Source organism: Mytilus edulis, chromosome 4 (genome assembly GCF_963676685.1).
Source record: "Mytilus edulis chromosome 4, xbMytEdul2.2, whole genome shotgun sequence".
NCBI lineage: Eukaryota > Metazoa > Mollusca > Bivalvia > Mytilida > Mytilidae > Mytilus > Mytilus edulis.
In genome coordinates, this window is record NC_092347.1 from 69,418,603 (window position 1) to 69,562,781 (window position 144,179).

At 33.1% G+C, this 144,179-nt stretch overlaps 5 protein-coding genes across 17 annotated transcripts; 2 read left to right on the top strand and 3 right to left on the bottom strand.

The window, feature by feature from the left end:
* Positions 1 to 13,119: 13,119 nt before the first annotated feature.
* Positions 13,120 to 46,595, bottom strand: LOC139520360 (probable E3 ubiquitin-protein ligase DTX3). 5 transcript variants are annotated; one of them, XM_071312934.1, is made up of 4 exons: positions 46,475 to 46,595; positions 20,604 to 20,981; positions 20,016 to 20,233; positions 13,120 to 13,549 (listed from the first exon to the last, which is right to left on the bottom strand). In XM_071312934.1, exons 2-4 carry the CDS (start codon positions 20,967 to 20,969, stop codon positions 13,441 to 13,443), a joined length of 693 nt encoding a protein of 230 aa, XP_071169035.1. In that variant the 5' UTR covers positions 20,970 to 20,981; positions 46,475 to 46,595; the 3' UTR covers positions 13,120 to 13,440. The 5 variants fall into 5 exon arrangements, with proteins under 5 accessions (XP_071169035.1, XP_071169037.1, XP_071169036.1 ...); XM_071312936.1 differs by having other exon boundaries at positions 46,499 to 46,560; XM_071312935.1 differs by lacking the exon at positions 46,475 to 46,595 and adding an exon at positions 27,552 to 27,685.
* Positions 46,369 to 65,270, top strand: LOC139520359 (tetratricopeptide repeat protein 38-like). Of its 2 annotated transcripts, none has more exons than XM_071312931.1 (14): positions 46,369 to 46,439; positions 50,018 to 50,095; positions 53,347 to 53,428; positions 54,191 to 54,362; positions 56,121 to 56,294; positions 56,800 to 56,875; positions 57,236 to 57,355; positions 59,500 to 59,559; positions 60,179 to 60,217; positions 61,223 to 61,304; positions 61,582 to 61,747; positions 63,207 to 63,369; positions 64,270 to 64,343; positions 64,869 to 65,270. In XM_071312931.1, exons 1-14 carry the CDS (start codon positions 46,413 to 46,415, stop codon positions 64,957 to 64,959), a joined length of 1,404 nt encoding a protein of 467 aa, XP_071169032.1. In that variant the 5' UTR covers positions 46,369 to 46,412; the 3' UTR covers positions 64,960 to 65,270. The 2 variants fall into 2 exon arrangements, with proteins under 2 accessions (XP_071169032.1, XP_071169031.1); XM_071312930.1 differs by lacking the exon at positions 46,369 to 46,439 and adding an exon at positions 46,554 to 46,643.
* Positions 65,271 to 74,168: 8,898 nt separating this feature from the next.
* Positions 74,169 to 106,104, bottom strand: LOC139520361 (uncharacterized). 7 transcript variants are annotated; one of them, XM_071312937.1, is made up of 11 exons: positions 105,972 to 106,086; positions 97,400 to 97,560; positions 96,692 to 96,780; positions 89,827 to 89,967; positions 86,969 to 87,161; positions 85,794 to 85,808; positions 82,317 to 83,267; positions 81,278 to 81,721; positions 79,372 to 79,460; positions 78,773 to 78,913; positions 74,169 to 77,585 (listed from the first exon to the last, which is right to left on the bottom strand). In XM_071312937.1, the coding sequence occupies exons 2-11, from the start codon at positions 97,541 to 97,543 to the stop codon at positions 75,872 to 75,874; spliced, it is 3,921 nt and encodes a 1,306-aa protein (XP_071169038.1). In that variant the 5' UTR covers positions 97,544 to 97,560; positions 105,972 to 106,086; the 3' UTR covers positions 74,169 to 75,871. The 7 variants fall into 7 exon arrangements, with proteins under 7 accessions (XP_071169038.1, XP_071169039.1, XP_071169041.1 ...); XM_071312938.1 differs by lacking the exon at positions 85,794 to 85,808 and adding an exon at positions 85,963 to 85,977; XM_071312940.1 differs by lacking the exon at positions 105,972 to 106,086 and adding an exon at positions 102,800 to 102,821.
* A 9,812-nt stretch (positions 106,105 to 115,916) lies between these two features.
* LOC139520363 (protein TRC8 homolog) lies at positions 115,917 to 124,994 on the bottom strand. Its single transcript, XM_071312944.1, has 2 exons — positions 124,759 to 124,994; positions 115,917 to 121,215 (listed from the first exon to the last, which is right to left on the bottom strand). Exons 1-2 carry the CDS (start codon positions 124,946 to 124,948, stop codon positions 119,438 to 119,440), a joined length of 1,968 nt encoding a protein of 655 aa, XP_071169045.1. The 5' UTR covers positions 124,949 to 124,994; the 3' UTR covers positions 115,917 to 119,437.
* Positions 124,995 to 125,189: 195 nt separating this feature from the next.
* Positions 125,190 to 132,708, top strand: LOC139520364 (RING finger protein 145-like). Of its 2 annotated transcripts, XR_011663868.1 has the most exons (4): positions 125,202 to 125,284; positions 128,697 to 128,870; positions 129,919 to 131,988; positions 132,549 to 132,708. XR_011663868.1 is itself a non-coding variant. In XM_071312945.1 (3 exons), exons 2-3 carry the CDS (start codon positions 128,702 to 128,704, stop codon positions 131,703 to 131,705), a joined length of 1,956 nt encoding a protein of 651 aa, XP_071169046.1. In that variant the 5' UTR covers positions 125,190 to 125,284; positions 128,697 to 128,701; the 3' UTR covers positions 131,706 to 132,432. The 2 variants fall into 2 exon arrangements, 1 of the variants encoding a protein (XP_071169046.1); XM_071312945.1 differs by lacking the exon at positions 132,549 to 132,708 and having other exon boundaries at positions 125,190 to 125,284; positions 129,919 to 132,432.
* Positions 132,709 to 144,179: the final 11,471 nt, after the last annotated feature.

A 144,179-nucleotide genomic window follows, 5' to 3' on the forward strand; every position in this document is an offset into this window, starting at 1 on the left:
CGCACTCTCAGTGTCATGGCATATTAATATTATAAATACCCAACTATTGTATTATTGAAATGCTTGGAAAAGTAAACAGTTTCCTAGTTCATAATTGTTAACATAACGTTTTAAATCTTTTATATAGTTACTTAATTATATTACATCCATTAATATAATGTATTGTTATTACAGGGTATTTATTTTGGATTACAATATATAACGAAATAAAGAATCCATAACTTTATATTGTCTTGGTGTAATCATTTGCCACGAAACAAGACTACATGTTCTTTACACGAGTGGACTTAATTGATTTTTCTTGTGACTCTGACTGTCATGGCATATAAATTCCCAACTAACACAGGCATGTCAGGCACTTCTAACTAAAAAAAATCCTTATAAAATTTACTTTAAGACAAGGTACCCAACCACAGGCACTCGTCTCAGAAAATAAATTTCCTATATACCTTTATATAACACAAGGTACTTAACTCGCGATTTAGAAAAATGTCAGCCGGTGGCAAAATTTCCATTTTATGCCGATTTCACGGCTGTCAACCCCACTAAAACTTGTTATGTCATAAATCTAAATTCATTTATTATTTATCTTCACAAATAGGGTAGAACACGCCTAGTTTTGTTGTTAGAATCATCCGTAGCAATCCTACCCAAGTATGTCAATCGTAATTATTTTGTATATCGACGATCGATTGGAAATAAACGCGTCGCATATCTAAATATATCTCGGTTTCCGATTGGTCAATTTTATGGGAAAGTCTTAATGATTCTCGGAGTTATCTGATCTTGTTGCATTTCATACGTAAAGTCAAGAGAGAGTCACTGTCTGAATGACATTGACATCATGGGAAAATTTGTGTCTAAAAAGGAAACAAGTAACTTATTAGACATACCACAAATAACACTTGTTAGATTTTTTTTCACGATATCTTAGACCCCATTCACACTAGGACATTTTTATCGATTTAAACTAAACCGGTTTACTTTAGATTAATTTAAGTGCCAATGTGAACACTTTGAATCGATCTTCAATCGGTCTAAACTAAAACACTAAAAGAGGTAGTTTAGTTTGAATCGATCTAAAGTAAATCGATCTTACTTTAAATGTGAACGCAGAAATCAGTTTGAACTAGTACGATTGATTCAGTCCCTGAAATTTTCATCCTGAAATGGGAATCGAACCAGGAACCTTTGTGTTAGTAGTTCGATGCACTAACCATGGCTCTTCGGCTGATCACAGTGACACAGGAAATACAACAAAACTGTTCATGAAAAACAGTTTAACACCTTCATTACTGAAAAACGTTTTATCTAATTTAATTGAAAACGAGTCTCAAAAATGCACTTATCAGGTGTCACAATAAATCCATGAAAAACAAATCACAGAGAGCAAATTTCCTCTACCATGAAGGACAAAAATAACCCATTTATAAGCCCCCTCAAACTTGTTATCCTGTAAATCTCAGTTGAATTATCTGCAAAATGGTTTATAACATACATTTGTACCTATAAGGCCAAAATAAAAAGATTGTATGTTTGCCCAAACGCGACCGACCCAAAATAAACCTGCCGACTCAAATTCTTTTTTTGATGTTTTTTAGAAGAATTTTTTTTGCGGATTTTTTATGGTCTGCTCCGTCATCGTATAAAACTTAAAGTTTGTCGTCTTTGCGTTTGAAAGTAACTATGAATAAGATTAAAAGAAAGCGCATAAGAGATGCAGTTAATCGATATTCGATGTTCTCTGTTTTTATGTTCTGACTTAACGAACGTAAAGAAGTGAAACATGTGAAGTGGCACAGTTTTTTTTACGCTTTAGTTGTCTGTACTACCAAACCCTTACCTATATGCTCAATGTTAATTTCATCGTGTAAACGAATATCTGATAAGAATATTCAGGTAGATTTGTTCAAAACCATGTGCAATCGAATATTTTCAATGTTATTCTGACAGGAAATGGATCCGGAAGTTGCGAATATACAATCTTGCAAGAAGATTTTGTTTTTACTGAATAAAAAGGAATTATTTCTTAATAAATTGTTGTCTTTAACTATAATCTTCCTTTATCATGTGAATTAGATGCCTTTTTTTCAAATAGTTCAAATTTACAAGTCTTAGTTGACAAGATCAGTACGTTGCTGTTTGGGAGAATTTGATAAAACTATAATTGCTCACAGAATCAGAATATAATCTTAACTGAATGTAACTCCTTCTGAATAATTTATTGCAATATAAATATAAATCCCCTTTGACAAGAGAAATCTGGCTTTTGTCAGAAATATTTTTTTCACATGTGCAAAAGTAAACACATGTTATGGTGGGATTTTTATACAAATTTGTGAGGAAGCCTCTGGAACCTGATGACCTAAAAATAAAATAGTCTTCAGAAAACGTTAACTTTATGCAATTATACTTTATCAATAATGATTATTTTCAAAAATTTGAACTTGATTTTTTAAAGAAATAAAATTATAACAAATATGTTTTTAGTTGGGAGATTCTACAGAACATGCTTTGATCTATTTATAGCCAAATTAGTTTACCTGTGTGATAATGTTAAGAATTGAATGCTTCTTTTTGTAAATTTATTTGGGTGTAAAAGCGTTGACCGAAGTACATTTTGTATGAAGCGCGGAAGCGCTTCATTCTAAAAATGTACGCACGGTCAATGCTTTTACAACCCTATAAAGTTACAAAAAGAAGCATTCAATACTTATAATTACATTTTTTTAGCTACATGTATGATCATGAAAACACGAATTTTATATATTTTATTATTTAATTCACCTGTGCACTTTATTGTTGGAGCACATGTTATCATGAGTGAAAAGTTGTATTGAGCAATGCAACTGCTTATGGAATAACACGTGATGTGCAGTTAAACAATCAGAATAAAATATTATAATGAAACATAGATCTAATCTAATTATTAAAATATAAATTTTCAAAAAAAAAAAGGACAAACTATGGATGGTAGATAATAATTCATTTAAAATATTTTAGGACATTTAATCTATTTTAATAGATATAGGGTTTAAAAACTGCAAACAAATTAAATCAATACATAGTCAGCTGATATTTTTTTTTACACAAACATCGTGTTGATGTAACTGTTGAAAATCACTTCATAAATCCACCAGCCCTTTCACACATGTAGCAATTGTCAGGGTTATAAACATCTCAGGATACAAATCATAAAGTAGACTAATTTATGTATAGAGGTTTTAAATTCATGGCTTTTGGTTGACTCTACAAAGGTTTTGACGAAAAAAACAGATGTACTGTTTTAAGATCTTTAAAAATTTTCATGCAAATTCTGAAAGAAAAAAAAAGAATTTGCCTACCTACCTACCCACACCCAGTCATCATGGGTCGGGTTTGGACAAACTGAAATATTTTTAATTGTGGCCTAAAGGCTATTTTTGTTATCAGATCATTCGCAATAGACTTCTGAGTATGTCGACCATAATTATATCCTCTTCTCACAGCCCTTTGGAAATATTAATCTTGCAGTGAACGATTAATATTAAATCAAACATTTCCCCAAATAACAGTTAGGTTATATAACCTGTTGTAAACATAACACAGATATAAATTGAAAGCAAACTCGTGCAATAAGAACTAGTGTTTGTAAATCTAACAGTCAATCAAATGGTTTACCACTATTTCACTTTCAATGTTGATATCATTTTAAAAAAAATCCTTTAACTAGCTAGCTGACCATGCCCAGTTTCTGCACAAACCATCTCTAACTAAGAGGTTCAATTGAAGTTCACATGAATAAGGATTTAATGAAGTCAAATTATTCACTTGGAAGTGAATAGTTCATTAGCAATGTTTCTTGGTTCTTGACAAAACTGAACCAACATGACCAAAGTTGCTGCTAAAAGACAATTTTTATTTCACTTTCATTAATAATTGAACAATAACAAATTAATTTATTTTTTTCTATATCTTGTTGCTAGTTCCCTTTAAATGAAGAACCAACTTAGTGATCTCACTCTTAGCTATATATAGGCTATAGCCATTTGTAATAATTCTGGGTAAAACTTTACTTGAGACTAGTGAAATCAGAATGACTTATTTAAATAATTCTTCTGAAGTATAATCGTGCAAATGTTAATTTTATTAAGTAAAATATATTCCTAAAATGTTTTTAATAATTAATAAACTTTTAAAAAATTATCCATAAATTAAATAAAAGCAAGGAATTTAATCCTTAAATATTTTTTAAAAAAATACAGAAAACTTTCAAGTTCAAAGATGCCAGTATTGCCATTATTGATTTACAAAACTTTACAAAAAAAAACTTCTAGTCAAAGAATTTCAACATTTTTAGATGAATTGCTGTTTATTAAAATTATAAATTCATATGATCATTAAAAAAATTGTCTCTAGAATACATTTGTACTTCATTTTGACAATGATTCCTATTTTTGGGAAACATTTAGTGTCAAACTCATCATCATCATCATCATCATCAAAATCAATATAATTTTCGCTTCATTGATTCATATTTATATGTATTTAAAGAGATATCAGGAATGCTCAGATATACCCCATGAATCAGTATATTCTAGTTTGACAGATTTATTACGAAAAATGATTTTGTATGTTCAATGTTTTATACTTTACTGTGACCCAAAGATGAGGAATGGGTCTTTCTTTAATTTGTGCTTTGTTACATGTTACTGATGCATGAATTTTGTTCATAAGTAAATATTTTTGACAATGTCTGTTGAAAGCATGATTCTTAAATATTTTTCTTACTTTGAGACAAGTATAATACAAAATCTAGTCATGTAGTATAATGTAGACAGACTATTTTCAGTTCTATGGTCTTTTTTTTTAGTTGGCCAGATACACAGCTGTAATAAGTGGATTTGTCTATGGAGGTTGGAGATTAGGTAAGTACATGTATAAGCAAATAAAGTTCCGTCTGACAGAGTTATATGTGTGGTTTCCACTAGATATAGCATGAATGGCAGGGTTTCTTGAAAATGTGCTTTTGGAATCATGTTTTGCAGATTTTATTTTGAAAGAGACAGTGAACTTAATTAATTTCAGTTGTACAAATGTTTATATCTTATATGTCTGAATAGTGTATTTTCATTGTTTTTTTTTTACAGTAAATAGATAAATATAGTTTTTTTTTTACAGTAAATAGATAAATATAAATATAAAGAGATGTCAACATACAAGGTTCATCAATATGCAGGTTTTCTATAAGTAACAGTTTGCCAAGTTCAAGAGTAATTACAGTGACTTGACAGTTAGTGTTGCTATTCAGCAATTGCAACTCATTCAAAATTTTGACCAAATTGCAATTTGTTTTAGTAAACCAAATTGTTCAACTGGTCAAAATATTGAACAAATTGTTTAGCCAAAAAGTGCAAGGTGATGAAATAAAACATACTTACAATCCTATAAGACTTTAACTCCACTTTAATGATGTTGTGAAAAGATGAGTCTATCAGTTTGTATAGGTATATGATAGTCATTTCCATGGTGAAGGAACTGTCATTATTTTGAATTGCTATAAAAATATGGACACTTCCTACAAACATATTGCAATTTTACACATATTTTACTGAATATGAACTGTTTTAATTCACATATGTAATCCATAATGTCTGATTCTCATGAATATAGAATACTTTTAGAAAGAAAAACTATATGAAAACTTAGTTAGGACATTTTTATAGCAATTCAAAATAATAACAGTTCCTTCAGCATGGAAATGACTATAATATATCTATACAAACTGATAAACTGATTTTGTCACAACATCATTAAAGTGGAGTTAAAGTCTTATAGGATTGTAAGTTAAGTATGTTTATTTTATCACCTTGCACTTTCACTACTTGACTGTGGTTTTCTACAGAAGTTAGTTCAAATTTCTGACCAGTTGAACAATTTGATTTTATAAAACAAATTGCAATTTGGTCAGAATTTTGAATAAGTTGCAATTGGTGGATAGCAACACTTACAGTCAAGTCCCTGTAATTCTTTTAACATTTATTTTTAAAGCACAACAAAAACCCACTTTTGAACTTTAATGGCATTACAGTACATTCCGGTTATTTGCATAGCCTATTTGTCAGACGAAATTATGCAATAAAGCGGAGTATGCTTATATCCGAAATGCCAAATTACGGAGTCAAATAACATCGATAGTGCAGATCAACAAAGAAGGAAGATGAACGTCCATAGTCCACTTACAACATATTGAATGCTTATTTATTCTAATAAAAGTTATTTGTCTAGTGTCATACATTTTATTTCATTGTGTATTCTTTCAATAAAGATTATAAACACATTTTGTTTAGTTTATTTATGTACCGATTTTTCCTTTACCTGAGATACGAAAATAAAATTGTTCTAAAAATAGATTTGTTTCTATGACCCAGATGTACAAATTACATTGTTACACCTTGTTTAAAATAAACTGTTTAACAATACTACACAGTTTATAATCATTGTAAACAATAATTGTGCAATGAACTGCCTTTGATATTCAGTATTTACCGATTACACAGTGATGTGACACTGTTACTTTAACACCGCTAGTTTCGTTTATGCAAAGCAGTTCACAGGTGATGGGGCCATGCACGGGTTATTTGCTGGACACGAGTGTTGAAAGTGAGAAATATATAATAATCAGAAGTTAATTTTCTTTTAAAAAATATTAAAAAGAAAAGATTAATGTATAAAATTCTTCAACCATATATAAAAGCCCTGTAATATTTAACATAAATGTAGATCACCCAAGCTGAATTACGAGATTACACATTGGATAATGATCGATAATTAGCAGGCGTTAATGTTTTAAAAATTCACCCAAAATGGAATCTATGAACAATGTTTGAAATCCAATCAATAATTAACACCTTTTGAGATAGAAGATCATAGAATGGTTGTGTTTTTACAACAATCAGCTGATTGACATTTTTATGACCTCGAGGCTTAAAATAGAATATGGGAAACTTTACCTGTGTACACATCGAGGACTTTTTTATAATCATATAAACACGAAAGATACTGTTTTAAAACTTTATTTGAATAACACACAAGTAAATGTGAAATAATAATGAAAATTATGATGCATTCAAGTAAAATATACTTACCAAATTGCCGTTTCCGGTCAAAAATCTCGTCAGTTTTAACAGAGCATATCTAGCTGGCGATTATTTTCTATGCAATAAACCGAAATGCCACTTGTAAGGCTATGCATATAACCGGACAATTTAACATTAGGTGAATGGGAAATGGTTTCGTGCAGGAGAAAAGTATGCAATTAACCGAATTATGCTATTAAGCGGTATGCAATTAAGTGGAATCGACTGTATTTCTGTGCAGCATTTCTGAAATTGTAATGAGCAAGGTTGTGTGTCACTTGTGTGTCTATTTAACAAACACAATAATATACATATACATGTAAACATTTCTGAATAAGCAGTATATATTTTATAGTATTTACTGGTAAATGAAAATAGGACCACATCAACTGATGATAAAAGCTGTATTTGAACTTGTATTTATCTTTCTAATTTTTTACCAAAAACTGTCATATTTACATTTTAGGTAGATTAGAACGAAAAGAAGCAATTCTTTTAGAACGGGAAGACAAAATTAGAGAAAAGAAAGCAATCAGAGCTGCAGAATTGAAGAAACAAGCAGATTATGGTAAGAATACATGTGTAATAGGAAGGAAAGTGTGGAGGATATATAGTTCTTTGAAATACCTGGAAATAATGTTTTATTGTTGTTCTTCATCTAAATAGTATAGGAAGGTCTTTAGTTATAAAGTAAATAACTCCTACTCTTTGCTTTTGCTGTATGTTTAAATTTGGAACGTATACTTGCCATTTGTAAATAAAGAAATTTCAATGAAACTTCAATATGATAGCACAATTGTTGTTATTGGTCAGCTACAGGTGTAAAATATTTCCTCAACTGGTACTGCACTTTGAAAACTACACAGTGCATCATAACCCATTTGTCAGCGAAATGATTTTTATGCATGAAGATAGACAAATTTGGCTAGAACCCATTTACGACAAAAAATACAGAAAATTTCAATAAAATGTCATGTTGAAAAAAAAATCAACATATTTCATAACAAAATTTTTCTATTTCCAATGATTATAGCAACTGATTAAGTTTTTATTTTTTTTATTTTCAGCTGCCATGGTTGAACTTGCAGTTGGTGCAGGAGTTAAACCAAAAGATCCTATGTACAAAGACGATCCTGTATTCAAAGATATGAAATAGACATTAACATCTTATTTATGATATTCATAGTTATTTTGTAAGAAGAATGAGTGACCAATAAATGAGTTGACCTAATTAAGTTGACTGAGTAGTTATTGATCAAAGCTACAACATTGCATCAGACAAAATAAAGAGGTGTAATAAGGAATATAATATAAAAAAAGAGGATGTGGTATGATTGCCAATGAGACAAGTTTTCACAAGATACCAAAATGTCACAGAAATTAACAACTGTAGGTCACTGTACAGCCTTCAACAATGAACAAAGTCATACTGCATAGTCAGCTATAAAAGGCCTCGAAATGACAAACGTAAAACAATTCAAACGATAAAACTCACAGCCTTGTTTATGTACAAAATAATGAACCAACAAATATATAACACAGCAACAAATAACAACCACTAAATTACAGGCTCCTGACTTGGGACAAGCACATACGTACATAATGTTGAGGGGTTCAACACTTTTAATAGTGGTTGCCAAACCCTCCTCCTATTCCTGGATACAAGAACTATACAAAACAATAAACAAACACCAAATGATCAACACCAACGGACAACAACTCAATTACATGTTCCTGACATGGGACAGACACATACATACATAATGTGGCCCGGTTAAACACTTTTAATAGTGGTTGCCAAACCCTCCTCCTATTCCTGGATACGAGAACTATACAAAACAATAAACAAACACCAAATGATTAACACCAACGGACAACAACTCAATTACATGTTCCTGACATGGGACAGACACATACATACATAATGTGGCCCGGTTAAACACTTTTAATAGTGGTTGCCAAACCCTCCTCCTATTCCTGGATACGAGAACTATACAAAACAATTAACAAACACCAAATGATCAACACCAACGGACAACAACTCAATTACATGTTCCTGACATGGGACAGGCACATACATACATAATGTGGCCGGGTTAAACACTTTTAATAGTGGGTGCCAAACCCTCCTCCTATTCCTGGATACGAGAACTATACAAAACAATAAACAAACACCAAATGATCAACACCAAGAGACAACAACTCAATTACATGTTCCTGACATGGAACATGCACATAAAGATTTGACTGAGTTAAACATGGTAGCAAGTGCCCAACCCTCCCCTAATCTGCAGGGACAGTGGTAACAGAACAACATAAGAACAAACTATATAAATTAGGAGAAAAAGGCTTAATTCATCACATATAAATAGAAATACATCTTGCAAAAACACAGAGTGGACGTGGCTGGGTACTTGTACATCCCAACAACGAAAAGACACAACAAATAAGTACAGATCTGAGCGTACTCCCAGTTACTGACAGCTAGTTCAAAGCCAATAACAAGTAATAAACAAGAGGCTCTCAAGAGCCTGAATCGCTCACCTGAATTTTTTTGGTTTAATCTCTCATCAATGATTATTTTGGCTTTTCAATTTATTTAAATGTTCTTTGAATCGTCCTATTTTCTTCAAAAGCAAAAAAAAATCATTTTCCCCTATGTTCTATTTTAGCCATAGGAGCTATGTTTCTTGACATACAAGGAAATGAAATATAAAATTTATACTAGATACTCTGAAACTCTGAAACTCATTTAGCCTAAGTTTGGCTGAAATTGATACAGCAGTTTCATAAGAGAAGATTTTTTAAAGTAAGTCAACATGATGAACAAATTGTGAAAAAATTCTTTAAAGGGCAATAACTCCTAAAGAGGTCAATTGACAATTTTGGTCATATTAACTTATTTGTAGATCTTACTTTGCTGATCATATTTGCTGTTTACAGTTTATCTTTATCTATAATAATATTCAAGATAATGACCAAAAACTGCAAAATTTCCTTAAAATTACCAATTAAGTGGCAGCAACCCAACATTTGGATGTTTGATTCATCTGAAAATTTCAGGGCTGATAGATATTGACCTAATGAACATTTTTACTCCATGTCAGATTTGCTCTTAATGCTTTCGTTTTTGAGATATAAGCCAAAAACTGCATTTGACCCCTATGTTCTATTTTAAGTAACGGCAGCCATGTTTTTTGACGGATCAAAAATTAAAGCACACACTTTGTGCAGGATAATCTAAGGAACAACCATGCTAAGTTTTAACCAAATCCATTCAGTAGTTTCAGAGGAGAAGATTTTTTAAAGTTAGCAAATATTATGAACAAATTGTGAAAAATTGTCATTAAAGGACAATAACCCCTTAAGGGGTCAATTGACAATTTTGGTCATATTAACTTATTTGTAGATCTTACTTTGCTGATCTTTTTTGCTGTTTACAGTTTATCTTTATCTATAATAATATTCAAGATAATGACCAAAAACTGCAAAATTTCCTTAAAATTACCAATTAAGTGGCAGCAACCCAACAATTGGATGTTTAATTCATCTGAAAATTTCAGGGCTGATAGATATTGACCTAATGAACATTTTTACTCCATGTCAGATTTGCTCTTAATGCTTTCGTTTTTGAGATATAAGCCAAAAACTGCATTTGACCCCTATGTTCTATTTTAAGTAACGGCGGCCATGTTTTTTGACGGATCAAAAATCAAAGCACACACTTTGTGCAGGATAATCTAAGGAACAACCATGCTAAGTTTTAACCAAATCCATTCAGTAGTTTCAGAGGAGAAGATTTTTTAAAGTTAGCAAATATGATGAACAAATTGTGAAAAATTGTCATTAAAGGACAATAACCCCTTAAGGGGTCAATTGACAATTTTGGTCATATTAACTTATTTGTAGATCTTACTTTGCTGATCTTTTTTGCTGTTTACAGTTTATCTTTATCTATAATAATATTCAAGATAATGACCAAAAACTGCAAAATTTCCTTAAAATTACCAATTAAGTGGCAGCAACCCAACAATGGTTTGTTTGATTCATCTGAAAATTTCAGGGCTGATAGATCTTGACCTAATGAACATTTTTACCCCATGTCAGATTTGCTCTAAATGCTTTCGTTTTTGAGATATAAGCCAAAAACTGCATTTGACCCCTATGTTCTATTTTAAGTAACGGCGGCCATGTTTTTTGACGGATCAAAAATCGAAGCGCACATTTTGTGCAGGATATACTAAGGAACAATCATGTTAAGTTTCATTCAAATCCATTCAGTAGTTTCAGAGGAGAAGATGTTTGAAAAATTGTTAACGACGACGACGACGTCGACGACGACGACGACGACGACGACGACGGACGCCAAGTGATGAGAAAAGCTCACATGGCCTTTTAGGCCAGGTGAGCTAAAAAATCATGCAGCTAAAACTAAATTATCAATCAGTTCACATCCAACATTCAAGGACTTGGTGTAAAGATGTCATAACCAGTTAGAGAAAAACATAACCTTTTGCAATGCCAAGATACAGGTATCTACAGATATTAGAGCTATGATTATGCATATGTTTATAACAATAATATTTAGTTTGCGTTTAATTTACTGATTACAAAATCAATATTGATACCAATGAAAACAATATTCAAAGATCTAACTACAGTGTTTAATTGGTAACCTTTTAAAATAAGTTTATTTAAAAGATTGATAGATTTACATTTTTTGGCATGGTCAACAACATCTCTGAATAAATGGGGATGTGCTATCTCATTTGAAATAAGTTTTCTACAGGTACAACCAAATCCTAAACCAAATCTTTATATCTATGGAAAATTATTGTAAAAATCCCTGACTTAATAATTTACCTTCATTGACATCTGAAACGTCCCAACAGACATTTGTATTGATAGTAATTGATTGATGATTACTTAATATCGTGCTCATATTGAAACCTGCAGATCCTTTTCTGTCAATTTCAGGCCTTTTTAAAAGGTTCATCCATGTGTTTTGGAATTGAGTGTGAAATCACTTTTGTCTGACCAAATACACATTTTTGTTTAAGGGTCGGCTGAAACCCATCTCCTGGTTCAGGATTTTCAAAATGTTTTGAAGACCCATTACTGACTTTAGGCTGTTTTCTGCTCTTTGGTTGGGTTGTTGCTGTCTCTGACATATTCCCCATTTCCATTCCCAATTTTATGTAAACCTTGCAATCCTTCAATACACCAATAAAAGTTGACCTATTGCTTACAGTATCTTAGAGGACCTATTTTTTACAACTTCACATTGACCAATGAACCATTAAAATAAGGTCAAGGTCAGATGGACTTATATGTACACCTAACAATCATTTCTTCACCAAATATAGTTGACCTACTGCTGACAGTATCTGATCAATGGACCTAATCACATAGCTTTATCATTGATCACCGATCCATGAAATGAAGTCAATGTCAGCTGTACCATGTCTGACAAACATGTAGGCCTTGCAAGGAACCCATAAATATACATGTGTAGTTTTCATATTACTCATGAAAGTGAGAAAATGAGTAAAATGCCAATAAACAAATGACGACAGTAACTTCATTATATAAGGCATATTTTTACAAAGTATGAAGCAATGTGTTCTTTCCTCTGAAATATAAAGCTTCATGCCAGGGAAACAATGTAATCCTAATGGGTTGGATTTTGAGTTTCATATTGTGGCAGACAAGGCAAAATTTGATTAATATCATACGAACTGAGCCATGAAATTCTGGGTTTTTTATTAAACCTTTTAAAACCTAGTCCTATTCTTTTAACCATAAAAACCCTAAACTGTCTAAAATTGGTTCATTTAGTCTATGAAGACATACAAAACACTTGCATTCTAGTTTTCAAAATATGCAAAGAACTTCAAATTTAAAACTGAAGTGACCTTAACTTTAAATAATTGTTTTCAGCCAGGAGAAAAACATCATATAATAAACATCAGAATTCAAAGGAAATACTTTAAGACATTAGTAATAAAATAGCTAAAACAATTTTAATTTTACAAATGGTCATACAGTAAATAAAATTCATAATATTTTAAACTTTTTAAAAATTAATGAAACAATCACAATTTTAAACACAATGCAAAAATAACAGTATTTATCACATTCTATAAACTTCCTGCATTCATTGTCATTCATTTTAACAGGTTCTCAATGGAAGAGGTGAGGCTTCTGAATTTAATATGATCCAAACACATGCATCAAAATTCTCTTTCCAAGTTGTTATAAAAATATAGTCATGAGACATGGTCATTAAAACAATTTTCATTTGACGACTGAAAACAGAGCTTCATTTTATCACACTTTCTGGAGCCTCATGTAAGTCTGCCTCTGTTACACCCTTTGCAGCCAATTCTTCCAGTACACGATCTAAATAAGTTGGGTCTGGATAGCCAAAGCTGAAAATAACAAGCATTCTGTGAGAATTGCATGGCAATTAGTCCCCTACTGGTTAAAAAATCATTGTAATGGATCTATAACTTGTCATGGTGTAAACTACATAAAATAAAAAACAAACCTACCACTACAAACAATTTACTAAAGAAAATCAAAAAATCCAAAATGTCATTTATCTTAATACTATATCATGTTAAAAACAAGAGGCTGTCACAACGACAGCAAACCGGATTTATTAATATTTATTTGTGTCCTGGCAATATCACAAGAACCATTTTGTCATCAGTATCAACATCTTAAAATTTGAAAAGCTTATAATATTAGATTGAATGGTTCATGAGTAAATGCAACAACGTGAATGGAAACGCCATTTCACAATCTTTCAAGAAACATAACTCCTGAACGGTAAAAGTCAAAATCGACATTATTGAACTTGACCTCTAATTTGCCATCAGTAACAACATATAAAAATTTCAAAAGCTTTGGTTGAATGGTTCATGAGAAAATGCACGGACACGACTGGAAACACCATTTTTAAATCTTTCAAGAACCATAACTCCTGAATGGTAAAAGTCAAAAACACCATTATTGAACTTGACCTTCATTTAGTTGTCGGTAACAACATATTAAAATTTTAAAAACTTTGGTTGAACGGTTCACGAGTTAATGCACGGACAACATTTGATTGCTGCCCACCCGCCAGCCGTACATCCCCAAATCAATAACCGACATTTTTGTCACAAAAATCCAGTTAATGAGTAATTTCCCTTTGAACAGAAATCTTGTAATTAATAAGTATTTCATCAGATATTTAATTCTAGGGAAAGGGCTTTAACTGAACAAGGAGAAAAGCTAAAATTGTGAAAATCAAACTTTACCTGTAACTTATCATGATAAAACAGTACACCAAATATCAAATCAATATCTTCAAGCATGAAGTAAAAAAGTCTGAAAACCTGTTTTGACGGACTGACAGATCATGAGATGGACGGACAGACAGATGGACAGAGTGCAAACCTAAAGTCCTCTTCGACTTCGTCAATAGGGGACTAAAAATAAACATATTGTACAATAGCAGTACCCCCAAACTCTGCTTTATTTTAAAATTTTGGACAGGAATTGCAAATTATAAATAATTTCTCATGGTAACTTTATTTCCTTCACAATGTTATTAATTTCTTTAAAAGTAGGTACAAATGTATGGCATGAATATTCAGGATAATATGTTGTTCTAATCAAATGAATTATATCTGAAAAGTCATAATTTAAATATGCTAGATCAAAAGATATCCTGTAAATAGCAATTGAGTTTATTTTAAGAATGCAATGGCAATGAAAAATGCAAAATTTATTATGTCTCCTCAAGTTTTGATCTGACAATTACTCTATTTACAATTTACCATGAAAATAATAACCCTGATATTCAAAAGTGTCGGACGCTAATTAAATCAATTGCATTTAATTGGCATGGATCTGATCTAAAACTCTTCAGCTCTGACACTGCAGGATGTTGTTACTCTCTAACATAGAGATGAATCTTGGTAGATATAGCTATTGAACCAGTGACATAGTTTGTTGATGTGGTTCATAAGTGTTTCATTTCTCATTTTATTATATTGATGAGACTGTTGGTTTTCCTGTTTTTATACTTGTCATTTTTGGGGCCCTTTATAGCATGCTGTTTGGTGTGAGCCAAAGCTCTGTGCTGAAGACTGTACTTTGACATACTATGGTTTACTTTTACAAATTGTCACTTGGATGGAGAGTTGTCTCATTTGCACTCATACCACATCTTCTTATATCTACATAAGAATTTGAATTGCATTTAATGTTTAATCCCTAAATGCTTCCAAACAACTGTTGACCTAGATGATATTTATGTCACCCGATCGACAATGTCGGGTGACATATTGCTTTTCCTCTGTTTCTTTTTCTGTATTATTATTATTATTATACTTCCACCTAATTTTGTCCGCCCACTTTCTCAGAGCCAAAAGTACCAATCCGAATGATGGTGCACTATAACAAGGAACCCTGACTCCCCAGAGTCTGTGCAACTTTGGAACTAAAAAATGGCTGCCATCACCATGGAAACGGAAAAATGGTGAAAAAATATAATTTTGGAGTTCCTTGAATTATTTGAGAATGCTTAAGCTTAAAATCTTTAGATTTTAATACAATGTCAGTGCCCACTATATACTGGTTTTGGATGATTTTGGCACATTTTGGAACTGCTATGTTGCCATGGTAACTACACCAAAAATTTCAAAAATATGGAAATGCTCCAATTTTTTTGAAACTTTAGCATAACGATGAGCAACTTTGGTAGATTTGGAATTTGGCGTTGGAATTTCCAAAATGTCTGCCGTTTCCATGGAAACAATGCAAAAAGGTCAAAATGCTCCAAAAACTTCCGGGTTTGGTGAATAACTTTGGTATGCTTGAACTTAAAATCATCAAATTTTTACACAATATAGTTGTCCACTATATACAGGTTTTGATTGATTTTGACAATCATTGGAACTACTCTGTTACCATGGATACAGGATCAAATATTTCAAAAATTTCAAAATGCTCCAAAATTGATCAAACTTAATATGATTGTTGACTGGCAAGTCTGGATGAGACTTTTGACTTTGGAATTTCAAAAATGGCCACGGTTGCCATGGAAACTGCAAAAAAGTCAAAATTTCTCAAAATGCTTTGAACATAATGAAACTTGATATTATTATTAACTGCCAAGTACAGATGAGACTTTTGACTTTGAAATTTTCAAAATGGCTGCCGTTGCCATGGAAACAGCAGAAATGTGAAATTTTTTAAAATGCTCTGAATGTACTGAAAATTTACAGAAAGATGTATTGCCATAAATATATGTGCATTCACTGTTAAACCATTTTGAAATGGCTGCCGGTTAGTGGCAATAGGGGAAGGGTGACATCCGCTATTGCTTGCAATGGCAATTCTAGTTATTATTATTTTTCTTCCACCTAGTTTTGTCCGGCAGTTTTCTCAGAGCCAAAGGAACCAATCTGAATGATGGTGCACTATAACAAGGAACCCTGACTTTCCAGTTGCAGTGCAACTTTGGAACTAAAAAATGGCTGCCATCACCATGGAAACCGAAAAATAATGGAAAATTCCAGTTTTTGGTTTTGATGAATTATTTGGAAATGCTTTAACTTAGAATCATTATATTTTGATACAATGTAGGTGCCGGGCATATACTGGTTTTGGATGATTTTGGCAATCATTGGAACTGCTATGTTGCCATGGATACTACACCAAAAATTTCAAAAAGATGGAAATGCTCCAAATTTTATAAAACTTCACAGTAATGATGAGCAACATTGGTAGATGTGGAATTTGGTGTTGCAATATCGAAAATGTCTGCCGTTACCATGGAAACAATGCAAAACAGGTCAAAATGGTCCAAAAACCTTTAAGTGGCATTTACTTTCTTAAAATGGTAGGTCAAATTGATTGAAACTTTGATGGTATGGTCCCTCCCATGTACCAATGTGGTATATGCCATTCAATTTTGGAAACGGTCTCTGTTGCCATAGGTACCATCCCAAATGTAAAAAATTTCAAAAAATTCAAAATGCTCCAAAATTGATGAAACTTAATATGATGGTACACTGACAAGTCTGAATAAGACTTTTGAAGTTGGAATTTCCAAAATGGCCACCGTTGCCATGGAAACTGCGGAAATGTCAAATATTTTCAAAATGCTCCAAACTTTATGAAACTTAATATTATTGTTAACCTGCATGTATAAATGAGACTTTTGACTTCGGAATTTTCAAAATGGCTGCCGTTGCCATGGAAACAGCAAAAACGTGAAATTTTCTAAAATGCTCTCAATGTACTGAAAATTTACAGAAAGATGTACTGCAATGCATATATGTGCATTCACTGTTAAACAATTTTGAAATGGCTGCCGCTTAGTGGCCATGGGGGGAAGGGTGACATCCGCTATTGCTTGCAATGGCAATTCTAGTTCTTATTATTTTTCTTCTTGCAACAAATTTTGTCCAGGTGATTTCTCGAAATCCAATGGACCAATGTTGATGGAACTCTACTATAGTAAGGACCCCCAAATGCAGAGTTGCAGTAAGCATGGAATGGTTCAAGATGGCTACCGTTTCCATGGAAACAGAACAAATGTGAAAAAATCCAGTTTTTTGTTTTGGTGAACTGTTTGGATATGCTTTCACTCAGAAACATGATATTTTGATACAATGTAGGTGCCGGCCATATACAGGTGTTGGATGATTTTGGCACTCATTGGAACTACTATGTTGCCATGGAAACTACACCAAAAATTTCAAAAATATCAAAATGCTCCAAACGTCATGAAACTTCACAGTAACGATGAGCAACATTGGAAGATGTGGAATTTGGCGTTGGAATTTCCAAAATATCTGTTGTTACCATGGAAACAATGCAAAAAGGTCAAAACTTTGAATTTTCACAGAACATTCCAGAACATCAATGTTAAATTTATTCTAGAGACATGAAACTTTATGAAAATGTTCTCCAGTATGCCAAGATGTCAAGACAATATTTTGATAGTTCAAAATGGCCGCCGTTGTCATGGAAACTAGGGCCAAGTTTTGCATTGACCCTATGGAAAAATGCATAAAATCTGCATTTTCTCAGAGAGTAGTGCACCAAAGTTAATGAAACTGTATTGATATATAACATGACATGTGGCAATGAGATGTCTGCTTTTAGAATTTTGGAATTATCTACTGTAACCATGGTTGCAGCACAAATGTTCAAAATTTCCAAAAAATAGTATGTGCTGCAAACTGGATGAAACTTTACAGGAATAGTGACTGTCATGTGCGGAGTTGCATTTTGAAGTTGGAATTTCCAAAATGGCCGCCGTAACCATGGAAACAGCAAAATTGTCCAAAATTTCAAAATGCTCCAAACTTAAGGAAATTTTGCAAAAATGATAACCTGCAGGTGTAGACGCACTCTTTGACTTTGGAATTTCCAAAATGGCTGTCGCTCGCCTGGCAATGGGGGTACGAGGGTGCCATCCGTTATTGCTAGCAATTACAAATCTAGTTATGGCACCCTCAACGGAGTTGGGGTGACATATTGTTATTCTACGTTTCTTTTTTTATGGCACCCTCAACGGAGTTGGGGTGACATATTGTTATTGTTCGTTTCTTTTTTTTCTTTTTATTATTATTATTTTTATTCTTCCACACATTTTGTCCATACTATTTCTCAGAACTGGTCATACCAATGTTGATGGAACTATACCATAATATAAACCGCCATGTTAAGTTGTGCAAGAGACATTGGAATGGTAAAAAATGGCCGCCGTTACCATGGAAACAGAACAAATGTGAAAAAATCCAGTTTTTTGTTTTGGTGAACTGTTTGGATACTATTTAACTCAGAATCATTATATTTTAATACAATGTAGGTGCCCACTATATACAGGTGTTGGATGATTTTGGCACTCATTGGAACTACTATGTAGCCATGGAAACTACTCCAAAAAATTCAAAAATCTCAAAATGTTCCAAACTTTATGAAACTTCACAGTAACGATGAGCAACATTGGAAGATGTGGAATTTGGCGTTGGAATTTCCAAAATCGCTGTTGTTACCATGGAAACAATGCAAAAAGGTCAAAACTTTGAATTTTCACAGAACATTCTAGAACATCAATGTTTAATTTATTCTAGAGACATTAAATGGTATATGATTGTATATGATTATGGAGGGAAAAAATTGCAGCAGGGGTTTGACTTTGGAATATTCAAAATGGCCGCCGTTACCATGGAAACAGCAAAGATACAAAAAACTTTAAAATGCTTCAAATTTATTGAAACTTATAAAAAATGTTGCTCAGCTAATGTAGACTTGACTTTTGAGTTTGGAATTTCCAAAATGGCCGCCGTTACCATGGCTACCGCTCACCTGACAATAGGGGAAGGGTGCCATCCGCTATTGCTTGCAATGGCAAATCTAGTTTATTATTATTTTTCTTCCACTATTTTTGTCCGGAGCGGTTCTCAGAATTGAATGGACCAAAGTTGATGGAACTATGGTATAATGTTGAACACCATGCGAAGTTGTCCCTCTGACTTTGGAATGGTCAAGATGGCCCCCGTTACCATGGAAACAGCAAAAATGCGAAAAGCATCAAAGTGTTCCAAAGTGGAAAAAACTTCACAGGAATGGTAACTGGCATGTGCTGATAAACAGTTTGACTTCGGAATTTTCAAAATGGCCGCCGTTACCATGGAAACTGCAAAAATGTCAAAAATTTCAAAAACCTCCAAAATTTATGAAACTTTAAAATAATGTTAATTTGAAAGTGTAGATGCACTCTTTGACTGAGGAATTTTCAAAATGGCTGCCGTTACCCTGGCAATGGGGGAAGGGTGCCATCCGTTATTGCTAGCAATTACAAATCTAGTTATTACTTAAACTTACTTTTGTGGACCTCCTGACAGCGTAGTCTTATGGTGCACATCATTCCAAGTTACACAATCATCTTGTCCAGTAGTTCTTGACCTGCCAACTGTAAAGACCAATCGTCTATCATATGCAACTTTTAAAAGCCTGGTTACTATTCTACCTTTAGGAGAATCTGGCAGATATCCAGTTCTACTGGTTCCGTAATATGGTTTTCCTGGTTTTGGATGTACATCCTAAAATATATAAAATAAATATTGTATCTTTAGACACAAATAAGTGTACAAATGTATATGGATGTTTTCTTTTGTGCTCTACAATGCAAGATATTCTTTCTACAAAATAACCTTAAGCTTTTGTCATGTGTCATGTGTTACATTTATTTTATGTGATATTGCCCAGTGTATGTTTCAGAATTTTGTATACAATTTCACATGTGTAAATGTCTATACTTTTACAATGGCATAATAAAAACTTAATGTGCCCTGAAAAAAACCTCTGTACTATGGTTTTAATTTACTGAACACATTTGTGTTTATCATGTTTATCTTATGTTTCAACCATTTATACCATAATCTATCAATTGATTAAACTGAGATAGCTTACTGTTTGGGTGCCATCTGGAAAATCATAGGACACAGATATATATCCATGTGCTTCATGTCCAGGCAAGGATCGCCTTTTTGAACTTGATATAGTCATTGTTCCTTCTGGCTGAGTACCAATAACTTTCCCATATACCGTCCCACACACAGGACAAGTTGGTTTGTATGTGAAATGTAACTCTATACATCCTTTACAGAAAGGATGAGTACATTTATCTAATATTTTCTTGTCTATAAAATCGTCAAGACATATAGAGCACCGTTTTTCTTCCTCTGAAAGTACTCTTTGTAATTGTGGTGCACTTTGGGAATGCTGTATACCATTAAATGTATTGTCATCTACTTCCATTGCCTCTGGTTCTTCCATGATTATATACAACTGAAAAAAGAGAAATTAAAATTATGCATTGTATCTTAGATGGAAGACAAAAAGTATGTTGAGGTTTTCCTGATAATAAATGACAAAGGTCGTACAGATACATACATATATTTATAAGTAGTTTCTTTGATATTATTTGTTTTTTTATCTGTGCATGTTCAAAATTTTTCTTTTTTAATAATTGTATTTTTAAACAGATCATGTACATAGATTTAAGTAGATGTGGTATGAGTGCCAATGAGACAACTCTCCATCCAAGTCACAATAAATAAAAATAAACCATTATAGGTCATTTTTTTCCATTTGTGAAGGGCATAACTCTAGAACAGTAAGAGTGTCAGACACCACAAAAATTCAAACTTGATCTGTTTTTGTAGGTAATAATCATAAAAAAAAGTTTTTAAGAATGCAGAATGTAAGGACCATCCTTAAGTCTCATATGTTGCATTTTTAAATGTTTTTTTATCTGTGCATGTTCAAAATTTTTCTTTTTTAATAATTGTATTTTTAAACAGATCATGTACATAGATTTAAGTAGATGTGGTATGAGTGCCAATGAGACAACTCTCCATCCAAGTCACAATAAATAAAAATAAACCATTATAGGTCATTTTTTTCCATTTGTGAAGGGCATAACTCTAGAACAGTAAGAGTGTCAGACACCACAAAAATTCAAACTTGATCTGTTTTTGTAGGTAATAATCATAAAAAAAAGTTTTTAAGAATGCAGAATGTAAGGACCATCCTTAAGTCTCATATGTTGCTAATTCAATACATAAAACTATGAATATATATGACAAGTTACATGAGGGAAGGGTCAGACCTTTATCAGGACTCCCAAGATTGTCCAAAGTAGGGATTTCGGGAACAAGCTATATAATCATGGGGATTTCAGGATTTAGTCGAATCGAGACACAGGATTTACATGTTTTTATGTCCCGGAATTCAGGATTTTGATGTATCGGGACACATGTTTTAAAAAAAATCAGCATTAGCTTACACTGCCAGAGCACCTGGGTTTACTTTTCGTTTTTGTAGGAGTTCGTGCATGTATTATAGTGTTCAGTGTTCTGTTTGAGTTTCATGTGACACAATCTTAAGTTTCAAACACTCTACAAAGTTATTTACAGAATACATGTAATGTCAGTCACTGCAGCAGTGCAAATGGTCACCCATACCACAGCTAAATAGGGTCGATATTGCATTTTATTTTAAAAAGATGTCAGACAAAATTACAGGCATGACACAAATAAAGAATTACCAGGGGAAAAAAACAGCATTGAATTCACTGTATACACACTACTACTTGACACTATACCCTGGCTTAAGACTAGCACAAAAACAATTTTCAGAGTAAAGAAGAGTGATAACTTATACGATGTATTATCATATACATGTACATTTACATACTTATATATAACAGTATTCTTTAAATTTTAATTGGAATTGGATTACCTCCCTTACACTGCTTTTAAATTTTCTAAATTGTCCTTTAACCAGAAAAACCCTTGTTTTCCCCCCTTTTTTGCCCCTTACTGCCATATATAACTTCAGAGAGATTTATACACTTAAACACAAGTTATTGACTGAAAACTACAAGAACGCTTATTTGGGCCCTGACTTATAGAAACCCCCCTTCATGCCCTTGGAGCAAGAACCCCAAAACTCAATTCCAGCTTTTCCTTTGTAGTTAGAAACCTTGTAGTATAATTTCAGAGAGATCCATACACATAAACACAAGTTATTGTCTGTAAACAAGAAAAATGCTTCTTTTAGGCCCTTTTTTTTGCCCCTTATTCCTAAATTTTTAAGGATATTAATCCTAAACTGACACCAAGCCTTCCCTTCATTACATGGAACCTTGTGGTACAATGACAGAGAGATCCATACAGTTAAACATACATGTAAGTTATTGTCCCTAAATTTCAAAAATGCTTGTTTTTGGCCCCTTCTTGGCCCTTATTCCTAGACTGTTTGCCCCATAACCCTTAAAATAAATACCAACCTTCTAATTAATGGTATGAACATTGTGGTACAATTTCAGAGTAATTGAAATACTTATACACAATTCATTGTCCTGAAACTAGATACATTTGTAAATGTATGTTTTGGGCCCCTATAAAAGTTTACTGATTTCTATTTACTTATACTAAAGTCATTATCAGGAAACCATCTATCTTCGGACGAAGTTGACGACGACGACAGCGACAACAACTTGATACCAATATTTTTGCGGTTGTATAAAAATGTCTTGCGTATGTACCTTCTTTTGTTAATCTCAAACAAGTTTACTTATTTTATGTGTCTTTTAAGTTTTGGAATGTTGCAGTCACAATGCATATATAATCTGATTTAAACTAAGCTCACTAGATTATATTTATAAAATACGGGGGAATCTACAATACACTAAACGATTGCTTTGAACAGTATACATGGTATACAATCATTAATTAATGTATTTTGCCCAAAAAGCATATGTTATTTTATCGGGATTTCAGGATATTGTAAAATAAGACCTGGGAAAACTGGGAGAAGGCAAAAATTAACTCAAGATTTTGGAATTCAACCCCCTCTCCCCCCCCCCCCCCCCCCCCTTTTCTTACATGTATCATTGATACATTGTACAGACTTAATTTTAATTTTTAATTTTTTTTATCTGGGGAATCTTATTGTTTAGTGTATTTTAGAAGTTTCTGGTCCAGAAACTCTTTAAGGTTCATGTGGACCCCATGGCTAAAAATGGCCGTATTTTCACCTCAAAATTTACTCTGAGTACCAACAAACCTGTGCATCTGGACAGGAAATAATTTATTATTTAAGGGAGTCTTCAAATATCACTTTTATAACTTTCAACCCATGTACTGTCAACTTTTATTGGGGGGCTGTTGTTTTAGTAATTAATTTTTCACACCTATCAATGTCAGGTGATATGTAAAAAAGACACATGTAACTTCATTTACCTGTAGTTTTATTTCGGTGCGTAGAAATACCGCAAAGGACTTCTTAGTGCACTAAGGAGAAAGTTTTTGCACTAAGGACACTAAAACAATACGCTAGGACCACAAAGAACATGGATATAAGAAGATATAAGTATATAACTCATAATTTCAAAGTTTGGTATTAATAGCTTTTGTAGTTTTGAAGTTAAATGACTTTTCAATGATCTTTAATCAGCGCGTGCCATTCGACACGTGACCAACGGCTTATTGCAAGTTCCCAATCATCATGTCCAATCAACCTTATCGAATAAACAATTATCTTTTGATCGTTACTGATTGATTAGTTAATGGTAGTTTTTGAATAAACCTAACGGTGTCTCTGGCGTGGTACAATTTCAAATGATGAAAGAAAAATTAAAAATTGAATTTTGTGTTTACTTTGCCTTTGTTTTATTTTGTTTTAAAGGAAATTGTTAAATAAACCTCTTTTGTTTTTTTTTAAAGAAGCCAATTTTGAGATACAAATTGAGAAAAAAAATGCTTCTGAGATTTCATTTCTTATTTACAACACAAGAGTTTACATCTATTATTATACCTTGAAAGATATCTGAGAATAAAAAATGTGGCGTCCGTGGGGTTCTTCAAAACCCGATTACAAACGTGTAATAGAAAGACTTCAAGAGGTAAATACTATTTTATGAAATAACATACCGTTTTTTTTTTATTTTTCAAAAAGAGAATAATCATAACTTTGTACTATGACAGATACTTTTATTACTGATGTCAATGCCTTTTTTTACAATTCATCTTTATTTGATCATTTGAAGATGAAGACCATTTTCTTTTACAATGTAATAGACATTTGAGAAACCAATATATTCACAATGTTGTTGAAGTTCATTTTCAAGTTAACTTTTGGTTCAATATATAAAATTCGTTGTATAGTACAGCAAGATTATGAATTAATTGTTATTCTTCTCTATATGCGTATTTTGTATGATTATAAAATTTTTAGAAGTTTTAAAACCACCCAATTAGGACATGTTGTTTATATGGCTAACGATATGTGCATCTAGCCACTTGACCAGTTGACGACTTGCATATATATTTGATTGCACATTTATTATCAAGTTCGACTGAATTTTATTTAATGGATTTTTAATAATGTCAGATTTGAAAGAAATACATGTGAAGTTTCCACCTCTTTCAGCAACACAAGTGACACTATTGATTTTAATTTGAAATCCGAAAACCTGTGCAATAAATACCCCATCATCACAGATTATTACACAAAGAGACTGAAAAACAGACTCTTTCACCACGTAAATAGACCGCTAAAAAACTCTTCAAATCCAGACCGATTGTGGACAAACGACAATTGTGAAAGCATGAACCACAGATTTAAAATTGCAACAGACTGGAAGCCGCAGATTCTGCCAGAATTACTGACCAAGATATTCGACATAACAAAGACATAAGGCGATCGATATATGGTCAAGGAAACTACGAACTATCCGAATTGTTTCAAAAATTCTACACTTCTCCTTATATATGGGGCACAAAAACTCCCGAAGAAAAAGATAAACTGTACAAAAAGGTACTAGCTCACAAGACCTTAACAGACAAAATGATTTTCTCATCAAATGGGAAACTCGTCATTCCCAATGTGAAGCGTCTAGCTCGTAAGCCAGGTCAACGACATAGACTAAAAAGTGCAGCTGCAAGAACAATGCCGCGGTTTGCCAAATGATTGTACTTGACTGTTACATAGTGTATCTATATATGTAAATATGTATATCAATATAAATTAATTTAAAAACTATGTTATAAACTGTTATATTTTTTAAATGTCATGAAGTGTTATGTTTTAAAAATGTCATAAACTGTTATATTTTAAAAATTTCATAAACTGTTATATTTTAAAAATGTAATAAACTGTTATATTTTGAATTATTTGTTTTCTTATGTGTTTGTTAACAAAAATATACATGTTTTAACTTTTTTAAAATATCCGTATATATAAATTTACTAGAGATCAACAAAAAAATCGACTTTAAAAACAAGCAAAAAAAAATTAAAATGAAAAATCAATTAATAAAAGTAGAAAATACGCTATTACATAGAAGTGAAAAATAAAACAGACAGAAATACAAAATAAACACGACAGTAACAACAAACACAGAACACCAAATACCGTATACATGTTTAATCAGTTTATAAGTGGATTATAAACGGGTCAAGGTTGAGTGAACATGAATTTCTATCGATTACACAGGTGACAATCAACTAATTGAGGCGCGTGTCGATAAAACATTAAATAACTTTCTAATTACAAAAGTTATGATTATGAAATTTGAAATTATGAAGTTTTTCAAAGTATATTTCTATATGCCATGTCCTTTGTGGCCGTTGTATCATTCCATCAGGTCCTTAGTGCACATTTTTGTTCTTAGTGCACTAAGGAGGTCCTTTGCGGTATTTCTACGGACCCGTTTTATTTACCTTTAATTTTAATTACCTGTAAAGTCATATATTTTGAATAAAAAATATATTGATTTATAAATGTTGAAATAATATGTAAATTTTTATAAATATCTTAAGTATACAATATCATAATTCATGATAATTAAATTTTAAATCAGTATGAATATTAAAGTGTTATAAATGAATAAAACATATCAAATTCATTAATTTTATAAGCTGACACATGCATAAAAATTTAAGTTAAAGTATATTTAACTTTTTATCAAGTTTTTACTTCAATTAATTGTAAAAACAACCATGAAAATTTCAATTGACCAGTATTTGCCAGTATTGACCACTTTGGGAGTATTGTCCGGGCGGTAAATACCGGTAAATACCACTGGTAAATACCGGGGGTGGTATTTACCGCCCAACCTTGGGTATCTATTGTCCATCTAATGTCCATGTCAATCAATACCCTCACTTCAATTATTACCTGTGGGGAAGTTCTCAAACCTGTTTCCCAACTTAGTTTATTTTGGCACCTTCTGGAGGAATGAAAAAAAAGTGCACGGCAAAATCCTGGTAAGTTTTTATTTTTCTAAAACATAAAACATATTTGAAATTTATTTATCTAGGGCATGCTATGCCTGAAAATTTTTACAGACGCGCAGGTTAAATTTGTCTGTACACAGAGTAAATTTTGAGGTGAAAAAAGGCCATTTTAGCCAAAGGATCCACATGAACCTTAATATACAGTAACAAACATGGTCAAATCTTAAAAAGTAGTTTCGATTAGATTTATTGTACATGATTTATATGTAAAGAAAAATGTACTTTCGTTTTCACTACCGCCCATATTTTATCTAAAAATAAATGCAAAACATATGCATTAAAAAAAGAATACCAACTTGCAATAAAGATCTTGCCTTCTTTCTGTATGTGTCTGTAACTTTCTGTCACATTTCGTCAGTTAAATGTCAGAAAAAAGGTAAATTATGTGGTAAATTTCACAACCACCAGCAACGAAAATAAACATTCCGTTCGGAACGCCTCAGATAAAATAACTTCCGGTTATTCAAAAGGGGGTACCATAAGGTAAACATTTCCTTTTTCTTTTCAGTCTGTTTTGATTTATAGCGAGAATGCCTTATTATTAATACTTAACAATGTTTTCTATCTTTCGTCCCCCATATCATCAGTTATAAATCCCTTTCCTTTGATATGAACCTGACTGCATGACATACTTGCCACTGGACGTTAAGTAACAGTTGATATGACATACAAGCAGAACTAAAACGCCTACAAGACAAATATGATGAAAATGTTACATTAAATGCCATCTAACAAAGCCAATAATTCACTGTGTCCCTTGTAGTCTAAAATAAGATGGAATATATATGGTCCCGATATTGTTTTTTTTTTCTCGCGGCTGAAAATAATTTTACTGGTAATTATTAATCTAAATCGACAAATAATGATATTTCAGCAGATAACTCTTAATTCAGTTAATCTGTGGCATTTTTCTTGTCACGGTTTCTTGGGGAGTTGGTGCCGGGTGTTCGTGACAACAAATTAAAACACGCAATTGGTATAATCCGTTTATTGTCTAATACTCTAAAACTTTTATGAAAGATAAAGGAACTTGGAGGTAATATTTACATTTATAATCAGGACGTCACCGCAAGAAGAGAAGAGAAGAACAAATGTCAGTTGAATCAAGCGACTAGCCATTCTGACTATTGCTTTGAAAATTAACTTAATTTGTATATGTCATTTGAAACAACCCACGAGGGTAGCTTTAAAACCGTCTTGAATTTTGAAATTTGTAAAAAAAAACAAATCTTTTGAAAGAAATTTGATATATTTTAAAACTGCAAGTTAAGTACAGCTTTGTCTCAAAACGGGAACGGTTTTGCTTAATAGCGGACGTACACTACAAAGCCACGGAGACATGTCCCACACTTCATTATACTTTCAAAATTCAAGACGGTTTTAAAGCTACCCTCGTGGGTTGTTTCAAATGACATATAAAAGTTAATTTTCAAAGCAATGCACGTTCAATTTATAGAAATTCCAGGTATTTTCCCTTTCTTAAAATAGGATAAAAGGCAACATGGAGTGTTTACAAACGAAGCAAAAATGTTTGACTAAAGAGGAGAGGACGTCTCTAATGTTGTTATAACTTGTGTCCAATCCCTTTTGCTACTTTTGCAAATAAAATATGTTTAAACCTACAACGTTCGCTTCCTTTATTAAATAAAATGATAGCTGGCGATTACTTTATATCCTCAAAATAATGATAATAGCCTCTGTATGTTTCTTCATTCTATATTGGCTAGAGGTATAGGGAGAGGGTTGAAATCGAAAAAAAAAACAACAACTGTTTGACCCCACCCGCCGGCATTTTGCGCTTGTCCTAAGTCAGGAGCATCTGGCCTTTGTTAGTCTTGTAAGTTTTTATTTTTTTTTTATTTTAGAACATTATATGTTTTGAAGTTAAGTATGTCGCCCATTTTCACTGAACTAGTACACGTGCACTTTTTTATTTAAGAGCCGGAGGCCCACCTCCGGGTGTGGGATTTCGGCCTCGCTGCTTTGAAAACCCATTGTTGGCCTCAGTTCGGTTGTTATCTTTTCTTAGGTTGGGTTGTTGTCTCTTTAACATATTTCCCATTTCTATTCTCAACTTTATCTCACAAAGAAAAAATGTTAAACATTTTAAAGTACATTTTTTTGTAGATACGTTTTTAAAGTACATTTTTTGTAAATATACATCACCCATTTACGATTTAGACAAAAATTCAAAACACGATTCCTTTGGTTTCAATATCAATAAAACGGCGGAATTTTCAGTAAAATAATGGTTTGTTGTATACAGTCAGTTTGGGTCAAATTTGTCAAAATTAGCGCAAAAACATCGCTGATACATTATTGACCTGCTAGTCAATAATTCGTTTTCTTCAACGATGAATCCATATTCAAATTACCTTCAATTTAATCACTTAGTTAGATATGGGCTACGAATGCACTAGGCGACAACTATTAACAGGGAAACAATGTCACCATTGAAAATGAGAGAACCAATTGGTCGAGGAATTCGGTTCATAATAAAACCACCCTTTTAACACAGTGTAGAATGGTAACGGAATTATCGGGGTTGAAGCTAAAAACGATGATAAACATATCTTTTACTCTATAATTTGAAATCAAACAGACCTAGAAAAATCAAATTGCACATTCTCCCTATCTGTTCATATTCATATTAATATTTATATCTGGTAAAATGACTGTCGGCATTATTCGGAGGTCATCCCGATGGTTAATTAGAAGGCGTCTAGACTGAATTACACACGAAATGATGATACATAATATCATCGACTACATGTATTTTTTACTGGTTATTTTAGTCTTTGTGTAAATTTGAAATATGTTTTAGTATGTATATAACAAATCAAATACGAGAATTTGAGTCAAATCGGTGATCATTAATTGACAGATAATGCTTCTTTAAAAATAAATTGTTAGTTGTAGCAAGGAGGTTATATGAGATCATATAATCTCCTAAGTTGTAACATGGAAGTATTATATTGACACTTGTTGTAGTCATTGAAATATATATTTTTTTTAATTCTTATATACATAAAGCCTCACATTCTCATTAAGAAAAAATTCACACATCTAATTAAATGGGCATTCAAAAAATCAGAATGTGAATATATATGTTCAAACTCTTTTAGGTCATTTTTTAGTAGCAATAAACAAAAAAACTATGTTAATTGGAAATGCTTTGATACTATATATGCCCTTGAATTTTTACTAGATAACATTTTTGTTCGCTTTGGAGATTCCGTATATCGTCAGATTATCGGAATTCCAATGGGGACTAACTGTGCACCACTTATTGCGGACCTGTTTTTGTATTGTTATGAGTTACAATTTATGACAAAAATAAGCAAAGACCCATCGAAACAACATCTGATAAACAAATTTAATAATACTTTTAGATATTTGGATGATATTTTGGCTCTCAATAATGACGACTTCAGTATGTATATTAATGAAATTTATCCTGTTGAACTTACTTTAAATAAAGCTAATACTAACAATGACCACTGCCCTTTTCTCGATCTTGATATCTATATCACTAATGGAAAGCTGAATACTAAAATTTATGATAAAAGGGATGATTTTTCATTTCCTATCGTTAATTATCCGTTTTTAGATGGTGACGTTCCCTTGTCACCATCTTACGGTGTTTATATATCTCAACTTGTACGATTCGCTCGTGTATGTAACAATGTTTTCGATTTTAACGAGAGAAATTTATGTATTACTGAAAAATTATTACACCAGGGTTTTCGATATCACAAACTAGTCAAAACATTTACTAAATTTTATCATCGGTATAAAGACATCATTCGTAAATATAGCTCAACATGCAGACTTCTAATACGTTCAGGTATTTCACATCCAATGTTTTATGGTAATATTCTTTATAAAGCACAAAGGTGTCAGTATTCACCTCAGAAACTTACAAAACCTTTGAATAGACTTATTAAGAAGGGATATAATTACGATACTGTTGTCAAGTCATTAAAGATTGCATATTTTGGCGTTAATATTGAATCACTGATAAGGTCTTTGCATCGGAACTAAACACATTTATTTTAAAAACAGTTGTTGGCATGACACGGGTTATGTTCTTCTCATATATGTTATGATGGTATGATACTAAACCCCTAACGGGAAGGATTGTGCCTGATGTTCATATGATGAAATCATAATCTTTCAGTCAGTTTTATTGAAGTCTGGAGCTGGCATGTCAGTTGACTGCTAGTAGTCTGTTGTTATTTATGTATTATTGTCATTTTGTTTATTTTCTTTGGTTACATCTTCTGACATCAGACTCGGATTTCTCTTGAACTGAATTTTAATGTGCGTATTGTTATGCGTTTACTTTACTACATTGGTTAGAGGTATAGGGGGAGGGTTGAGATCTCACAAACATGTTTAACCCCGCCGCATTTTTGCGCCTGTCCCAAGTCAGGAGCCTCTGGCCTTTGTTAGTCTTGTATTATTTTAATTTTAGTTTCTTGTGTACAATTTGGAAATTAGTATGGCGTTCATTATCACTGGACTAGTATATATTTGTTTAGGGGCCAGCTGAAGGACGCCTCCGGGTGCGGGAATTTCTCGCTACATTGAAGACCTGTTGGTGACCCTCTGCTGTTGTTTTTTATTCGGTCGGGTTGTTGTCTCTTTGACACATTCCCCATTTCCATTCTCAATTTTATTAGAATACATATATAAGAAAAATATATATAAGCCTAAAAATTAATCCTATTGTCGAAATGTCTTTTTCATTGTTTGTATTTGATCATTGATGTAAATGCATCTATGATTTGAACATGCCTAGATGTGCTTATGCAAATGAATATTGTTTATAATATATAGACCTTACGGACCACCATACTTTATTAAATGGGCGTCAAGTTGGTTACCTATTCCCTATTCCCTATTCGTTACCTATTCCCTATTCCCTATTCGTTGCCTATTCGTTACCTATTCCCTATTCCCTATTCGTTACCTATTCGTTACCTATTCCCTATTCCCTATTCGTTGCCTATTCGTTACCTATTCCCTATTCCCTATTCGTTACCTATTCGTTACCTATTCCCTATTCCCTATTCGTTACCTATTCGTTACTTATTTGATTTTTAATATCCTTCCCCCTTTTTAATTATGGCATGGAATAGTTTAATATGGCTGCCGTTACCATGGAAACGGCACAATTGTGAAAAAAATGAGTTTTTGGTTTTTGGTGAACTGTTTGGATATGCTTCAACTCAGAATCATCATATTTTAAAACAATGTAGGTGCCCACTATATACAGGTGTTGGATGATTTTGGCGATCATTGGAACTACTATGTTGCCATGGAAACTACACCAAAATTTTCAAAATTCTAAAAATGCTCAAAACTTCATGAAACTTCACAGTAATGATGAGCAACATTGGAGTTGGAATTTCCAAAATAGGTCTTGTTACCATGGAAACAATGCAAAAAGGTCAAAAATTTCAAAAATAAGAATTTTCCGCAAACTGGATGAAACTTTACAGGAATGGTAACTGGCATAGGCAGAGTTGGATTTTGAAGTTAGAATTTTCAAAATGGCCGCCGTAACCATGGAAACAGCAAAAATATCAAAAATTCAAAATGTTCAAACTTAATGAAACTTTGCAAAAATGTTACTAGACATCTGTAGATGCTCTCTTTGACTTTGGAATTGTCAAAATGGCTGCCGCTCACCTGGTAATAGGGGGAAGGGGTGCCTTCCGTTATTGCTAGCAATTACAAATCTAGTTGTTAATAGTCTTACATATGGTAGTAGTTCTGAATTGGTTGAGGTAAAATGATCTTTTTATGACTTATTTATATGTGTTTGTGCTCAACCGATCCTTTTACTTCATGTTCGATACGCATTTGTTCCTTACTTGTTTTTTATACGTTCTACCTTTTAACTGCTTTATGTCCGTATGTTTGAAGATGGATCTTGGTTCGACGGGATGAAATCACCATGTTAGCGCTTGCTAAAAAACGAAGATGTGGTATGATTGCCAATGAGACAACACTCCACATTAGACCAAAATGACACAGAAATTATCAACTATAGTTCACTGTACGGCCTTCAACAATGAGCATAGCCCAAACCGTGTAGTCACCTATAAAAGGCCCAGACATGACAACCTCATACAATTCAACCAACAAAACTGACGGCCGTATTTCATATACAAAAAAATAAACGGAAATATGTAACACAAAAACAAACGATAACTACTTGATTTCAGGCTCTTGTCTAGGGACAGGCACATACTTACATAATGTGGTAGAGTTAAACATGTAAGCAGGGTGTACATCGTTTCGGATCATGCTATTATTTTGTTTAATTCGTTCCATCACTCGCTTATTATTCGCTTATAATACGTGTATCTTACGTTGCACCTTTTAAAACATGATTTTCAATTGTTTTGTTGTCTCTGGTGGAAGATTTGGGCTCTTAGAGGTGATATAACTCTATAAGTGCATTTGGATCCGTTCCAGCGGTCGGATAATACCCTGTTAAATATTCGTTACTAATTCGCTTTTAAAAAGTTTGTTGTACGTTGCACCTTTTAGAAAAGGATTTCCAATTGTGTTCATATCTCTGGTGGTAATAATGTGTTCTTATAGATGAAATACCCCTATAAGCGCATATGTACTCGTTCCAGCAATCGGTTAATACCCTGTTACCTATTCGTTACCTATTCGTTACCTATTCGCTTATAGTACGTTTGTTGTACGTTGCACCTTTTAGAAAAGGATTTTCAATTAAATTCATATCTCTGGTGGTAACAATGTGTTCTTAGAGATGAAATGACCCCATTAGAGCGCATGTACCCGTTCCAGCGCTCGGTAAATAACCTGTTACCTATTCGTTACTTATTCGCTTTTAATGCGCGGGGTATACGGTACACCTTTAAATAAATCGTGTTTTAATTGTGTTCATGTCTGGTGGTAACAATGTGTTCTTAGAGATGAAATGACCCCATTAGAGCGCATGTACCCGTTTCAGCGCTCGGTAAATAACCTGTTACCTATTCGTTACTTATTCGCTTTTAATGCGCGGGGTATACGGTGCACCTTTAAATAAATCGTTTTTTAATTGTGTTCAGGTCTCTGGTGGTAAGAATGTGTTCTTAGAGATGAAATTACCCTATTAGCGCGCATGTACCCGTTCCAGCGCTCGGTTAATACCCTGTTACCTATTCGTTACCTATTCGCTTATAATACATTTTTTTATACGTTGCACCTGTTAGAAAAGGATTTTCAATTATGTCCAGGTCTCAGACGGTAACAATGTGTTCTTAGAGATGAAATGACCCCATTAGAGCGCATGTACCCGTTCCAGCGCTCGGTAAATAACCTGTTACCTATTCGTTACCTATTCGCTTTTAATGCGCGGGGTATACGGTGCACCTTGAAATAAATCGTGTTTTAATTGTGTTCAGGTCTCTGGTGGTAAGAATGTGTTCTTAGAGATGAAATTACCCTTTTAGCGCGCATGTACCCGTTCCAGCGCTCGGTTAATACCCTGTTACCTATTCGTTACCTATTCGTTACCTATTCGCTTATAATACATTTTTTTATACGTTTCACCTGTTAGAAAAGGATTGTCAATTATGTCCATGTCTCAGGTGGTAACAATGTGTTCTTAGAGATGAAATTACCCTATTAGCGCTCATGTACCCGTTCCAGTGCTCGGTAAATAATCTTGTTACCTATTCGTTACCTATTCGCTTTTAATGCGCGGGGTATACGCTGCAACTTGAAATAAATCGTGTTTTAATTGTGTTCAGGTCTCTGGTGGTAAGAATGTGTTCTTAGAGATGAAATTACCCTTTTAGCGCGCATGTACCCGTTCCAGCGCTCGGTTAATACCCTGTTACCTATTCGTTACCTATTCGTTACCTATTCGCTTATAATACATTTTTTTATACGTTGCACCTGTTAGAAAAGGATTTTCAATTATGTCCAGGTCTCAGACGGTAACAATGTGTTCTTAGAGATGAAATGACCCCATTAGAGCGCATGTACCCGTTCCAGCGCTCGGTAAATAACCTGTTACCTATTCGTTACCTATTCGCTTTTAATGTGCGGGGTATACGGTGCACCTTGAAATAAATCGTGTTTTAATTGTGTTCAGGTCTCTGGTGGTAAGAATGTGTTCATAGAGATGAAATTACCCTTTTAGCGCGCATGTACCCGTTCCAGCGCTCGGTTAATACCCTGTTACCTATTCGTTACCTATTCGTTACCTATTCGCTTATAATACATTTTTTTATACGTTTCACCTGTTAGAAAAGGATTGTCAATTATGTCCATGTCTCAGGTGGTAACAATGTGTTCTTAGAGATGAAATTACCCTATTAGCGCTCATGTACCCGTTCCAGTGCTCGGTAAATAATCTTGTTACCTATTCGTTACCTATTCGCTTTTAATGCGCGGGGTATACGCTGCAACTTGAAATAAATCGTGTTTTAATTGTGTTCAGGTCTCTGGTGGTAAGAATGTGTTCTTAGAGATGAAATTACCCTTTTAGCGCGCATGTACCCGTTCCAGCGCTCGGTTAATACCCTGTTACCTATTCGTTACCTATTCGTTACCTATTCGCTTATAATACATTTTTTTATACGTTTCACCTGTTATAAAAGGATTGTCAATTATGTCCATGTCTCAGGTGGTAACAATGTGTTCTTAGAGATGAAATTACCCTATTAGCGCTCATGTACCCGTTCCAGTGCTCGGTAAATAATCTTGTTACCTATTCGTTACTTATTCGCTTTTAATGCGCGGGGTATACGCTGCAACTTGAAATAAATCGTGTTTTAATTGTGTTCATGTCTGGTGGTAACAATGTGTTCCTAGAGATGAAATGACCCCATTTGAGCGCATGTACCCGTTCCAGCGCTCGGTATATAACCTGTTACCTATTCGTTACTTATTCGCTTTTAATGCGCGGGGTATACGCTGCACCTTGAAATAAATCGTTTTTTAATTGTGTTCAGGTCTCTGGTGGTAAGAATGTGTTCTTAGAGATGAAATGACCCTATTAGCGCGCATGTACCCGTTCCAGCGCTCGGTTAATACCCTGTTACCTATTCGTTACCTATTCGTTACCTATTCGCTTATAATACATTTTTTTATACGTTTCACCTATTAGAAAAGGATTTTCAATTATGTCCATGTCTCAGGTGGTAACAATGTGTTCTTAGAGATGAAATTACCCTATTAGCGCTCATGTACCCGTTCCAGTGCTCGGTAAATAATCTTGTTACCTATTCGTTACCTATTCACTTTTAATGCGCGGGGTATACGCTGCAACTTGAAATAAATCGTGTTTTAATTGTGTTCAGGTCTCTGGTGGTAAGAATGTGTTCTTAGAGATGAAATTACCCTTTTAGCGCGCATGTACCCGTTCCAGCGCTCGGTTAATACCCTGTTACCTATTCGTTACCTATTCGTTACCTATTCGCTTATAATACATTTTTTTATACGTTTCACCTGTTAGAAAAGGATTGTCAATTATGTCCATGTCTCAGGTGGTAACAATGTGTTCTTAGAGATGAAATTACCCTATTAGCGCTCATGTACCCGTTCCAGTGCTCGGTAAATAATCTTGTTACCTATTCGTTACCTATTCGCTTTTAATGCGCGGGGTATACGCTGCAACTTGAAATAAATCGTCTTTTAATTGTGTTCATGTCTGGTGGTAACAATGTGTTCTTAGAGATGAAATGACCCCATTTGAGCGCATGTACCCGTTCCAGCGCTCGGTAAATAACCTGTTATCTATTCGTTACTTATTCGCTTTTAATGCGCGGGGTATACGGTGCACCTTGAAATAAATCGTTTTTTAATTGTGTTCAGGTCTCTGGTGGTAAGAATGTGTTCTTAGAGATGAAATGACCCTATTAGCGCGCATGTACCCGTTCCAGCGCTCGGTTAATACCCTGTTACCTATTCGTTACCTATTCGTTACCTATTCGCTTATAATACATTTTTTTATACGTTTCACCTGTTAGAAAAGGATTTTCAATTATGTCCATGTATCAGGTGGTAACAATGTGTTCTTAGAGATGAAATTACCCTATTAGCGCTCATGTACGCGTTCCAGTGCTCGGTAAATAATCTTGTTACCTATTCGTTACCTATTCGCTTTTAATGCGCGGGGTATACGCTGCAACTTGAAATAAATCGTGTTTTAACTGTGTTCAGGTCTCTGGTGGTAAGAATGTGTTCTTAGAGATGAAATGACCCTATTAGCGCGCATGTACCCGTTCCAGCGCTCGGTTAATACCCTGTTACCTATTCGTTACCTATTCGTTACCTATTCGTTACCTATTCACTTATAATACGTTTGTTGTACGTTGCACCTTTTAGAAAAGGATTTTCAATTTTGTTCATGTTTCTGGTGGTAACAATGTGTTCTTAGAGATGAAATGACCCTAGTAGCGCATATGTACCCGTTCCAGCGCTCTGTTAATACCCTGTTACCTATTCGTTACCTATTCGTTACTTATTCGCTTTATATACGTTTGTTGTACGTTGCACCTTTTAGAAAAGGATTTTCAATTGTGTTCATGTCTCTGGTGGTAACAATGTGTTCTTAGAGATGAAATGACCCTATTAGCACATATGTACCCGTTCCAGCGCTCGGTTAATACCCTGTTACCTATTCGTTACCTATTCGTTACTTATTCGCTTTAAATACGTCTGTTGTACGTTGCACCTTTTAGAAAAGGATTTTCACTTGTGTTCATGTCTCTGGTGGTAACAATATGTAAGTAGAGATGAAATGACCCTATTAGCGTGCATGTACCTTTTCCAGCGCTCGGTTAATACTTTGTTACCTATTCGTTACCTATTCACTTATAATACGTTTGTTGTACGTTGCACCTTTTAGAAAAGGATTTTCAATTGTGTCCATGTCTCTGGTGGTAACAATGTGTTCTTAGAGATGAAATGACCCTATTAGCGCGCATGTACCCGTTCCAGCGCTCGGTTAATACCCTGTTGCCTATTCGTTACCTATTCGTTACCTATTCGTTACCTATTTGTTACCTATTCACTTATAATACATTTGTTGTACGTTGCACCTTTTAGAAAAGGATTTTCACTTGTGTTATGTCTCTGGTGGTAACAATGTGTAATTAGAGATGAAATGACCCTATTAGCGTGCATGTACCCGTTCCAGCGCTCGGATAATACCCTGTTACTTATTCGTTCCTTATACGCTTTTAATGCGCGGGGTAGGTATACGTTTCACCTTGAAATAAATCGTTTTTTAATTGTGTTCATGTCTCTGGTGGTAACAATGTAATCTTAGAGACGAAATGACCCTATTAGAGCGCATGTACCCGTTCCAGCGCTCGGTTAATACCCTGTTACCTATTCGTTACATATTCGTTACTTATTCGCTTTAAATACGTTTGTTGTACGTTGCACCTTTTAGAAAAGAATTTTCACTTGTGTTCATATCTGTGGTGGTAACGATGTGTAATTAGAGATGAAATGACCCTATTAGCGTGCATGTACCCGTTCCAACGCTCGGTTATTACCCTGTTACCTATTCGTTACCTATTCACTTATAATACGTTTGTTGTACGTTGCACCTTTTAGAAAAGGATTTTCAATTGTGTCCATGTCTCTGGTGGTAACAATTTGTTCTTAGAGATAAAATGACCCTATTAGCGCGCATGTACCCGTTCCAGCGCTCGGTTAATACCCTGTTACCTATTCGTTACCTATTCGTTACCTATTCACTTATAATACGTTTGTTGTGCGTTGCACCTTTTAGAAAAGGATTTCAACGTACAACAAACGTATTTAAAGCGAATAAGTAACGAATAGGTAACGAATAGGTAACAGGGTACTGTAAACCAACTTATTTTCGCGAATACTTTATTTCGCGTTTTACCCTTTCTTGACCAATTCGCGGCTATTTAATTTCGCGATTTTCTGATTTACTTGATGAAGTTTAATAAGGAAAGATCCAAGTTTTACATATTCGCGACGATTTATTTTCGCGTTATTTTTCTACTCGCGAAAATCGCGAAAATAAATCGCTCGCGAAATTAAGTTGGTTTACAGTATTAACCGAGCGCTGGAACGGGTACATGCACTCTAATAGGGTCATTTCGTCTCTAAGATTACATTGTTACCACCAAAGACATGAACACAATTAAAAAACGATTTATTTCAAGCTGCAACGTATACTTACCCTGCGCATTAAAAGCGAATAAGGAACGAATAAGTAACAGGGTATTATCCGAGCGCTGGAACGGGTACATGCACGCTAATAGGGTCATTTTATCTCTAATTACACATTGTTACCACCAGAGACATGAACACAAGTAAAAATCTTTTTCTAAAAGGTGCAACGTACAACAAACGTATCATAAGTGAATAGGTAACGAATAGGTAATAGGGTAATAACCGAGCGCTGGAACGGGTACATAAGCGCTAACAGGGTCATTTCATCTCTAATTACACATTGTTACCACCAGAGACATGAATACAAGTAAAAATCTTTTTCTAAAAAGTGCAACGTACAACAAACGTATATAAAGCGAATAAGTAACGAATAGGTAACGAATAGGTAACGAATAGGTAACAGGGTATTAACCGAGCGCTGGAACGGGTACATGCACGCTAATAGGGTCATTTCATCTCTAATTACACATTGTTACCACCAGAGACATGAACACAAGTGAAAATCCTTTTCTAAAAGGGGCAACGTACAACAAATGTATTATAAGTGAATAGGTAACGAATAGGTAACAGGGTATTAACCGAGCGCTGGAACGGGTTCATGCACGCTAATAGGGTCATTTCATCTCTAATTACACATTGTTATCACCAGAGACATGAAAACAAGTAAAAATCTTTTTCTAAAAAGTGCAACGTACAACAAACGTATATAAAGCGAATAAGTAACGAATAGGTAACGAAAAGGTAACGAATAGGTAACAGGGTATTAACCGAGCGCTGGAACGGGTACATGCACGCTAATAGGGTCATTTCATCTCTAATTACACATTGTTACCACCAGAGACATGAACACAAGTGAAAATCCTTTTCTAAAAGGGGCAACGTACAACAAATGTATTATAAGTGAATAGGTAACGAATAGGTAACAGGGTATTAACCGAGCGCTGGAACGGGTTCATGCACGCTAATAGGGTCATTTCATCTCTAATTACACATTGTTATCACCAGAGACATGAAAACAAGTAAAAATCTTTTTCTAAAAAGTGCAACGTACAACAAACGTATATAAAGCGAATAAGTAACGAATAGGTAACGAAAAGGTAACAGGGTATTAACCGAGCGCTGGAACGGGTACATATGCGCTAATAGGGTCATTTCATCTCTAAGAACACATTGTTACCACCAGAGACATGAACACAATTGAAAATCTATTTCTAAAAGGTGCAACGTATAAAAAAATGTATTATAAGCGAATAGGTAACGAATAGGTAACGAATAGGTAACAGGGTATTAACCGAGCGCTGGAACGGGTACATGCGCGCTAATAGGGTCATTTCATCTCTAAGAACACATTCTTCCCACCAGAGACCTGAACACAATTAAAAAAACGATTTATTTAAAGGTGCACCGTATACCCCGCGCATTAAAAGCGAATAAGTAACGAATAGGTAACAGGTTATTTACCGAGCGCTGGAACGGGTACATGCGCTCTAATGGGGTCATTCATCTCTAAGAACACATTGTTACCACCAGACATGAACACAATTAAAACACGATTTATTTCAAGTTGCAGCGTATACCCTGCGCATTAAAAGCGAATAGGCAACGAATAGGTAACAGGTTATTTACCGAGCGCTGGAACGGGTACATGCGCTCAAATGGGGCCATTTCATCTCTAAGAACACATTGCTACCACCAGACATGAACACAATTAAAACACGATTTATTTCAAGTTGCAGCGTATACCCCGGTATTAAAAGCGAATAGGTAACGAATAGGTAACAGGTTATTTACCGAGCGCTGGAACGGGTACATGCGCTCTAATGGGGTCATTTCATCTCTAAGAACACATTGTTACCGTCTGAGACCTGGACATAATTGAAAATCCTTTTCTAACAGGTGCAACGTATAAAAAAATGTTTTATAAGCGAATAGGTAACGAATAGGTAACGAATAGGTAACAGGGTATTAACCGAGCGCTGGAACGGGTTCATGCGCGCTAATAGGGTAATTTCATCTCTAAGAACACATTCTTACCACCAGAGACCTGAACATAATTAAAAAACGATTTATTTCAAGGTGCACCGTATACCCCGCGCATTAAAAGCGAATAGGTTACGAATAGGTAACAGGTTATTTACCGAGCGCTGGAACGGGTATATGCGCTCTAATGGGGTCATTTCATCTCTAAGAACACATTGTTACCGTCTGAGACCTGGACATAATTGAAAATCCTTTTCTAACAGGTGCAACGTATAAAAAAATGTATTATAAGCGAATAGGTAACGAATAGGTAACGAATAGGTAACAGGGTATTAACCGAGCGCTGGAACGGGTACATGCGCGCTAATAGGGTAATTTCATCTCTAAGAACACATTCTTACCACCAGAGACCTGAACACAATTAAAAAAACGATTTATTTAAAGGTGCACCGTATACCCCGCGCATTAAAAGCGAATAAGTAACGAATAGGTAACAGGTTATTTACCGAGCGCTGGAACGGGTACATGCGCTCTAATGGGGTCATTCATCTTTAAGAACACATTCTTACCACCAGACATGAACACAATTAAAACACGATTTATTTCAAGTTGCAGCGTATACCCTGCGCATTAAAAGCGAATAGGTAACGAATAGGTAACAGGTTATTTACCGAGCGCTGGAACGGGTACATGCGCTCAAATGGGGTCATTTCATCTCTAAGAACACATTGTTACCACCAGACATGAACACAATTAAAACACGATTTATTTCAAGTTGCAGCGTATACCCCGGTATTAAAAGCGAATAGGTAACGAATAGGTAACAGGTTATTTACCGAGCGCTGGAACGGGTACATGCGCTCTAATGGGGTCATTTCATCTCTAAGAACACATTGTTACCGTCTGAGACCTGGACATAATTGAAAATCCTTTTCTAACAGGTGCAACGTATAAAAAAATGTTTTATAAGCGAATAGGTAACGAATAGGTAACGAATAGGTAACAGGGTATTAACCGAGCGCTGGAACGGGTTCATGCGCGCTAATAGGGTAATTTCATCTCTGAGAACACATTCTTACCACCAGAGACCTGAACATAATTAAAAAACGATTTATTTCAAGGTACACCGTATACCCCGCGCATTAAAAGCGAATAGGTTACGAATAGGTAACAGGTTATTTACCGAGCGCTGGAACGGGTATATGCGCTCTAATGGGGTCATTTCATCTCTAAGAACACATTGTTACCGTCTGAGACCTGGACATAATTGAAAATCCTTTTCTAACAGGTGCAACGTATAAAAAAATGTATTATAAGCGAATAGGTAACGAATAGGTAACGAATAGGTAACAGGGTATTAACCGAGCGCTGGAACGGGTACATGCGCGCTAATAGGGTAATTTCATCTCTAAGAACACATTCTTACCACCAGAGACCTGAACACAATTAAAAAACGATTTATTTAAAGGTGCACCGTATACCCCGCGCATTAAAACTTAAAGCGAATAAGTAACGAATAGGTAACAGGTTATTTACCGAGCGCTGGAACGGGTACATGTGCTCTAATGGGGTCATTCATCTCTAAGAACACATTGTTGCCACCAGACATGAACACAATTAAAACACGATTTATTTCAAGTTGCAGCGTATACCCTGCGCATTAAAAGCGAATAGGTAACGAATAGGTAACAGGTTATTTACCGAGCGCTGGAACGGGTACATGCGCTCAAATGGGGTCATTTCATCTCTAAGAACACATTGTTACCACCAGACATGAACACAATTAAAACACGATTTATTTCAAGTTGCAGCGTATACCCCGCGCATTAAAAGCGAATAGGTAACGAATAGGTAACAAGATTATTTACCGAGCACTGGAACGGGTACATGAGCGCTAATAGGGTAATTTCATCTCTAAGAACACATTGTTACCACCTGAGACATGGACATAATTGAAAATCCTTTTCTAACAGGTGAAACGTATAAAAAAATGTATTATAAGCGAATAGGTAACGAATAGGTAACGAATAGGTAACAGGGTATTAACCGAGCGCTGGAACGGGTACAAGCGCGCTTATAGGGTAATTTCATCTCTAAGAACACATTCTTACCACCAGAGACCTGAACACAATTAAAAAACGATTTATTTAAAGGTGCACCGTATACCCCGCGCATTAAAAGCGAATAAGTAACGAATAGGTAACAGGTTATTTACCGAGCGCTGGAACGGGTACATGCGCTCAAATGGGGTCATTTCATCTCTAAGAACACATTGTTACCACCAGACATGAACACAATTAAAACACGATTTATTTCAAGTTGCAGCGTATACCCCGCGCATTAAAAGCGAATAGGTAACGAATAGGTAACAAGATTATTTACCGAGCACTGGAACGGGTACATGAGCGCTAATAGGGTAATTTCATCTCTAAGAACACATTGTTACCACCTGAGACATGGACATAATTGACAATCCTTTTCTAACAGGTGAAACGTATAAAAAAATGTATTATAAGCGAATAGGTAACGAATAGGTAACGAATAGGTAACAGGGTATTAACCGAGCGCTGGAACGGGTACATGCGCGCTAAAAGGGTAATTTCATCTCTAAGAACACATTCTTACCACCAGAGACCTGAACACAATTAAAACACGATTTATTTCAAGGTGCACCGTATACCCCGCGCATTTAAAGCGAATAGGTAACGAATAGGTAACAGGTTATTTACCGAGCGCTGGAACGGGTACATGCGCTCTAATGGGGTCATTTCATCTCTAAGAACACATTGTTACCGTCTGAGACCTGGACATAATTGAAAATCCTTTTCTAACAGGTGCAACGTATAAAAAAATGTATTATAAGCGAATAGGTAACGAATAGGTAACGAATAGGTAACAGGGTATTAACCGAGCGCTGGAACGGGTACATGCGCGCTAATAGGGTAATTTCATCTCTAAGAACACATTCTTACCACCAGAGACCTGAACACAATTAAAAAACGATTTATTTAAATGTGCACCGTATACCCCGCGCATTAAAAGCGAATAAGTAACGAATAGGTAACAGGTTATTTACCGAGCGCTGAAACGGGTACATGCGCTCTAATGGGGTCATTTCATCTCTAAGAACACATTGTTACCACCAGACATGAACACAATTAAAACACGATTTATTTAAAGGTGCACCGTATACCCCGCGGATTAAAAGCGAATAAGTAACGAATAGGTAACAGGTTATTTACCGAGCGCTGGAACGGGTACATGCGCTCTAATGGGGTCATTTCATCTCTAAGAACACATTGTTACCACCAGAGATATGAATTTAATTGAAAATCCTTTTCTAAAAGGTGCAACGTACAACAAACGTACTATAAGTGAATAGGTAACGAATAGGTAACGAATAGGTAACAGGGTATTAACCGATCGCTGGAACGAGTACATATGCGCTTATAGGGGTATTTCATCTATAAGAACACATTATTACCACCAGAGATATGAACACAATTGGAAATCCTTTTCCAAAAGGTGCAACGTACAACAAACTTTTTAAAAGCGAATTAGTAACGAATATTTAACAGGGTATTATCCGACCGCTGGAACGGATACAAATGCACTTATAGAGTTATATCACCTCTAAGAGCCCAAATCTTCCACCAGAGACAACAAAACAATTGAAAATCAAGTTTTAAAAGGTGCAACGTAAGATACACGTATTATAAGCGAATTATAAGCGAGTGATGGAACGAATTAAACAAGGTAATAGCATGCTCCGAAACGATGTACACCCTGCTTACATGTTTAACTCTACCACATTATGTAAGTATGTGCCTGTCCCTAGACAAGAGCCTGAAATTAAGTAGTTATCGTTTGTTTTTGTGTTACATATTTCCGTTTATTTTTTTGTATATGAAATACGGCCGTTAGTTTTGTTGTTTGAATTGTATGAGGTTGTCATGTCTGGGCCTTTTATAGGTGACTACACGGTTTGGGCTATGCTCATTGTTGAAGGCCGTACAGTGAACTATAGTTGATAATTTCTGTGTCATTTTGGTCTAATGTGGAGTGTTGTCTCATTGGCAATCATACCACATCTTCGTTTTTTAGCAAGCGCTAACACGGTGATTTCATCCCGTCGAACCAAGATCCATCTTCAAACATACGGACATAAAGCAGTTAAAAGGTAGAACGTATAAAAAAACAAGTAAGGAACAAATGCGTATCGAACATGAAGTAAAAGGATCGGTTGAGCACAAACACATATAAATAAGTCATAAAAAGATCATTTTACCTCAACCAATTCAGAACTATTACCATATGTAAGACTATTAACAACTAGATTTGTAATTGCTAGCAATAACGGAAGGCACCCCTTCCCCCTATTACCAGGTGAGCGGCAGCCATTTTGACAATTCCAAAGTCAAAGAGAGCATCTACAGATGTCTAGTAACATTTTTGCAAAGTTTCATTAAGTTTGAACATTTTGAATTTTTGATATTTTTGCAGTTTCCATGGTTACGGCGGCCATTTTGAAAATTCTAACTTCAAAATCCAACTCTGCCTATGCCAGTTACCATTCCTGTAAAGTTTCATCCAGTTTGCGGAAAATTCTTATTTTTGAAATTTTTGACCTTTTTGCATTGTTTCCATGGTAACAAGACCTATTTTGGAAATTCCAACTCCAATGTTGCTCATCATTACTGTGAAGTTTCATGAAGTTTTGAGCATTTTTAGAATTTTGAAAATTTTGGTGTAGTTTCCATGGCAACATAGTAGTTCCAATGATCGCCAAAATCATCCAACACCTGTATATAGTGGGCACATACATTGTTTTAAAATATGATGATTCTGAGTTGAATCATATCCAAACAGTTCACCAAAAACCAAAAACTCATTTTTTTCACAATTGTGCCGTTTCCATGGTAACGGCAGCCATATTAAACTATTCCATGCCATAATTAAAAAGGGGGAAGGATATCAAAAATCAAATAAGTAACGAATAGGTAACGAATAGGGAATAGGGAATAGGTAACGAATAGGTAACGAATAGGGAATAGGGAATAGGTAACGAATAGGCAACGAATAGGGAATAGGGAATAGGTAACGAATAGGTAACGAATAGGGAACAGGGAATAGGTAACGAATAGGCAACGAATAGGGAATAGGGAATAGGTAACCAACTTGACGCCCATCTTTATTAAAGCTTGATTTGTTTACATAAACAGATAAAAGCGACATGAGAACAAATTGGAGAGATTGCAAGGTAAAGCTATTTATACTTATTATTTTGAAAAAAACCTTATTGTTATGCTTAAAAATCACTTCTTTTAAACCGTTCCACTCATCTCAAAGTTCACCATGCATCGAGCAACTGTCATAAACAGGAAGTAAAATGCATGATAATGTGCACACTATACGGCCATACACACACACACTAAACATTGCTAAAGATCAAGATAAGATCTATGTATTGTTAATTTATTGAATACACTCAAGAGTTATAATTAGCATTTTCATATCCGTATCTTTAAACATCGGTTTTATTTATCGATACATATTAATGTTAAACGTATATATATACAAGTATATGAATTCTTGTTATCTATAGTTATCAACATAAACCATTTGGCAAATTATTAAGCTAACATTTTGTTTTCTTTGATTGATTGATTGTTCATCTCATTGTCTTATTTTGCAATACTTATATTTTCAAATTGCACTTGCAAGCAACGTTCATGCTTTCCTCAAACTGCTTCGTTTTGACTCCTAATACTAAATCCGTTTACAGCCGATTCCGTTGAGTGTGCAGGTAAAGGTAATATCTTTGGTTAGCTTGCTTAGTGTAGTCTTACAGACAGATAAAATGGTTATCTGTCGGACTAGTCTACTCTTTAAGGAGGGTAGTTTACCTAACATAACAATGACTTCACGGTTCAGCTAGCAAGCAAGCTAACCAAAGATATTACGTTTGCCTACACACTCAATGGAATCGACTGTAACATGTTTATATAGGTGGTCTGAATGATATTTTAGTTTCAGAAGATAGCAAGTTTTGGCTTCGAACTTATTTTTTAGTAACGTGTCTTTTTGATACAAGTATTCAGAGTATTTGCTTTATTAATAGTACATATCCGAAAGTCTTTGGATATTTTCCACATTGGCAACATATCATATATCCTTATAAATTTATTCACAGGGAAAATAATTACTAAGGAAAAGTGCTGAACCCTTGTCCTTTAATCTTTAGTGATTAGTTGTCTGCTTGACAACCATATACCACATCACCCCATGATCGCAATGTTGTTAAAAAAGAGACTGATGTGGACTAAATTATAACGTCAATGTGTCATCATGCTAACAACACATATAAAACACATACACATAATACAATGACTGCAATATGCCAAGCTCTAAATCACCCCTAATTGGGAAAACAAACCAAACAGACACTTTTGAATCAATCACTGATTATTTGTGAAAAAGTTCGTTTGCTCAATGCAAACTGCGCCATTCTTAGATAGACCAAACTGTCCGATATCTTTAACAGTTTTGAACCTCCGGGTGCGTGAGTTTCTCTCTGTGTTGAAGACCTATTGTGGCCTTCGGCTGTTTTCTGCCCCTTGGTCGAGTTCTTGTCCCTTTGAAACATTTCTCATTTCCCCTCTTAATTTTATTGTAATTAATGTCGAAGTCTAAAACCGTTTTCAATTTTAAAGTTCTGCAATATTGATTTTTGGTATGTGAGACATAGAAGGGTGATCACTGCATGTAAACCTATATTCTGTTTCGTTTAAATGTTCCATACTTCAAGCACTCGATTCTGAGTTTCATAATGAATTGCTGATGTATTCAAGTTCATACGTCGACAACATACAGAAAATGTCGGCCGTAAATTAATTTTTCCTTTCAAAATGTTTATAGGCATACTGAAAATTGAGTTTCTGTAATACATTCTGCATATTCATATTTCCATGAATAAACACATTATAACACATGTCATATCTGCCATCATTGTTTTCCGGACATTAGCTGTTAAATGGAGGTCATAAATCATATAAAGGTTCCTGCTTCAATCTCCGTATTGGGAGAAAATTTCAGAGACTGAATTTTCGGATTGCCCTTGACATCATTTGCGAGTATGGCCTTGAGAAACAATGATAGTCCGTCGGAAGGGGACGATAACAAGCTGACCCGTGTAAAGAGAGAGCCATATCTCTTGCATAGAAAGACACCCTTGTAGATTTAGAAAAAGAGCAGGCTAATGCCGCTACAAGGCAGCACTCGCACCTGCAAAGTGGAAAGGGATTTATATAAGTTGTAATAACTTGTTTCCCAATCCACTTTATATTTAAAATCAATCATATAAATAAAATTTACTATTACATAAAGAACTATCATATAATGACTAGCTATCAGTATATAATTACTAACTATCAGCTTACAATGACAAAGCTTCATCATCATGATCATATAATGACAACGTATCAACACAATGACAAAGATTCATCATGTAATGACAAAGTATCATCACATTGACAAAGTAACAACACAATGACAAAGATTCATCATGTAATGACAAAGTATCATCACAATGACAAAGTATCAACACAATGACAAAGATTCATCATGTAATGACAAAGTATCATCATACAATGACAAAGTATCAATACAATGACAAAGTATCATCATATAATGACAAAGTATCAATACAATGACAAAGTATCAACACAATAACAAAGTATCAACACAATAACAAAGTATTATCATACAATGACAAATTACCATCATATACCGGGTAATGACAAAGTATTATCATATGATGACAGTATTTCCATGTTGTGATGTTACACTATTGTTTCAGATAGGTGAAGGTTTGGTACTATTAAAACGTTTAATCCCGCTGCATTTGCTTGCACATGTACTTAGTAGGAATCTGATGTTCAGTAATTGTCGTTTGTTTATGTGGTTCTTCAGTGTTTCTCTTTTTTTTATATAAATTAGACCGTTGGTTTTCCCGTTTTAATGGTTTTACACTAGTAATTTTTGGGGGGCCTTTATAGCTTGCTGTTCGATGTGATCTAAGGCTCCGTGTTGAAGACCATAACTTGACCTATAATAGTTTACTTTAATAAATTGTGACTTGGATGGACAGTTGTCTCCTTGGCACTCACACCACATCTTCCTAAATCTATATAAAGTATCATCATGTAATGAAAAAGTATCATCATACAAGGACAAAATATAAACACAATGATAAAGTATCAACAAAATGACAAAGTATCATCATACAATGACAAAGTATCATCATATAATGGCAAGGTATTATCATTTAATGTCAAAGTATCAACAAGTATCATCAGAGGATAAGACAATGTTTACGGCGTTCCACTTGTAATTTCACGGTTTTAGCTTTAAATCGAATTTCTAGAACTGAATGCTTCTTTTTGTAATTTTATATGATTTTAAAATCGTTGATGGTACGCACATCTTTTGTATGAAGCACTATTTTGCGTTATATACAAAATGTGTTTTATTGTTTGATGGATACAAAAAGGAGATAGGATAGTTTTGCATACGATAAGTTACTGGACTCAATTGGAGATTTATTAGTTGAAATTGAGTGAACTTGGTACATACACAGTTTTTGGTATCAAATCAATAATGATATACATGTACTGTTATCTCCATTCTTATGCAGCTCTGTTGAAAGAAAAAAAAATACCAGAGCACACACTGGCAAGTGTGCACAATTTCATACCATCAAATGTTGAATAGATGTCTTAAAATTTGTAGCATTTACCAATCAAAATGAACGTTTCAATAGAAATTATTATTTTATAGGCTTGGATTGACGCTGGACTTCCTTTGTCAACAACCAGCAATGAAGCATGCAAACTATACGATGCCTCCGTCACCCAGGTATGAAGTTCCTTCAGGACATAAAAAGAACATTGTTCTTTTTTATTTATTTTTTATTTTTTGTACAGATAAGATAAGATCAATTTGAATGTAAAACATATAAGAAAAATTGATTTTATATATATATATGTTACAGGGAATTTGTGAAATCAGTGATTTTGTAAAATCACTGAAATTTCAGGGAATTTGTAAAATCACTGAACTGATTAGTGATTTTATAAAATCCCTGATTTTGAATAGTGATTTTACAAAATCCCTGAAATAATTAAGATCTTTTTTACAGATTCACTGATTAAATTCAGGGAATTTGCAAAATACATTCATTCATTTTTATTAAGAATTTCTGATAAAAAAGACTACAACAGTAATACTCAATAAGTTTGAGGTTAATCTAGTCTTTATTTAAATATTAAGTGAGCTGTTTTTATGCACAAAACAACTGACATACTGTAGAACAATGGCTCAGGCACAAATGTCTTGAAATCAAGAGCAAACATACACACACATAAGTTACTTCAAATAATTGAGGTAAAATTAAAGTGCAACATATGGAACAAGGGAAAATATGATAAACATTTTGGAATATTTTGTCAATGAGCCACAGAAAGAAGACAAAACAAGCTCTTATCACTACCGTGTTTGAAAGAAAGTTACTGTTTATTATAGTTTCTCTGTATAATTACTGTAGAAAATAAAACCAATTATATCAATTTTTTTAAATCAAATATAAAACTGAACATTAGGTTGATTGCTGTCATTAGAGAAGAAAAACACATGTGTTAGGTATAAGAAATTGAGTGGGTTGGGGTATGTCATCCAGTGGCAAATATTACATGCATATCAGATCAAGAGCATCTTATTGCTGCATGAAAATTGATAAATAAAAAGCAAATAAGTGTTGTATTATTAATTTGCTGCATACAAAATAACATTTATATTCACAAAATAATAATAAAAAAAGACAACAGAAAATATTGGTAATAATACTTTGTTTTGTACTTGCATGTTTATGAATAGGTTAATCTATCCAAGCAAAAAAAACACAAAGTTTTACCTACTTTGGTCATTTATCAGACACATGTATTCTATCACAAAGTGGTATAACTTTGAATAAGTTTCTAAAATTTCTCAACTCTTTTAATCCAAATAAAGTAAATATATTGTTGATAAATGAAGGTATGAAGTTCTTCAATGTGGAGATTTGAAAAATTTGTTAAAAACGATATTCATCTGATGAAGATATTTTAAAAATATTATGTATGTCTTGAAGTCATGTACAGCAAAGTTAAGAAAATTCACATATCAATAGCTTATAGTGGAAGGGATGTCACCCAAACTTGTCTTGCAAAAATAAGCAAATTCAGAGTGGTCTAAATACCCGTTTATATGCCTTTTAGTCATTATCATTATACACAAGTTCTAGCTCATAGTGTTTATTAAATAAATATATTTCTAAATCATTAGTGATCATTCAATTGGTCTATCTTTCTATTAAGAAAAACACATTTCTAATAGCATGTTATACTTTATTGTAATCAGGGATTTTACAAAATCCCTAGCTCTATTTTCAGTGATTTTGTAAAATCCCTAACAATTTCAGGGATTTTACAAAACCACTGAAACTGTTAGTGATTTTACACAATCACTGATTAGTCCAGTGATTGTACAAAATCCCTGATTTTACAAATTCCCTGTAACATATATATTGATAACCAAAAACCCTTGCTTACTGTATTAACTAGAATCATTATACACTTGGTATAATACTGTTTATTTAATATTGTTATATTTTACTTTTGTTTGTCATCGGTTCAATGATAAAGAACGTGGACGACAATATGTCTTATTGTAATGTTTATTTGTGTATTTCTCTGTGCTGAATGTTCTTGCATTTATTTGTACTGTAGTCCTGTCATGTAATATTGTTATTTTAGTGTTATATTTAACATTGCCATTAAAGCGCGAGGTTTGGCTAGCCGAAAAACCAGGTTCAAACCAACCTTTTTCTTAAATGTCCCGTACCAAGTCAGGAGAATGGCAGTTGTTATCTTATAGTTCGTTTCTGTGTGTTGCATTTTAGTGTTTCTGTTGTGTCGTTGATCTCCTCTTATATTTGATGTGTTTCTCTCTGTTTTAGTTTGTAACTCGGATTTGTTTTTTCTCTATCGATCAGTTATGAATTTCGAACAGCGGTATACTACTAGATCTCATAAACATGTCACAGTTAACCCCGCCGCAATTTTCCGCCTGTCCCAAGTCAGGAGCCTCTGGCCTTTGTTAGTCTTGTATTATTTTTAATTTTAGTTTCTTGTGTATAATTCGGAGTTTAGTATGACGTCCATTATCACTGAACTAGTATACATACTTTTAAGGGACCAGCTGAAGGACGCATCCGGGTGCGGGAGTTTCTCGCTACATTGAAGACCCATTGGTGGCCTTCGGCTGTTGTCTGCTCTATGGCCGGGTTGATGTCGCTTTGACACATTCCCCATTTCGTTTATTTGTAAAATAACAAGATAATATTGCGTATAATTGTTTCTTTTTTAATTTAGTACCTCAAAATTAAGAATCAAAACGTGGTCGTTTTTGTGTGTATTACAGTTTAGAAATAGCATTCTAAATTTTATACGTAGTTTCTTTGGTGATAGAATGAAATTCAAAACAGTGTGGCTGTGGCCATTGATTGACACATTAAATCCATCCATTGACTGGGACAATTTACGTGAACGTTTGTCTGTAACGACCACTGTTCACGACGTACCTACGATAGACATTTAAACTGTGGGGTTACCAAAGGTTTCTTAACGCCTTTAATTATAAAATAATTCGAAAAAATAATCAGGAATAACCTTTATGTTTTGATTTATATAATTGATATAAATCAAAACATCGTGTTATTTCTGATTTATTTTTCGAATTACTTTATTAAGGGGTTGAGAACCTTTGGTGGCCCCATAGTTTAAGTGTCTTTAAAATGTACATATTGAGCAGTGGTCGTTACATACAAACGTTCACCTAAATTGTCCCAGTCAATGGATGCATTTGATGTGTCGATCAATGGCTACAGCCACACTGTTTTGAATTTCATTCTATTTCAAACAAACAGTTAACAAATATTTAAAGGGGCATACAAAAACGTGATTCCATCTCAAGTTGATGATCTTGTATATAATCAACGACATTAATATTTCTGCTCCTGTTTTAATTTGAAGAACGTTTGTTATCGTCACAATGTTTAAAATTATCCTCAGGCAAGTGGTATGTACGATGAACCATCCGTGGGAGGCCTAGAAGAGTGTACGAAGAAAATGATAGGGGCAGATCCAAAATTTGGTAAGCTGAATGGTATAGTGACAAGTATACTGCCTTCACGTTTTATGCGTCATTATAGCAGAATAATTACATAAGTTGTATGTTTCATTATGATACGATATTCTGATTGACTAACTGCACATCACCTGTTATTCCTTAAGCAATTGCATTACACAATAAAACTTATCATTCGTGATAGCACGAAGTCCCACAATAAAGTGCACAAGTGAATTAAATAAAAAAAAATGATAAAATTCGTGTTTTCATGATCCTAGCTAAATAATGTAATTATAAGTATTGAATGCTTCTTTTTGTAACTTCATAGGGTTGTAAAAGCGTTGACCGTGCGCACATTTTTAGAAGAAGCGGAAGCGCTTCATACAAAATGTACTTCGGTCAACGCTTTTACACCCCAATGAAGTAACAAAAAGGAGCATTCAATTCTTAAGTTAATAAAGAACACGGAGAGGCAAAAGGAGGAAAAAAGCAAAGGTTGCAGACCATGATATGGTATCAAATCGGCGACTTGATATCGTATGGTTTATCAAATGTATTAATCATAAATTGGATATTTTTAAATTTCGAAAGACACTGATAGGGGATAAATATGATTCAAGTCCAATTGTTAAATGATGCACTTTTGAAGTCCGCATGCATAGCAACAGATTCTGATGACTAAAGAAGAGAAACTATAAAACACAAAAAAATATAATTAATAATAATAAACTTATAAATAAGAATTAAATTGGTTAAAGATAGTACATTTATTACTTTTGATATTAGTAATGGGCCATGTGTTTGCAAACAGTCTTTGTTTGGGAGGACCAGAGAAACCTTTACACCTGAATACAGACCTGAAAACAAAAATGGACGCACTCAATGCATTAGTACAGGAATCACAAATAACAGACAGAGAGAGAAAGCACGTTAATGCTTTAAATATGTGTGCTCAAGGGTAAGTAAACAAAAGTTAAAATAATGTGTCAGTTTCCTTTTTTACAGCCCTTTGTCGATCCCTCTGCATGTGGACTATCAGTCCCAGGGGATATCATCAGCTTAGTAGTTGGTACTATAGATTACCTTTCTTAAACTATCCCTTTATTTTGAATTTATAAAGAAACTTAAAACTTTAAAACTGAAGCTAACCTTAAATGGATTTGGCCATTTTTAAGGTCCTTTTTAAACATATAGTTCTTCAACTGTTTCGGTTCTTATACATCCTTGTTGTTCAAATATTCAGCTTTGTGCGTTTCAGATGAAGGCAAGTCTAGAAAAGTGCTTCGGGTCTATGCAATTAATAGCCTGTTGTGTACATTTTTTTCATATTCTTTTTCTTTTTATTTTAGCAAAACTGTAACCATCAAGATTACTTAAAATGGATATTCTATATATTGTAAACTAATGAACCGTCGCATTTCATTGGTTTTGCTGTTGTGATTCCCAAACATGAATTAGTCATTGTCTATAGACCAGCTTTTAAAATGCAGTGTTCAAATTGTAATACAGCGCATACATTTTTTGTATGTATGTGAATACTCCTCTCATGTATCCATACTTTGTTAACGTTGACAAAGATCTAAAACCTTTAGTTTTTTCCCAGTATAAGTCAAGATTGTCATAGTTTTAAATATCACATTGTTGCATTTTTCTTGTTCAAAATACACATCGATTTAGTTGCCGCATGAAGTTAAGCATCCATCAACCCACGATTAAAACTTTTCATTTCGTCGATGTAGACTCTATCAGTTTGTATTTTATGTACTGGCTAAATAGATGTGTTATTAGTCAATTGATCTGTAATTCTGTGATATCCACACATGTTTTTCGTACATTGAATACTGTCTTGTTTCATTGTTTGAATGGAAAAAAAACTTTGCCTAGCACAATCGAAGAAAAAAAGAGGCAAAAGACATCAACGCGCATAACACAGGCACTCGTCTCAGAATTTTTTTTCTGAGACGAGTGCCTGTGGCGCATAATTTGAAAAGAGACCTCATAACTTAATTATTCACAATTATGACATAAACGAAACACATCGAAAAGATAAACACATCTCCATCACTTCACATGGAAAACTAAATACTGTGCAACACGAACCCCATCAAAACAGTGGCTGACGCTCCGAGTGTTTCTTTCTTGATCTTTCTGTTTTATTTTCCAACAAGGAATATTTACAGTATTTGAAATGTATTTATGTTTTCTGTAATATTCTTCCTTTTATATTAGGTTTGGATTTTCAATTATTTTGACGTCGAGTTAATGTAGAGACAATGATTTTGTTGAAATGCGAATCTGTTGCAGCGAAATAATTACCGTTATAGCATTATTACTACCACTTGGTTGCTACCTCTGCTGCTAGACTATCAGCTAAGATGGTATCACCAGACAACTCAGCAGTATCATATACTTCGGTTCTGGTTTAAAAGTACGGACAACGGATTGTTTGCCTTTAATAAAATTTTGGAAATCATTTTAAATTAAGGAATGAATCTCCTTCACATATAGTTCTGATTCCTTACACCTTCGATCCTTTTTGGGGATTTTATCAGTTCATTGATGTTTGTATTAAATTTTGGATTTTCAATTATGTTTTACTCCAGAATCATTGAAGAGACATTTATTGTTGAAATGATCATTTGGAATTGGTACAGTTTTTCACGGGCGCTTTTGAATGATGCATGTTATTAAACACGGTTTTATATTTGTTCATAAGAAAACGTTACGCTGCTGTTAAACTGTGGGAGGATATTTTGGTTGACTATCCAACGGATCTCCTGGCATCTAGACAAGCTTTCCTTTCGTTGCTTAACCTAGGGATGCCTAAAGAAAACAAGGACATAACTACAAGAGTACTTCCAAGTTACAAAAAAGACACACCTGGTTATAGGTAAAACAGTTTTATTTTAAGTCACCATATTCGATGTTACACTGTCCTTCGAATCTACTTTATTTTCTCGTGTTGAACACACCGCTTGATCGAACTAAAACGTTGATAGTATTGTGAAATTTTTAACTGACCAATATCTGGAGTATATACAGTTTAACCGTAAAGGATAAATGGGGTCAGTTTTCAACAATAAACTTATAATATCTTAGAATACTTTAATATAATATTATTACAGATTCTAAATTGGACAGGGAGAATGAATAACATTAATACCAGTATAGGGCATTATGTCTTTTATTTCGTTTATTCGTCTGTAAAATGATAAACTTAATTGTCGTAACCAAGCACATCGAAAAGTATGAACAAAAAAATCTAAATATAGGCGAATACTAAAAAGAGTTAAATTATTTAAAATATACACATTGAAGCGTACATTCAATCAGTTGAAAGTAAGTAAATGGCCTAATCATTTTCTACATTTATTTTCCTTGTGTTTGTATTGTAGCATAATTCTGAGCTGGCAGGCATTTTGTTTGGAAGAAAACAACTTCTATGATCTTGCCGAGAAAACAGCAAAGCAGGTAAAACAATCTTGTATATTCCGCTTTTCAGTCAAAAGAGATATTGAAATATAAAGATACTTTTGTTTGGGTCCAGCTTTATTTTTTTCAACTGTTTTATTTACGAGTTGGTATGAACGTTTTGAAGTCGTCTGATAAAGATAAACACATAAATCAGTTTTGGTACTTCATTTATCGAATATGATTGAAAACCAGATTATACATCTTAAAGTATATTGAATACACCGGTATTGAATACGATGTAAGTTACATTAGGATATAATGAAATTAAACCTTACCAGTTATGTTGTTGGAAACATAAACATACTGAATTATATTGCACAATTGATGCACCAATCGAAATTTTATTGGATATTTTAGTGTCTAGAAATGGAACGACGAGAAACTTACGCCACGCATGCACTGTCACATGTCTATCTGATGCAAGGTCAACACGAGAAAGGTATAGAGTTCATACTGTCAACAGAAGATGATTGGAGTGTAAGCTATTATTAAAAAAAAAGATATAATATGTATGGTTCGAGTCATATTTAAAGTTATAACTGCCACTGGGTCGATATTTCTGCTTTTGGACTGTTTAATAATCCCTGAGGGTATCATCAATCTTTAGTTATCAAAGGTACCAGGATTATAATTTAGTACGCCAGACGCGCGTTTCGTCTACATAAGACTCATCAGTGACGCTCATATATTTTATAAAGCCAAACTAGTACAAAATTGAAGAGCATTGAGGATCCAAAATTCCAAAAAGTTGTGCCAAATACGACTAAGGTAATCTTTGCCTGGGATAAGAAAATCCTTGGTTTTTCGAAAAAATTAAAGTTTTGTAAACAGGAAATTTATAAAAATGACCACATTATTGATATTCATGTCAACACCGAAGTGTTGACTACTGGGCTGGTGATACCCTCGGGGACGAAACGTCCACCAGCAGTGGCATCGACCCAGTGGTGTAAATAGTTATCAAAGGTACCAGGATTATGATTTAGTACTCCAGACGCGCGCGTTTCGTCTTCACAAGACTCATCAGTGACGCTCATATCAAAATATTTATATCAAAAAATTTATAAATATTTATATATAATCAATGCTGTGGTAATGGCATGAAAATACAGATCTTTTTATAATTTTTTGCTGTTGTTAAATTTGAAATTAAGGAATGCATCTCTCTGATTCTTTGACCGGATTTGACTATACTTTTGATCCTCGTTGGTTTTTTATCAGCTCTTCAACTTTTAATTAGATTTGGATTTCCAAATATTTTGGCTTTGGACATTACTAAAAAGCATTTATTGTTGAAATGTGGATCTGGTGCTATGAAAATAATACGTTAATAACTTAATATTATTTCTCGTAAAACTATAGTAGCCCTAGCTTTCATAGTGATGTCTTGAGCGAAACTATAGCAATGAGAAATATCTATATACTAGTATGTACATTCAACTCGGGTGTGATATACTGATAATAATAAACTCATCAAAGATACCAGAATTAAATTTTGTATTTACGCCAGGTGCACATTTTGTCTACAAAAGACATCAGTGACACTCGAATCCAAATAGTTGAATAGGCCAAATAAAGTACGGAGTTGAAGAGCATAATTGAGGACCAAAATTTCAAAAATTTTGCCTATTAAATACAGCTAAGGTAATCTATTCCTTAGGTAGAAAAGCCTTAGTCTTTAAAAAAAATTAAAAGTTAATTTATAAATATGATCAAATCAATGATAATTCATGTCAGCACAGATGTGCTGACTACTGAGCTGGTGATACCCTCGTGGAATTAAAACTTCACCAGACTGATTGAGTTAAAACGGCTCTTTCTTCTGAGGATTTGATTACTTAATTATGACTCCTCACAAATCCTATTCCGATATAAGTAAAATTTAAACACCAGACTCAATGATGAGTATTTTGTCTGATGACAGATGGTTTCTCTTGCGCATATTCAGCAACAGCTGTGGCTACCTTAGCCAGATTTCTATGGAAGCTCTAAAAATTAAGTGACGTCTTGATTTCCATGTTCAAGATTAGTGGGTTATCATATTGGAAGCTACACTGTGGGGCTTACTTTACGACAATTAATCTAAGAAGGCAAATGGGAAGTTTTGTATACACGTAAAACTAGTTTAACTCCAAAACAGTCTGTGCCTGTTTTAAGTCCAGCTATCTAGACAATTGTTGTTAGTTGAATTTTACCTTTGTTTTATAGGACATGGCTGGTTGGTCCGATATGTTTTTCGGACTAATATTACTGTTTATATGCTTATTATTTTTTTTTCAAATATCAACATTAATTAATATGATTTAGATTTAAAAATGAAATATATGACTTCTTGAACAGTCTGTTGTAATTGATGTGTAATTCTCATTGCTTACACTACCATCATAATATGTATGTAAAATAAATGCTGCCCAACAATTTAGATAGTTCTAAATGTAGAGTTTATTACAAAATGTATAAAGGTATAACGGTTTTAAAGTGCGAAAAAGTGTGTGTTTTTTTTTTCGATAGAGGTAAGGGCAGGATTAGAAAAATACTAGCAATATTTTTAACCATAAATGAAAATATCTACAAAACCTTCTCCTTTAAAACCTCAAATATTATTTTTTGTATATTTGTAGCGTGCATGTTATATGGCATGTCATAACTACTGGCATCTCAGTTTAGCATACGCAGAAAAGGTAAATATTTATTATTACAATATTTATATTGTTGATCAGAAGTTTGTTCTGTATTGTTCATACTGTTTATATTCATAATTAATCACTTTTAAAATGGTTGTATCCATAATCAACAGTTGTAGAATTTTCGTTTTTCTAGATCCTTAATCTTAAACCTGTTAGTTATGAAGACGAACGACCAAAATCAATACTACAAAAAAGTTATACTTCATGATCACAAATTATTTGACTGACATGCTGTGATACTAGCGATCTGTTTTGCAGTCATAAATCATTATAGATTTGGTCATCCAACAATTTTGATTGGAACTCCACTATAGTCTTGTACACAATTAAAACAATAAAATATTGAATGAAATCTTTGATGTTTTTTTTAATGAACTAGAAGTAGTCAACTAGCCTGGGGTCCTTGCTCACTGCTCGACAGCGCAGCAAAGGCAAGGTAATGACCCCACGCTTAGTATCGAACGCTACGATGTATTTTTATGTATTTTTAGGATCTAGGGGAAAACAATAAACCCTCAATGTTTTTAATGTAATTTTCGTTATTGTATGGAAATCTTCATTTGTTTACAAAACACAACCATTATAGTTATTACTTATATTTCTTTATAATTAGGGTGATTTCACTGAAGCTCTAGGGATATTTGATACTCAGGTAAGTCAATATATTACATTATTCATTTATGAAATGAAATCATACGTATAGTATTTAAACAATACGTCAATTTACTATAATGTCATATTTATAAGTTAACTGTTTATAGATATAGGAAGATGTGGTGTGAGTGCCAATGAGACAACTCTCCATACAAATAACAATTTAAAAAGTAAACCATTATAGGTTAAAGTACGGCCTTCAACACGGAGCCTTGGCTCACACCGAACAACACTTTGAATTTTTAAATGCAGGTTTTCTACCTCCGGAATAGATTACTTTAGCTGTATTTGACAAATTTTATAGGAATTTTTGGTCCTCAATGCTCTTCAACTTCGTACTTTATTTGACCATTTTAATTTTTTTATTCGAGCGTATTTTGTAGAGGAAACGCGCGTCTGTCGCAAATACAAAATTTCAATCCTGGTATCTAAAACGAGCTATGGTAGATACCACTGCTGGTGGACGTTTCGTCTCCGAGGGTATCACCAGCCCAGTAGTCAGCACTTCGGTTATGACATGAATATCATTTTTATAAATTTACTGTTTGCAAAAGTATGAATTATTCGAATACTAAGGATTTTCTTATCCCAGGCATAGATAACACCAACCATATTTGGCACAACTCTATGGAATTTGGGGTCCTCAATTGCTCTTTAACTTTATACTTGTTAGGCTTTCTAACTAAATTGATATGATCGTCACTGGTGAGTCTTATGAAGACGAAACGCGCGTCTGGTGTATCAAATCAACAGCCTGGTACCTTTGATTACTATTATTTGCTTCAATGTCATACTTTTAGAGAATGTAAACTTGAGTTTCTTACCCTAATACTTCTTTTGCTTTCAACTGTTTGAGTGTTCCTGGTGAAGATAAATAAAGGAAAAGCGCTTCAAACGCCCGATTGTTTGAAGTTTAATTTTTAACAATCAATACTCTAATATAGTCCAATTTGCAACTAAGTAATTATAACTGATGAATTTGGTTTTTTTTTCAAATATTTAGATTGGGCCACGAACAAAAAAATCCAAAAGCGATTTCAACCTGACTGATGCGACTGGATTACTATATAGATTGAAACTGGAAGGTATGTACATATTCTAACATTTTCTTTCATTTGCTGGTGAACTGAAATTTAAATACGGCAATGGCTTTGATGAAACAATAGCCTTTTAATATGCAATCTTTTAAGTTAGATTATTTCGTATTCATTTAGACTTTTAATAACTATAAGTTTGATAGATTGTTCCTTGTTAAACATCAATTGGCGTGAATTTCATTCCAACTGAAACACATTTGATACGAATAGTTCGAATTATTATAAAAACTAAACTGAAACTGGTAGCTTCTTTAACTTCTTGTAGGTGTAGATGTTGGTAACCGTTGGTCAGTATTAGACGAAACTTGTGATGTTTATATGTATGGACATGGACAAATGTTCACAGAGGCAAACCTCCTTCTTTCATGTTGTCATAATCAGGATAAAAGTAAAAGATACACACTCCTTGAGTCTCTGAAACAGTACGGAAAGTAAGCATTACATAAAGGCAACAGTAGTATATCGCTGTTCAATAGTCAAATAGACTAAGCGAAAACAAATCCCGGTCACAAACCAAAACCGAGTTAAACACATCAACCATAAGAGGAATACAACGGAATAACAGAAACACTGACCTGCTACAAAAACGAACACCAACATAAATAGAAAGGGTCTATTTGATAACAACTGATATATTCCTAACATTATCATTAATGTATAAAAATAATAAGGACCATTGCAATATGCAGACCGTGCTCCAAACTTGTATTTCATGAGAAAATGTGATTCATAGATATCGTTTAAACGTACATATCACTTTACCGTTTTTTTTTAAACTTTTTTCCCTATTTCCATGGCCCTTTTAATACAACACTGCATCTGACTGAAACAGAATACATATTTGCAGTGACTACCCGTTGAAATGTATAGCATTTATAAAGCCTCGGTCACACCTTACCGGATATCTCGAACGGACGCCTAACGGATAACTTTTTTTCAATCCGTTCATGTCCGTTAGACGTCCGTTCTTATCCGTTAGACGTCCGTCCATATCCATTGCATGTCCGTTAAGCGTACGTTTTACCCGTCGACGTCCGTTCTGTCCGGTGGGAAATTTTGAGCATGTTCAAAACTTTGAACGGACGTCCAACGGATAAAATGTCCGTTGAACGTCCGTTAGGCGTCCGTTTTGTACGGTACTCGACCGTTTCGTTTCCGTTTTGTATCCGTTACGTGTCCGTTATACATCCGTTGGAGGTCTGGAAGATAAATTCACCAACGGACTTCTACTGGACGTTTAACGGATAAAACAGATGATGAACGGATCTGAAACGGATAAATGCCAACAGAAAATTTCGCGTCAGAAATGCCAATTATTGGTATGTCAGATTTCTTAAGGTTCATGAATTCTTATTATTCATAATCGATCTTAGAGTATAGACACGTCTTCACAATCAAACAGTTCTTATTCAGGCCAGACACTGCCCTTTGGCGGAATTTTGAAGAACAAACCAAAACCAGTTACACAGAAATATTTTGAATATTTAAGCGATTTACATGTGTTATTATTGTCGCTTTTGATTTTTCCGTATATCTTGTTCATCCGTTTTATTCGGTACGCTTCCGTTAGGTGTCCGTTTTATGCGGTACTCGTCCGTTGGATGTACGTTCGACATCCGTTCTGTCCGGTACGTGTCCGTTTCTCGTACGTTGCATATCCGGTGAGTGTCCGTTATGCATCCGTTACACGTCCGTTTTATTCGGTCAGTACATCATCGGACTCCTAACGGATAACAATTTTGTCACCGGACAACTTTTATTTTCATCCGTTAGACGTCCGTTCGTGCTATCCGGTAAGGTGTGACCGAGGCTTAAGATATGTATAAGTTGTTTACTAAAAGTTAAGTTTATGCAATATATGTAAAACTGCCACAATTTTTTCTGATACAGGAATGATTCAGAAGACTGGGACAGTAAGAAGATTGTATCAGAAGTAGGAGTACCTTTGTGTGAGGGTATCGTAGCCTTTGAAGATGGCGATTACAGTAAAGCTGTTGAATTATTGTATCCTATACGATATGAAATAATAAAGATTGGCGGAAGTGATGCACAGGTTGATACTACATTGCATATATTGTTCATAACATGTTGTCTTGGGTACATTCTACACAAATCATAGCTATACTTTTGAGTACCATCAATTGTTGCTATAATAATGAATGGTGCATATTAATGTTCCTAAATTAGTAAAATCAAGATGTAGTACTTAATTATTAAAACAAATAATACTTGACTATATTGTATAAAATAAAAACGCAACATACACTTGATTTACCTAACTAGGTCAGATGGATGATTTGATATAAATTTTAAGACAAACTTCTTCCAACAAGGGCTTTAATAGTAATAGAGAGTTTGAGGTGTCCATAGAATACTTCAAACAAATATAAAAAAAATGTGGAAACAATTCATAAGAAGTTTCCAGCGTTTTCGGTGTGAGCCAAGTCGAGATCTCCGTGTTGAAGACCGTAGTTTTGCCTACAATAGTTTACTTTTATAAATTGTGACTTTGATGAAGAGTTGTCTCATTGGCACTCATACCACATCTTCTTGTATCTATTGTCAATGAAATTTGCATAATATACTATAAATACGAGAAACAAACAAAGGTTTTATTTGTTTAAAATCTACCAATTCGGTTTCCTTTCAATAAGGGCTCATGTTAAAACGGACCATACCACATCTTCTTAGTTTAATATATCATAACTTGTAAAGTGAACAAAAGTTTGATATCACATATATACTTCATTCAATAATAAACTCTTGAAGTAGACTCTTAACACGTGTTGCAAGCTTTTCTCTGTTTTATCTAGCTGTGTAAATGAGGCATTCTTCATTGGTAAAGTAATATATTTGAAAATATGTTTTCTAATCAGAATGCTTTGTAGTAATAACTATTATAATATTACCTATAACACGAACTGTACTACAAACATAGATATTTATATTGTAGAGAGATGTTTGCTATCAATTATTGATCCACTCCACATTAAGGTCTCCTAAACAGGAACACAATAGATTAGGCAGGTAAGTTCAAAGTAACCGGAGCCATGGATACCTTAATAAAATAATTGTTTGGTGGTTGAATGCTGAGATCATGTTGTTTTTGTTGTTTTGTTTTTTTTTATCTCTGGCCAGGTCAAACTAAAATCTTGAAAATCGTGTTTTGCTCGTCCTACTTTCCTTCAAGCAATGATGTATTTACACAAGAAGATCAAAATCAAAATGAAAAGTCAAAATTATGTGTACAGACTTTTACTTTGTGAACAAGCATGTAAAAAATCCGACTCAGCATGCTTAATTTGGTACCTTTTAAGAGTTTGATATTTTTATGTTTCTATGTTCCTTAAATAATTGTAGATGTCGTGATTCATGTTTTCAATCGTTATAATTAACGTGCTAATTTCACAGTTTATAATAGTTGTAAAGCATAAACGACCATGTGTGTACAGTGCCATGCATAATTACTAAAATGACGAGCAATGAAGATTGTCTGTCGTTTCTTATAAATGAAATAACACATATACGTTGTATTCTAATATTTTTTTGCAGAATGCTACTATCGGAGCGCAGAGTTGCAAAAGAAAGTGATTCATGGACAGATAGACTAATGGCACAGTTTGTTACAAGTCATAGTACATAATAATGATATTCCGACTAATGGCACAGTTTGTTACAAGTCATAGTACATACTAATGATATTCCGACTAATGGCACAGTTTGTTACAAGTCATAGTACATGATAATGATATTCTTGACGATGTATTTAGCCTATTGTAACCAATTTGTTTATTATATGATGATGGACATTGGAATGATAAGCTGATGAAGTGTCCGTCGTAATTGTGATAACTATAAGTGTTATTCATACACATGTATTAGTAAATGACCAGAGGAATTTAATGCTATTACTAACAATAGTAATATTCAAGATTTAAAGTTATTTCTATGAAATTTCAGATTTTGAAATATTTTCTTGTCTCGACTGTCTGTTGTCAGGAAGGTAACATGGCAGAAGTTATACCTTAAAAATTCTACCTAGCGCTGTTTATTCCAAAAATTACTTTGAGGAAAATCTTTAAATGTTCCAAATGTCGTAACTTCGATCCCTTCCCCTCTTTTCGAATGTGGCCTACCGAATTAGACTTATTGCCGGGATGTGTTATCACATAAACCACACGACGGGTGCCACATTTGAAGCAGGATCTGCTAACCCTTCTGGAGCACATAAGATCACCCCCTGAGTTTCTTGGGATTCGTGTTGCTTAGTCTTAAGTGTTCTATGTTGTGTTTTGTGTACTATTTTTTGTCCCCGAGGACATCACCTGCCCAGTAGCAAAATTGCATGAATTTACGAAGATCAAACAGTATAAAAAGGTCCGTAACAAACGTCACCATTGACACGGTATTGTTTAATGCGGTAGGTGTCCCCTCATCACCAGACATGACAAATATCTAAAACGTGACTCATTCAGATCATAATCTTTGACAATAGCAATATTACACATATACAGCCATGTTCAGTTCTCTTTAAAGACATTTTGGATTTTGATAACTGTCGCATTTTGAAATGTGAGACCAAAGGCTGCAAAACTTTTTTAATAACAGATGCTGAATTCACTAGCAATTTAACTGAGAAGTCATATTTTACCAGAAGTTACGATGATTTGAATTGTAAATAAATAAATGTCGTCAACGGATTCGAGTGTAACCTTTGCGGATTGGTATACGTCGGTGAAACAAAAGGAAGGCTAAACAAACGTATGTGCGATCATAGATTAGACATTAACCTCAATGCAAACGACATTCTTTACCAGCATTTTAATCAGCCTGATCATTCCATCGTTTCTATGACAGTTCGCATTATCGAAAAACTATACCACAGCACTTAAAATCCTTATCTTGCATCGCCTCTCCGTAGACAAAAAGAGGACTACTGGATTAGAAATTGGGAACTGCCACACCATATGGTTGCAATGACAAAGTTGATGGTATAGGTATTATATCTAGTCCTTCGTGTAGCTCGGTGAATGTGATGAATATTTTCAACTCTACTCCCCGACGTCGACGCAGTCATCGTCATCGTCATTATACATCACCTACTCTGCATGATGTTTCTATTAATGACTTGATGCCATTTATACAAAAGCCGTTAGGTATTTATCACATTCGCACGAAACTTTATTTATAACCACTTTCAAAACTTCATTCTCTATTTTTGGAAACCAGTGTTACAAACCCTCATTCAAAACAATACAAACTTACAGCTATAATTTCGGATATTGCAAGTCACAGACTTTTCAAACCAGTCCGCTTTGGCAAAGATTTTCTTAATCTTTCCTTTGCCAACAAAGGTCTCGATGGCGTCAAAAATTCGAAAATACCTACTTATTTCAAAGATCAGTCTGTACCAATCATTTTTTATACCTATTCCAAACCTATTGCTACTAAAATTTTCAATTACAAACACGTTTCGCATTATCTCAATATTGACGACTTCAAGTCTAAACCCCCGATTGCTCTTGTGCTAGTTCCCAATTCACATATGATCCGGCTGGCCACGTTATTACCGGTGACCTCAACATTGTCAATAACACTTCCCTGCGAAATGTGTTATTGAAAGGTCCGAAATTTCGTGAGCCTAAATCCATCAAATGGAAATACAACTTCAAAATTTTGATGGATTCAGTGGAGGATTATGCCATGCAATGGGCTAAGCGCGAGAAAGAAGACTTAGACACTCTTTCCGAATGGATCAAGACTGAGGTCGTCAATACAAATCAGAATTAAGAAAATGAATGGGTATATCAATGCCCATGCTACGTCAATCTTAAAAGACCCAAATGTTGCAAAACACTTATCCAACCTCAATGACACATGTTATTGTCCACGCAGATAAAGCCCTAAACAACATCGTTTCTGTGTGTAAAACTCATTACATTAACTGCTTGATAAACGAATTAGGTATTGACAATTCACTTGGAAACTCAACATATACCATCACGACACTTACCAAAGAGGAAATCCTGGATAATCATAGGTCTGTTCTATGTTCCTTTGGAATTTCAACCAAAGATGAAGAACTGGATCTTCCATCACTGTATTGGATACTTAAATTACATAAGTGTCCTTACAAACAACGGTATATTGCTGGGTCTTCCAAGTGCTCCACGAAACCTCTTTCTAAATTATTAAGATCTATTTTATCAGCAATCAAAGCCGGACTTCAAAGTTATTGTGAAACGGTATATTCTAGAGGTGGCGTGAATCAGATGTGGATTCTAAAACATTTCAAAGATCTTTTAAAGTACATACAATCTAACTCTCTTTCATCCTGCAATAGTATTAAAACATTGGACTTTTCTACACTTTACACAAGTATTCCACATTCCAAACTAAAAGACAAATTGAAAGAGTTGGTATTGCTTTGTTTCATAAAAAAAAAAGAATGGCAAACGTAGATACCAGTATCTTGTCTTGAGAGGGATAAATCCTTCTTTGTAAATAAACTTGTTTCTTTATTATTATGAGGCTGACCTCATACAAGAACTTCTTAGGAAGAAAGATAAGAAGTTAGCAATATCCTTTAACTTTACTTTCCTCTATATAGATGAAGTTCTGTCACGAAATAATTCAAAATTTGGTGAGTATGTTGAACGCATCTATCCCATCGAACTAGAGATAAAGGATACAACAGCTACAATGAAGTCGGCCTCATATCTTGACTTACATCTAGAAATTGACAATGAGGGTCGGTTGAAAACAAAACTTTACTGCAAAAGAGATGATTTCAGCTTTCCAATTGTGAACTTTCCATTTTATGTAGCAACATCCCAGCAGCCCCTGCATACGTGGTATATATCTCCCAATTGATACAACATTCCCGTGCTTGTATTTCCTGTCATGATTTTCTTGATAGAGGGTTGCTGCTCACAAGGAGCTTCGAGGCCATTAAACCCAGCGTTCGAAAGGGTGAAGTTGAAATCATCCCTTCGTAAATTTTACGGGCGCCATCACGAGTTTGTTGACCGTTATGGAATAACCGTTTAACAGATGATATCGGATATGTTCCTTACGTAGTAACTACAATGTCCTTCCCTTTCATGAATGTGACTACCGAATTTAGACTATTTACCGGATATGTTATAACATGTGCAACACGACGGGTGCCACATGTGGAGCAGAGTCTGCTTACCATTCCGGAGCACCTGAGATCACCCCTAGTTTTTGGTGGGGTTCGTGTTGCTTATTCTTTAGTTTTCTATGTTGTGTCGTGTGTACTATTGCTTGTCTGTTTGTTTTTTTTCATTTTTAGCCATGGCGTTGTCAGTTTATTTCCGATTGATGAGTTTGACCGTCCCACTGGTATATTTCGTCCCTCTTTCAACCCTCTTTTATTCAATAACCATAACCGTATATATTTCCCATATGTATCATTTAGAGTTGAAAGAATTTTGAATCATTAAGATGTTATTGATTTTTTTTCCAGCACATAATATTGAATGATGCATAAACACAAGGCATTTTCACTTCGCTATATCTTAACCCATAGATAAAGAGCGGTTTCCCATTATGGTTACATAGATTGTCCAGTAGAAAATTCATACATGAAAAAGGATGCGAATTTATTTGATGCAAAACAAACATTCACATGCAGTTTGATTTTGTACAACGGGTCTTTACCTGCATGAGCGGCTGCAACTAGTAAAGCAGGATATTCCTACCCTTCCGGAGCACGTGAGATAACTTCTTGCTTTTGATTAGGTTTAATTCTTGTTGCTCATTCTTTTGATTTCTCTGTTGTGTTTAGTACATTGTTGCTTTTCTTTTCGTTATCGACATGGCATTGTCAGTTTGTTATCGACTTGTTAGATTGAAATTCCCTCTGGTAACATTCAGCTTTCGCATCTCTTTCACATGGAGACTTATTGAAGTAGTTTCATTTCAGCATCTTCAGAGACAGCAACCGTATGGAGTTGGGTATTATGGAATCAGAAAACCCTTAGATTTGGATGTCTTGTTTGACTTTGTTATAGAATTTATTTATTGTTCTTTGGTATTTTAACTTTTATTTGTGTTTGACATGACTAATCGAGAATGTTTTCATCGTCAGAGATTGTGCGCTATTCAAGAGGATGTAAAGAAACATGTTAATAACACTTTATTATAAGAAACTAAGATGAATACTGGTACTTCGTCAACTGTTTTGGTTCTTACACATCCTTGGTTTTCAAATTTTCGGCTATGATTGTTCCTGATGGAGGTCATATAGAATAGTACTTCAGATGCACGTAATGTTTTCTTTTCGTTTTTTACTTGTTTTTATCAAAGCTCACAACTTATTCACGCATTCATTTAACCATGCAAATCGGGTCAAGGACATATAAAGGCAACAGTAGTATACCGCTGTTCGAAATTCATAAATCGATTGAGAAAAAACCAAATCCGGGTTACAAACTAAAACTGAGGGAAACACATCAAATATAAGAGGAGAACTACGACACAACAGAAATACAACGTTACATTCATTACAATGTAACACACACAGAAACGAACCATTATATATAACAATGGCCATTTTCCTGACTTGGTACAGGACATTTTGATAAAAAAAAAGTGGGTTGGACCTGGTTTTCTGGCATGCCAAACCTCCCGCTTTTATTGCAATGGTATATATAACATTAAAATGACAACATTAAATGAAAGGACTACAATATAAATAAATGGGAGATCATATAGGACAGAGAAACACACTACTAACAAAAGGTGCCAGAGTTAAAATGATGAAAAAAGTTCGAAAGCCAATATAAATTAATAACTCTTTAGAAAAAAATCAAAAAATATTACAAAGTTGAAGAGCATTGAGGACCAAAAGTTTAAAAAAAAGTTGTGCCCAATACAGCTAGGGTTTTCTGCCTTGGATAAGAACATCCTTATTGTTTAGAATAATTCTTACTTTTGCAAACAGTAATTTTTTATAAAATGACTATATAATAGATATAAATGATAAACCGGTGACTAACTACAAAATGAAAACTGATAGATAAATAACCTAAACCAGCATATAACAAGAATGTGTCCCCAGTACACGGATGCCCCATCCACACTATCATTTTCTATGTTCAGCGGACCGTGAAAATGGGGTTAAATCTCTAATTTGGAATTAAAATTAGAAAGATCATATCATACAGAACATATGTACTAAGTTTCAAGTTGATTAGACTTCAACTTCATCAAAAACTACCTCGACCAAAAACTTTAACCTGAAGCGGGACAGACGGACGAACGAACAAACGGACGGACGAACGGACGAACAAACCAGAAAACATAATGCCCATAAATGGGGCATAAAAATTCACAGCCGCGTTAGCCAAATCGATAAACGCACAAATTTAAGTGAGGTCACATTTGAATTTCTAAAAAATGTCCCCAAAATAGGATAGATATTAAGATTAGGTTTGTAATGTTGGTATAACATTTACTAATAACAATGAAATTTACAATACTATTCAATATCAAATTGTGGTAGTAATTAGATAATTAATTTATTATTTAGCTATGTCGGTATTTCTTCTAAATCAAACTGTAAACCAAATATATCGTATAATTTTAGTTGAACCAAACTAAAATCTAATAAATGACCTAGATGATTATTTATCTTTACCATAACACACGAATACAACAGAAAAAAAATAAGTTTTACAATACAAACGATAAGACATTTGACAAAATCCGATGAGAATAACAAATATTACATGAACTAAATACATGAATTTCGGATAGAAAAAGTACCGTGACACGTCTTATGGCAATGCGAATTCACACTCAGCAAAACAGTCAATATATCGGAAAGTAAAATTAATGTATTTCGCAAGGTGCTTTTTATTTTTGTCTTTTAGAAAGTTCTGTAAGAATTCTGCTTCATACGAGTACAAAAACAAATCAGCCAGTAGGGCTGCACAATTAGTACCCATTGGAATACCGACTGTCTGTTGAAATATAAATCCTCCAAACTCAACAAATATATTGTCGATTAAAAAGTCCAGCATTTTGATAATATCATCTTCAGTATATTTTTTGGTAGATTCTGTGTGGTTCTTCACAAAATATGAATCATTGTAACCTAAAACAAGAAATTTGTATCTACGATATAGAAAAATCTCTGTTTAATGAGTTGGTGAAGTCGATCTTTCAACTGAGCATAGGGAATAGTAATTTAAAGCGTAGAAAAATCAAAAGTCTTTATGTTGCTGCAAAATTGCAAAGATTGTGATTGAAGATTAAGCAGTAGATCTTTCGAATTTTTGAGAATCCACATCTGGTTAACACCACTGGTAAACTAAAATATATCTCATCACAATACTTTTGAAGCCCATCTTTAACTGTAGAAAGAATAGTAGTCAGTACTTTAGTCGAACATTTTAATGACCCAGCTATGTATCTTTATATGGAGTTTTGTGAAGTTTTGGTATTCAGTATAATAACGGTAAATTTTCTTCGTTTTCTTTGATGTTAATACCAAAAAAAATGTATGACAGAAGAAACTTCGCAAGTAATCTGAATTTGAAATATGGATTACCAAACTTGTGTCCCTAAAGAAATATAACGTTTTCTCTTTTCCCGTGTAAACTTTGTTATAAACAATGCAATATTATCTGTTCCTGTGTGAACACATATTCTATAACCTTTATTACGTTAGGAATAAATACTGTCATATTTGTTCCATTAGAAATAATAATACGGAATATTTCAATTTGGAACTTATATTTCGTGACAGAGACCTGACGAAAAGCAGTTTGTACTTACACAAGCAACACGATGGATTCCATATGTGGTGCAGGATTTGTGTACCCTTCCGGAGCACCCGAGGTTTTTGGTGGGGTTCGTGTTTCTGTTTCGTTTGTCTTTAAGTCTTTTTTTCAATTTTGTTAGGTTATTTTCAACTTGTGAGTGAATGTCCCTTTGATATATTTAACCTCCATTTAACACAAATAGTTAACCCTACCTTATTAGCCTCATGAACCTTGAATCCTAAAACTTTTGCCAGACAAAACATGACGAGACTGAACTGAAGTAAACCAGTAGTTTTCTTAGGTTTTTTCTTGAAATCTTAAAATGTCCTGCACCAAGTCAGGAAATTCGCCGTTGTTTTCAGATAGTTAATTTCTGTGCATGTTGGTGGTTTTTTGTTGTTGCAGTTCATTGTTTCTATTGTTCAATTGTTTTCCTCTTATAGTTGATGTGTTTCCCTTGTTTTTAATAAGGTCTTTCCACTTTTCGTGGAAAGACCTTTTGTTTTCCTTCTGATTATTTTTTTCTTCTGCCATCTGAGAGGCTTTTTTGTTTTATAACATATTGAAAGGATTTTGGGCCAATGATGTTGTACAGTAATGGGGATTCCAAAACTCATCCCGTGTAACCAAACACTTATTCTTATAGGAGTTATCTCCCTGCATTCCCTTTTTCTTTTTTAAAACAGATGATGTGTTAGATAAATTCATACATTATAAGTCGTAGAGGCATAAAGTCTTTTGATATGAAGTCCTTTGTCCATTTGGAGGAAATTGAGGTCAAGGTCAAGGTCATGTTCTAAAATTTGAATTTTGCTTGTTATCTTTAGTCAAAAGAAACCGTAACAGTTAATGATATGATGTTTTTGCCAAATAACTGTTTACGATAGGGCGCAACTTCAACCCGTTCAAGTCGAAGTGTTTGTCAACCCTTATAGGAGTTTTCTCCCCTTATGTATTTGAAATCAGTATTACTCCACAACCATACAACTAACAAGTGATTGACCTGGGTGTTCTTTCGGTTTAAATCACTGACCTGTGACCTTAAAATTGAGGTCAAGGTCGAAGGTCAATTTGACCTTTGCTAAAAATTCTTTCTGTTTCATTATAATACAACTAAATCTTCTGCATTTGGTTTTAGACATTTCATTATTTATTAGGTCAACTGGAAATTACCGTATTTTAACCGGAAGTAGCCTATTTCAGACTAATCCTTTGGAAAAGTACCTATAATTCTTCTTTTTTTTATATATCAGTTTGAAGTAACAAATTACATGAACCAGGAGTGACATTTTCAAACACCATTTTTTTAATTTTATTCTTATTATCAAGGTGGGAAGACCTTCAATTGTTCTCTGAAGATTTGGTTTTTAATTTATATTTTGAATTTGTTTTCTCTTAATCAATTTATGACCTTTGAACATCTGTATACTACTGTTGCTTTCATTAAACAGTTTGAATGATCTATCCAAGATTCACTCTTCCACAAACTCAACAAAATTCTTTATTTCAACTCTTTTGTCCTTTATAACACAAGACAAATTCCTAAACCTTATGTTAAAGTGAAGAATTGAAAATTTTACCAAGCCCACCATATCTTTTTCATTAAGGAAGCTACCTTTGAAGACTACAGAAATGAAACAGCAATAATAGTTATCAAAAGTACCAGGCTTATAATTTGATACATCAGAAGCATGTTTCATTTGCACAAGTAAGACTCATCAGTAACGCTCAGACCAAAATTATTAAAAAGCCAAACAAGTATAAAGTTGAAGAGCATTGAAGACCAAAAATTCCAAAAAGTTGTGATCTCAGGATAGTTTGTGTCACCATAACATATTAATTGGTATACAGTATACAAAACATCACCAAAATAACTAAAGACTGTGCAACAAAAAGCTGACAAAAGCCAGTTTCTAAAATGGTTATAAATTAGGAACAGAGATTCTGGATTTAATTAAATCGAGTTGTCCTTCGTAACGTCAAACAAGATTGGAAATTTCAGAAGGATTTTATGTTGGGTATCAATTGGATTTCGTAGAGAAATAATGAAATCAAAAAGTATAAGCACTGCTTGATTTAATATCTAATAACAATAAATTTTATAAGCTTACAAGCATTTTCAATAAATTTAAGATAAGAAAATGTCCAGCAAGATATAACTATATCCTCAGTAGTTCTAAAGTAGACTACCATCATGCAAATTGGAAGAACTTAATTTGGACAATATAAATTCTCACTTGTAACAAACTTTGTAGGTAAAAAATGTAGAAAAATTTCAGTACAGGTAGTCATTTTGAGTATTTAAATTCTTAAATGAGAAATGAAGGCTTCAAGCTTTATGTAAAAAGATTTTCAACAAAGATGATTAAACTGTTATCAAAATATTTTTAAAGAATTTTCATTCATGTACAACAGAAAAATGCAGTGCTTTAAGCCTGCATAACTTCTGTGTAAAAATGAAAACAAAATTTGTTCTCTGGTAATTAAAATGTTTGTTCTAACCAATATACCCACAAAATCATTAACAATTAGTCATTGCATATTGTCCCATAATTAATTAACACTAAAATAACCTCAATAACAAAAATGTGTGTATGCACCATCTTTATAACAGACATTTATCATCACCACTTCTTTACAAATCTATACTGTTCCAGTACACCTCAAACTTATTATGTGCTAACTTTTTATAGGTTCAAATCTTTTAGATAGAAATAACCACAATAATACTAAATACTAATTTGTTTGTCTATTGCACTCTTCATTCCAAAAAATATGAATATTTTAGTTATGAGATATAAATCTGAAATGAAGCCTTTAACATGAACTGTTAAGACATTTTAGTAACATAATGAACTATGATGTCTTGATTCAATAAATCGAATTTCAGGCCAAGTACCAGGAATATGAAATGAGTCTACAAAATGCATTGCCATTGTTTTCAATGAATAAGCTTATTTGTTTTTTAAATCACAAGAAAACTTTCTCATTAAAGTAGTTTGAACTAAAAATATTTTATTGATTTAATGCCCAATTTATATCTTACTTGAAATATGACAAACCATTATAGGATGGACTCAAAATCTACTATTAAAACGATCAAAACATCTTTGTTATGTCTAGACAGAAATCAATTCAAATTCATTTAATAATTTTCTTTCTAATTAACCAGCAATTAGAAAAAAATCTGAATACAAACTTGAATTCTTCACTTTCTCTTAAATTAAAAATAAGAAAACAAACACTATTCAATTAAAAAAAAAAAGTTATAGAACAGTCATGATTTAGGAACAGAGATTCTGCTTTAAATACTAAGAGGTCAGAAGAGGCACATTAGACCTTACACATGTAACAATACACATATCTGGCAAAGGCACAACAAAGAACAAATAAAAATCATGTGCTCTACAGTATCAATAATATATAAACCTAATGCCTATCACAGAAAAACTAAAAGCAAATGTTGCATATAAAATAAAAATTGCAGCTACTTTATAATGTGTGATAAGTTTCAAAGGGATATGAAAATTGAATGTTTCTTTATATCGAAAAATATGATGTCATGAACTGGTTATACTGAACTATGCAAATATAAATAAAATGATTAGCTTTCAATAACAAACCAAAACTAGTTTTTTCTTACAGATTACCATTTCACTTCAACTGACTCACACTCAAATGTTTGATGTTTAAATCATGTCACTTTGGAACAAATCACTAATTAAAAGAATTAGAAATGCATGATACACAAATTGGTTAAAGTTAAATGTTATATTCAAGCAAGGTGGCGTAATTTGTTTTGTCTCCGCCATAATTAGCATTAACTGTGACCTTGACTCCTCGACCATAGTGCTTATCCAGTGGCACTTTACCTTCCCAGACACCCGGTGTTGATGACTGTAGATGATTCCAGTCGCTATCAGCTACAACAGCCACGGCTTCTGCTTTTGGTATTCCAATTCTGAAGTTGACAGTTGCAGAAGTGGTATCTTTGTGAAGTGTCAAAGGCTCCCACATGTAACATCCTTCCTTCCACTGGGCATACTGTTTGGGGAAAGGTACAGCTGGACGAGTGGCTTTTTGGCAGTTGATCAAATAGTTGTATACCCCTGGAAGCTGTTGGCTGGGATCACGTGCTGGTATGGCATACAGTTGTAGTTTGTAGAAGCCTGTTGCTGGCATGTGGATAACAAAACTCACAATAGACCCTTGTGTTTGTGTGAAGACCAGATCTGGGTGTTCTTTCTCATCCTCAACTCCAATAAGATTGGCAGTCACTCTCATTTCTTGAGCAGTTGCAAATTGGATTTCTACAGAATTTGTTTCTAAATGAATGACAGAATCATGATGACTAAGAGTGTTCAAACCGAATTCATTAAATTTTGGTTGTGGCCCTAGATAACCATGTGGCAATTTTGGTAGTGGCACGGTTTTCACATCTTCGTGACATTCAATCATATATTGGGCTACATGATACAAGGTTTGACCTTCCATTGAAGGGTCATTGGCGTAGATTTCCAATCCAAATTCTCCTCTACACGGTGCTGTGATATTGAAGTATGCAGTATTGCCTACAACACGGTTCATTATATAACCTTCAAGTTCAGAGTCACTCATTTCATTATGCTTTAATTTTGCCATAAATTGCATTTGTTTAGGGATTCTAATTTGTAATTCTACTTTGCCTTCTCTCGTTAAGATTGTAGCTGTTGTCTGGTATGTCTGAAGACCATATTTGAAGAATGCAGTGCCAGGTCCCCAATTTAAATATGCACATGGTGGGAATGGTAGTGGAGGTGGTGATGTCACTTCCTCTTGAACGATCTTAAATTCACACACCTGTGCATAAACATTGTCCTTGTTTTCTTGTGTATCTTCTTTGGCATATATGTATATTATGTATGATCCTTTCTCAGGTAGCCGTAACCTAAATGAGGCAATTCCACCAACACTTTCTTGCATTCCATATTTATTTAATTTAGTTCCCATAAATTCTTCTCTTCCATCTTCATACTGGATAGTGAAATTAAATGCCACTACAATTCTGTGTGCAGGATACCTCAAGCGGATATTACACTCTCCTCTTCCATAAATCACTGCCGTACGATGGCTTACAAATTCTAAACCATATTTGAAGAACTGAGGTTTCATATGAGGCATACTTTCAAATTCCTCTAATGAAACTTGCCTCTCTAATAACTGCCATTTTGTGTCTTCTGGGAAATGAGTGTAGATGAGTTGATGAGGGTCTGGCAAGAAGAAATACTCATCAAGTTGGTAATGGAATTCTTCATGAGTTGTTTGTTTACCAATAATACGCCTGGCTGCCCAATGACAATCTATCAGACACCATGTACCATAGATGTAGACAGCATTCCATGAATGTTGATTGGTTCCAGGTGTAAAACTCTGACCAGGTTTGTAATCTGCTCCTTTGGCATATCCACTGATGATCTTGGAATGGAGACCTGCATAACTGAAATTATGAAATTATATTTTTAATAATTACACTAATGAAGATGAATTTAATATAATTTTAATATGCTGATTTAATGGTGAATAGATTTATATAAATAGAATGTTTTTATGAATGTTGTGCTTTTATTTTCATTTCAGCTTTCAGATATCAAATTATATCAAATTAGCATCATGTTAGTTTTCTGACAAAAGTCTCAAAATGGAAGAATTTTCCCCCCATATCTGATTAGTTTTCTGACAAAAGTCTCAAAATGGATGTATTTTCCCCCCATATCTGATTAGTTTTCTGACAAAAGTCTCAAAATAGAAGTATTTTCCCCCCATATCTGATTAGTTTTCTGACAAAAGTCTCAAAATGGAAGTATTTTCCCCCCATATCTGATTAGTTTTCTGACAAAAGTCTCAAAATAGAAGTATTTTCCCCCCATATCTGATTAGTTTTCTGACAAAAGTCTCAAAATAGAAGTATTTTCCCCCCATATCTGATTAGTTTTCTGACAAAAGTCTCAAAATGGAAGTATTTCCCCCCATATCTGATTAGTTTTCTGACAAAAGTCTCAAAATAGAAGTATTTTCCCCCCATATCTGATTAGTTTTCTGACAAAAGTCTCAAAATAGAAGTATTTTCCCCCCATATCTTACTATATTTTGCTGCTTACAAATAAGTTTACCAGCTCAACAAACATAGTGCCACTTATGTAATTAGTAACTAGAAATAACTCCAAGTAAAAGACTAATAAAATTGTCACCCTTTATCTATTTAATTCATCAATGTCTTAAACGTGTTCTTTTCAGATATGATTAACAACATATACAATGTATGTGTATGTTTTGTTGTATAAATGACACTTATGTGTTTGCAATATTAAGATATATAAATTTTATGCTCTTTTTCTCAATTTACTTCATTTATTTCTGGAACAGGATGCAAAACATTGTGTCATTTCTAAAAGCAGTATAATGTTTAAAGTGTGTTCCACAGCAGAAATTTTATGCTAAGTTTCAACTTCACTTATCTCCCTTTGTAAAGAAAACATTTTTCTTGATTTCCCTTTAATTATCTCCCTTTACCATTTTACAGTTTTGTAAGTTTTTATCCGATTTTGAATTTGAGATCTTTTTATCAAGTTTTTTGTCAAGTATGTTTTCAGATTTATTTGAATGCTTTGCTTTACTCCTACATACTTGCACATAGTGTCAAAAACCATAGCATATGTTGTCTTTCCAGTCTTTAATCCCAACAGTACTTCTTCTGGACTGCCTTTTTCTACATTGTCAAAATGCATTTCTTTTAGATTCTTGGTGGCTAACCATCTAAAGATAACTCTGTAAAAGTATAAAGTCAAACAAATGCTTAATACAATTCAATACATATACATATATATATAACCTATGTTGTTTTTCATTTTATCTAATAAACTTATGTAAGGCATTGTTTCAAAAATTTACTTTACAAGTACACAATCATAGCACTTATTGGTGTATTTTTAATTGACATCTTTCTGATACTTCCTGTGCCTCATTACAAGTTGATAATCAAATAGGGTTTAACTTAATTTTTATTATAAATATCTATACTATTTTTATCATACATATCTATACTATTTTTTGGTGATATATTAACTGAATAACTGTAAAAATGAATATAATAATTTTTCTTGTAAAAAAAATGATCATCTGTATTTTTATAAAATAGATGTGTTGCAAATATCTTTGCCAAATTTCATTTAGTCACCTATTTTTAAATGTTAAGATTTTAACTGCAAAGTTTAAGGAAGAATTACCTGACTTTTTCAATTTCATTTGTGATACTCTTTGAATAGATCAAATCCCAAACCAAATCTCTGAAACTTGAATGTTCGCTCTTGGATACCTGTAATAGAAAAACAAAAACTATTGGTATGTAATTGTTCCAAGTATACCAAAAATGAAGTCCAAACTAATTTAGATATACATTTCTATTACAGCTTTTACATTAATGCTAGCAAGACAAATCTTTGTTTGGCTTGCTTGCTTTGCTTGTATCAATGTTTGCTCAAGCATGGCAATTAAGATAGGCGGGGCTTCAGCTTGTTTACATCATACTTAAATTTTATTGGCCGTTATGTTTGAGGTTAAGGACACTAAATTTTAAAACATCTCAGGATGACAAATATAAAGCGCAATCGCAGAAATGGAAGCCAAAAATTTGTATTTTTTTTCTCGATGATATGCATTTTTATCATCCAACTTAAAAGGCTCTCGTCAAGTACTTTTTGTAAAACAAAATAGCTATTCGAACACACCTTCTCTGATTTTGTGATTCATAACATAGGTATTTTATTTGGCCCATATATTTCATTTTTTAGTACTGTGATTTGTTTATGTTATAAAGTCAACCTGTAGCTTTGCTATATAAAAATGATAGAATCTGAAGCGAGATGATGTATCAAATGTTCTTGCTTTGTACGTTTTCAAGACAAAATATTCATATCAAACACACCCTAACATAAGAAGGTGCACTAATTTTTCTCTTTTTGATACAATTGTTACCAATTTTTTTTTTTTAAATTTCATGAGTCACATAATGGAAGGACAGACACGGAAATAACCGAACTTATAGATTGACATGTTCTCCGTCCGTGGTAATTTAAAAAAAAAATCGAGGTTATGCATTTTCTTCATCCAACTTGATAGATAACCATGTCGTCGACTTGATATCTAAGAAGAAAATTGTTATTTTATTTGTTTCTATTAACTTTTAAAAATTTTGTTACTATAGTAAACACTGATTACAGAAAGCATTTATCGCCTTCTCTATAAACAAAGAATAATCAGTTTGAAGGTTTACAAGCAAACATTAATCCAAAGTGCTCAATATTCAATAACAATAGACATAATAAATAAAATGGATGAATTAAGTCGTTCTTCTCCCCTACTTAATTTACCCCTTTTATTAAAAAATCGAGTGCACCTTCTTATGTTGGGGTGTGTTTGAAATGAATATTTTGTCTTGAAAACGTACAAAGCAATATTTGATACATCATCTCGCTTCAGATTCTATCATTTTTATATAGCAAAGCTACAGGTTGACTTTATAACATAAACAAATCACAGTACTAAAAGATGAAATATATGGGCCAAATAAAATACCTATGTTATGAATCACAAAATCAGAGTAGGTGTGTTCGAATAGCTATGTTGTTTTACTAAAAGTACTTGACGCCAGTCTTTTAAGTTGGATGATGAAAATGCATATCTTCGAGAAAAAAAACAATTTTTTGGCTTCCATTTCTACGATTGCGCTTTATATTTTTCATCCTGTAATGTGACAAAATTTAGTGTCCTTAACCTCAAACATAACGGCCAATAAAATTTAAGTATGATGTATACAGCTGAAGCCCCGCCTATCTTAATTGTCATGCTTCAGCAAACATTGATACAAGCAAAGCAAGCAAGCCAAACAAAGATTTGTCTTGCTAGCATTAATGTAAAAGCTGTAATGTCAAGAATGTTATGAATTATTAAAATATGATTCAGTTTTTCTTGTCAAAATTCATTGGTCTCTATAATCTACTCCTTTCAAGTACTTAGTATTACCAATTGAAAAAATGAATGCAATTTCATTTTATTACTTGAAAATGTTCCCCCACAATGAAAGAATATCAAATGTCTACCAATTTAAGAAAATAAGAATATTTAACATCATACCTGTATAGCATGGTCATCAACTGTATGTAGAACATTTCTGTCAATGGCATCTAATGTTGGTTTCTGTTTAGTGGCTGGACCTGGAGCTGGAGCAGCAGTTTTCTCTGCAGTGACTGGTTGGAGCTTGAACTCACTAGGTGGTGCTGGTGGCTCCTGACCAACAGCTCTCTTCTCAACTTGGATTGGTTTACTGCTGGGAGGAATGTTACTGACACCAGCTTGCTGTTGTTGAGGAACAATAACATTACCTGCCCCTGGGGTAAATCCAGGTGTACCCTGTCCCTGCTGGGATCCCATACCTCCATACACACCCTGTTGTCTACTATCAGGTACTGTACCATATAGATACTGCTGTTGAAGCATCTCTGGAGGAGGTGGTGGGAGGTTTTCTAGATCAACAAAATCTTGGTCTCCAACATTCATGTTATTCATTCCTTGTGTTACCTGTAACAAATAAAATGAAAATTTGAAAATTAAAGTTATGCATAACACTACAGGAAGTTAACTCTGTAAAAATCAGCTGAACCTTTTAATCACATTCTATTGTTAAGGAAATATAAAGCTTCTCAATGATCAAAATTTGTTTTTTGTTAACTGATATATATCAAATGATTTTTTTTACAATAAAGTATGTGGTTCAAATTTCTTGATTTTTTTTTATATTTTTGTCAAAGGGTCAAAGCAACTATTGTCAAAATTTTATGAAAATTAAAAGAGACAAATTAATTTTCATAAATTATGTATATTTTTTTAAATCATACATTTTTTTCTTTCAAAAAGAGAGCAATTTTTTGTTTACCCCTGAAGAAAATATCACATTTGAGAATATAGAATGTTTTATACCATGCTATACTTTATTTACTTCAAGAATTATGTGTTTGTCTCATTTAAAAAGATCCCATGTTAGGTGGCTAACAGAGAGAATAAATTTCAGAAGCATACATGGTAAATTCGATTTTTTGTGAATCAGCCTCAGGAAATATGTCTCCGTATTTGTTATTACAATTAATACAACAACCTAATGCATGACATGACTTACCCCAGCAGTGCCTCCAGGATATCCCACCTGGCTAACAGTAGCTTGTTGAGCTGGTGCCACAGTACGCCTCTGTGGTGCCTCTTGATAAAATGCCTTATTCTGTTCATCAGGAGGAGCATAGTGAACAAAGTATTGACAGATATGTGTATAGGTGTCACCATCTTTAGCTGGATCATTTCCGTAGATTTCCAGTCCGTATTCACCCTTGGCAGGGAGTTGAGCTGTAACAAGCACCTTGTCCCCTTGGTCTGTTTCACTGACACATTTCTCTAATTCGTCATCTTTCATACCTGGTTTTCGTAGTTTGCAGAGAATGTAAGATGGTCTTGTTTTCTTGAACTCCAAGCTGACCTTTCCATCACTTGTTGGTATGACAGCATCTTTAACACTGGGTTCCAGTCCCATCTGGTCTACTGGTATCCCTGGACCCCAGTTACTATCTGAACAGTTAGGAAGGGGAACAGCATCGGAAGAAGCCTTGTCAGCATTGACTTTATATTCTGCTGATGCTGTGAAGACATTCTTTATTCCAATATCTCCTGTTAAGAGCTGGGCAAAAATAGTAAAGTAATAAGAACCAGGTTTTGGAGCTCTGAGGATAAATGTGGCTTGGTTGTGCGAAGTTTCTTGCATGGCAAAGCTCTTCAGTTTCTGTCCTTTGTGAGTTTCTTCATTGGATCCACAGACGGTGATTTTGTAGGTGAAGTTTGTAGGTTTTACAAAGCCAACTGTTAGTGCTATTCTACCATTCTCTGTGCCGACAACTCCTTTCTGGTGGGAGATGAAGTACATTCCACATTTAAAGAAGTAAGATTTGACGAGAGGCAAGTCTTCAAATTCAGGCAAGGATAAAGGTCTGGTCAGAAGTTGCCACTTATCATTTTTGGCCCAATGACTGTAGATGAGTTGTTCTGGATCTGTCATGAAGTAAAAGTCATCATATTCATATACCTGAAAAAAAAGGATATATAATTAAGTCATAATCCAAAAGCATGGGTTTCTCAAAATTCTTTGGATGCATTAAAAAAAATCTATAACCTTTTCTCTATAACTTCAATTATTTTCTACATGAAGATGGCTTACAAACTTCAAAAGTGTTTATTAAGTCAGGGGGCCACCACTATGAAAAAAGAGGGTGAATTTTTAGGGGATAAAGTTACTAAATTTCAACATTCATATGGTTCTATCTCTCTTTTTGTTAAAGGTCATTACATTATTTTTAGAAACACTATACATAATTAGGAGGTTTTTTAAAACATTTTTGTGGAAATTTTGCATGCATTTTGAACTGAACCTATATATATCAAGAATAGATGTGTAGCATCTATTACAGATAAAATCAATAAAATTGTGAAATAGAAGTACAGATGTATAAATGTATACTAGAACCCAGTGGCATTAATTGGTTTAAATTTATATTAATTATATACTAATTATTTAAATATTACATTTTCTTTCTTCAATCATTTAAGGTATTACAACTTTAGAAAAGTGATGTAAACAAAAAACAATTAACAGTTTTAGTAATACATGTGTATTATGCTTTGGAAAGAATAACGCTTGTTACTGGACAAAGAAATTTCAATCAGGAACATTCAATTCTGTTTACAAAGGTTAAATATTGACCATTAGTTTTAAGGATATGATAAAAATTTATGGCTGTTGTTGAATTTAATGATTTCAACCCATGTTTCTTCATCGTAGCTGGACCCCTGCATACATTGTGCACCTCATAGTCTAGAAGGCATTTGAATTATAATGAAATAAAAATGAATAAAATGATGAACCATTTCAATAATATGAAAGTTCCAATCCAAGTTAGTTGCTTTCACCATTTTAACAAAAGAATGTGATTAACTGCTGACAAGCTAGTCTTTTTTTTTACTGAAACTTCAATTCAACCAATTTCTTTGTCGTTAACTGTGTAATGAATTGTCATCCATATTTTCCAATGTTATTTGGTATTGGATAAAGCAGGGATTATATGTCCTTCCCATGAAGGGAAAGAGCCCATAAAAATAGTGCCCCATCTGCAGTTTTGATAGTGGAAATATTTGTCCTTTGAAGAGGGTATGACCAAAAATGAAGGTGCTATCAATGTTACAACAAAATGACCACTAACAGATATCTGACTGACCAACAGGTCAAAAACATTTAACTCTTAAGTTATTACATTGCCTAAGGTATAAAAGGGGTAGAAAAGCATCTTTCTTTGATATTAAAGGTGATTTTATACAAAATTAAACTCAATGTAGGGAATAACTTAAAGTTTTTTTTTGAATTGCTCTTCTAATCTGTTCTTGTCATGGTTGAATCCTTCACAAAGTGGTTTAAGAAGCCTATGGTTAGCTGATATGATGATGAAAAACCTTACATTGTGCTTCATCTTATTAATAGCATTGGAAATTATGGATGAAATTTTCTTTATAGACATTTATATGACATACATTTGGTTAGAAAAATATACAAATGAACATGTAAGCAGTTAATACCATGCTGTGTCAGTTACTGAACCAGCCAAAATAATTCTAATTAAATTTTTTAACTACTGTTGAAACTTCAATGACACCAAGTTTGGAAAACAAGAAATTTCCTCATGCAAAAGCTGCAGTATAGTTATCAACAATACTTCAATGTAGATTCATAATTTGGGAAGTAAGAATATATTAGTAGAAAGTAAATTGAGACCAATGATACAATGTGATAAAATCAAATATTATTTTTTTTCAGTTTTTACCTTGTGTAGACATTCCTGTACATAAAAAGTTATTGAGATGAGTATACATAGAAGGCTTATAACTTTGCTCTGTCAGGCCACAGAAGAATTGGACTGATATGATTTAAACCCAGTGCTCATGCTGTATGGTATTTGGTTCAGACATTTACGTTGGAAGTTGAATGACATAGAAACATACAGTTAGTTTATATTTACCGGTAATGTTTTTAACCCCTTGTATAATAACAAATTTCTGTAGTACGAGTTTCGCATTTTTTTTAGAGAGATAAAAAATAAACATGTACCCTCACCTATACAAATGCAATTTTAGCGCATGTGGTGACTCTAGATCTGGTACTGGTATAATTAAGGTTCCTTGTCTAACCACCCAATCTTAACCCTTACACTTAAAAATTTCCAAGTTGTCAATAATGTTCATTTTTTAACATTAGAACAAGAATTGAGCAGATATTTTTATATATCCAATCAATGCAAGCAACCATGTTTAACTGTATTTCTATGTCTAAAAGAGAACTTTCCAATGTTTCTGAAGTTTTAGAGTTCTTTCCCCTACTTTGTTAAAGAGTTAATATACTACTGAGCTATTCATGACAAACTCTGAACAGGATTTTATTATGATGAATGAGATGCAATCAAGGCATGCAAAACATAATTTGTTTGGAACATGGAAAATAAACAATTTTTCCAAAAGAATTCATTCAGGTATAAAATGTGACCTAGTTGTCAAGGCGATAACTTACCTGTACTCGACGGCCCTAAAATTAGCATGGGCAAATCAAATAATGGAAATGGACAAATCAAACAAGGGCAATTCAAACCAAACAATTCATTTGAACTAATCGAAGAAAATAATACAGGCAAATTAAAAATAACTGGTACCAAAAAAAAAAAGTATTCAAGCACTTTTACCGTTTTGCGACCACGCTGAAAGATTTTGATAAAAAAACAAATTATATTTTAAATGTTTTTTTTCGTTTCTTCACTGAAAAACAAATTGTTGAAAAGCACAAGAGCAAGAGCAATATTCCAACTCTTAACAATTAAACAAATGTTTCTTTAGGTGTTTCAGGTACCTAAAATTTGTGATGGCTCAAATCATAAAAAATGGATTTATAGTGATCCTCATTTTTGTCTATTTATGAAAATACTCTATTAAAAAGGTATCTCTTTAAAATTTTCAAATTAAAAAATTCTTTATCACACCCTGTCCCCTTTGATATAAAATTATTGTTCTCAAAGTATCATAATACAACACTTGTTACATCAAAATAATGACCTAAAAATTAAAAAGGAAGCCATACCTAAAATCTACATAACAAGCTGTGCTAAATGTTTGAGATGGTAGTGTATTGACAGTGTGTGGTGTTCCATGTAAAGGAGCTTTTTCCAAATAATTGCATTTTCAAAAAGAGATTGTATTTCTTAAAGTTTGCTGTTTAATCTTAATTACATAAAGATTTAAAAATCATAAAATTATTTGTAGATATATGTTTGTGTCTGTCGGGTATATGGTGTTCTGCCATTAGTGCAATGAACTGTGAAAGCATCTGTATAATGGATAGTTTTGAAGGGATTCTGAGCGAAAAACTAAATTAAAATTACCAAACTGTAAATTTGCTAGAGAAAATACATTGTGCATTAATGAATTTGAATGAAATACAGAATATTAAATAAAAAATAATTTATGGATATAATTTACTTAGTTTTACATGGATTATCTCCCTTACCCCTTGGCATTTCTATTTCTGTTACAAAAAGTGGTGCTTTTTTCACTCAAATTAAATATTTTTATATACAGTGTACATAATGATGTTTTAATAACTTTGATAAATGATTCTTAAGCAATGCTGGCAAACAAACAAAACAATAAAAATGATTTACTAGCTTTGACAAAAAAATCTCAACAAATACAAACCAAATTTTCTGGGTTATTTTTCTCTGAAATGAGATATCTGGTAGCCCAGTGAGAGTCAACCAGGTACCAATTGTCATCAATGTAGACTGCATTCCAGCTGTGATTGTACTCGCTTCCCTTGAAATTATCTCCTGGGCGATAGTCAAGACCTTTAGCAAAACCTGTCAGAACAGCACAGTATACACCAGAATACCTATGAATAAATGATTAACCAATTAAACATTTTTATATATAAAACTTCAAAGTATATTATTGTTTTGATACTTGTAGCAGCTTTAAACCCAAATACAAGTAAATGTATAGATGTTTTCCACTAAGAAGTTAAGGTAAATAATGCAAAAACATAAAGAGAGAGAACATTTGCCATCATTATCTAATATGAAGCAACCCTTATTCTTTTTTTAAAATAAATACCCTATTGATCTTCATCATTTAAAAACTTGAGTAGATAGTTGTCTCATTGGAAATCATACCACATCTTATTTTATATTTGACTCTTTATCTATATCTAGGCTGCAATGAGAACATTTTGTGAAGGCTCATATTACTTAGGTGTTTGTGCCTCTTGGGCCCAAAGTTAGAAACTTAATTTCTTATATCTTGTATTCCCCTTTTTTCTAGTTTGTTCTTTTTTTTATCTGTATCTATAATTTGTACTTTTCTACAACAGTGCATTATTCAAATAAATTAAAGTCATCCATATGACTTGTGGGCAAAATTTTACTAATGAGCTTAAAATAAATATGTTAGTGTTAAAGTATTGTCAGTTAAAGGTGTATTTAATCCCTAGAGCCTGTTTACGATCAACATCTCCCCATTAATTAACCAGTGAGAAGAAATAACTCAGGCAGTTAACAGGTACAGTGTTATTACTTATTGAATTGTGGGTTTGATGGACAGATAAATAAATAAATTGGTAGATCTAATTTGATAATCTAATATCAGATAGTATCAGCTAATGTTCAGTCAGAAACAAAACTACAAGCCAGACATATGTATATCTATAGTTTCTGAATGGAATGTCACCTCAATCATCCTTGGGTATAAGGGGAAGAGTAATTATACTTCTAGATCATATATAATCAACATTGTAACCTTAAACAAATGGATATCTGTACATATCAGGGTGAAATATCACATTAATCTCCGATATCAGATCACTTTCTTTGGTTTTATTGTAAACATTTTTGTTGATATTTCTTTAAATGGCTTTCTCAATGTTTGTTTAATCAAATCAACTAATAAGGCCAGAAATTGAAACATTAATTTGTAAAATTCATAAAATAAAGTACAGATAATTAAAATTCCAAGTTACAATTCCCTGTTCAGGAAATGAAAGTAATAACTATAAAGCAACCATTTTACAAAAATAGACCAAGGATTATTGAGAGGGGTTTCCAAGGAAACAGTACAGATAAATCCTTTTTTATGGTGTATACATTGCACTTCCACCAAGTCTGTAAGGTAACTAGCATCAAATCAATAAATGCATCTTTTAAGATAATCAGTGGCTTCACTTAATCTTGTTTTTCCAGCCCTTTACTATAAAATCAGGGAAAAGCTATAGAGTTGAAAAGAAAGGATTATTTGTGTTAGATGAAGGAATAGATTTTCTTCAAATTTTTGTGGAGTTTTTTTTTGTTCTTTCTATTGCACACATTAAGGGTCTAAAATGAAAACAATTACGTTCAGTTGTGTATAAGAGGACTACAAAAATGATAAAAGTGCAAGTATTGGTAGGAAACTGTTAGCCCTTTTTCCTAATTTGTTATGTGATGTTCCATTATATTGGTTTATCCTAAATAACAACAAAATGCTTGAGAAGCTTTATCCTACTCCATTAAATCATGTTAAGCATATAAAGTTCATTCCAAGTTTACAATCATATAAATGTTTAATCTAATCTGTGATCTACTTCTATTATATAAGTTATCATGATAATGATTGACAAACTAGACCTGTTTTTTCCTTTACACCTACACTTTCAATGATATGCAACAACTGAAATATTTCTGATATCAAACAAATCAAAATTGTAAAAGATATTTAAGAAATAGCAAATTGATTGAACGTCCACATGGAAAATCAATATCAATGAGAAAGCAACCTAACAACAAAAGAAAAGAAAGATATATAGAGGTCAACGAACAGTTTTCAACAATAGACCTCATCCTGGACATGACATTCACATGCATGAAATATTTGCCACTGGACGTTAACCAATCAATCAACAAAAGACGTGTGTCAATCTAAAAATAATGATTCCACTTTTTCAAATTCTAAAAAAAAATTTGACCACTTTAACAGCGACTACAAATAAAGATCAGCCACTATCACCAGGTTATATTTACTAAGCACGGCGAATTGTAAATAATGGATAAAGTTAGAAAGAGAAATCCATACTATTGACTAATAACTTCAAATGTAATACTAATGTCCTAATGGTAAATTACCCAACCCACTGAGATACATGTATTTTACCTATACAACTTATAAACACTCACAGACCACACAATAATTCATGTTAAAATGTGTAAAATATGACAGGAAAATAATACATTTGTTCAACTAGTGTGGGTATTACCATGTTTTATAATGCACATCCTGTTAAAGCTGTACTAAAAGTTTGACTGTACTTGTATCTTTGTTGTACACACCCTTTCAAGGACATATATAGACATTAAATTTTGTTTGTGATTTTTAAAGACTTGTTTGGATGCTTTTTGTTTAAGATTATTTAGTAGAATTGGCTTAAAATGGTCTTATTCTTCCAAAACCAGCATTTATCCATCAATGTCAAAATTCAGTCACTAAAATATTTGCTTTCCTTCACACTATTTATTATTCATAACATTTACCCGCAGAATGTTTCAAAGATTCTAGCATATGTGCCCTTCTTGTTTTTAAACGAAACCAACACCTCCTCAGGAGAACCTTTTTGGACATCCTGGAAACTGATTGTGTACATATTACGTGATGTCATCCATCTGAAGATTGCTCTGAAACAGAATAAATATCAAATTAAAATCAGATCATAAAAGGAATTTAAATGATAAAAGAGCACAAATACAATTTACTATGTAGGTTATCTGTTATGGCATTTAGCTGAAAAATGATGATTATTTGAATAACTTTATATAAAGTGAAGCTAATTTATATTTTAACGTTAGACACACAGGGGTACATAATGATCTCTTCCATACAACAGAACATCTTTTTCAACTTAGTAAAACAAACATTTATAAATCTACTCGATCTGTATGTAAACAAGAAATTACTTTGTGCATGTCCAGGCCTTTCAGGGCATTGCATAGTAAACTATTATTTAAAACTGCCTATGTCAAAATATTATGTTCAACATTTTATTGTGAAAATATAAGAAATATAGGTAAGGAAACCCTGTTATGGTAGAGAACTGTTCACCTACATTTCACAGAGAGTTTACATTATACATAATGTTCTACATGCATTCATCTACATTTTACTATAAATGGAATTGACCTTGATTATTTTAAAATCCAGAAAGTTTAAATGTTTTTATTTATGGGCACAAGACATTTGAAAGTTGCCTAAGGAAAAATGCCAACATCAATCACTTTTAAAACCTGAATACCACACTAAGTTCCTGCAAACTTAATTGATATTTGAGAAATTGGGCATTCACTCAATTAAAGTTAGTGCACTGCAAATTAAGAGGAGTTTGATATAATTTCATGAGATGATTTTCTAATCAAAAGTTTCACAAGCACTGGTTATGCTGTGTTCAAATACAAAGCTGCATATATACTAGAACTTGACCAATAATTAAGAAATTTTACTTGTAGGTGCTTGCAGTTTAGAATAGCTGATTTATTTCAAGCTATTACCCTATTACTTGGTAGGTATTATCCTAGTGTTAAGTGACATAACTGCATATTTAACCAGATGGAGGATGAAGAATGTACTGACTAACAAACAGACAGACACACACATTCTGGAATACACAATGTCCACAACTAATGTTGGCAGGGCATAACAGGAAAATGACAAAGTATGAGGTTTGCTTTAGATAATGAAAACAATATATCACTTTAAATTTCAAAATGTATGCATACTGGAAATTTACTGCATATAAGTAAAACATTAAAGCTACCCTTGCTTCAGTAATCTATATACAGTGAAAGTCTACCATGACCTTGAAATATTTTATAACTGCTGTATAGCAATCAATTTCACAATAAAGATTACTTGATGTGTAACAGCAGTATCTATTTTATTGTTGTACAATGGAGGAGAACTAATCCCATTAAAGTTTATAACATATACACCTGTATAAAAACTGAAGAAGGTGCTGCATACAGGTACAAAACTACCTGTGCATGAAAATATCAGTTTATTTCCCGAAACACAAGTGAACTATATATTATAGAATTATTCATTCATAAATTTTCATTTAACCAATTTATACAACACATAAAAATGGTGATATAAATTTTTTCCTATAATTTAAGTAATCCTGTATATACCTTTTTGAAGTCATAGCGACATTTTTAAATGAAATTTGGGTATATAACATATGCATGATATATGGGTTTTTAAAATATATTTAAGACCTAAGGACAAGCTGAGCGTTCAGATCAAATTTCAGCCTCGGTCTGAACTTAAAATTCTATAGTTAATCAAAATTTGACTAGTATTTCACAAACAATGACTTGCTTTCTAATACATAAATGAATTATTGAAAAGATGTCACTAAGAATGCCTTACTATAGATATTACATATTGAGTTTCAGAAAAAACCCATTAACATGTACAGATACATTCTGTATGTATGTGCCTGTCCCAAGTCAGGAGCCTGTAATTCAGTGGTTGTGGTTTGTTGATGTGTTACATATTTGTTTTCCATTCATTTTTTTGTACATAAATAGGCTGTTAGTTTTCTTGTTTGACTTGTTTTACATTTGTCATTTCGAGGCCTTTTATAGCTGACTAAGCGGTATGGGCTTTGCTTATAGTTTAAGGCTGTATGGTGACCTTTAGTTGTTAATTTCTGTGTCATTAAGTCTCTTGTGTAGAGATGTCTCATTGGCAATCATACCACATCTTCTTTTTTTATATATAATAACATAGCCATTGGCTAGCATTACTACATGCAAAATATTCTGTTATCTTCAAATCTGTGAATTACATCTCAAGATATGTTAGACTAATACTGCTTAACACCTACACATTTGTATATGTTAGTCAGACAGATAATTTGTGAGAAATGTACAAGAACTGAATTTAATTACATTTCAAGAATTTTTTGACACATCCCTGTAAAAAAAGAAAGAAGTAATTCTTCAAGTAGAGAAACAAATTTCTATCATATCTTGTGTTGGGTTCAATCCAATTTTCTATTTCTGTCAATCTCAGAGCCCTATCCACACTGTAGAAATGCAGACAGCTAATTATAAATTATATATAATGTAAAAATAATGTACCCTGCCACTTAATACAATAGAAATGCAATTAAATATACAAGAGTTAAACTGTATAGTGTGACTCTGTGTCTATCATAAAGCAGCTTTAGGCTAAATAGAGGAGATTTATTTATAGATTTGCTATACCCCCTACATTTCAAATGATATATGCTATTACCAGAATTTTTTTTTTTGCAGTTAAGACAAACTTTCAAACATTTCTTACACAAATGTATATGCAAATGACTTGTTTAAACCAATTTAATTTCCTAAACTACATGTATTATTCCACTGCATGTTGATCTTGATAGCAAAATCAACAGTTGATTGGTTGAAACTATCACACATGACGTCCAACAAAACTTCATATTCCCCTCTGAACATTGGGATTGCCTTGTGCTACATTACCTGCGAATAATGTTTAAATAAAACATTTTGATAGGGTTTGTTTTACAAAAGATTTGCCCCCAAAAAAACCATAATGCCCATGTAAGAGGGTCATAAAACATGGTTTAGATTGGCGAACTTTTAAATACATTTACTATTTTATAAAGCAGTATATATTTACAGCAAAGAAAGAGTTCAGACCAAAAACCTTGATTGACATTATAAATCACCGATGTAAGTAATGGAAATAATGAAAAAAATCCTGTAAACTAATTCAATAGCTACATTGTACATGTAAACATAGAATGATGTATGATAATTGGATTATAGATCAAAATAAGGCAGAACCTAAACAGTCACTGACCTATACACAAGTGATTCACACTATCACAGAACACTGTAATACATGTACATTGATGAATACTTTGTCTAATTAACTGGATGTTTTTGTACTCTCTTCTCTTTCTTAGATATAAAGTACAGATCTAATGCCAAAAAATGCAGAAATTTGACAGTATCTGAAATTTATTTCTGAAATTTGTGTGCAGCACTTGTTACACCTTATTTGGCTATAGGTAATAAGAATCTGAGAATTCAGATGACTAAATTCAGAATTAGTAATCATGATTTAGAAATAGAGAGAGGTTGATACAGGGGACTTCAGGCAATGGATAGAACTTGTAATCTTTGTAAAAAAGAAGTGGAAGATGAACTCCATTTTTTACTTAAATGTTCATCTTTGGAAAGTGAGAGAGTTTCCATTATTTCCAACATAGTTAAAAGTTACAAAAACTTTCACCATGTTCACAATTTAGATCATCAATCACAATTTATTTGGCTAATGTCCAATGAAGATAGTCACATTTTTAATCAAGTGAGCAATTTAATTAATAATTTAAATGTTGTTCGAAAACAACTATTAGAAACTTAGTGAGTTTATACATTTTACTGTAAAAAGACAGAGGCATAATTTAGATATTTGTACAGTTTCTTATTGTAGGATCATAAAAGCACCAGGGGAAAAACCAGAATATTTAAATTCAGTTTCCTATATTTTTTAGGATCACTGTATTTGTCAAAGTTGAAACATGATACATTTTATAAATATACATTAGTGTGTCTTTCTTTTCTCTTCGTTGTAATCATTGATTTAATTGTACTCAAATAATTGTAATCATTTTGTAATCATTGTACCAAATTTAAATTGTGATTATTCTGCCTGTAATGGGCTTCTTTAATTGACAATAAAATATATTTTGATTTGATTTGTTACATGTTATTGCAGCTTTGATTAATGGTACAGTGTAAATGTTTATTTTTTTATATTAAAAATCAAATTACTGAAAAAGGGTAATATATAAATAAGCACAAAGAGTTTATTCTCAAACAATGACTCAAAGCTGTATCATATCCAAAAGTCAAGTTCAACATAAGGGGAGGGTTCAGACTACCCCCATGAAAAACAAGAGTGCACACACTGAAATTTCTCGCCTTCTTTACTAATCATTGATATTATGTTGATAGTCCTAAGTATAAAGCTTAATTACAACTGTCACATAAACTTAACATTAACCAATATAGCTAAACAAAGACCAATGAACCATGAAAATGTCTGACGGGCATGAGGACCTTGCAAGGTACGCACATACCAAATATAGTTATCATATTACTTATAATAAGAGAGAATTTAACATAACAAAAATTTTGAACTTTTTTTCAAGTGGTCACTGAACCATGAAAATGAGGTCAAGGACATTGGACATGTGACTGATGGAAACTTCGTAACATGAGGCATCTATATACAAAGTATGAAGCCTTTCACCTTCTAAAATATGAACCTTTTAAGAAGTTAGCTAACACCGCCGCCACCGCCTCCGCTGTAGCCGCCGCATTACTATCTCATGGGACACAACTGCCCCCATTTGTGTATCATATAAAGATATAAAGGGACATAAATACAGAATTATAAGAGTGACACAACCAAAAAATGTACTTGATCTGAGTTTTGCGGTAGAAAGTATTGTGTATTAGTTTCATAATATTTGGTTGAGGCAAACTTAAGTTAGAGAACAGAAACGAAAAATTCAGTAACCCCACTAAAATTCAAACTGTGTTTTGTGGTAATAAGCATTGTGTATAATTTTTGGTTGAGGCAAACTAAAGTTAGAGAACTAAAGCCAACTTTGGGATGTACAGACATACAGGCAGACAAGGGTAAAACTCAATGCTATCTCTGCCACAGAAGAGGCATAAAAAAATACTGAGAAAGCTGATTTGAGATTAAGATTGCAGTATGACTATGAAAGAGAGCAGTATGACCCAATAACCCCCCTCAGAGAGATCCTAGCTAGACCTGTGTATCAGGCTACTGACCATAACATATATCTTGTATATCAAACTGTGCAGTACTATACATGTTCTGATAAGGTATCTTGAGAGAAAATAATAAAATCTGGGAAGGAAAAGTAACTGATTCACAGCAAATCTGTTTCTCATTTCTTTTGTTTGTTTTCTTCAATAATAAGTTGATATAAATCTAGGAGATAAAGCTTTATTTACTGATAATACCAATGAGGGACCTGCAATTACACCTCTCTATTATGTTAAGACTGCAAACAAGGTTCAAGCCTAATCTTTCATTTATGACCAGAAGAACCATAGTGAAAGTCACTAAGTGACTTTAAAAAAACAAAAAACTTCTGACATGTAAAGCTGCATGAGCAGTTCCTAATACAAACGCCCTTTTATGACCCTATTTTGACACTCAAGGTACATGTATCAGAACTAAAATAGGGTTACATAGTACTATGAATTTTAACTCAAGTAATTTAAAGATATACAAGTATAAGATATACCTCTAAGGGTGCTAGCCTGATGGCAATATCTATTTTAAACCATGATATTATCATAAATCCAAAATTAAATTTTTCAATAATTGGGATAAGGGGAGTCTTTCTGAGGGTTGACCTTTTTGGGACAAAGCATGAGAAAGGCAGGATCCAGTTCTATCTAAAGTTAATACAGGTACTTATACTGATCTCATAACCAAGCTAATACAGGTACTTATACTGATCTCATAACCAAGCTAATACAGGTACTTATACTGATCTCATAACCAAGAAAAAAACCTAAATCAGAACATTGACAGAATATTCTGGTATAAGCTGCCACACATGTAGTCAGGTTTACTCTTTTACAGACTGAACAACATTTCACTTGCAATACAACAACATTAAATGAGATCAATTGAATTCCTACCAATTATGTTTATATCCTCATTACTGATCAATAAGACTTACAAATCAATTTCGTCAGCTAACATTAAAATTCTATCAGAACTTATGTTTTTTTATCTACATTGTATATACAATTTACGTACAACAGAACTAAGCCTAAACTAGGTTCAAGGGGAAAACAGAAGTTACTGAATACATTCCAAAATCTATTAATTGTTTAAACATTGTTTGAAATTTGAGAGCCTTACGACCTCAGGTACAAATAAGTACTGCTGTGATTGTGTAGAAAGAATTTTCTGATAAATCAACTATAAATTGAGAAAGTTTCTATCATGTTATCAGATAAAAAGATGCTGATCATAACAATTTGGATCTGATTCTACTGATGAGGCCATAGAAATACATTTATTCGTTTTCTCATTAATTTTACCTACAAAGTATTTCGAATAAACAAGATTCTAATCCAATGTTCATCACCCAAGAAGATAAGATTTTATACTGCATTTTAGTCTCAAACTTTGAAATGACCTTCATTCCTGACTGTAGATCAGATTCTATTGCACATTTGCAATGTACACTAATGATTAGATAACTAAGGAGCAATAAACTGAATAAAGGTACATTTGTATCTATTCAAATCAAGTCAATGAGGATCCTACCTTGCTTTTTCTAAGTCTGACTGGAATCTTTGACTGTGTATTAAGTGCCAAATAAGATCTCGGAATGTTTTGTGTTCTGTCTGGGCTACCTGTGAATAAGAAAAGTCATTTTACCAAGTGAAAATATAAGGTTTCTTTAATTTTGTATGGAGAAGCTTGCTAATTCCCCAGATTTAAGGTAAAAAAGGAAAATTTTATACTGATTTAAAATAATTCTATGTAATCTTTAAGGTTCAAAGATGAGTTGAGATTTTTTTTAAGGTGAATGAAAAAAATCATGTTAATCATGCAAGTCCTGGAAAAATAGTGTGTGAATAAAGTTCAATAAGATACATAAAGACATGCCTAAAGCTGTGAAATAAAATTTTCTTTTTGAGACTAATCACTGTGTTTGTACTAACATGAGCAACATGAGGTGTGCCAAATATGGAGCAGGATCTGCTTACCTTAAGGCGCACCTGAAATAACCCCGTTTTTTTTTGGGGGGGGGGGGGGGGGGCTCATGTTGATCAATCTTTAGTTTTCTATGTCGTGTGTACTGTTTGTCTTTTTCTATTAATTAAATCCGTAGCATTGCCACTTTACTTTGGACTTGAATTTCCACTTTTGAACCTTTTGCCCCTCTTTTATCCTTATGATCTTTGCAATTATACCTCAGAAGTTTGTTGAAAATTTCTGAACATTGATCTTTTTTAATCAATTTTTTACCTGAACTGCATGTTCATCAATTAAACGAAACTGGTTAACATCTCTGTAGATGTCAAACTTTCTGTATCTGGACCGTATTGGTGGTGGGAGTTGCTTCCCTTGTTGTAATATGTTGACAGGATTAAAATCTCTAGGGGCTGCCATCTTTATAACTCAGATTACTGAAAAATAAAATAATCTGAAATAAATGTTCATATTGATACATACAATTATATATTCCCTTGGATGAATGATTGGAGTGTTTATGACTTATGGGTAAATTTTACTTTCAGGAAAAACACATGTATGAATATATATAAACCATTCTTAAAAACAACATGAAATGCTGGGGTGACCATGAATATGATGGAACCAGGATATACAATTTTTTTCACGGTCCAAGAGATTAACACGGCTCTAACATTTTTGGGCTGGTGCAAATGTACTGAAAAATGTCATCACCTGAAACTTGCAGTGAAGAAGGGTAATGAAATATTGTTTCATCTGCATGATCTGGTTTATTTAAAAACAAGAAATATTACCATATTTTCAACGTACACCATCCAATTTAATGTGTATTGCATAACATTTAAATTCAAATTATGTGGTAAATACAAAATACAGTACACAAATAAAATACGATGATGCAGTGTACACACGTTGAAGGTAAAGGATACGGAATCTGGCTCTGAATCTACTCATCACCTCATATAATTATTGTACACAAACTTTCAATCTTGCTTGCAAGCAAATTTAATGTTATTGTACAAAATGCAGTGTAAAAATAACGATAGAATAAGCAAATGTGAATCAAGTGATATAACTGCCAATTTGTATTCCAACTACTGACTACAAAAAGACAACCAGAAACCCGATGTTCATTGGTTGTCGTTTGTCCATGTGGTTCATAAGTGTTTCTTGTTTTTTTTTATATAAATTAGACCATTGGTTTTCCTGTTTGAATTGTTTTACACTATGGTAGTAATTTTCTTAGCCCTTTATAGCTTGCTGATGGGTATGAGCCAAGGCTCTGTGTTGAAGACCGTACATTATTTTGACCTATAATGGTTTACTTTTACAAATGTGTCATGGATGGAGATATGTCTCATTGGCACTCATACCACATCTTCTTTTATCTAAGAAAATGAAATCTACATGTCAATGTACAGAGTCAGCAAGCTAAGACAAATAAGCTATAAATTGTATTGGCAAAATAATGTAAGTATCTTTACATTGCACACTGTACCGACACTTTATTCTTTTTCAAATTAGAAAACAGGGTTAGATTTAATTCAGTGATTGTGTACTATTATAAAGTACTTGATAAGTTTAAAAATCACTTCCTTTTCATGTAAAGTTCATTATAAATGCTAATGTAAACACTGACATGGTTGAATGCTATACAAACTTGCATAATTCAATCAGTAAACATTAAATTTGAAATATGAATATGAAAATGCAGCATTGTGTAATTTTTAGCCCAAAGTAATAACAAATATTACATGAAAATGTACAATCTGAATTTGTCACAATGAAAGGATAAAATTTAAAACATTTCGGTGTAACATTTTTCTGGTGGTGTCTGTACATTTAATGCTTTTAAAAATTTGATAAACATGTTTGGATAATAAAGGAAATATCAATAAATAAAACCAAGCAGAGCCACAGCTCTGTGTTGAACACCATACTTTGACCTATAATGGTTTACTTTTACAAATTGTGACTTGGATGGAGAGTTGTTATATTGGCACTCATACCACATCTTCTTTTATTTACATGTACATGTGTATAATGTATATCCTGCTACTGCAAAAATGTACATTTTTTTTGCTTGGCCTAACTTACTAACATATAAACAAAAGTGAAAATGATCTATTAATTCCATCAAACCATGTAAATTTCTTAGCCATTTGAGTAGCATTGGAAATACTGTGAAGTGTCTAACAATAGACAATCTCATTACAGACAGTGAAATTACAAGCTAGTTTTTCATAACATTCTTAAGTATGTAGTAATGATTGATTTACCATCCTATCATGTGGAAGTATAACCTTGATACTGACTATCTTTCTGATGTAGTATTGAACATGTTCAGGATGGAACAGTGTAGAGAAAGGTCACTTAAAACAGGGGCTTATCCAAAAATAAAGGGGTGTGTTAAATGATAAGGCTTTGATCTTTATAATTAAACAAATCTTTATAATTAAACAAATGCAATAGTCCTTATCAAACAAAAAATCTTATTAAGCTAGTAAAAAAAATTCAAACAAAATTTATCCATCGCAGAAATAATGTGTAAAGGTTGTTTAAAAATGCCCTTCACAATCCCACATACCGTAGATACTCGAGTATAAGTCGGAAGTTTGGGAGTAAAATTCAGAATCCAGAGAGGGGTACCGACTTAAAGGCGAGATCCTTAGACCAGAGGAAAAATCCAAGCTCAAGAAAAGTGGTCAGATGTGAATATCTTGAGAGCACAAGAGTCAAGTATCATATGATTTTAATATGAATACAAAAATTGGCAAGATATTTGGTCTTTGTGTTAACTTTCATCTTGAAAGTCAACAGACAATGATAGTGGTCATCTGAACAATGATAAAGTACTTGTATAATCAGTTTGATGCAGATGGACCAATATGCTGGCTGTTTTGTCTTAACAAGATTTTGACCTGGACCCTTGGACCCTATTTATTCTGACCTATAAAATAGATAGAGGGTCTTCATGGTCAGAGGGATATTGTACATGCACAATACCTCAAATATTAAATGTACCAAATAATGTATGATACCAAGAATCCAAGTTTGATGAGGTTTGTCTGTATGATAAATTTGACACAAACACTCGATCTCAGCTTGGTCTATCAACTTGGACTTTAAAACATAATCCTCTTTTCATGATAATTATGATTATTAAATAGGACAATATCATTACGTTATCCTTAATCTCCCATAATGTATATTTTTGGAAACTGTTAGATATGAAATTTGAGTTCTTTATTCTATACCATTATACTATTATATACACCGAAGAATTCAAATGTATACATGTAGTCTATTGATCATCTACAACATCCACAAAGACTATTTTACACAGCTAGACTTGCCATAAAATTCTTTATTTGTAGAAGAATTATGAATAATCAATTTTCTATATCAGTATCAGTATTTATAAAGTGATAAGAGGTGTGGGCAGCTAAAAACATTCCTTTTAAACCCATAAATCTTAAATCTGGAGGTGGATCTCAATTTATATGTATTTAAAAAAAAAATTTATACAAAAATGTATAATCTGTTATGTGAGTTTACATAGCAGGGGAAAAGGCCAGATATATTGCTTGAGATGAATAAATAAATATATATAGGCTGCACACATGTGACTTGCATATTTTTACATAATTTTATAAAATGTATAACATTGTACAAGGACCTTAAATACCAGTAGGTAAAAAATCAAGGATTAAAATACTAATACATGTCCATAATTATTTCTAGGAATCTTTAAAGTATATCTTGATAACGATGCTTGTTGAGAGTAAAATACCCATTTTTTGTTTCGGTGATTATCGTAGATCTAACCCTCAATCTAACCCTGCTTTCAATGTATTTAACAAGGAATAACTTTACTGATGAATACATGTACATACTTTATCCTGTAAAACACTGTAAACAACTTTTATATGTAGACAGGGGATAAAAATCTAAGCTCAAATTCTACTACAATCTGAAATGCACTAGTTAAAATTTGCAATGATGCACAACATATGGATTTATAATCAATAAGAATGCTGACAGCCAGAAATTCAACAGCTGTTCTAAAAATAAACTCTGATGCAGCAATAATTTTTAAAGTACATGCAAGCATATATATAAATATATACATTTCATCTGGTTGTATGGATGCATGTACAATAACTTATGTATGTAATTTGAATTAAAACCACTGGTTAACAGATCCATGTAAAGATGCTTCTGGTAGAGATCTAAATACAATGAAAATATATTGACTGACTCTGAAGAGAAAAGGGTGATTTTTTAAGTCCCCCAATCCATTCTTTTCCCAATCCACACAAGTTCTGCCTTTGAAATTGAGACCTTTCACATTATGATGAATGGATATTTATTAACCTGCCAAGTTTTAATATAATTAGTTGTGATGGTCAGACCATTGAGGGATTAATATTAGTGTCAGATAAACATTACAGAAGTAATCAATAACACCCAGACTTATTACATAACAACTGCATCACTCTTACTAATGGAAAATGATAATGATCAGAAAGTATCTGCTTGTCCTCATATACATGTACATGTAGTCCCACAAAAACAGCAAACGCACATACATATGAGAGAACACGAAACAAAATATGATAAGTTCTTTTTGTAATTGTATAAAATATGCAATTTCACTGACTATTTACTAACTTGGGGACAATACAAGAATTATTTCAGTAAAAGCAGGGTACCCAATGGGAATATACATGTAAATTCAGATGTTCTCAAACTGGGGTTGGATACATTCTTTCTTTCAGGTTTTTTTTTTAATCAAATTTGACTTAATAACAATGTAGATGATACCCCTTGAAGACATTCTCATCCCCATCCAACAATTTCTGGATTTACACCTGCTTTAATATTTGATCAGTCCATCTTCTTGCCATTTGGTTAGGAAAGGGAAAGTGTAAACCATGATAATGATGAATCCTGCAACAGACTTCAAAATCTAATGCAGGGTTCTATGGAAGAGTTAAATAAGTACTTATTCTTGGAATTTGCCTTGAGGATTATGTACAAAAGTTACATATTATAAATTAATTTGCACATTCAACTCTGTTTAGTGAATTTATTTCAAATCCATCATTGTGGCACTGTACATGAACATTTTATCTAATACTAAACATTTGTAATTAAACATTGAATTTAAAAGTAAGCGAGGATAAACTGATGTATTAAAAGGAATGTGAAATAAGTTTTAAATCCTCCATTTTACATTTTCTTTTCTCATTTTAATGTAAAATCAATGTAGTAACACCCCCACATAAATCTTATTTCAAACAGGTTATCATATTATAATCTTACACACATAAAAAAACTTCAAAGTTGGAAATTCAAGTTGAAGGTCAAAAGTAATGAATTGAAGGGTGGAGATTTTCACTTCATCAGCACTTTTTACTAAGTACGAATTTCCTTTAAATTATTACTGAAAATGTTTATAACAATCAAAAATCAAAGTAAGATTATAAATATCAAGAGTATGACTCACCTTTAAAATGTTAACTGATCTGATCAAATCCTTTATCAAAATACAAAAAAAACTTAGAAATGCATGGTTAAGCGACACTTGTTTTCACGATGTTTTCACTGACACAGTATGCGACAATTTATTTGAAAAAACAAGGACAGAATTTTCTACACAATTTTCACCTATGTTATCTGAATTCCAGACTGCCTACTTGCTATTTACAATATTATTCATCATGTCAGAGGAAGCCTCTCAACCACAAAGTTGATTTGAGGTTAGCAGGAGGTGTTTACTTGTACATGAAGGTTGGGTACAAGGAAAACAATGTACAGTATTATTGTGTTGTCTGCATTTTTACCTATTGTTGATTTTGTTTTCTATATCGTCAATTACATTTTGACACACCTTCAAAAGAATCTTGGTGTAATGTCACCTGATTACAAAACATGTAGTATTCTTGTAATGTACAAAATGTAACAGTAAACACCTTTATAATTTGGTCTCTTTTACAAGACTTTCTTCAAAAGCTCATCAATAAAAAAATCTATATATAGTCCATTTTACATATTAAAATATTTCTGTTTATTACATTTCTTGTAATACACTATGATTACCATAATTACTTTTTGACAAGGTAACTATAATAACAGTTTCAAAGTGTATTCTCAACAAAACTAGAAACCTAGGTTATCTGCAAAATCAGCTAGTGTGTACATGTAGATATTTTTTTAAAGTTCACCTTATACATGTATGATTGGGTATTGAAATATGTTAGTTGTACTGTTTTGAACTTGTAGTAAAACAAACCGTTCAATCAAGTAAATGACATGCATGTGCATATAATGATTTTTTTAACAACTTACTGAACTTGAATACATTCTTGTTGATATTGTCATGCAATTTAAGGTACTAAAGTGTGGATGTACTGTCTTTTTTAAATTCTTGGAAATCTGCATATTAAAACCACATTGAAAAAAAATGTGACAACAGAAGGTTCAGAGATCTTGGGTATGTCACATTCTCAGTCATTAAAAATTAATAAATACATTTATGCATGACATGATGATGTATAACATTACACCTCCCTGTTATTATAAACGTACCTGCAGATTCAATACATTTAAATTGCACATTTTAACTTCAGTTGATAGATGCAAACTAAATGTACATGTAGAAAATAAATTGGCATACAACACCAATTTTTGCTTATAAAAGGTATCTTTAAAGGTAAATGGCTTCATTTTCACCATGCTACCAACACTACATTTCTAGAATAAAATATTACATTTGAAACTTCTAACTTTCCAACTACATGTAATCTATTAATATGTAAGAGTACACACAATGACATATAAATGCATGGAAGGAAAAGCAGTTACATGTAGCTACAAATATACATGTATTCTTATGATCAGATTGAATAGCATGGGATTTCCTCAGACTATATTAAGGTTGAAGCAATATTGACTTTTAAAGGTGGTATAACTGATGTAAAAAATGTAGTGGGCTTTTAATAATTTGTCGACAAGAATTAAGGTATAATTTAATACTAAACAATATAGCTTATTCAAGGATAAACTGAAACTAAAAGATATGTGCAAATACTAGGAGATTGAAGTTACATTTGTACATGTCAATGAGACAACGACCCATGCCAGCCAATGGCACAAAAAATCAACATAATTCTTGAGACAAAATGACAAGCTCTACACTGCCAAGAGTATAGAGAAAAAGTCATTAATTGTAGACTATCAAAAACTTTAAATATAAATAAGATTCAGATACAAGACCAGTGAAAAGGTTAGTGGAGAGGCTTGTGAATAAGTATAAGCTCTTTTTCTCCAAGGTTTATAACAAATAATTCTGGAAATTAATGTCATGCAAATACACACTTTTTTATCTTTAGCTATATGTACATGTATGTATTCATCTCTCTTTTCAAATCTAAATATTTACAAACATTTTTTGGCTGTGTTACAATTGGCTTGTTTTAGAGTATTTGCATTTTAATTGTTACTGCTACATGCAGAAGCATATAATGCATGTACTCAGATATTTACTGACAATTCTGTTTAGTTTGATTTGATTTTTGTTTTTCATACAAATTTTCCAGGAAAGTACATGACATGTACCTTTGCTTCAGTTAATATCTAAATTTAAAAGCAGAGAAAATCTGGGAACACTGACACAGTTACTACTGAATATCATTGAGTGTTTCTTAATAGAATAGATTGTTGTGAAATAGAACTGCTCACAAATACATGTAATAGGAACAAGAATATTTATCATGTTTATTATTCCAATCAAGGCCCTTATAGCTCTTGATATTAAACATTTCACCATGATAATAGGTAATGTAATAGATAATAACAGTATATACCATATGCCTTAAACTTGTTGCATTTGATCATGAATGATTCAACATGTACATGCATATGTAAATGATTGTGCTTTTCACATAAATTTACAAATGCATGGGACTAATAATAAAAAATGAAATATAGAGTACATGTAGATGAACTTGAGACAAATAATAGGTCCATGCAAAAAGAGGACTTCAAATTGTAACTAGCAGCATTTTGAAAGATCAGTGCTATTATTGCTATTCCTCATCTTGACAGTTAATTGAATGAAGTTTCACACTGACAAAAAAAATCATAACGCAAGATCAAGATAACCCTGAGGAGATGAACTCAAGTGTATAGTATAAATGTCTATAGTCAAGATCAAGCTTCAGCAATTACTTCACCAAATTTATATGCAATTGAACAATTGATAATTGATAAATGCCATGTAAAACTGGTACAGTTCTCTTCATTTTCATCTACAAAGGACTTGTATCATAACGATTATAAACATAATTATGAAACTTGTACATAGGGAAACTTGACGATCATTAATAAACTACAAAATGTAATAAATGCACTTTACAGAAAGCTATGACACCTCTCTGCAATCAAGGATCTATCAAACTCTAACATCAGATGTCGTGCATACCTACAATTGTATTATGTATAGATCTTTTCATTAGGACTGATGACAAACCCCCCTTTTCTTCAATATTGAATAATTATAACCAACGAACCCTGATTGCATCAACTGCAATATGTGTTAACATTTTATTTGCATATATAACACGTAATTTAAACGAAAAGTTTATTCAAATTATATATTTAAATGTCATAAATGAGTAATGTGTAAAACTTGCAAGATGCCCAAAACCGGAAACTTACGTTTGTTCCGAATGGATGCCGGCCGGTCCCAAATAAACTGTTTTTCCCTCAACAACATTTATGAAAGATTTGTGTATTGTCACCTTCTATATGTTTTAAATGTTAAAAATGCTTTGCCTACCTTAGCTAAAAATGCAAGTAATCAGGTTAAAATCACTGGGACAGGGTGGAATTCAGCTGAGGTATCCTTTCGGCTTCTGTTTATCCCCGCATGCGCATTTGAAAGATGCAAAAACAGGTGCTCTAAGGGAAATAACTCTAACTTACCACTGATTTTGTCTTGCGTTTTCAAGGTTTTGTGTTAAAAAAAAATCAAAATATCATTATTCCTAATCAAAGGGCACATTAAGGGATCTAAATCAACAAAAAATACAAAGTTCGTACAATATCCACACAGACGACACATGCAATCTAACAAACATACTGATTTTTATTAATTAAATATGTATATGGAAACATGATAATGAAAAAAATTAATATGTACATGATAGGAGAGAGCCAGTACAAAGAGGAATAACTATATTTATTTATCTTAACTTTTGTCTTTTTTTACCTGTCTGATCTGGAAATTTTTATAGACTAAAATCTGTATTAAAAACTAAATCTTCATTTGTCATTATCCAGATAAAGAGATTTTCTAAATTCATCTTTTTCAGCTTTGGAAACTTTTGAAATACATTTTGTGCATAGTTAGCCTAGAATTTTCGCTTCGATGGACAATCGCTAATCATTGAGCTATCATCCCAGACTATTAATTCTGTTGCAAATTCACAATCGGAAGATCGTCCGACATCTCCGTTTTGGATATAATTATGAACGAAGATTTTTTTAAATGGAGGCCAAATTAAGCCATACAATATCATTTTCCGTTGTCATGCTCAAGGATTTTAATAGTTTACTATAAAAAATCCTTGATAAAATATATGTAATGTATATGAGAATTTCATTTTGAATTTTAATATGAACTATTGCCTAATGGAGCAACCATTTAACCTCAAGTGGAGGGGTAATGTTTTTGTATGAGTCAGAAAATGATAGAATATATTTATATTCTGCAGAATTACATTTTGATATTTAGTATAAAATATATATATCCAATATAAGACTATTCATAAGAGAAGAGTATATAACCCCATAGCCAAACAGAACTGACGAGACAATGGGTGGGAAAGAGTGTGTATTTTATGGATTTTTTTTATTTATTTATTTTCGTTTTACGGACGACATTTTCAGCCTTTAAAAATGCCTACCCCAGAGATTCTTTACCCTACCATTGTAGTTCTATCCAATAGCTATCCATTCAAGCAGATGATATAACCCCTCGCTATACAGAATTATCGAGACAATGGTTTGAAAAGTGTGTGCCCCAATGCGTATTTCATGTATTTTTTTTTCGTGTTACGGACGAAATTTTCGGAATTTTACAATGCTAACCACAGATATTCTTTACCATCCCGTTACAGTACTATCAATTCAAGTAGAGTATATAACCCTTAGCCAAACAGAACTGCCCAGACAATGGGTTGGAAAGTGTGTGGCCCAAATGCGAATTTTATGGAATTTGTTTTTTTCCCCGTGTTACGGACGAAATTTTTGGCCTTTAACAATGATTTCCCCAGAAATATTTTCCATCCTGATGTAGTATTATCTCATAGCTATCCATCAAAGTTGAGTCTGTAACCCATAGCCATACAGAACTGCCGAGTCCATACGTTGGAAAGTGGGTCCTCGTTATGCGTATTTTATGGAATTTTGCCTTTTTGTACGTGTTACGGACGAATTTTTCGGCCTTTAACAATGATTACCCCAAACATATTTTACCATCCCGTTGTAGTACTAACTAATATCTATCTATTAAAGAAGAGTTTATAAACAATAGCTATACTGAACTGCCGGGACAATGGGTTGGAAAGTGTGTGGCCCAAATGCGTAATTTTGGGAATTTGGCCTTTTCTCCGTGCTACGGACGTAATGTTCGGCCTTTAACAATGATAACCCCAGAAATATTTTACCATCCCGATGTAGTACTATCAAATAGCTATCTAACAAAGTTGAGTCTATAACCCATAGCCATACAGAACTGCCGAGTCCATGCGTTGGAAAGTGGGTCCTCGTAATGCGTTTTTTATGGAATATTGATTTTTTACGTGTTACGGACGAAATTTTCGGCCTTTAACAATGATTACCACAAACATATTCTACCATCCCGTTGTAATACTATCTACTAACTATTCATTAAATTAGAGTCTATAAACAATAGCTATACAGAACTGTCGAGACAATGGGTTGGAAAGTGTGTGACCCAAATGCGTAATTTTGGGAATTTGGCTTTTTATCCGTGCTACGGACGTAATGTTCGGCCTTTAACAATGATTACCCAAGAAATATTTTACCATCCCATTGTAGAACTATCCAATAGCTATCCATTTGAGAAGAGTTTTAACCCATAGCCATACAGAACTGCCGAGACAATGGGTTGGGAAGTATGTAGCCCAAATGCGAATTTTATGGAATTTGGCTTTTTTCAAATGTTACGGACGATATTTTCGGCCTTTAATAATGATTACCCCAGAAATATTTTACCATCCCGATTTATTATTATCTTATAACTATCTAACAAAGTTGAGTCTGTAACCCATAGCCATACAGATTTACCTAGTCCATGCGTTGGAAAGTGGGACCTCGTAATGCGTATTTTATGGAATATTGTTTTTTTTACGTGTTACGGACGAATTTTTAGGCCTTTAACAATGATTATCCCAAACATATTTTACCATCCCTTTGTAGTACTATCTAATATATATCCATTTAAGTAGACTCTATATCGAATAGCTATATAGAATTTACGAGACAATGGGTTGGAAAGTGTGTGGCCCAAATGTGTAATTTATTGTATATGGCTTTTTTTCGTGTTACGGACGATATTTTCGGCCTTTAACAATGATTACTCCAGATATATTTTACCCTCATGTTGTAGTACTATTCAATATTTATCCATTAAAGTAGAGTCTTAAACCCATGGCCATACAGAACTACCGAGACAATGGGTTGGAAAGTATGTGGTCGAAATGCGAATTTTATTGAATTTGGCTTTTTTCCAGTGTTACGGACGATGTTTTCGGCCTTTAACAATGATAACCCCAGAAATATTTACCATCCCGATGTAGTACTATCAAATAGCTATCTAACAAAGTTGAGTCTATAACCCATAGCCATACAGAACTGCCGAGTCCATGCGTTGGAAAGTGGGTCCTCGTAATGCGTTTTTTATGGAATATTGATTTTTACGTGTTACGGACGAAATTTTCGGCCTTTAACAATGATTACCACAAACATATTCTACTATCCCGTTGTAATACTATCTACTATCTATTCATTAAAGTAGAGTCTATAAACAATAGCTATACAGAACTGTCGAGACAATGGGTTGGAAAGTGTGTGGCCCAAATGCGTATTTTGGGGAATTTGGCTTTTTTTCCCATGTTACGGACATAATGTTCGGCTTTTCACAATGATTACCCAAGAAATATTTTACCACCCCGTTGTAGAGCTATCCAATAGCTACCACTTCAAGGAGAGTATATTACCTCTCGCCATAGAGAACTTCCAGGACAATGGGTTGGAAAGTGGGTGACCCAAATGCGTATTTTATGGAATTTGGCTTTTTTTCGTGTTACGGACGAAATTTTTAGCCTTTACCAATGATAACCTCAGAAACAATTTACCATTCCGTTGTAGAACTATCCAATAGCTATCCATTCAAGCAGAGTATATTACTACTCGCCATACAGTATTACCGAGACAATGGGTTTGAAAGTGGGTGCCCCAATGCATTTTTTATGGAATTTGGCTTCTTTTTTTCATGTTTCGATCGATTTTTTTTCGGAATTTTACAATAATTACCCTAGAAATTATATTCCATCCCGATGTAGTACTATCCACAAACTATCCATTAAAGTAGAGTCTATAACCCATAACGATACAGATTTGTAAAAGCAAATTGCTTGTTTCTGAATCCCTAATATTATTTCATTGTAAAATATGTTTAATGTTGATTTATCTGAATAAATATTGTTTAAACTAACGATACAGATTTGCCGAAAAAATGCGTTGGGAAGTGGGTCCTCGTAATGCGTATTTTATGGAACTTTGCCTTTTTCCGTAATACGGACGAAATTTTCAGACTTTAAACAATGATTACTCAAGAAATTATTTACCATCCCATTGTAATACTATCCAATATCTATCTATTTAAGTAGAGTCTATAACCTCTTGCAATACAGAACTGCCGAAACAATTGGTTGGAAAGTGTGTGGCCCAAATGCGTATTTTATGGAATTTGGCTTTTTTTCCATGTTACGGACGAAATTTTTGGCCGTCAACAATGATTACCCCAGAAAATTTTTATCATCCCGTTGTAGTACTATTCAATATCTATTCATTTAAGAAGAGTCTTCAACCACTTGCCATACAGAACTGCCGAGACAATTGGTTGGAAAGTGTGTGGCCCAAAATGCGTATTTTGTGGAATTTGACTTTTTCCCCATGTTACGGACGAAATTTTGGCCGTCAACAATGATTACCCCAGAAATTTTTATCATCCCGTTGTAGTACTATTCAATATCTATTCATTTAAGAAGAGTCTTCAACCACTTGCCATACAGAACTGCCGAGACAATGGGTTGGAAAGTGTATGGCCCAAAATGCGTATTTTGTGGAATTTGACTTTTTTCCCATGTTACGGACGAAATTTTCGGCCTACAACAATGATTACCCCAGAAATATTTTACCATTCGGTTGTAGTACTATTCAATATCTATCCATTTAAGAAGAGTTTTAATCACTTGCAATACAGAACTGCCGAGACAATTGGTTGGAAAGTGTGTGGCCCAAATGCGTATTTTATGGAATTTGGCTTTTTTTCCATGTTACGGACGAATGTTCAGCCTTTAACAATGATTATCCCAGAAATATTTTACCATCTCGTTGTAGTTCTATCCAATATATATCCATTAAAGTAGAGTCTATAACCAATAGCCATACAGAACTGCCGAGACGAAGGTAGGAAAGAGGGTGACCCCTAATGCGTATTTTTAGAATTTGGCTTATTTTTCGTGTTACAGACGAATTTTTTCGGCATTTAAAAATGCTTACCCCAAAAATTCTTTACCTTTCCAATGTAGTACTATCCAATAGCTATACATTCAAGCAGAGTATATAACCCAACGCCATACAGAACTGCCGAGACAATTGGTTGGAAAGTGGGTCCTCGTAATGCGTATTTTAAGGAGTTTTGCTTTTTTTCATGTTACAGACGAAATTGTCGGCCTTTATAAACAATGATTACCCAACACTATATTTTACCATCCCGTTGTAGTTCTATTCAATATCTATCCATTTAAGTAGAGTCTATAACCCATAGCCATTCAGAAATGCCGAGATAATGGGTTTGAAAGTGTGTGTGGCCCAACTGCAAATGTGTATTTTATAAAATTTTGCTTGTTTTCCGTACGAAATTTTCGGCCTTTAACCATAATACTAATGTAATTCATTGCAACCAATGTAATAATCCAGAAATATTTTACAATTCCGATGTAGTACTATCCAAAAGCCATCCATTCAAGCAGGGTATATTACCCCTAGGCACACAGAACTAACGAGACAATGGGTTCGAAAGTGGGTCCTCGATATGTGTATTTTATGGAATTTTTTTCGTGTTACGGACGAAATTTCCGGCCTTTAACAATGATTAACACAGAAATAATTTACCATGCCGTTGTAGTACTATACAATATCTATCCATTCAAGAAGAGTATATTACCCCTCTCCATACTTAGACAAGAGTTGGAAAGTGTGTGGCCCAAATGCGTATTTTGTGGAATTTGGCTTTTTTTCGTGTTGTACATGAAAGATGTCAGATGAACGTCAATGGAATAGCAACTCACATTTAAAGTTTATAAATTCTAAACGGAAAGTCCCCTATCTAATGGCAAAATCAAAATTAAGGTCAAACACATCAAACGACTAGATAACAACTGTCATATTCCTGACTTAGTACAGACATTTTCTTATGTAGAGAATAATTTTTTTGGCCGATCAATGCATTTGAATGGGAGCATATAGTTGGAACCCCCTTTTTAAAATGGATGGATCCGCGCCTGCATGATAACCTGAATTAAAAACAATACAAAAAACTTTGACATTTCGCTGTGCCTTATAATTACAGTCCATCTGGCCATGTAATTATTTAGGAATTAAACATAATTCAACATGAACATATCCGAAAGGTGATATCTCATTGTCCTAAGTTTAGTGAACTCAACACATCTACTGGAACCATATTCCAAAAAAATAATCCAGTGGAGACTACGTCAGTGCATGGGCTAAACGAGAAGATGATCTGGAAACTTTGCAGAATGAGTCAATGTGAATAGTCGAACTAAGTCCGTTTTGAGAGACAAAGAAGCTGTGAAATGTCTTATCATCTCTTCACGATTAGTATGTTGTCGTTTCTGTGGAGAAAGCTTTAAATAATATTGTCTTGTTAAAGGATAAGGAATAAATGAACACTCAAGTAATCCATAACTGCCAACTGTCACTATTTGGCTCAAAAAATCCATTCAAACAATGGTACATTTCCAGCTCATCTGTATGTTCGACGAAGGAATTGTCCACAGTGTAACAGGATTATCAGAAACTCTTTTTACTCATGTTTTTGATATGGTGTAGATTGTTTTTACCAACGGTTTTCATTGCCACAATATCAACTTCTCTCCCCTCTTAACAAGTATAAAAGACTTGTTTTTATAAGCATTCAGTCCTCTCTTTGTAGTATATTCTAAGTATTAGCTGTCATGTTGCAAGATCGACAGGAATATTGGACATAGTTTGGAAACTTGAAATGACAAGAAAGAGTGTGTCAAAGTAAATTGTAGTTTCATGTACCTATTTTTTGTTTGTTTTTCACAAATGTTAATATATAGTTTCAGAAGGTTTACAAAAGCTGATAATAAAACATTCGTTTTTTAAGCTTTAGCAATCATCTGTATTTAAAGATGTCAAGTTAATTTCTAATCAGTGTCATACATTTCTTTTCTTACAATTTGAATATTTCACTGATTTTCTATTCAGTCTAATATTTCTATTTAGACAACTGACTTGACAGGTCTGGTTGCAAGATGTTTTTAAAACTACCAGTACAAGACTTGGACCAAAAAGGTCAAGTATTGGTAAACCTGATTTCAAGTTATTTAACTAAGAGTACCAGATGGTAAAGTTGAAATCATTCCTAGAAAATTTTACAGACCTATCACAAGTTGGATGTCTGTAACAGAATATCTGTTTCACAAATGACAACAGATGTGTTCCAATCCTTGTAAACACTATCCTGCCCTTCCTTTCCCCGAATGTGACCTACCAAATAAGACTTATCACTGGGGATTGTTAGTGCAGACTTACAGGAGCAACACGATAGGTGCCAAATGTGAAGCAGGATGAGTTTATCCTACAAGAACATCCAGCTATTGGTGGGGTTGGTGTTGCTCAGTCTTTAGTTTTCTGTGTTGTGTTTGGTACACTGTTTGTCTTTTGGTCTCTTCTTTTATTGCCATGTCATTGTCAGTTTATTTTCAACCTATTAGTTCGAATGTTCTTTAGGAATCTTTAGTCTCTCTTAATGGTAATTTAATTTTACTTCCCTGATCATGCAAATAAAATAGAATTGCAAGAAAACTTAAAACAAATCTTTGATAAATACTAAAGCATTTTCAATATAACATGTAACAAATTTATTTATTTCCTAGGTACACATATTCAATAAATATCACAGCTCAATATATAACAATATAGACATTTACAAATCATGTAACAAAAAAACATCATGCAGCTATAAACATTTTTAAAATTAAAAAAATAATAATCTTTTTTCTATTTTTTTTTCTTTATAACAATTTTTTTCATAGTTATCAATTTTTTTTTTCACAAATCAGACATTTGCAATACTAATTTTAGTTAACATTATACCCTGTACAGTCTATCCAACTCAAAGTTAGGGTTTGGTATGTGTTTATACATGTATGAGAACAAACTATTCCATGGATAATGAATCAACTATTCATTTAATAATAAGATTTACAGTACCTGTACATGTATACACTTCTAATAAAATTGTTTTAATCAGAGTAAACAAGATTCTGAAAACACAGCTTTAATTTATTTTAAGAAAGCCTCCTTGTCAAGGAAAATCTCAAAACAGCTTTTTCTAATAATTTTTGATAAATACAGAAAAAAACAAATGAAAGTTGAAAATAAAACAAAACTGAATAATGGGGATTTGATGAATTGACAAAGTCATTGAAGGATAACTCTTCATAACCAGATGCTCCGCAGGGCACAGCTTCATACGACCGTAGAGGTCGAACCCTGAACGATTGGGGCTAGTATGGACACAACATTCAAGCTAGATACAGCTCTGAATTTGGATTGTGATTAAATAGTTGACACTACATAGGTTTCTGACACAGAATGAATGTGGTCTAATGAACTTAATTTTTTTTTGCTTTTGAGCAATTCACTATGCTGTTGAATATTAATCCTCTAAAAAAATAATATTTGAAGAAATTTTCATTTTAATTTCTGAAATCTGAAATGAGAAAAATTGACCCCCCCCCCACCCCCCCCCCCAATTTTTTTTCTTTACCTCCCCCTTTCCCTTATTCGTAAAAATATTCTCAATTCAAATTCTAATGGAGTTTGCAACAATAACTACTCATTTAAATACATCATAAAATATTAAAATATAAAATGTCATACAGTCTATGGTCGGGTTGTCTCTTTGACACATTCCCCATTTCCATTCTCAATTTTATGGTTAAAATTAATATTAATTAATAGTAACTTCTAAAAAAATAAAGGGACACAGATGATGCTCCCACTAGCATATAACGATATAAAGGGAAATAACTAAAGAACTGTAAAAGTGAACCTGCCAAAAATTGAACTTTAACTGATTTTAGAGGTAATAAGCATTATATACACATTTCATTAAATTTAGTTGAGACAAACTTAAGTTAAGAGGACAAAAATTTAATATTCTTCAATTTTTCCATTTGTAAAGGGACATAACCCTAGAATGGTAATCAAAGTGCTTGTAATCACTGAATGGTAAAGACTGCTTTAATTTATCTGTTGTTAGTAAAGTGAATATTGCATTGTACATTGTATATAGCATTGATTTAAGTTGATTCAACTACTATACTGGACAAAGAAAGATAACTCCAATTCGTTGTCTTGAAACAAAAAAATGCTTGTTTTTGACCCCTTTTTGGTCCTTTATTTCTAGACTGTTTGCCCCATAACCCACAAAATATATCCCAATCTTCTACTTATGGTATTTAACATTGTGGTACAATTTCAGAACAACTGAAATACTTATACACAACTTTTTGTACTGACACTAGATAAATACTTTTTTTGGGCCCCTTTGGGTCCCTAATTCCTAAACCTTAGCTTCCTTTTGTGGTAATAAACATTGTGTTAAAATTTTATTGATTTCTGTTTACTTATACTTAAGTTATCCAGAAACCATCCATCTTTGGACGAGGCTGACGACCACGACATGATACCAATATACGACCGCAAAAATTTCAGCAGTTGTTTAAAAATTAGTCCTCTCTGTTTATGATGGATGCGTCTAACATGTAAATGTTATGTGAATTGAAACTTGAACAAAAACAATTATATACATATGAAAACTATCAATTATTTCAAAAATAAAAAATTTACAAAGTACACAAAATTTAATAAAATTGATATCTGTTATATTTCATGAACATGTGCACCATAAATAGCATTTTCAGATAATGTATAGTATCATTATTGTATACACCATAGACATCATATTTAACAAATAATATATTGGAAATATAATTCTGAAAAACAGCTGTAAAAACTAAATAATACTGTTGCAAGAGTAATGTTGACATTTTACTCCAGACTTTCATTTCAACAATAATATTATTTTTTGCAATTTACAATAACTCTGGCATCATTTAATAATATGAATATGTTTTTTCCTATTTTCAAAAACTAAAAGGCAGATATGATGTGCAAATCATATTTGCATGATATACATGATATATATGATGTATGCAAATCATATACAGTTGGTCACCATAAACACATCTCTAGATATCACACAATTACATGTACAATGTAGTTGTGATGCCTGTAAGGCCATTCATATTTTTAGGTACACAATGGAATTGTAAAAACTTTAATCTATAATTTCAATAACGTTTAATTAAAAAAACATGAATACTATGGGACATTTGTAAATTTTCATACTTCCCCAAAAATGGCTTACTACTTTCATGACTTTGAGAGAAAAATCATCAAAATGATGGACAAAAACAATATAATATCACTTACTTTATTTGAGGGTGGCAAAATCAACTTTTGAGAAGGGAGTAGAGGATTAGTGGGGACAAGTTATTTCTCAAGTGGCAAGCAGGTATAATGGCAATAAATTTAGGCAAACATGGCTATTTTATATATAATAAAATTGAAAATGGAAATGAAGAATGTGTCAAAGAGAAAAAAACCGACAAAAGATCAGAAGACAACAAAAGGCCACTATTGGGTCTTCAACACAGCAAGAAAATCCTGCACTGGGAGGTAGGCTTTTTTGTAAGTCTAAAATATTGTCCAACAGTCTTCCTAAATGTTCTGCAGAAAGTGATGCTAAATAAATAGTTCTAATCCTCTGTCTTGTTAATCAGGACCATCATAGATAAAAGCACAAACAGTTTCTAACCAGTTGCTAGACAGAGGTAAACTTGTCTGTATTACAGGCATTAACAAGTAACAGGCTAGTAGTTAACATGAGAAATACCTTCATAAAAAAGAGATTTTAGATTTAATCTAATCAGTACTTTCACAATCGCCATGCTTCATGTTCATAAATGAAAAAGTTGGGGGGAAAATGAAACACCACCCTACAGACTGACCCATAGTGTTTATATAATTGTAATGGGGTATACAACATATTTTTTGTGGACTTACATATTTAAAGGCACATGCATATTTAAATAAAAAGCTTTAGTTCTTGCAAAGTTCTCAGAATCAAAATAATTCCTTTCAATCGCCATTTGTGAGTCATTACTTAACATTTAATCAAATAGTTTAAAACAATGAGATGTGTTCATACATACCTGACAACATTTCAAAATGCCTATGTTTTTTGTGCAAGATAGCTCTCATAGTCCTACAAAACCTTTAAAGGGGCCTTCAAATTTATTTTGATATCATTTATTTGCTTCTTAATACTTTTTATTCCATAATGCCCATGGCAAAATTTATTGTTTTGTTTTAAATTGTGGACAAAGATTCTATTTGGGATGCTCCATGGGGGAAATCTCCCACAAATACTAACAGTTGGCAGGTATATCATTCATACATCAGAGATATTGAACATATATAAATTATGAAGTATAACATCCTTATAAACATATGCATTTTGTTTAAGAAATGAAAAAAGATGACAGGCTATATACAGTTAATATCAAAGAGATAGCAATAAAATCATAAGAAATGCCAAAAAGACATCTAGAGGTCAACATAAAACATTCTTCAATGATAGACAGTTATCAATTGATGTAATTTGAGTCACAGTTATTTCCCTTTGTCACAATGTTAGAAAGTCAATCTTGTTGGTTTTTAGTTGATTAACACAAAATCTAAATATTTGGTAGAAGCAAATCTATAACAGATCCCTAATAGAATGTAGCAATAAATTATACAAGGCTTAAACAAATGTTTTTTTCCAGAAAATTTCTATTTAGCCTAGTAGTCAGTAGAAAAGTTGAATGAGGTTGATTTTGTAAAATAATTTTTGCATGTTGCCCTCAAGCATGGTGACAATAGAAAATAATTCAAGGTCAAATTAAGTCAATGGAAACAAAATTGTAATATGATCTTTGTATCAAGCTCTAAACTGGCCATGGCCAGAGACTAGAAAAGTTGTGGATACATTAAAATAAACTATATAAAGATTTGCCATTATAACAAAAGTCTCTTTAAGAATAAGAAAAATATTAAGATATACACTTTTTGGTTGGAAGAGGCATATAAATGTATAATGGATAATAAAAGCACAAATTTAATTCAAAACTATCAAAGAATGCTTACAGTACCTGAAATCAAACTTCAAGTACATATAACATGCGAAGACAGTAACATTTGACTCTCAAAAGTTGGAGCAAGAAAAATCACCAGCTGCAATATTTTGGAGACTGTTTTTAAAACTTTTATCCAACTTTAGAGCCAGCTATAATTTTGCCATTGGCCAATATATAGCAGCAAAAATTAGCCTCTGTTGCATTCCCACAACCTCTTCTTAGAATACTTTTACAAACTTATTTATGTTTCACACAGTCACTAAAATAAAGCAAAACTTCATTACAAATATATGACTATCATTTTTTTTCTCATTTAGTACAACGAACAGTGGAATACCTTTAAAATTTAGCACAATTTTATATGCAACTTCTTTTAGTATGACAAAAAAAATCAGCAATTATATGTTTAACAAGGTCGTGAAATACAAATGTACTTTGGATGAAAAGATAAAAGATAATAAATATGAATCCTGCAGACATAACATTTCAAATTACTTGAAAAGTACTGTTTGTTTAAAGGTGAATTTATAAAATATATTTAACAAGTATGATCTGCCATGTGATTTCAATCATTTGTACCTGACTTAATTATTGTAATAATTAATTTTTTTTTAATATTTTCAAATTTTCTAATTTTATGACATGCAAAAATTGTTTAGATATAAATATAAGATATTATGTACCTACATGTCCAATTCAGACAAAACCATTAAAATATTTTCACACACTATACAACTGAAAAATTTGCTTAATGACCAAATATGACAAAAAAATAGTGATAATGAATTAATTTACAACAAACAAAATTCAACATATTTCAACAGCATAAGTATAAAAAAAGCCTGTGATAAAAATAAACAATATTATGACATATCATGTTATCATAGAAACATGCCTATATAAATCTCTTACAATCACTAACTTTTGAATCACTGATTTCATTTCTAATTCCTATTAAAGTTTTGAAGAAAAAAAAACAAATGATCTGACGATACTGTGACCATGGTGACTGAAACTTATTACTCTAATTTAAAAAAAGAAAAGCTCAAAACTCATTTTGCTGAATATTCAAGCTTGCATTATTAAAACATTTTGTACAAATCAATGAAAAACATATGCATGTATATGAAAACTGGCATACAAAATGTATGTGCACCATGAAATATGAAACTACAAAATATTCTTGAAGAAAATGAAATAAAATCTGAGTAAATCAACCTAAAACCTGTTTATAAGACAGCTTATTTATAATCTTAATACAAATTGGTTAATAATTCAATACATGAATGTTTTAACTAAACTCAAGCAACACATACATGACATATTTGAAACAATAATCAGCTTTTTCTTTATAGACTGACTGTAAAATTTTATGAAAATGGAATAGTAATATAAATATCATATCAGTCTACTATTCTGCAGCACCATCTCTATCCAGATTCAGAACTTGCTGTTCTTCTAACTCTTGTCTTAAAGGTTCTTGTATTTGTGGATTCAGCACCTGTTGTTCTATGTTTTGTGAAGAATCTGTTTTGGCTAAAGTACTACCTTCAGGCTGATAAATCAGTTTATGGCAGAGTGGACAATTGTCCTGAACATAAAGCCACTTTCTCAGGCAAACATTGTGGAAGTAGTGTTTGCAGTGAGTAATTCTTGCACTTGTTAAACTTTGATAACATATGGCACAAACATCGTCTAATTCTTCCAACTGTTCTTCTGTTGCTTCTGGAAGTGAATTTATTTTATGAACAGCAGTTCTCCTCTTCATGAACACTTTCCAGCCCTCTTTGGCCTGGCACCATATATTAAAGTAAGCATGTATGCACATCATTACAGCTCGAACAATACCACCAGATTCAAAAATAATTATCCAACCTCCATTACAGAATAGAAAAATGCCGAACATAAATTCCATTGTATTTCCAGTTGCTTTGATGTAGTAGACGTAGTCATCCAACTTCTCCCAAAACACATCCATGTATGCGTCTACCATAAATAAGATGTAAGTCAATAAGGAGAAAAACACTTTCATCATAACTTCAATACTAAATGCAGTAACTGCTAGCAGCCAGGTATTAGCAGTGTAATGGCTCCAAAGATATATAAGTAAAACTATTGGAAAAACAATTAAAAAAAGGCACATCGACAGAACCCTGACATGACTGAGAACATTCTGATTCTTGGATGCACTCAAAGACATCAGAACAGGATGAATCATACTGTGAACAAAATGTGCCATTGCTGTAAATAGAAGGCAAGTATTTTTTGCTAATCTAATTAGGCGACTGTCAGGATCAAGTCCTGTTAGACCTGTTTGTAAGGCAAGGATGAAAAACAAAATGGCTGACACAGTCCCCATGCTTCGGTCCTCTTCTGTGTTTGATCCCACACAAAATGCCATAAAGAGACCAATGTAATGAGCAATATATGAGATAATACTTGTTAGGCCTAATAATGATACAAATGTGTCACAGCTATCTGCCAATAACTTCTTTAAAAAGAATTTCCCTAAATTTTCTTGATCCAGTTCATCAAAATCATCCTGAGATATTCTTGAGTACAGGAGGCTTATTTGTACTGTAAGACGCAAAATCCAAAACATACGAAGGACTCTTGGTACTTGAAGACGAATCCATTGTTCTTCTAAAAATGTTTGTATCCCTAAATTATGTATTCTTATTTTAGTAAGGAGAACAATTCTTGTTGTAAATCTACGTAATGTTGACAATGAATCCATAATGTGCTTTACTAAGATTGCCAATGGAACAATCATTGACAGTACTGGTGACCAGAGAAGAACAATAAAATCTTGATAAATAGCTCTCACAATAATTGGAAATATCATTGAGAATGATACAGCTGATTTCAGTAAAGTATTCAGGATGTCACCTTCTATATAGCTTCTTCTTACACTAGTCTGACGGAACTCCCAAGCTGTCAAAAATGCAACAGCTACACAGATTTGAATAATGATATTTTTCATTATACCATTGAAGTCTGACTGTAATATATCATATAAATCTTTATGATATGGCTCATTTTGTTCCACTTCTGCTTTATAAATGGTGACGACAAAGTTTAGATTCCAGTGATACGACACCATCAGAATTACACCCACCAATACATAGTTGTAAAGTTCTATCAAATGATTCCTGGCTGCGACAAACAACATCACTGCTAATACTAAAACTGCAAAGATAAATAAAGAGAGATTTTTAAAACTAAATGCAATAAGACTTTGAAACCTTAAAAAGATGTTTAGTTTACTAAGTTCTGATTTTTTAAATTCTACACTCAGTATATACACAGTAAGTATATTCAATAATAAAAATACATGTATGTGATCAAATGTACCAATATTCTAAGTTTATTCTACAATATACTGTGTGAGGATACAACAGTATTTATGGTAGATGTTTGTTTTATACAATCCAATCTGTGTTGTTTTATAAGTGCCTTAAAATTTCATATTTATACATAATATATAAATTCTTGCAAACATTTTGAATCATATTCAATTACATGCATCTACAAATGTATGCTATCAGTATGCAATCAACTAAACATGCCTCCAAAAAAAAAGCCCGCCATTCTAAATTTTACTCATTCAATCAAATTCATTTATTCTTAACATCAGAAGTAAATTAAATGAAACAATGATGTACATGCAATTTTTTCCAATGTAATTTAAATTTTTTAAACAAAAGTGCATGACTGTATTGTCTGCTGACCTTTTCTAGTTATCATGATTGATATACGGTACACATCTATAATACTAAAATAACCAGGTCCAATTTGTTAGCTGTCATGGGGTAAAAACGACAAATCAAAGAATTCAACTTTATATATAGCTAATATAGGACAATGGTGTAGATTAAAAATTACACCACTCCAGACCCTTTTGTTTTCCACATAATTAATATTGCTAATAATTAACAAGTTCCGAGTCGAATTCGATACCGATACGAATAGTATATTCACCTGTTACCTATTACCTTATCTTATCTGTACGTTCCGCATCTGAAAGGCGCACCACCAAACGATGTATTTAGGATTTGCTTTATACACGGGTCATAATCACAGGGTTGACCCTTCTAAATTCAATCATTGTCAAATTGTTCCCTATTGTAGTATTTTAATCAGTAAGACTTTCTTACATAACAATATGAATACTAAAAATCTGGACTTTTATGATAATGCGTATATATAGGTACAGTTTTCAATTTTTGAACGGGCATGATGTAAAACAGCGAATAAAAGAACTCAACCTTATTTATAACTAATATAGGACAATACTGTTGATTAAAAAATACTCCATTCCAGGACCTTTTGTTTTCCAAATAATTAATATTACCAATAATTGATAAGTTCCAGGTTGACGGGTTCAAACAAAGATTTTGAAAGCAGAGAAAACTGTGTATCTTATAATTGACATGACTTTATCAGATGACAATACCAATACTAAAATAAGGCTTACGCATAGATATATACTTTAATTCATCCACGGACCCGCGATATCACAGGTGTGTTCTAGTATATATATACTAAATACATTATCATTAATGTTTGTAAATAAGGTCACGATCAGATGAACCCTATCAGGTACATGCACGCAAGCACAAATGTGGCTGTTCAAAAACTAAATTAGTCCTATTATTGTAGTACTCCTTTATATCTTTTTCAAAATTAGTTGTCAAAGACAGAGTTGATGGTGTTTTTAGTAAATCTGAATAAAAGAAGACATGGCCTATACATTAATGAGACAGGAACCGTACACACCTTATTGCTTATAATCAATTCAGAATAACAGTTACTTAGACAGCTTTCTGTGTGTTGCAAGTGTGACAAAAATAGAGGTCACCATTAACATGATTAAGCAGCTGAGGGAGAAAAAATTAAGAAAGAGAACATTTTAATATTTTGATTAAAGAAAAACAAGTAATTTATAATTATTGCATTACAATGTATATAGATTGATCTAATCAAATACCAAATGTTTGTGTTTGTTCTATACAAATTGTCAACTTAGCCTTTTATGGGGAGATAACTCAAATGTTGAATATTTTTTTAATCAAGGAATGACAGTGAATGTTGGAGAAATTTTCATTTTTTTCTTTTAGCAAGAAAAAAAGGTGACACTATTTTTTCTTTTTATTTTCTTAAAGCATATATTTTAAAACCTATCAAGTTATAAGTTATTTCCAAAATTTTATCTCACAACTTTCTTTCAATTAACAAAACAAGTGTTTTGTCACAAACAATCTTTGCAAATTTGGGCAACTTTAAAAGATTTGTAGCTTGAAAAACAGGACATGACCCATTCTTTTAATAACATTTTTGAAAAAATCATGGAAATGCGAAAAATATACAATCTGGTGAAGAAGAAGAACTATTATCGAGGAAATCTATATATATACATGTAATATAACCATGCAATGAACCACCTTAAATAAACACCATTCCTGATTGGATTAAAAGGCAAGAAGATGTTCAACATAAATAACTGAAATATATACATTTTGTATACAACCTATGATTGCTTACTTTTCTAATCTAATATTTGAGCATAGAAATACAAAGTGAACTTTATAATGTCATTTATATTGTATTTACTTTCATGAATGCTTATATTTAATCATGTTATGTAACGACTTGCTTTTATTATGTATTTCTTTGTTTTAAATAAAATTGAGAATAGAAAATCAAATGGGGAATATGTCAAAGAGACAACAACTCAACCAAAGAGCAGAAAGCAACCAAGGCCACCAATGGGTCTTCAACACAGCAAGAAAATCCTACACACAGAGGCAGGATTCGCCTGGCCCATGACAAAATGTGTACTAGTTGAGTAGTTCAAAGAAAATGGAAAATCACACTAAACTACAAAACATATAAATGATAAATGTTTTTAATAAGATGAGATAACTGCTCAATATATAAATAGATATCAAACTACAAACATTGAAATTAGGCACGGACTACTTTAGACTTGGCGTGACTAATTTAAAGATGGACAAAATTGGTTTAATTTGACATTATTAAATATTATTGCTTGCTTCTTTAATTTTTATATAGACATCCAAGCTTTAATTTAAGTAGTTTTTAAATTTCCATTTTTGTTTTACATTTTTACTTAAAGATTATTTTAAAATCTCATATGGATATTTTCTAAATCCAGTAAAATTTAATTCTTTAAATTTGCAATTACATTTTACATGTTTTATACTAGTATTACATGTACATGTATTAATTTTTATCATGTTTTTCTTTTACAGGGACTGTATAGTTTCATTTTTCTTCAGTGTACATTTAATTTGCAATGTTTATTGTGTATTATTATCTAATAAATACAATTTGAAAATATTATTTTTCATTCACTTCACTCGTTGTACATGAAATCCCCATATTATTGAAAATTATTGTGCACATTTCATTTCCGATCCGATGGTATTTTATTATAACACCGGATGTGGGTATGCATAGACTACGAATGGCAATTTGACTATTCTTACCCACAGACACTGCCTTGAAAGAAAGCTTTTAAACTTGAACATATTTTTAAAAGATGTTTACTTATCTCCAAAGTGATTTTTTCCTTGAAGTATTTTCAAAAGAAACAAGGGATGTATGAAAATATCTTTAAAAAAAAAAAAAAAAACAAACAATAGATAACTAGTTGACATTGTATTGCAACTGTATAAACATTGTATAACAGTATCAAGTTGTACGCACTGGTGAAAGACGTAGCTAGCCATTGAAACAACTGTGTCCATGTGGTTATTGGATACAAACTATACTCTGGATGAACACTCTGGTATACAACTTTCAACAATGAACCATTCAACAAACTATCAATAATAAATAGAGGTGGTATTCGTATCAAAACATTGGAAAAATGTTTAAATTTTCCGAAATACGACATGATCGATCTGTCAAATATTAACTTCCGGTGTTTTCTTGCTCGTTGTAGTGATGATTTGCAGCACTTAGAAGACAACACTATTTATTAATCCAGGCTGCTTGTAATCAAATCAGATCACTCACTATGTTCTTAAGATGAAACAGTTGTTTATCAATGTTAATTTTTAAAAGAAGATTAGTTTGTTTTACAAAATTGAGGTTAGAATAAAAAATGAATACAAAAGATAAACAGGTCCTCATCCGTCATTTGTTTTGTATATTAATGTAAATTATAGATCAAAGCAGACAGCAGAATTTCAACCACCTGAAAGTATCCTTAGGCCATAATATAACAACAGTAAATAGTTTAAAATTCCTACATTATATCATATGATTTTGTTTCATATCAAATACCAAAATGACAGTGCTTGTAAAATGTTGAAACTAGCTGACAGCTGGCATTGTCCCCATGGATTTAGTCCTATATTCCTGGAAGACCCAATAACTTCTCTTTTATAATCAATGTTGAATTTATTCTTAACTTTTCTAAGCCCAAATAATTTTGAAAGGCTATTTTATTTTTTGTCTGTGACACCTTCATAACTATTGTGACTAAACAATTTTATGCTGGGGTAGCTGTGATCCTGATAGCTCCTTATAGGTCGTTATGATATTTTTATGCCCCACCTACGATAGTAGAGGGGCATTATGTTTTCTGGTCTGTGCGTCTGTTCGTCTGTCCGTTCGTCCGTCCGTTCGTCCGTCTGTCCCGCTTCAGGTTAAAGTTTTTGGTCAAGGTAGTTTTTGATGAAGTTGAAGTCCAATTGACTTCAAACTTGGCACACATGTTCCCTATGATATGATCTTTCTAATTTTAATGCCAAATTAGAGATTTTACCCGAATTTCACGGTCCACTGAACTCATATGACCTAGCTTCCACTTTTGAAAACTGCATTTAAGTGCATTACCATATAGAGTTCAAATTTCCCATCCTTCATACCTATCAACATACATTGCAGAAACTACCCATTCTATTTTTGCAACTGTTATTATTTAAATTTTTCCTGGTAGCAGGTGGGGTCTTAGTTTTGTCAAATTATTTTGATTGATATTTCTGTTATCTTTTTTGAGCAAGTTAACCTGTTGCCATTACTTTGCATCCTTTTGTCATACATAAACTTTTCTTTAATAGTCTTCTCTGAAACTTCAATGGATTTAAACCAGAGTTTTTCTGCTTCTTCTTAGTTTGTGATTTTTGATGAACCAACATGAACATCATCAGATGACTGTCATAGGGCCAAAGAATAGTCTAGGCTAATATTTACGAATTAAAACAATTCGAGAAATAGTACTGTTAAGCACATTACCACAAGTTCTAATATTATAATCTACCATGAATAATTTTGAAATATTAACACCTATTTTGGAGTTATTGCCCCTGAATTTTTAAAGTTTTTAAAGTTTTTACATTTACTTTTGTTTCAAAAACTATAGGATCTAGCTTAAAAGAGTAAATTGAAAATATTGTAAGCATGACAACATGTATCCTCCCTGTTGATTAAAAAAAAAGATGTGGTCCTTAATCAGTATTGACACAAAAAAACAACAAATCAAAATGAAACACTCCAATTAATAATATTGAAAATTATTAAGGACTGCAGTGTTGACTTTTATTTTTAGCTCACCTGGCCCGAAGGGCCAAGTGAGCTTTTCCCATCACTTTGCGTCCGGCGTCCGTCGTCGTCGTCTGTCGTCCGTCGTCCGTCGTCCGTCGTCGTCGTCCGTCGTCGTTAACTTTTACAAAAATCTTCTCCTCTGAAACTACTGGGCCAAATTAAACCAAACTTGGCCACAATCATCATTGGGGTATCTAGTTTAAAAAATGTGTGGCGTGACCCGGCCAACCAACCAAGATGGCCGCCATGGCTAAAAATAGAACATAGGGGTAAAATGCAGTTTTTGGCTTATAACTCAAAAACCAAAGCATTTAGAGCAAATCTGACATGGGGTAAAATTGTTTATCAGGTCAAGATCTATCTGCCCTGAAATTTTCAGATGAATCGGACGACCTGTTGTTGGGTTGCTGCCCCTGAATTGGTAATTTTAAGGAAATTTTGCAGTTTTTGGTTATTATCTTGAATATTATTATAGATAGAGATAAACTGTAAACAGCAATAATGTTCAGCAAAGTAAGATTTACAAATAAGTCAACATGACCGAAAAGGTCAGTTGACCCCTTTAGGAGTTATTGCCCTTTATAGTCAATTTTTAACCATTTTTCGTAAATCTTAGTAATCTTTTACAAAAATCTTCTTCTCTGAAACTACTGGGCCAAATTAAACCATACTTGGCCACAATCACAATTGGGGTATCTAGTTTAAAAAATGTGTGGCGTGACCCGGCCAACCAACCAAGATGGCCGCCACAGCTAAAAATAGAACATAGGGGTAAAATTCAGTTTTTGGCTTATAACTCAAAAACCAAAGCATTTAGAGCAAATCTGACGGGGTAAAAATGATTATCAGGTCAAGATCTATCTGCCCTGAAATTTACAGATGAATCGGACAACCTGTTGTTGGGTTGCTGCCCCTGAATTGGTAATTTTAAGGAAATTTTGCTGTTTTTGGTTATTTATCTTGAATATTATTATAGATAGAGATAAACTGTAAACAGCAATAATGTTCAGCAAAGTAAGATTTACAAATAAGTCAACATGACTGAAATGGTCAGTTGACCCCTTTAGGAGTTATTGCCCTTTATAGTCAATTTTTAACCATTTTTTGTAAATCTTAGTAATCTATTACAAAAATCTTCTCCTCTGAAACCACTGTGCCAAATTAAACCAAACTTGGCCACAATCATCATTGGGGTATCTAGTTTAAAAAATGTGTGGCGTGACCCGGTCAACCAACCAAGATGGCCGCCACGGCTAAAAATAGAACATAGGGGTAAAATTCAGTTTTTGGCTTATAACTCAAAAATCAAAGCATTTAGAGCAAATCTGACATGGGGTAAAATTGTTTATCAGGTCAAGATCTATCTGCCCTGAAATTTTCAGATGAATCGGACGACCTGTTATTGGGTTGCTGCCCCTGAATTGGTAATTTTAAGGAAATTTTGCTGTTTTTGGTTATTATCTTGAATATTATTATAGATAGAGATAAACTGTAAACAGCAATAATGTTCAGCAAAGTAAGATTTACAAATAAGTCAACATGACTGAAATGGTCAGTTGACCCCTTTAGGAGTTATTGCCCTTTATAGTCAATTTTGAACCATTTTTCGTAAATCTTAGTTATCTTTTACAAAAATCTTCTCCTCTGAAACTACTGGGCCAAGTTCATTATAGATAGAGATAATTGTAAGCAGCAAGAATGTTCAGTAAAGTAAGATTTACAAACACATCACCATCACCAAAACACAATTTTGTCATGAATCCATCTGCGTCCTTTGTTTAATATTCACATAGACCAAGGTGAGCGACACAGGCTCTTTGGAGCCTCTAGTTGTATCCGTATTACCCATAATAAAAAAATGAATATTTTGCTACATACTTGTTAAAACTTGATACAGTCCCTCTTATTCTCTACTTGAATAAGTGACATTTGTAATTAATAATTTATTGTCCTTATTCAAATTTTATCACACGATAAGCCTGTTTAACAAAAAAAACAACTGAAATAATTTTGTAAATACAAGACCTTATCATGCTTATAAGTAAGATATAAGGTAACAAATGTAACTATTTAACTTAGTTATTTTATTCTAGATTTGATGATGTGGCAGGTGAAGGTTCAGAGAGAACAAGTTGAGGCTGTAGTTGGAGTTATTCTGAGGATTCCATCGTTGGTTTTGGCAGAGTTATGGTTCAGAAATAGTCCAGAAAATTTGACAAATCAACCTGATGATGTTACTTTTATCATCACAGTTATTTATTATCTAAGTAAGTATTTAAAATACCAGCTTGATGCAACCCTTAAGCTAGAAAGCATATCATTTATTTTACTTTCATATGATATTGTTCTTCCCCAGTTGTTTTATTGGTTGGTATTTTTTTAAGTTGTTAATTGGTAAATTAGTTGGCAACATAGTCCTTGTTTATCATTAGTCATGACATGACAATATTTTTGCTAATGAAGTTCATTTTTTCATTACTCTCAATAGTTAGATTTAAGATTTTAAATTCTAAAATTGAATCATCTTCAGTGGAGAAACTACAAAATGTAACTGTCAACAGCAGAAACTAAAAAAAATACTTCCACATTAACACTGTGTACTGTTGAAAAATCACACTTAACTTTGAAGGCCATATGGGGAGTTTCAATTGTTTGTTTTTTATTATAGATATTATTTTAATGTCATTTTAAATAGAGGGGCGAAAGATAGCAGTGGGACATTCAACCTCATAGATCAAACATAAACTGACAACGCATGGCTAAAAATACAAAAGACGAACAGCCACAAAATAGTACACAAGACACATCATAGAAAACTAAAGACTTAACTCCACAAACCCCACTAAAAACTGGGGGTGATATCAGGTGCTCCAGAAGGATAAGCCAATCCTGCTCCACATGTTGCACCTGTCGTGTTGCTCACATTATTTCAAATCGGGTAAATAGATTTATTCAGTAGGTCACATTTGTGAAAAGGGAATTGGATTGTAGTTACTACATAAGGAACATATCAGATATCATCTGTGAAAGGTATATTCCATAACGGTCAACCAACTTGTGATGGCGTCCGTAAAATTAACATATATATAATATAGAGATGTTTTCAACTTCACCATTTGGAAATGATTATTTAAGAATCATCCTCATATCTGCAAATTAACAAATAGTTTGCCGCTTGACATCAAGCAACACATATGTATAACTAATTATACTCCATTAATTTCATTGTTACATTTAGTATAGAATTTTTGGAAATTGAATTTTTAAAGCATTTTATATAATATTTATGGAACATAGTTTACCTATTTTTTACAGGTTTATTTTTTGCACTAGCACTAGCTGCACTACCATTGAAAAATCTGGTTTACCTGTACATCTATACTTTGAGTGCAGGGTTAGTTTGTTTTAATTGGTACATGTCTCATCTGTTCGTGAATACAGAGTTATCTCAAGAAAGTGAAAGTTCAATATTCTTGACAGATTCATCAGAAACTCAGAGAGTACTTCTCCACCTATTAACACAGTGTATAACAGCAGCTTTTATTTGTTACCTACTTGAAATTACCAATTGGACAAGGTTTGTTTTTCTTGCTTTTGTACTGCCAGTATTAGCCAAAATCATGGGAATGCCTTCTGATGTTATCTCAGGGGTTCATAACTTTTCAACAATTTTCACAATTTTACTCGTAGCATTTACAGTGTTTAATAACCTGAGTTATACATTTGAGACAGTAAGAGTACTGTTACGGAAGTTGTCCGAAGCAGTGACAGAGTTTGGATGGATTCCAGTGATCTTAGCTTCATGGAACACGCTTCATGTTGGAATACAACTTTTGATATTTTGGCTTTACATGTTCATTTCACATATTTACGTCTTCATTAAACTTGGAAACAGTGTGATTATACAAGAAGGATTTAGTATGATAATTCTGGCAGTGGTTGGCGAATGTTGTGCCACACCCATCAGCCTCCTGGCTTTGAGTGTTACTGTGTCCTACTTTTCATACTTCATATTAACTTTCACCAAAATATTTCTCCAAGGATGGAGAGGATACATGAATGATAACGATACCTTTCGTGGGTGGACAGAGGGCGGTACAATGTTACTGATTGCATTTCAGACTGGTTTGACCGACTTGAAGCCAATACAGAGAACATTCTTAATGAGTATACTACTGTTCATTGTGGTTTCTTCATTGATTGAGTCAATGTATGAAGTTGCTGATCCAATATTGTTGTCACTTAGTGCAGCACATAACAGAAATATTTTCAAGCATTTCAGAGCTGTGTTACTGTTCACTTTCCTATGGATGTTTCCGTTATACATGACGTACAGTATCTGTCAGTATTTCACGTTAGATTTTTGGCTGTTAGTTATCATATCGAGTGGAATCCTTACAACTTTCCAAGCCTTAGGTTCCTTGACTGTGTATGGTTTATTTATATATGATTCTCTGAGAGAGAACTCTTGGGAAAAACTGGATGATGTGATATACTACACTCGCGCAACTGTCCGTGTCTTTGAATTTCTCGTTGCGCTTTTTGTTGTATGTTTTGGACTGAAGGAAACCTTAGTTGGACATTGGAGCTTGATTAATTCTGCAATTTTAATAGTTCATTGTTATTTCAATGTTTATAAAAGATTAGAGACTGGATGGAAGACATTTTTGTTAAGGAGAGAAGCAGTATCTAGAGTAGAATCATTACCTCAGGCAACGGAAGAACAATTGAATTCATTAAGTGATGTATGCCCTATTTGTTTTTCTACCATGACGCAAGCCAAAGTAACTTCTTGTAATCATTTCTTTCATGCGACATGTCTTCGTAAGTGGTTATATGTTAAAGACACCTGTCCAATGTGCCACAAGAAAATAGAAGTGAAGAAAAATGAAGATAATCAGACTGGCATTGTTGTAGAGAACAATTACGTTCATAATTTAATGGAAAGAGACGATGAATTATCGGAAGAAAGTGATATGAGTGAGTCTGAGACTGAATCTGATGCTAGTACCGAGATCCTTGAGGAGGACAATGATCAGATTATTGACAATGTAGAGGCAGAAAGAGCTGCATTGCAAACAATTGAAAATAATGCAGCATAAGACATGTATCATGTCTTGGGGATTCAAAAGGTGAAGGTTTAAAAATCAAAATATCAATGTTTTTCAGGGTTATCTGGAGTTATTACTTTTGTTTTATTACATGTTTAATACAGATGTTATAATATGATACATTGTACATCCCCATATGCATTTATCTGGAATATAGACAAAATGAATGACACATATATGCCTTTTTAAAAATCCAGATGCTGACATAACACTTATTTGATAAAAAAACAGATGTTAGTGCCACATCTTTCATTCTATGTTTTATATATTACATGTACAATGTACATGACCTATGTTCTGAAAATTTCTATATTATTGATGCAACATTTGAAATAAGTCATTGAATTATAATTTTTTTTAGTATAATAGTTGAATCTTCTGAAAAATGTCAAAATACAATAAAAAATTCACATATGTTGTGACTGAATTATGCTCAGAAATAAGATTTTTTAATTGGTTTTAGGTATATATGCATACTTGAATGATTTATACAACAAAAAACAAACTTGATGATCCTATATGAAATTATATAAAAAAATATTTATGGCAATAATATACAAAAATGTACCATTTAGAAATAAAAAATTATAGGGCAGATTAATACAAAGTCAAGTTATTCAATGTTTTTGAGACATTTACATTCATACTATACATTTGTACTTCTATCTGTAGGATATTTCATTTGATTTTTCTCATATTGCATAAAAGTTAAATCTTAGAATTGTTGGATAATTGATTTGCAGTTCTGTATGCTTAAAAATTAAGTGGATTGCAATCTTTCACAGAATTCAGTGAGATTGACCATTTATATACCTGTTACTTGCAGATAACTAGCTCATGCAAGTAGACTGCAATATGTTTTTTTTTTATCTATATGTACATTTACGTTATGTGTATGTAATACAAAAAAATTATTATATGTATAATATGACACTTTTAAACACCAAAAAGAAAAAAAAGATATTACTATAAAACTCATTTTTTTTAGCACAAACATCTACTGGTTTTTGAAAAATTTTCCAAGCTGCAGATTGATAATCTTACAGATATGAATTCTAAATCACCTACCTTATCTTCACCATGTCTTCACAGTGTATAACAATATGTCTCATGTGCAAATTGCCATCATCATATAAAAGATAAAAAAACAATTGCAACAATTTGAACTCTATTTTACCTCGATCAGACACACAATTGGTATTTTTATATGTCTCTGTTAGAATGAACAATAAAGTGTAGCTGTGAATAACTATGTTTTGATTGGTTATTTGAATAATTCCTTTTTCTATATGTAAAAAGGGTTTTGAAAAACCATTTCAAGAAATGTATTTAGCAAAACAAGAAATGTAACATTTTCTTAAATAGTTTTCAAGAGAAAAAAAACCAACAAATAAAGACTTGTGCATTTAATCAAATTTCAATGTTCAATTTGCCATAAGAACTGTAACATTTTAGATTTATCATTATCTCTATAACATACTTGTATATCAACAGTTGTAAAAATGAACTATAAGAATAAGATCACAGTTGTCACATAAAGTAATTAAAATGCCTAAAAGTCGTCATTGTATTTTGATTAGAATTTCTACTCTGGATAAATAATATGGTTGTTATTGTAGTTTTTTGTTACACAATTTTGAGTATGAAAATGCTAGGAATGTTTGAAGAAAAACTTGAGATGAAAATAAAAATTGATTTAACAAACATCATTCTTTTATTATGCAATATTCCTAAAACTTAGATTGTAAGAGAGGGCCGAAAGATATCTAAAGGACATTCAAACTCACAACACCATGGCAAAAAAAGAAAAAGCCACAAAACACACAGACAATCAGTACACAAAACACAACATAGAAAATTAAAGCTGAGCAACACAAACTCCACAAAAAAAACCCAAGGGTAAACTCAGGTGTTCTAAAAGGACAAGCAAATCCTGCTCCAAATATGGCACCTTTCGTGTTGTGAGTACAAACCAAGTGATAATTCTAATTTGGTAGGTCAAATTAAGGGTACATAGAATTGGATTGTAGTTTCGACAATTTGAACATTTCTGCTGTCATATGTAAAACAGATAATCCATAATGGTCAACCATCTCATGATGGTGTCTGGAAAATGTATGAAGGATATTTTCAAAATCAACACTTGGAATTCTTAGTGTAATAGTTTATCTTAAGCTTGTGAGCAGCAACCATGTATTAAAAACAATCATAATAAAATATTGGCCATGGAATATGGTATCAACTGATAGAAATATACTCCATATGCTGGTGGTGCCGGAATGTTGCTACATTGAAAAAGATTTTTCACATTTGGGAAGCTAAAATAATCTCTTTTGTCGTAAGGTTTTGTTTAAAACCTACTCTCATTGTCAATTTCTAGTACGATTTATCCCAGTCTACGTCGTTCATTCATTTTTGTGAAACAGTGCAGAACCAACTCTTAATTTTTCTTTTAGTTTGGAATGGGGAATACTTGTTTAAAGTGTAGAAAAGTCAAATGTTTTAACTTTAATGCAAGATGAAAGAGTCTTAAGAGTGTATGTACTCTAAAAGTACTTTAGAATTATTTAGTATTCACATCTGATTGATCATTCACGCCACCTCTAGAATAGGAAGATATAAAGTTGTGGTTCTAAGATGTTATTAAGAATTTTAAAAAAATGTTTATCTACCTGATTATTTTTAAATTCAAAACCATCCACATTATTGAATTTTTTATGCAACTGTCATATAATTGAGAGGTTTATCTAGCTATAAAACCAGGTTTAATGACTGAAAACCAGGTTTAATGATTGTAATCTACCACTTGCTGCATAAATAAAGGCAAAGGTAGTATACCGGTGTTCAAAAGTCATAAATCGATTGACAGAAAACAAATCCAGATTACAAACTTAAACCGAAGGAAACATATCAACTACAAGAGGTTTAATGACTGTAATCTACCACTTGCTGCATAAATAAAGGCAACAGTAGTATACCGGTTGAAATGATCTGTAAGGCGATGGCGTATTGTTACAAGGGTATTTTATGTATTGTATTGTAGATGTCTTTGTTTATAAAGACGCAAACCATGCTGGATTTCTGATACTTTAATCAAGGTAGATAACTGTGTTAAACATTGTACATAGTAACATACGGAATGAAATGACGGACATATATTCCGGATCAATATTAAAGTTAGGATATTACATCCCTCCTCAACTTAGATAAAGAAATAATTTTCATTTAAAGTAATTGAAATATTAAACATTAAACATTTTCGTTGTCGTTGAAATTATCTATCAAAAGAATGAAATGAAGTCTATGATTGTCATAAAAATGGATTTCAAATTTTCTATCGTATAAAGTTCAAATGTTCTGACTAGAGTTTCTTGACTAGAATCCACAGATTGATTGCTAACAAACTAATGTCTAGTTCACTACTATACTATTCTAAATGATACTAAATATAATCAACAAAACATATTTTATGAAACTTTGAGCCTTTTTTTACTCTTTCACTAATCTAGGGGATTATTATGCCCCATTCACTGACTTCACTGATATAATTATAGGGGATTATTATGCCCCATGCACACGCAATAAATTTCAATGGTTTGATTAGAATTAACGCACATAGTCTTCCAAATATTTAGGAACATGTTTTTGTCGCACTGGTCTTTCACTTTGTTGCGGAATAGTTGACTGTTGTTCCGTTCCTGAGGAAGGTGGTTGATCTTGAATATTTGACGGTATTATATTTTCAAATTGTTCTTCAGTTTCATCATCATTGTGGATCGGTGGACGGTTCACTTTCTTGAATTTTGATGAGTTTCGAGTAACTACTTTCTCGCCATTTGTAGCGGTGATCATACTTCCTTTCTTGTTCATAACATTATACGGATTCGGTTCGTAAGCTGGTGTAAGTTTGTTTTCTTTACGATCGGTCTTCCTCAACACGTAATTTCCTATTTCAATATTACTTGGCTTTGCATGATTTCTCTCATCAAATTGTTTTTTCATTTTGCATTTTTCACTTTCATCATTCTGTCTTGCATTTTCATCCATTTGTTTGTTGGTACTGTTTGGTTTGTTCACTTGTGGAAGTTTAGTAACTGGTTCCCGGTTGAATAATAACTGAAACGGCGGGTAACCTGTGCTTGTGTGTGGCGTTGCTCTAAATTGTCGGAGAAATTTAAATAGTTCTTGTTTCCAGCTTTTTCTCTCTACATGAGCTGCTTTAATTGTCTTCATCATAGGTTTGTTGAATGCTTCGGCCTGAGCATTGGCACGCGGCCATAATGGTGTTACACGACGGTGTTCAAATCCAGTATTCTCAGCATATTGTCTGAATGCATGAGAGTTAAACGGAGGACCATTATCTGTTTTGATTACTTTAGGAATTCCAAAAGTAGATATAACTTTGTCCAAAACAGGAATAACAGTTGAAGCAGAGTCTGATTTTATTACTTCAACTACTGGATAACGTGAATATTCATCTGTAATAACGAATAAGAGGTCTCCGCTAGGTAATGGACCACAAAAATCAGCACTCAAATTTGCCCATGGCTTTTCTGGCAATTCAGACATTCTTAACGGTTCAATTCTTTTGGTGTGTGTAACAGATTGACATGCTGAACAGTCTTTAATTGCATTATCAACTCTGTCGTTAAGTCCTGGAAACCATATCTTGGAACGTAAGAATGCTTTAGTTTTGGTGATACCCTGATGACCTTCATGCGCAATGTTAACAGCTCGCACACGGAGTTCAGATGGGAGTACAATACGATTGTCTCTGAGTAAAATAGTGTCACCATAGGTTACGAGTTCACCACTGATGCTCCTTAATGCTTGTAATTCCTCAATGTCAATTTCCAGATCTGTTATGTTTTTGATTTTAAACCATTGTCCAGTTCTTACGAATTCTATTGCCTTTTGAATAGTTTTATCCTTTGAAGAAGCCATTTTAACTTCATCAAGTGTCATTGCACGAGGGACTGCTTCAGACATAACAAATCTCACATACTGTTCTGCTATAGATTGTTCCCGGGATTTGACAGGGTTGTCTGATGGATGCCTTGACATAAAATCTGCCGGATTTTCACTTCCGGGTTGATATGTTATCTTAAGTTTGTAAGGTTGTAATCTCAAACCCCAACGTTCAATTCTCAGTGGTGGCTTTGGTTTCTGCCAAATACGCTCTAGTGGCTTGTGATCGGTTATAATGTTCACGTTTGGTGCACCTCTTATATACATATCAAAGTGTTCACATGCCCAAACAATAGCCAGAGCTTCTCGTTCAGTTTGGCTGTACCTTGTTTCCGTGTCAGTAAGACTCCTGCTTGCATAAGCTACAGTTTTTCCTTCTTGTGACATTATTGCCCCAAGCCCAACAGGACTGGCATCTACTAAAATATCAATCTCATGTTTTGGATTATAATATGTTATGACAGTGTCACTAGATAGTTCACATTTCAATTTTTCGAAAGCTGCTTCTTGTTCAGAGTCCCAGTTCCAGTTTGTATCTTGGCGTGTTAGTCTTCTTAACGGCTCACATAATGTTGCATAATTCTGTATGAATCTAGATGAGTATGTAGTCATGCCTAGAAAGCTACGTAGTTCTGGTACATTTTTCGGTGGAGACATGTCTTTGATTGCGCTAACCTTCTTTGGATCTGGCGAAATGCCTTCTTTCGAAAATGTGACTCCAAAGAACACTACTTGATCTTTATTGAACTCACACTTTTCAAGATTTAAAGTTAGTCCGTTTTCAAGTAATCTCTTGAATGTGGCATCTAACGCTTTATCATGTTCTGCTTGTGATCTGCCATATATGATTATGTCGTCTGAAATGTTTTTAACTCCAGGTATACCACTTATAACGTTGCGTATTACTTCTTGGAAAATTTCGGACGCTGACGATATGCCAAAATTGAGACGTTTGTAGCGAAATAAACCTGCATGTGTACTAAATGTTGTTATGTAACGAGACGAAGGATGGAGTTCCAGCTGGTGATATCCTGACCGTAGGTCCAGCTTTGTGAAGAGTTTCGCTCCAGTTAAGTCATGTATAAGTTCATCTATAGTTGGTAAAAGATGACGTTCACGAGATATGGCCTTATTTGGCTGACGCATATCAACACACAGTCTAATTTCATCTGGGTTTTTCTTGGGTGGGGTCACTATCGGTGATACCCAAGGTGTAGGTGTATCTTCTATTTTCTCAATGATATCTTGCTCTTGTAATTTTTTCAGTTCTTTTTCAACCTTATCACGAAGGTGAAATGGTGTCCTGCGGTGTCTCTGCGCTACTGGTTTCACATCTTCATTGATGTGCAATTTGATTGGTTTTCCCTTGTATTTGCCTATGCCTTGAAATAATTTTGGATATTTTTCTTTAGGATCTGTAATTTGGTTTATTATCTTTACAAGCCCTAGCTTGCTTGCAAATGGATATCCTAATAAAGCTCCATGATTTCCTTCAACTACGAAGAAAGTGTCACAGTCAATTGTACTTTTTGTCTCGACACTCAGCTGACATTGACCCATGACCTTTAATGGATCACTTCCTCCATACGGTAATAAATTTGGATTATTGCCCTTTTTCATCTTAGGTGCTCCTATCTTGTGATATGTTTTCTGGTCAAGAAGGTTAACTGTTGCACCAGTGTCTAGAAGAAAGTTACAATGTTTGTCATTTATGCGAATGTTTACTCTTGGTGTTTTTGAACCAACTACACTTACATGTTCTTGTGATGGGGTAATCAGGGGCGTAGCTAGAAAGAAACGATGTGGAAGCAACTCCCGCCGAGCGGAGCGATGCGAAAACATTTTGGGACCCTATTATGCAGAATTTTTTTTTTTTCGGTTTTCGGTCATAGGACGGTTAAAAGAGGAGCTATATGTAGATAAAAATTTATGAATGTAAAACTATTAATAAATCTTCTGAATATAGTAATACATAAACAACACATATTTGTGATACAGAATTTACTCAAAATTGTCCAAAATCTGCTCTTCGGGTCTGGGCAGAAACAAACTTCTCTATTACTTTGTCAACATTCACACCGAAATCCCGATGAATATGCAGTAATGCTATGTAACTTTCGTTGTTGATTGTTGATCGTACATTTGTTTTCAATTACATACGTAGTACCGTGACTGATAGATCTCAGGGCCATGATGGCATGGTAGCACTCGCGAGATGTTATAAACCAGCGTACGTGTTCGGCATCGAGCGACCTCCCAATTGAATTCGTCAAAATTACATGCTAGGTCAGTTTCGTATGTTTCAGACAATATTGAGATTTGTTCGTTTGTGATATTTCCTACAAAACGATGAAGCAGCACAAAGAAGCGATTTTCTGATAACTTGACGCGACTCCACTCTCCAGTTGCCTTATCATATGGTCTATGAACGCAAAAAATAATGAGACTTTCCAATACTGTTTTGGCGTGGTTGCAGGGTGATTGGCTCCGGTAGTCTGTCAACCACATCGCCTCGGCATATTTTCAACAATATCGAAGGGATCTGATAATTCTAATGCCGATTGGTAACTCTCATTCCAAACTGATGAACTGTACACTGTAAAATGTGCTCCAAAACTACATATCATAGACTGAGTATTACAAATTCAAAAGTAAAAATCTTGTAAAAGATACAAGTAACCTTCCGATTTTGTCATAATCTCCAAAAAAAATTATTTTGAAACCAAATGTCGTTATTTAATGAGATTTTATCAATTAAAAAAAGTGACAACATAGGTGTTTCCTTTAACATTCAATTTATAAATTTTTATTTTGCCATTTCTTTTTTTGCATGCCGAATCAATGTGCACGCAACTTCGGAGCTACGATCTTTTTCTGAGTGAACAGCTTCATCAACACTTGTAACTAGGTTGTCAAACTAATATCCGGGATAGACGGAAAAGATACCAACAGTCTCCGATTCCTATTGACCAACTCATCTCTCTCTCTTCTGCTTTTTTTTTTTTTTTTTTTTTTTTTTTTTTTGTGAAAACGACGTGGATGCACGTGCTGTCGTGCCTCCGGGTAGCTACGCCCCTGGTAATCATGCTGATATGATATGCATATTCTTCATCACTACTTGATTCATAGTTATTATTGTTCGTGTTATCTTGAACCTCTCTAACTTTTTCTTGTCTTGGATTGTGCCTCTGTCTACATACTTTGCTGAAATGATTAAGTTTACTGCAATGGTTGCATTTTTTCCCTTTAGCTGGGCATTCATTTGTATGCGGGTACTGTCCACCACAGTTACGACATGTTTGTTTGTGTTGTTTAGAATAATCATTACGGTATTGTGGCTTTGTGTTATTTCTTTGGTTGTTTTGCTTTTGTGGTTGTCTTTGGGCGGTACGGTGTGTAGATTGTACTTTATTTATGGTTTCGCGTTCCATAGTTAGAGCTTGTGAATCTGCCATCTCAAGCGCCCTTCCAGTTGCCAATATGTCATCAAGTGTCTTGTCAGGTTCCCTCAGAGCTCTTCGTCTGAGCCTGTTTGATTTACAGTTTTGAATGACTTGTGTGAGAATTTCACTGTCTATGTTGGCAAATTTGCAATTTTTGGATAACTTCCGTAATTCGGTAACAAACTCGTCTAATGATTGACCATCTAATTGTTTATAGCAACGGAATTTATATATTTCCATTTGTATGTTCTTCTTGGGGTCAAAATAGTCTTTCAGTACTTTCTTTGTTGCATCATACGTGGCTAATGTTTGCTTTTTCTCGGCATCGTATATATCATAGACCCTTTCCCCAGCATAATGCAATAATAAGGCACGTTTTCTATCTTCATCGTCGATATCCAGACCAATGAAGAGGTTTTCCAGGCGTTCAACCCATTTTTCCCAACGAGGACCTGCGCTTGATTTGTCTGTTTCAATATCAAAGGAAGGAAATGCGGGTAAATTAAAAGCTGCCATTTTCTCGTCGCCAATGAAATGATCTGTAAGGCGATGGCGTATTGTTACAAGGGTATTTTATGTATTGTATTGTAGATGTCTTTGTTTATAAAGACGCAAACCATGCTGGATTTCTGATACGGCCCAAGACCACAATTAATGACACCGCTTTTCGTTGTCCACGAATATAGTTCCTTTTAATTAGAGTGTATTTTTCCTTAATTTTTTTTCTTTCCTTTCCTCACTCATTCCTTAAATCTTTTTGGGTGGAAATGAAAGAAGAGAGGTCAAATAAATTTTTGGAGGTTGTATTTTAACTGATTTTGATATGGAATGAGTGATTAGGTCAAGTGCAAAAAAGTGATATTTACAGTTTTCGGAACATCTCTTGACTTGTCAATAGGGGTATGGATGTGTATTGGCTAAATTTGTAAAAGTGATTGCTTCAATCTTTCTGAATTTTGGATATATATTTGGACTAGGACAATACATTACACACACAAAAAATTGGACAAAAGTGCATGGTGCAATTTTTTTAATGATGCAAAAGGTTATAAAGAACTGATAGAGGAATTAATTGTGGTCTGTGGCCTAAGAGGTCAACATTTCAGCAAATTTAGAATTTTTACTTTGGCATCTTTTCTGAATGATCTATTGGTATTGATTTGTCAAACTATATGAGAAGAAATGATTTTCACTTTCATTTGATAGAAATTTTGTGAAAAAGTCACTTTTCAGGTTAAATGCCTAAAATGTAGCTTTTTCACTTTTTTCACTATTTTTTCAAAAACAGCATGCTTAATTTCTCTCTGACAGTTGTTTTCTGATATCTATTTGTGTTTGTGGTATTTATTTCAGTTGTTTAACTTATTTGTGAACTCTGAACACAAAAAAAAGTAGATAAAAACATAAAAAGAGTGCAAAATGTGCTGTTTTAATAGTCTAAGTCTAACGGTCAGTATACGCAGCAGGTGAAATGTGAAGTTCTATGCACTTAAAAGTTGTATTCCAAAACAGATTGCACTGAACCTACATCAAAAACACTTATTACTGGTTGCTTAACCATTTCTGTTTTACAGACTACCTTTACTTTCTTCTGTTGGATAGCTAGTGGTTTAAATATTGGCCTTTTGAGGCTGACATTTCATTCAGTTTTTAAACAGTAAAGTTATTAAACTTTGCATCAGACCATACTGTCTGTATATATAGTTGAAAGTGACAGTCTTGTTACATCCAGGCTCCATGTTTTATCATATCTGAGCACAGATTTTAGCAAAAAGAAGTATATCTCCATCTCCCATATCATTTATATGCTTTTAAATATGCAAATGTGGGGAACGGCCTAAACTGGCAATCTGTTTTTTTAAGCATAACATTGCTAAAGACCATTTTATCCACATGCGTTATGCTATTTGAAACTTATATTTCCATCAAAAGTACATTTATAACCTGTTAAAGTTTGTTTGATAACTTAACAACTTCAGAAAATTGTGGTAAGTGAAAAATATTACATTTGATATAAGGCCTCACCCTAATTGAAAACCTCTATTTTTTGGCACAGGCTCATATAAAATTAACTTCTGGCCATTTTGCATAAGTCTGATACATGAAATATGCTTTCTGTTGCTTTAAATAGATGTTAACTTATACATAGAGACATTAAAAAGTGTTAGTTTTGGTATCTTTTGGTTTTTAGAAGCTCAAATTTGATAGTTTTAATTGTTCCAATTCAACGCCACAATTCAGCACCCAAAATTCAGATATAAAAAATGCCACATTTTTTTTATTTGGTATCATATGGCTTTGAAACTTTGTAACCTGTTTTATAATATACTAAGCTTGAATCATGCCAAGTTTTATTAGGGCCCCGCCGACTAAGGCGGGTCGCCCTATAGTGATCAGTCTGTCCGTCCGTCCGTCCGTCTGTCCGTCCGTCCGTCGTACCGTCCGTCCGTCCGTCCGTCCGTCTGTCCGTCCGTCCGTCCGTCCGTCCGTCCGTCCGTAACACTTTAACTTTGTGTCCGCTCTATATCTTAAAAACCGTTATGATTTCAAAGTTTATACTTGACATCCATTTTAACCAACACCAGAGGGTGTGTCATGATGTATGTAAAACTTCCTAGGTCAAAGGTCAAGGTCAAAAACTTTGGTTTCAGTTGACAACCCTGTGTCCTGTGGTGAAGATCGTGTCCGCTCTATATCTTGAGAACCGTTATGATTTCAAAGTTTAAACTTGACATCCATTTTAACCAACACCAGAGGGTGTGTCATGATGTATGTAAAACTTCCTAGGTCAAAGGTCAAGGTCAAAAACTTTAATTTCAGTTGACAACCCTGTGTCCTGTGGTGAAGATCGTGTCCGCTCTATATCTTGAGAACCGTTATGATTTCAAAGTTTATACTTGACATGTATATGAACCAACACCAGAGGGTGTGTCATAATTTATGAACGACTGCCTAGGGCAAAGTTCAAGGTCAAAAACTTTGGTTTCAGTTGACAACCCCATGTCCTATGGTAAAGATTGTGTCCGCTCTATATCTTGAGAACCGTTATCATTTCAAAGTTTATACTTGACATGTATATAAACCAACACCAAAGGGTGTGTCATAATTTATGTGCAACTTCCTAGGTCAAAGGTCAAGGTCAAAAACTTTGGTTTCAGTTGACAACCCCATGTCCTATGGTAAAGATCATGTCTGCTCTATATCTTGAGAACCGTTATCATTTCAAAGTTTATACTTGACATGTTTATAAACCAACACCAAAGGGTGTGTCATAATTTATTTACAACTTCCTAGGTCAAAGGTCAAGGTCAAAAACTTTGATTTCAGTTGACAAACCCATGTCCTATGGTAAAGATACAATTTTTTAATGCAACAATTTTTTAATGCACATTATTCACAGCGGGGCCCACAGAGATGGCTCCCATCTCAATGATATCTAGTTAGAATTGGTCAAGTTTTAGGCCCCTAATAGGCCCAAGACCACAATTAATGACACCGCTTTTCGTTGTCCACGAATATAGTTCCTTTTAATTAGAGTGTATTTTTCCTTAATTTTTTTTCTTTCCTTTCCTCACTCATTCCTTAAATCTTTTTGGGTGGAAATGAAAGAAGAGAGGTCAAATAAATTTTTGGAGGTTGTATTTTAACTGATTTTGATATGGAATGAGTGATTAGGTCAAGTGCAAAAAAGTGATATTTACAGTTTTCGGAACATCTCTTGACTTGTCAATAGGGGTATGGATGTGTATTGGCTAAATTTGTAAAAGTGATTGCTTCAATCTTTCTGAATTTTGGATATATATTTGGACTAGGACAATACATTACACACACAAAAAATTGGACAAAAGTGCATGGTGCAATTTTTTTAATGATGCAAAAGGTTATAAAGAACTGATAGAGGAATTAATTGTGGTCTGTGGCCTAAGAGGTCAACATTTCAGCAAATTTAGAATTTTTACTTTGGCATCTTTTCTGAATGATCTATTGGTATTGATTTGTCAAACTATATGAGAAGAAATGATTTTCACTTTCATTTGATAGAAATTTTGTGAAA

Excerpts from the sequence above, each read along its gene's own strand:
- LOC139520360 (XM_071312934.1), bottom strand. The coding sequence starts at position 20,969 with ATGGAAGAACCAGAGGCAATGGAAGTAGATGACAATACATTTAATGGT. Across the intron at positions 20,234-20,603 it reads TTCCAGATGGCACCCAAACA|GATGTACATCCAAAACCAGG; the intron begins GTAAGCTATCTC and ends TATATATTTTAG. Across the intron at positions 13,550-20,015 it reads CTGTCAGGAGGTCCACAAAA|CTTTGGCTATCCAGACCCAA; the intron begins GTAAGTTTAAGT and ends TGTTATTTTCAG.
- LOC139520359 (XM_071312930.1), top strand. The coding sequence starts at position 46,569 with ATGCATGATAATGTGCACACTATACGGCCATACACACACACACTAAAC. Across the intron at positions 61,748-63,206 it reads TCTCTGAAACAGTACGGAAA|GAATGATTCAGAAGACTGGG; the intron begins GTAAGCATTACA and ends TTTCTGATACAG. Across the intron at positions 63,370-64,269 it reads TTGGCGGAAGTGATGCACAG|AGAGATGTTTGCTATCAATT; the intron begins GTTGATACTACA and ends TTTATATTGTAG.
- LOC139520361 (XM_071312937.1), bottom strand. The coding sequence starts at position 97,543 with ATGGCAGCCCCTAGAGATTTTAATCCTGTCAACATATTACAACAAGGG. Across the intron at positions 96,781-97,399 it reads TTGATGAACATGCAGTTCAG|GTAGCCCAGACAGAACACAA; the intron begins GTAAAAAATTGA and ends TCTTATTCACAG. Across the intron at positions 89,968-96,691 it reads TCAGACTTAGAAAAAGCAAG|AGCAATCTTCAGATGGATGA; the intron begins GTAGGATCCTCA and ends ATTCTGTTTCAG.
- LOC139520363 (XM_071312944.1), bottom strand. The coding sequence starts at position 124,948 with ATGTCGTATTTCGGAAAATTTAAACATTTTTCCAATGTTTTGATACGA. Across the intron at positions 121,216-124,758 it reads GCTAGCTACGTCTTTCACCA|TTTTAGTATTAGCAGTGATG; the intron begins GTGCGTACAACT and ends TTATCTTTGCAG.
- LOC139520364 (XM_071312945.1), top strand. The coding sequence starts at position 128,702 with ATGATGTGGCAGGTGAAGGTTCAGAGAGAACAAGTTGAGGCTGTAGTT. Across the intron at positions 128,871-129,918 it reads CACAGTTATTTATTATCTAA|GTTTATTTTTTGCACTAGCA; the intron begins GTAAGTATTTAA and ends TATTTTTTACAG.